The sequence below is a fragment of the Corvus hawaiiensis genome, chromosome 3 (assembly GCF_020740725.1).
Source record: "Corvus hawaiiensis isolate bCorHaw1 chromosome 3, bCorHaw1.pri.cur, whole genome shotgun sequence".
In the NCBI taxonomy this organism is placed as follows: domain Eukaryota; kingdom Metazoa; phylum Chordata; class Aves; order Passeriformes; family Corvidae; genus Corvus; species Corvus hawaiiensis.
The window spans coordinates 107,021,348-107,161,251 of record NC_063215.1 but is presented as its reverse complement, the minus strand read 5'-3'; the positions used below and the strand labels follow the sequence as shown (position 1 = coordinate 107,161,251).

The 139,904-nt window shown below is 49.7% G+C and overlaps 3 protein-coding genes and 7 long non-coding RNA genes across 12 annotated transcripts; 7 read left to right on the top strand and 3 right to left on the bottom strand.

The window, feature by feature from the left end:
• The first annotated feature begins 29,596 nt into the window (after positions 1–29,596).
• On the top strand, positions 29,597–32,342 carry LOC125323895. Its single transcript, XR_007202681.1, has 3 exons — positions 29,597–29,740; positions 31,436–31,541; positions 32,302–32,342. It is a non-coding gene; the product is annotated as an uncharacterized LOC125323895 (long non-coding RNA).
• Positions 32,343–32,495: 153 nt separating this feature from the next.
• On the top strand, positions 32,496–35,407 carry LOC125323901. The gene is made up of 3 exons (XR_007202687.1): positions 32,496–32,537; positions 34,035–34,187; positions 35,367–35,407. It is a non-coding gene; the product is annotated as an uncharacterized LOC125323901 (long non-coding RNA).
• Positions 35,408–35,446: 39 nt separating this feature from the next.
• Positions 35,447–42,470, top strand: LOC125323889 (TOG array regulator of axonemal microtubules protein 2-like). The gene is made up of 5 exons (XM_048299269.1): positions 35,447–35,484; positions 36,439–36,542; positions 37,892–38,089; positions 39,273–39,489; positions 42,087–42,470. Exons 3-5 carry the CDS (start codon positions 38,018–38,020, stop codon positions 42,320–42,322), a joined length of 525 nt encoding a protein of 174 aa, XP_048155226.1. The 5' UTR covers positions 35,447–35,484; positions 36,439–36,542; positions 37,892–38,017; the 3' UTR covers positions 42,323–42,470.
• Positions 42,471–55,724: 13,254 nt separating this feature from the next.
• Positions 55,725–58,641, top strand: LOC125323900. Its single transcript, XR_007202686.1, has 3 exons — positions 55,725–55,766; positions 57,268–57,420; positions 58,601–58,641. It is a non-coding gene; the product is annotated as an uncharacterized LOC125323900 (long non-coding RNA).
• An 11,124-nt stretch (positions 58,642–69,765) lies between these two features.
• Positions 69,766–78,160, bottom strand: LOC125323450 (TOG array regulator of axonemal microtubules protein 2-like). Of its 2 annotated transcripts, XM_048298412.1 has the most exons (5): positions 78,129–78,160; positions 77,069–77,172; positions 74,144–74,348; positions 72,744–72,960; positions 69,766–70,146 (listed from the first exon to the last, which is right to left on the bottom strand). In XM_048298412.1, the coding sequence occupies exons 1-5, from the start codon at positions 78,138–78,140 to the stop codon at positions 69,911–69,913; spliced, it is 774 nt and encodes a 257-aa protein (XP_048154369.1). In that variant the 5' UTR covers positions 78,141–78,160; the 3' UTR covers positions 69,766–69,910. The 2 variants fall into 2 exon arrangements, with proteins under 2 accessions (XP_048154369.1, XP_048154368.1); XM_048298411.1 differs by lacking the exon at positions 69,766–70,146 and having other exon boundaries at positions 72,439–72,960.
• Positions 78,161–78,205: 45 nt separating this feature from the next.
• Positions 78,206–81,138, bottom strand: LOC125322530. The gene is made up of 3 exons (XR_007202058.1): positions 81,097–81,138; positions 79,443–79,595; positions 78,206–78,246 (listed from the first exon to the last, which is right to left on the bottom strand). It is a non-coding gene; the product is annotated as an uncharacterized LOC125322530 (long non-coding RNA).
• Positions 81,139–81,291: 153 nt separating this feature from the next.
• On the bottom strand, positions 81,292–86,185 carry LOC125322442. The gene is made up of 4 exons (XR_007202003.1): positions 86,026–86,185; positions 83,887–84,019; positions 82,093–82,198; positions 81,292–81,332 (listed from the first exon to the last, which is right to left on the bottom strand). It is a non-coding gene; the product is annotated as an uncharacterized LOC125322442 (long non-coding RNA).
• A 33,086-nt stretch (positions 86,186–119,271) lies between these two features.
• Positions 119,272–122,010, top strand: LOC125322521. The gene is made up of 3 exons (XR_007202049.1): positions 119,272–119,415; positions 121,104–121,209; positions 121,970–122,010. It is a non-coding gene; the product is annotated as an uncharacterized LOC125322521 (long non-coding RNA).
• Positions 122,011–122,163: 153 nt separating this feature from the next.
• Positions 122,164–125,096, top strand: LOC125322527. The gene is made up of 3 exons (XR_007202055.1): positions 122,164–122,205; positions 123,707–123,859; positions 125,056–125,096. It is a non-coding gene; the product is annotated as an uncharacterized LOC125322527 (long non-coding RNA).
• A 45-nt stretch (positions 125,097–125,141) lies between these two features.
• Positions 125,142–133,421, top strand: LOC125323401 (TOG array regulator of axonemal microtubules protein 2-like). Of its 2 annotated transcripts, XM_048298332.1 has the most exons (5): positions 125,142–125,173; positions 126,130–126,233; positions 128,954–129,158; positions 130,342–130,558; positions 133,157–133,421. In XM_048298332.1, the coding sequence occupies exons 1-5, from the start codon at positions 125,162–125,164 to the stop codon at positions 133,390–133,392; spliced, it is 774 nt and encodes a 257-aa protein (XP_048154289.1). In that variant the 5' UTR covers positions 125,142–125,161; the 3' UTR covers positions 133,393–133,421. The 2 variants fall into 2 exon arrangements, with proteins under 2 accessions (XP_048154289.1, XP_048154287.1); XM_048298330.1 differs by lacking the exon at positions 133,157–133,421 and having other exon boundaries at positions 130,342–130,941.
• Positions 133,422–139,904: the final 6,483 nt, after the last annotated feature.

The window sequence follows — 139,904 nt, the reverse complement described above, 5'->3', positions numbered from 1 at the left end:
TGCCTCGAGCAAGGACTGCTGTGGCTCCAAAGAGGCTCCGTCCTTCTGCCCCTTCCCACGGAGCGGCTCCTCTCGGCGCTCGGCACCAGTGGCCGTCTGCGGGGTCACTGTAAGGAGAGGGTCAGCCATGAGCGCTGCAGCCCCGGGCAAGGCACCCCGCCATGGAGCGGCCTGCAGCCCCATCTCCCAGCCAGGCTTCCATGAGGTACAAACTGGCACTGGCTCAGAGAATTCCCTGCTCTCTGGCTCCTTGCTTTCTCCCAGCCCCCCCAGCTGGGCACAGCTCCTTGGCTCAACCTGACAATTGCCCACACAGCGCCAGCTCCCAAGTGCCACAGGTACCACAGCCAGCGGCACATTCCTGAGGCCGCAGAGCTCCCACTCCCTGTGAGACAGTGCCCACCAGCAGGACTTGCTCCCCACGAGGGACCCCTCAGCTGCCTCTCCTGTCTCAGCGCCCTGATTTCCCCGAGCCCTGAGGACAGAGGCACTCTGCAACTCCCTGAGGAAAGACCTGCAGCTGCCTCGTGACAGCACCAAGCCGAGCCTGAACAAGCGAGTCCTGCTGGGCCCGGCTGAATCCCCTCAGAGCAGCTACCAGGGAACAGCGATACCTGACCCTTCACACCTCACAGCGCCTCTGTTCCCATTGGCTTCAAATATTCTAGACAGAGGGCAGCTGAGTGCACTTACATTTCAGCCTGCTCTTGGGAAGGGAGTAGTTCATGGATTTTGTTCTTTCTAAGCATCATGAATCTTTACTATTTCAATAAAGTACACACTGGCTGTATTTGAAAGATGCTGAGGTGAAATTTGTTTGTCCTCAAATGGACTTGTGTGCACACTGTGCAAGCCTAAGCTTTCTCTTGTGGAAAAATGGAATCTCTAGCCCAGATGGTTGATAAAAAAGCCTTCCAAATGCAAATTGATGATAAGAATACGTAAATACAGATGCAAATTGTTGGCAGACACAATCTCTTGATAGTCAGTTTACAAGGTATGAGAAAATTCAGATGATAAATGCATTTCTTAAGAAACCCACTTGTCATCCAAAGGACTCTTGATCATCAATTTCATGTCATGCACTCAACAGGTCGTTTTCTAATGTGTACAAGGAAACATCTGAGCTGTCTCAAATGATGGAGTTTAAATATTGCACAGAATCTAGAATATTCAGATGGGAGCTATCTGGCTGTCACTGATGTACCCCTGTCACTGCCATCAGTGGTGTCACTGCAGAAGGATGTGGATGTACACATATATATTCAATAGGAATGGGGAGCCACGTCAGGCTAGTTCTGGTCAATTGTGAGCATGGAAGTAGCATCACTAGAAAAGAGCACTCAAAGTATCATTCCTAGCTCCCTTCTTCTTCTCTCACCCTACTCAGGATCATAGCACAGGCAGGCTGCCCTCACAGGAGAGGCAAGAGCCACAAGGGACTATGTGCTGTGTATTCACTGCGGGCAGCAAACAGCCTGGGAGCACCAGGCAGCCCCTCCTGGCTGTCACCTGCTACACAGGCCGCTGTATTTGGGTGGGGTGACACAGGAGGCGCTGCTTGTTCCCTCTTGGCATTGCAGGCCGTGGGATGGCAGCGGCGAGAAGCCATTGGGCACTTCTGGGAGCAGCAGCACGGCTGCACCAAGTGGCTGACTGCCATGCAGAGACAACCCTTGCTGGGAGAGCAGGAAAGCTGGCTGCAGAGGCGGACAGCAGCACAGGCAGAGGGCCAAGATGGAGAGTGGACAATTGATCGTGGTGGTACTCGTAGGTGCACAGTGAGCACACCCTGCCAGACTGCCCCGAGCTCATCCCTGCAGTTACAGCTGCCTCCTGGCACCAGTGCTGTAGTTTGCTCTATCAGGATGGGCAAAAGCCAGAGCTTAGGTCTTTACCACTACTTTATGCAGCTCAGCTTTCCAATGGATCAATAAGAACCAACTGCTCCAGTTCTGCCGAGCTGGAGTAACTCAAGAGTAGATTTGCTGTTCATTCTCAGCACAGGCTATGAACCCAAGATCCCAGCTGTGGTGGCTGAATCAGGAGGCAGTTTGTGCTCCTTGTGCAAGGAAAACCGGTGCAGGAAAAAGCTGCTGTGGAGCAGGCTTACCTGAGGAGCTGCGTGGGAAGCTGCCGTCTCCATGGATGATGGGCTTCTTGGACAGTAAGGGCACGTTGTCCTGCTTCCTCAAGACCTTCTTCTTCAAGGCACTACCAGGGTGTTTCCTCTGCACACTGGAAGCTGTGCCATTGACAGGCGGTAGGCTAAAGCCTGCAGGGACCAAAGAGGAGCTTAGAAGTGGAGGGTGACAATGGAAAGGCCCAGAAAACTTGCTGGAGCTGGGTAACATCTCTTTGTTATCCCAAAGAACTTCAAGTATAACAGTGGCACAGAACCATGGGAAAGTGATCACAGAATCCTAGAAGAGTTTATGTGGGAAGGCACCTTTAACCACCATCTAGTCCAGCCCCCATGAGCAGGGACATCTTCAGCACGAGCAGCTTCCTCAGGGCCCCATCTAACATGGCCTTGAACACCTTCAAGGATCGATCAACAACAGCTTCTCAGGGCAAACTCTTCCAGTGTTTCATCCCCTTCATTATAAAGAAATTCTTCCTAATATCTAATCAAAATCTACCCTCTTCTGGTTTAAAACCAAATTGCAGTGATGCTTCCCCGAAGAAACAAGGAAACCCCAGTATTGCTTTGCTTTTGTTTTCCTGTTTCAGAGGCTGGCTGGGGAAGTTACCAAAAGAAAGCGCAGATAACTTGCGTGATGCCCTCGGGCTGAGTGCTGCCTCCTGAGGTCCCTGCTGCTGCCCTGGGGCAGCGCACACAGCACTGCAGTCAGAGCCCCTCAGCCCGGATTCAGTCGGCAACGCTGCTTGCTCCTGGGGCTACAACAGAAGCACTGGCTCGGGGCTTCAGCACAGCTCTACAGCACCAGCTCCTCAGCAGGGAGTGGTGGGAGAAGGGTCTCTGGGGTTTTCATTAGAAGGAGTTGAATTTTGTTTCTTCCAGGTTGCACCTTGGTTGAAAAGCATTCTTTTGGACCCACTTTTCCTGGAGGCTGCTATCCAGGAGAGAGTCTGAAGCCCCAGTGTACTTTGCAAGACAGAATTTTACACTCTGAAGGACTTCAGAGGGGAAGGTGGGAAGCTGATATTCTGTTACGGACTCAGTGAGGCCATGGGCAAGACACTTCATGCCTCTCCATTTTTCTTTGGGGACCGGAAATACATCCTATGCAAACTCCCACTCAGATGCAAATGTAACAGCCCCCCAGTCTGAGGGCAACACTGTGCAGAGGGCAAGCAAGTGATCAGAAAGGACCACAGGTGTAGCAACCACTTACTTGCCACAGCTGCATCCCCGGGGTCAACTCTCTGTGGAGGCAGCTGCAAGGACGTTTCCTTTTCTCTCTCTGTCTTGATCTCTTTCTCCAAAAGCTCCATTGGCATCCGCTCTAAGTTCCTTTGAGCCAACTTGCCCAATGCAGCACGGACCTACATGCAATGGGAATGCATCACAGACTGTAAGCAGAGACACACAAACCAGACACAACATCTCATCAGGAGCACAGAGTCCATAGAGTTCCACAGTCCTTGATGCAGCTCCATGTACATTCCAATGGTTTCTGAAGAATGTCTCCTGTCCTCACCTTGGCAATTACACATAGTGAGGTGGAACACTTTATTGCCATAACCTCCCACTGCTCCAAGGTACTGTTTCTCAGCCTGTGTCAGGAGGCCCTGCTTGAAGCAAGAAAATCACAGGAGTGCTCCAAGACAGATGAAGAGCCTACGTGATCAGTGAGCAGGCAGTTCCCTTCCTACAGGCCATGGCAGGAGAATAAAAACCATGTGCAATACGCAGCAAGGAGGGGTAAGTAGCTGTTGCTTAACACTCATGGCCAGGAATTGCAGCTGTTTCTCACTTCTGGCTTCTGAAGGACTCAGCTGCTCTCGGAGACCGTGAGGCCAAAAAGAGGAGTCACATGAAAACAAGTTGCAGAAACATTGATGGTAATGCATGGAAAAATTGAGAATGAGAGGGCTGTGAGATACAGCAAGAAAGGTAACCAGGAAAAATCAAACTCTCCCATTTTATTTTGCACCCTTGCTTACACACAGCATTAGAATCATTGCTTCTGTGCTTCCCAGGATGCACTTTGCCCACATTCACTGATGTGTAGCTTGCTCTGCCATTCAGAACTTCTCTACAAGGGCCTTTGCACATAAAGAATGCTTCCGGCATGACCTTAGCACCATCTCCAAACCAGTGACCTTGCCACCACTGGAAATAGCCAAGCAATTGCTCTGTAGCTGTCAAATATACTCCCAAGAGAATCCCCACCCCCCAAGAGTGGAAGATTATGATTTTCAGGGACAGTTTGGGCCTAGCACTAAACAGTCACTGGAAAGGAAGTCTGCTCATCCCTGTCCTTATCCCTCACCTTTCCAAAGCCATCCTTCAGGGCTTCGGCACTCGTAAGGCCAGCACTGGTGGGGTGATCCGTCTCCTTGGCCTGGCTCACTGGGAGGCCTGTTAATGGAAGCAAAGGTTCCTGTAAATCTCTGGCACACTTCAAGCCCCCAACAGCGCCTTGCTGGGCAACAGGCAAGACAGCTTCCAGATTGCAGAGCTCTGATAAGACCCAGAGATTGTGTCTGAGAGCAGCAAGCTACATATGCCTAGAACCTCTCCCAATGGATGGGCTACTGCCACAGTACACTGGCAGCAGACATGGCATTGCTCTGTGGCCAGCAGAATGAAACCTCCTGCAGGATGGAGGCCTCAGCCCTGGATGCTGGAGAGCTGCTGTGTTTGATAGAGAAGGGCAGAGACGGAGCTTGCTCTTGACAGAGATTCTTATCTGCCCTAATTCATGCTGATTTTAGTAAACATCTTCTCCCTGGTTCCTAAAAGAACTCCCGGGTTCTAATACCCGTAAGCATTTAGATCAGTATTTTCTTCTCTTTGTGGCAATATTTTAGAGGACATGAAAAGAAAAGCTTAGGATTGCAGGAGTGTTAGCAAAACGTGAATTGTGTTCTTGAAATTGGATAATTTGCTTTCCCCGAGGATTTTCATTCTAAACTGTGTGAGATTGGGCCACTTTCAGGCCAGTCTGACCAAAGGCTGATTTTCCTAATGGAAGTGGAACAATGTAGCTCATTCTGAAACACTCTCCAACAGAGCCGTTAAAACTCAGAGGATGAATCACTCTTTACATGGCTTCACAGAGGATTAAATCACGTGGCAGCAAAGTAGCAAAAAACCAATGTCTTAAATCTGGATTTTTTGCCCTGCAAAATGGTCAGCTTAATAATAAAAAAGAGTTAGATATGGGCTTTGAGGAAGGAGGGCTATTCTGGATTGGGGGCAAGGCCTTGGAAGGTAAGAGCATCTGAGAAGTTGACAGGGAAACTACTGACTCCAGGGTAACCTCCTTGGGACCAGTGCAGTCAGTCCCAAGTGCAAAGTGGAGACACAAAATATAATAGAGGCCACAATGACAACAGAAAGCATCAGAAGCTACAGTATTTCATGTGAGAGATTCCCTGGAAACTTCTAAAGAGCTGCACAGGGAAACACGCTCCTGCCAGCAGCCATTTGAGGCAGGCCAGGGAGACACCCTGACCCACTTGCACAGAGCCAGCACAGGAACAGCCTGGCCTCTGGGCTGCCCTGGGACAGCAGGGAGCCCAGAGGCCTGTGCTTTCCAGGAATGGCTCAGCTGCACACGCACCCTCCTGCTCCTCTCCCGGCCCCACAGCTGAGCAGCCCTACAGCTCCACGGGGCACTGGGAGCAGCACAGCTCAGTGCAGGGGGCACATGCAGGGCAGAACTGTTCCCTGGCAATGTGCCCAGGCTCTCTAGGCTGGCACAAGAGCCTTCCTCCCGCCAGAGAGCGGCCCAGCTCCCGCCTTACCTCTTTGTGAGGCTGAGCCATGCTCAGCTTTCACCTTGTGCTCCCTGGCAGTGACCCCGGGGGCAGCGCTGCTCAGCTGCCCCTGCCGGGGCTCCTGGGCCAAGGCCCCCTGAGCAGGCTGCGAGCGGAGACCTGCACTGCCAAGGCCGGGCTTCCGCACGTCAGTCTTCAAGCCAAAAAGTTCAGCCAGTTCCCTTGGGAACAGAGGCATCCCAGGTCCTATCACACACCATGAACTCTTCTTCCTCTGGGTGTTTGTTGTAGACTCAGAAGAAGCTGTAGATCAGGTACAAGGGAAGAAGTGAGTTAGTTGAACTCCCACCTTTACAATCACCACAACTAATGGGTGAGGCACTCGAGGGGTTATTTATTATTGAGAAGATCACTTTGTTTTTATTTTTCATGAAACTAGCATCACTATAATTGCTCTGAACTGTATGGAGCTGGCAGGAAGGGAGAGAGAGATTCCACTACTTTGCTTCTGTGCTGCTCATGGCTCATCCACTACTTGGGGATCCCTTTCCTTCCAAACAGTTGGCAACCCACAGGGGTCTCTAGAATTTGACAATTCCACCTAGGAATTAATTGCTTTCCCAAGCCAGTTTTCAAGGCCTTTGTTTCTGTAACTCCCCCCCAGTTCTTGGTTGGGTTTTCTTGGTGGTTTTTATTTCTCTTTACAACAAAGGCAGTGCTGGGACACAAACAATGGCACCACGTGTTAGAAGCAAAAGAAGATTTGCAATCCCCATTACATGTCCCCACTATTCAAGCAGCCCATATCTGTAGGGAACACATTGGTCATGCAAACGTCCCAGCTTTCTCTGCTTTGTTGCTCCAGGAGTTTATTCCCTGCTTTCCTTCCTGCAGAGACACCCAAACCCAACATAAACATGACCTGCCTCAAAACATTTCTGATCTTCGCTAATCCTGACAATGCAAAATTTTCTTAATGGAAACGGCATGGTGCAGGTTAATCTGAAATGCTCTCCAATGGAGCTTTTGAAACTCAGAGAACTAATCATTCTGTACAGGCCTCCACCAATGATAAATCGTTTTTCTGCATCAGCAAAATTGTTTCTTCAAATCTCATCTCTCCTATCATTCCATACCCAGAGATGGCAAAGGAACAACAACCCTGGCATTGAGGCTTTGAACTTGAAAGCAGGGACTGACACACATGCATCAGACACCTCATTTGACCTGGCACAACTCTTCTTGTCAGGGATCAGGCAAGGCAGGGACGGGGGACAAGGCAGAAGGCATCTCCTCCCCCAGCCTCAGCCTGCAATACTGACATGGGCAGAGAGAGTCGGGGAAGGGATTTGACATCGTGAACCTGCCATAGGTGGCTTTAGGCTTGTGCTGTCAGAGGATGACAAACTCTGATCCTGCATAGGCTGCATCCATTTGGAAGTCTCCTTCCCCTTAACTGGAACATTCACAAGGCCTTTCTGTCTAAGGAGGTTTCCCTATTTCTCCCCATGCAAAACCAGGCAATGTCCATGAATCTCCTTCAGATCTCAAAGGGTTCAGCGCAGAAACTGCCCCAAGGGAAGGTGTTCTCCTTCTTCCTTCAAAGGCAGGAGGAAGGAGTGGGAACATTTCTCCTTTCATGCTAAATGTCTTTTTTTCTCTACTAATTATGACCTTAGAAAGGGTGCAGGGAGATGAAAGGCATGTGCAGGATGGAGAGGAATGTTTTCTTTTCCTGTGGCGCATTTCCCGAGCCCCAAGGTACCAGTGCAGCTCCTGGAGTAATTTTCACTGCACCACCGGAGCACACTCCCAGTGACCAGGCTCTGGGAGAATCCACTGAGCCCATCAGGGAATTGAAAGGAATTTGAAGACATTTAAACCAGGATGGTTTTCAACCAAACTGCCACAATGCCACCCCTGGGTCAGCATTCCAATGGTCATTTTAGGACAGACATGCCCTGTACCTACCTGCATGTTCAGAGTTCATCTCTTTGCTTCTTCCGCTGGATCTTGGCCTTGAGAAAAGGGAGGACAAAAGAACATATGAGGAGGTAGAAAGAGAAGGGCATGGAATGTGTGTAGCATCAAAGGAGGCAAACCTTCTTAGCATGGTCCCCCTGATGAAGGAGGAAATGCAACACATAAACCCAACACGATGCAAAGCTGAGGAATTGTCCTTAAGCTTTCAGGTGCTGGAGTCCCACAGAGCTTGCCAAGCTCCGGCTGAAACACAGCAGTCATTCTTCAACTTGCATCAGACCTGCCCAGTTCTCTCCTTTTGGAGCCAAGTGGCTCCTACAGCCTCTGTGAAGCAGCAAGAGCTGCTGAGCTGAGACACAAGTCTGTATGGAGGGCAGCTACTTTTGTTCTCCTGCCCAAGCTTGACTTTGCCTGCTCATGCCTTACACTGGTGACAGTCTCGGGCTACATGGGGCCATAGCACTGCTCTCTCCTGAGAATGACAGTACACCTCCTTGCTCTTTCAAGGACAAAAAGGCCTTTTCCAACTCAGCTGCTAGGTAAGGATATTCCGATTGCACTTTAAAAGCCCTACGGACGCTTTTCAATTGGAATGATACTTCTGGGACTCCTGCTTTATCCTTGTCACTAGGATAAGCTTGACAGCTACATTTTCTCACACATTTATCCAAGCCAATGTCTTTGCATCAGGTACAGTCCTATAACTCTTCTCTAGCACCTTGCCCTCTTTGATCTTAAGCCCAGATCGAAATACTAAACATCGATCAGATGATACATCTGTACCCCAAGTTTTATCTGGGCTCTGGTTTCACGGTGGAGGCCCAGGCACAGAGAAGTCACACCTGACATTTACAGGAGCAGCACCTGAATTTGCAGACACCTCCTCAGTAGCCAATATTTGCCCTGACATATCCTCATGGCTGCAGAAGTTGACAGGCAAGGATCACAGTATTCAAAGAACCACAGTATCCAGATCCATGCAATACAGTTCCCAAATGACAGCACAAACACCACAGAGGGAATCAGTAGCCAAGTCCAGCAGAGGACCTGTTCTGAGGTGCTCTTAAGCCCTGCCTCCTCTTCCCCACAACCACCTCTGCTCTTAGGGCATATGGTGTTGGCTTTGCCATTGTGCTGGATCACCACAGATGGGCAAAATGGGGAATACACTGAGGTTTGCCTAAATACAAGGGAGAGATGACTGTGGAAAATAACCTCACGAGATGGGAAGCGTGAGGGGAACAGCACACTGGAGCAGCAGACACCTTGGCTTACCTCATCTCCTGGGACTCCTGGAAATCCAGCTGCGGAGAGCTTGGGACAGACGCTGCTGCACTGCTCACAGGGGGACTCACTGCCTTGCGTATTGGGGGGATCAAAGGTGGTCCCAATGATCCCTTCTTCATATCCCCACCACTGGAACACAGCAAGGAAGCCTGCAAAGAGTAGAACACAGTACTCCTCAGATCAAGCATCCAGCCTTGCCCCCATTCATGCCTGAAGACATTTAGCCATGCTCTTAGCTGAGACCTGGCAGAGATGTCAAACTGATGGAGCAACTTGGTCTAGGACAGGGAATGGAAAGGGAAGTGGTGAGGGAGAGGCCATGTCCCACATTTGCCATCGCTACCCCTGTGCTCACTTCTCTGGAAATGTGGCTACATTCCCAGATGGCATCCACATGTTTGGCACCAAGATGTTCTGCGGTGCCACTGCCTCCACTGGCCTTTTGGATCGTATGGGAATGGCCTTGGATCCCTAGTCTCTCCCTGTCCCTAAAGCACCTAACAGCCAGTGTGGATCTCCAGCCAAGTCCCCACAAAGCCATCCTGCAGGATGTCCAAACCTGCTTTTCTCAAGCCCCTCATTTCTGCTGCTGCTTCCCTTCCCTCGTACAGTTCCCCAGCAGCCTTTGAGCCCCAATGCTGCTGAGCTCTGGGCATGCTCGGTGCTCTCCAGCTCCCACACATCCATCATCTCAGGCTCACTGGCATTTAGGAAGTTCTGCTGAGCTCCCTGCCCTGCTGCTCTCTGGAAGGCCTCTGCCTGCCCAAGTTGCTCCAGGGCCCCCATGCCATGTCCAGCAAGCGGGGTGGAGGCAGCGGGGGCAGATGCACACCCTTCCTTAGTATCCCATTGTCCCTGGCACAGCTAAAGAGCCAAATCAGGCCCTGTTCAAACTTCAGTGGAAGGATCGGTTCCTCTCAGGGATACGCTGGGCCCTTTCTCAGCAAGGCTGGAATCAAGTACACAAGCCTTGGGTTGGACATTCTGTTTACCAAAGCTGTTGTTCATCTGCCTCCTCCTGCACCCCACGGCAAACCCAAAACAACTGCAGGTCCTGGCCCTGCTGCAAAGGCAATCGTGGGGGTGGGCTCTGGGCTGCTCTCCCCATGGCCACCTGCCATCCCTTCCCTCTGGACAAAGCCATGCCAGAATGCACAAAGCTGCCCAGAAGCTGATGAAGTCTAGAAATAGCATCAGAGACAACTGGGCACAAGGGCATGGCTGTACAACTCAAAAGCTGACACAACCTGGAACTGACTTTGCAGGACTGCCTGTTCCAGCAAACACCTTTCTCCGTCCAAACCGGACACAGCTGACAGAAAACACCACCAAGACACAGAGATGGTTCACACATACCCGTAGTTTACTAAATGTAGAAGGATTGGTTCACAAGATTGGCCAACTTCAGCTGCTCTGACTGCCTGTTGGTGTTTTCTCAGCCATAAGACAGAGCAGGAGCCACAAGAGAGCCAGAAACCATTCAAAGACCTCCCCTGCTATTGATACCCGCTGAGGACATGAAGCCTTCACTACACACCCACTGCAAAGACAGCCTGAAGTGCAGTGTCCTGCTGAGCTCTCCCTTTGCTCAGCTGCTTCCCTGGCCTCACACCACAGCAAAAGGTCTCCGAGCTCTGCCTACAGCACATAAACTGAAAACCTTCCACACAGGACTCTAGCTTCATTTCCTTACCTTCCATCCTTTTCCCTCTGTACTCAACTCCTGGTTTGCTCTACTGTCTTCATCGTAGCTAGTGCCATTTTCCCCATTCTCCTGCTCTCTGCTACATATTTTCTTTGTATTTGAAGAAGGAGAGCTCTTCTGGATGGGAGGCAATGGCTTGGAGGGAAGGAGCATAGAGGGAGATTCCATGGTAAATTTCTTGGCAAGAGTAGCCAAGTCAGTCAGTCCTGTAAAATGGAAACACAAAATATAACAGAGGTCACAATGCCAACATAAAGCATTAGAAGCTACAGTATTTCATGTGAGAGATTCCCTGGAAACTTCTAAAGAGCTGCACAGGGAAACATGCTCCTGCCAGCAGCCACTTGAGGCAGACCAGGGAGACACCCTGACCCACTTGCACAGAGCCAGCACAGGAACAGCCTGGCCTCTGGGCTGCCCTGGGACAGCAGGGAGCCCAGAGGCCTGTGCTTTCCAGGAATGGCTCAGCTGCACACGCACCCTCCTGCTCCTCTCCCGGCCCCACAGCTGAGCAGCCCTACAGCTCCACGGGGCACTGGGAGCAGCACAGCTCAGTGCAGGGGGCACATGCAGGGCAGAACTGTTCCCTGGCAATGTGCCCAGGCTCTCTAGGCTGGCACAAGAGCCTTCCTCCCGCCAGAGAGCGGCCCAGCTCCCGCCTTACCTCTTTGTGAGGCTGAGCCATGCTCAGCCTTCACCTTGTGCTCCCTGGCAGTGACCCCGGGGGCAGCGCTGCTCAGCTGCCCCTGCCGGGGCTCCTGGGCCAAGGCCCCCTGAGCAGGCTGCGAGCGGAGACCTGCACTGCCAAGCCTGGGGGTCTGCACAGCATCCTTGCAGCCAGCCAGGGGCGGGAGGGCACCAGGGTGGGGAGGCCGCACAGGGCCCTCCTTAGGCATGGTCTCCATCCACTTCTTCCTTGAGGTTTTGTCTACAGAAGAAGCTGTAGATCAGGTACAAGGGAAGAAGTGAGTTAGTTGAACTCCCACCTTTACAATCACCACAACTAATGGGTGAGGCACTCGAGGGGTTATTTATTATTGAGAAGATCACTTTGTTTTTATTTTTCATGAAACTAGCATCACTATAATTGCTCTGAACTGTATGGAGCTGGCAGGAAGGGAGAGAGAGATTCCACTACTTTGCTTCTGTGCTGCTCATGGCTCATCCACTACTTGGGGATCCCTTTCCTTCCAAACAGTTGGCAACCCACAGGGGTCTCTAGAATTTGACAATTCCACCTAGGAATTAATTGCTTTCCAAAGCCAGTTTTCAAGGCCTTTGTTTCTGTAACTCCCCCTCAGTTCTGGGTTGGGTTTTGTTGGTGGTTTTTATTTCTCTTTACAACAAAGGCAGTGCTGGGACACAAACAGTGGCACCCCATGTTAGAAGCTGCAGAAGCTTTGCACTCCCCATGAGATGTCCCCAATACTCAAGTAGCCTGTATCTGTAGGGAACAAATGGGTCATCCAAATATCCCACTTTTGCTCTAATTCATGGTTCCAGGGATTTATTGCCTGCTTTCTTCTCTGCAAAGAAACTGAAACCCAACACAAACATGACCTGCCTCAAAACATTTCTGATCATGGCAGTTCCTGACAATTCAAAATTTTCTCAATGGAAGTTGCATAGGGTAATCATAAAAAGAAGACCTGTCTTAAATCTGGAATTTTTTCCCCCTGTAGAAAGGCCAGGTCAATATTAAAAGAGATAGCTCATTTCTACTCCAAAATTAATCCAGAAATGCCACCTTACATACTCAGCAATACTTCTCCCCAGATGCATTCAGCATTCCAGCTGCATATCAGCAATTAAGGAATCATTCCAAAGGGGCCGTGCCCAGGATTTGGCAGAACTAACCCTGAGGCAAGGGACCAGTGGGTCTGATCCCTTTTTCTGCATCAGCAAAATTGTTTCTTCAAATCTCATCTCTCTTATCATTCCACGCCCAGAGATGGCAAAGGAACAACAACCCTGGCATTGAGGCTTTGAACTTGAAAGCAGGGACTGACACACATGCACCAGACACCTCATTTGGTCTGGCACAACTCTTCTTGTCAGGGATCAGGCAAGGCAGGGAGGGGGGACAAGGCAGAAGGCATCTCCTCCCCCAGCCTCAGCCTGCAATACTGACACGGGCAGAGAGAGTCGGGGAAGAGATTTGCCATCGTGAACCTGCCATAGGTGGCTTTAGGCTTGTGCTGTCAGAGGATGACAAACTCTGATCCTGCATAGGCTGCATCCATTTGGAAGTCTCCTTCCCCTTAACTGGAACATTCACAAGGCCTTTCTGTCTAAGGAGGTTTCCCTATTTCTTCCAGTGCAAAACCCGGCAATGTCCATGAATCTCCTTCAGATCTCAAAGGGTTCAGCGCAGAAACTGCCCCAAGGGAAGGTGTTCTCCTTCTTCCTTCAAAGGCAGGAGGAAGGAGTGGGAACATTTCTCCTTTCATGCTAAATGTCTTTTTTTCTCTACTAATTATGACCTTAGAAAGGGTGCAGGGAGATGAAAGGCATGTGCAGGATGGAGAGGAATGTTTTCTGTTCCTGCGGTGCATTTCCCAAGCCCCAAGGTACCAGTGCAGCTCCTGGAGTAATTTTCACTGCACCACTGGAGCACACTCCCAGTGACCAGGCTCTGGGAGAGCCCATCAAGGAATTGAAAGGAATTTGAAGACACTTAAACCAGGATGGTTTTCAACCAAACTGCCACAATGCCACCCCTGGGTCAGCATTCCAATGGTCATTTTAGGACAGACATGCCCTGTACCTACTTGCATGTTCAGAGTTCATCTCTTTGCTTCTTCCGCTGGATCTTGGCCTTGAGAAAAGGGAGGACAAAAGAACATATGAGCAGGTAGAAAGGGAAGGGCATGGAATGTGTGTAGCATCAAAGGAGGCAAACCTTCTTAGCATGGTCCCCCTGATGAAGGAGGAAATGCAACACATAAACCCAACACGATGCAAAGCTGAGGAATTGTCCTTAAGCTTTCAGGTGCTGGAGTCCCACAGAGCTTGCCAAGCTCCAGCTGAAACACAGCAGTCATTCTTCAACTTGCATCAGACCTGCCCAGTTCTCTCCTTTTGGAGCCAAGTGGCTCCTACAGCCTCTGTGAAGCAGCAAGAGCTGCTGAGCTGAGACACAAGTCTGTATGGAGGGCAGCTACTTTTGTTCTCCTGCCCAAGCTTGACTTTGCCTGCTCATGCCTTACACTGGTGACAGTCTCGGGCTACATGGCGTCATAGCACTGCTCTCTCCTGAGAATGACAGTACACCTCCTTGCTCTTTCAAGGACAAAAAGGCCTTTTCCAACTCAGCTGCTAGGTAAGGATATTCCGATTGCACTTTAAAAGCCCTACGGACGCTTTTCAATTGGAATGATACTTCTGGGACTCCTGCTTTATCCTTGTCACTAGGATAAGCTTGACAGCTACATTTTCTCACACATATATCCAAGCCAATGTCTTTGCATCAGGTACAGTCCTATAACTCTTCTCTAGCACCTTGCCCTCTTTGATCTTAAGCCCAGATCGAAATACTAAACTTCGATCAGATGATACATCTGTACCCCAAGTTTTATCTGGGCTCTGGTTTCACGGTGGAGGCCCAGGCACAGAGAAGTCACACCTGACATTTACAGGAGCAGCACCTGAATTTGCAGACACCTCCTCAGTAGCCAATATTTGCCCTGACATATCCTCATGGCTGCAGAAGTTGACAGGCAAGGATCACAGTATTCAAAGAACCGCAGTATCCACATCCATGCAATACAGTTCCCAAATGACAGCACAAACACCACAGAGGGAATCAGTAGCCAAGTCCAGCAGAGGACCTGTTCTGAGGTGCTCTTAAGCCCTGCCTCCTCTTCCCCACAACCACCTTTGCTCTTAGGGCATATGGTGTTGGCTTTGCCATTGTGCTGGATCACCACAGATGGGCAAAATGGGGAATACACTGAGGTTTGCCTAAATACAAGGGAGAGATGACTGTGGAAAATAACCTCACGAGATGGGAAGCGTGAGGGGAACAGCACACTGGAGCAGCAGACACCTTGGCTTACCTCATCTCCTGGGACTCCTGGAAATCCAGCTGCGGAGAGCTTGGGACAGACGCTGCCGCACTGCTCACAGGGGGACTCACTGCCTTGCGTATTGGGGGGATCAAAGGTGGTCCCAATGATCCCTTCTTCATATCCCCACCACTGGAACACAGCAAGGAAGCCTGCAAAGAGTAGAACACAGTACTCCTCAGATCAAGCATCCAGCCTTGCCCTCATTCATGCCTGAAGACATTTAGCCATGCTCTTAGCTGAGACCTGGCAGAGATGTCAAACTGATGGAGCAACTTGGTCTAGGACAGGGAATGGAAAGGGAAGTGGTCAGGGAGAGATCATGTCCCACATTTGCCACCGCTATCCCTGTGCTCACTTCTCTGGAAATGTGGCTACATTCCCAGATGGCATCCACATGTTTGGCACCAAGATGTTCTGCGGTGCCACTGCCTCCACTGGCCTTTTGGATCGTATGGGAATGGCCTTGGATCCCTAGTCTCTCCCTGTCCCTAAAGTACCTAACAGCCAGTGTGGATCTCCAGCCAAGTCCCCACAAAGCCATCCTGCAGGATGTCCAAACCTGCTTTTCTCAAGCCCCTCATTTCTGCTGCTGCTTCCCTTCCCTCGTACAGTTCCCCAGCAGCCTTTGAGCCCCGATGCTGCTGAGCTCTGGGCATGCTCGGTGCTCTCCAGCTCCCACACATCCATCATCTCAGGCTCACTGGCATTTAGGAAGTTCTGCTGAGCTCCCTGCCCTGCTGCTCTCTGGAAGGCCTCTGCCTGCCCAAGTTGCTCCAGGGCCCCCATGCCATGTCCAGCAAGCAGGGTGGAGGCAGCGGGGGCAGATGCACACCCTTCCTTAGTATCCCATTGTCCCTGGCACAGCTAAAGAGCCAAATCAGGCCCTGTTCAAACTTCAGTGGAAGGATCGGTTCCTCTCAGGGATACGCTGGGCCATTTCTCAGCAAGGCTGGAATCAAGTACACAAGCCTTGGGTTGGACATTCTGTTTACCAAAGCTGTTGTTCATCTGCCTCCTCCTGCACCCCACGGCAAACCCAAAACAACTGCAGGTCCTGGCCCTGCTGCAAAGGCAATCGTGGGGGTGGGCTCTGGGCTGCTCTCCCCATGGCCACCTGCCATCTCTTCCCTCTGGACAAAGCCGTGCCAGAATGCACAAAGCTGCCCAGAAGCTGATGAAGTCTAGAAATAGCATCAGAGACAACTGGGCACAAGGGCATGGCTGTACAACTCAAAAGCTGACACAACCTGGAACTGACTTTGCAGGACTGCCTGTTCCAGCAAACACCTTTCTCCATCCAAACAGGACACAGCTGACAGAAAACACCACCAAGACACAGAGATGGTTCACACATACCCGTAGTTTACTAAATGTAGAAGGATTGGTTCACAAGATTGGCCAACTTCAGCTGCTCTGACTGCCTGTTGGTGTTTTCTCAGCCATAAGACAGAGCAGGAGCCACAAGAGAGCCAGAAACCATTCAAAGACCTCCCCTGCTATTGATACCCGCTGAGGACATGAAGCCTGCACTACACACCCACTGCAAAGACAGCCTGAAGTGCAGTGTCCTGCTGAGCTCTCCCTTTGCTCAGCTGCTTCCCTGGCCTCACACCACAGCAAAAGGTCTCCGAGCTCTGCCTACAGCACATAAACTGAAAACCTTCCACACAGGACTCTAGCTTCATTTCCTTACCTTCCATCCTTTTCCCTCTGTACTCAACTCCTGGTTTGCTCTACTGTCTTCGTCGTAGCTAGTGCCATTTTCCCCATTCTCCTGCTCTCTGCTACTTATTTTCTTTGCGTTTGAAGAAGGAGAGCTCTTCTGGATGGGAGGCAATGGCTTGGAGGGAAGGAGCATAGAGGGAGTTGCCACGGTAAACTTCTTGGCAAGAGTGTAGCCAGTCAGTCCTGTAAAATGGAAACACAAAATATAACAGAGGCCACAATGCCAACATAAAGCCTCTGAAGCTACAGTATTTCATGTGAGAGATTCCCTGGAAACTTCTAAAGAGCTGCACAGGGAAACATGCTCCTGCCAGCAGCCACTTGAGGCAGACCAGGGAGACACCCTGACCCACTTGCACAGAGCCAGCACAGGAACAGCCTGGCCTCTGGGCTGCCCTGGGACAGCAGGGAGCCCAGAGGCCTGTGCTTTCCAGGAATGGCTCAGCTGCACACGCACCCTCCTGCTCCTCTCCCGGCCCCACAGCTGAGCAGCCCTACAGCTCCACGGGGCACTGGGAGCAGCACAGCTCAGTGCAGGGGGCACATGCAGGGCAGAACTGTTCCCTGGCAATGTGCCCAGGCTCTCTAGGCTGGCACAAGAGCCTTCCTCCCGCCAGAGAGCGGCCCAGCTCCCGCCTTACCTCTTTGTGAGGCTGAGCCATGCTCAGCCTTCACCTTGTGCTCCCTGGCAGTGACCCCGGGGGCAGCGCTGCTCAGCTGCCCCTGCCGGGGCTCCTGGGCCAAGGCCCCCTGAGCAGGCTGCGAGCGGAGACCTGCACTGCCAAGCCTGGGGGTCTGCACAGCATCCTTGCAGCCAGCCAGGGGCGGGAGGGCACCAGGGTGGGGAGGCCGCACAGGGCCCTCCTTAGGCATGGTCTCCATCCACTTCTTCCTTGAGGTTTTGTCTACTGAAGAAGCTGTGGATCAGGTACAAGGGAAGAAGTGAGTTAGTCGAACTCCAGCCTTTGATATCTACTCATCGAATGGGTGAGGCACTCAAGGGGTTTTTTAAATATTGAGAAGTTTGCTTTGTTTTGATCTTTCATGAAACTTGCATCGCTGTAATTCTTCTTAACAGTATGGACCTGCCAAGCCTGAAGGGCAAGGTGGAAGGCTGCAATGATAAGTGGGGAAAAAACCCATTCCTTCTTGAGACTGGGCTTCTGTGCCTACCAAGTACAGACCCACACAGTCCTGACTACTTTTCCTGCAAAGCAGCAAGACCTCTCAGCAAGCAGGCAGGCCTTGCTGGTGTTTTAATAGCACCGTTATAACATCCTCAGGGTTCGAGCTGATCAGCAAGCAGAGGAAGAACGGGAAATTTATTTTTAGTGAGACCTGACATTGATGGCAAAGGTAGAAACAGGCCTTGCATCTTATGACCATGTCCACTTGTGGTCTGCTGTGGCCACAGTCCCTGTCCTGGCTGGCAGTATGAGTGACTTGGCTACCCAGAAAAAGGAGAAAGCAGAGTAAACTAAGGACAGAATGTTGTGATGCCTTGGGCATCCCAACAGGATCATCTGTACCTGTCAGCCACCTACTCTGACACAGAGCCAGCACTGACCACCATCGACCAGTTTTCCCTGAAATCTGCTGGGATTTTTTTCCATTTGGCTGAGGCCTTTCATCTCCATTCTATCCTCACCTTTTTCTTCAGCGGTCTTTCCTTTTCCACTGAAGTCCATGTTGGAACCCGTGCTTCTGCCTCGCAGAAGTATCTGGGTTTGAATTTGGGAACGCTCTCGGCGTAGACAGCGACGGGAGCTTGGTACCCAGCCTTAGAACAAGGTCGGGGGACTCCAATCGCCAGCAGTCGGCACAGAGAGGCAGAGCCAGACGCGTCTCCTGCCGCCGTGTCTGTGACACCCGCCACCTTCACAACCTCAGCGCGGGGCTGCCCCTTTGTGACGCGCTCGCCCGTGGTTCTCTCGTTTCCATGGCCGCAAAACCCCCATCCCAACACCATCCCCTTCCCTTCCCAAGGGCAGCCAGCCCTAAGCCCCAGCAGGCCAGGCCTGTGGGTTTGACACTGTCTAGGAGGAAAGGCACTTTCCAAAGCTACTTTTCAAGGCATTTATTTTTGTAACTCCCACTCACATCTGGGCTGGGTTTTGCACTTTTTGGATTTGATTTTTTCTGTTCACAACAAACGAAGGGCTGGCACATGAACAATGGCACCTCATGTTAGAAGTTGAAGAAGCTTTGCACTTTCCATTAGATATCCCCAGTATTCAAGCAGCCCATATCTGTAGGGAACAAACTGGCCTATCCAAACAATCCACTTTTGCTCTACTTCATTTTTCCAGGGGTTTATTCCCTGCTTTCCTTCCTGCAGAGACACCCAAATGCAACATAAACATGACCTGCCTCAAAATATTTCTGATCTTGGCTAATCCTAACAATTGAAAATCTTCCTAATGGAAATACCACTGGGCAGGTCATTCTGAAATGCTCTCCAAGAGAGCTCCTAAAACTCAGAGAACTAATCATTCTGTACAGGCCTCCACCAATGATAAAATCATGTGGCAGCCAAGCGGTAAAAAAAAAGGAATAACTTTCTGAAATCAGGATTTTTTGCCCCCTGTAGAACATTACAGTCAATAATAAAAGAGAGAAAGATAAGCTTTAATGAGATAGCTCACTCCTAGTCCAGAATTAATCCAGCAAAAATGCCACCTTACATACTCAGCAATTCTTCTCCCCAGATGCATTCAGCATTCCAGCTGCATATCAACAATTAAGGAATCATTCCAAAGGGGCCGTGCCAGGATTTGGCAGAACTAACCCTGAGGCAAGGGACCAGTGGATCTGATCCCTTTGTCTGCATCAGCAAAATTATTTGTTCAAATCTCATCTTTCCCATCTATTAAAGGAAGCTTTGCCCCCTGCATTAGATGCTCCCAGTATTCAGTGGGCTGATATGATCAGTGTATCTGTAGGGTGTAAATTGGCCATGCAAATGTTCTCCTTCCTTGTGGCAGGGGTTTATTCCTGCTTTCTTTCCTGCAGACACACCCAAACCCAACATTAACATCACCTGCCTCAAAACAATTCTCATCTTGGCTGTCCCTGAAAATTCAAAACTATACACAGAGCGTTTCCCTGTCCCCAGGGACAGGCTCTAAGGCTGGGCTCTCACTTGCACGGAATGAAGAAGAGCTGCTGCACTTGCCAGCGGCTCCGGGGTCTCGCGATCAGCGCTTTGAGCGCAGCCTTTGTACACACTCCGCCTCCCTGAGCCGAGCAGCATTCCTGGGCATGGGCACCGACGCTGTAGGCCAACATCCTCCGGGCACAGCTGCAAGAAGGAGATTGCAACGAGTCCTGGCTGAAGGAGTCTCCAGTCTGCTGCAGCCCTTCACCTGGGGCGGAATTGTCTTGTGCCGCCATGGGGGGAGCAAAGGGGTGATGGGCTCTGTGCAGATGAGGGTCTCCTCGATGTGCTGCTGGTCACTGGGCCCGATACAGCTGCTGGTGCGTTGCCCCGCAGCATCAGGAGCCTGCATGGAAAAATAACGCTGCCAGTGCGAGTGACAGCCACCCATCCCTGCCATGGCCCTGCCCACAGGGCGTCCTGCCTACCAAACTGCTCGAGTCAGGTCATGTTAGAGCAACATAAAAAATGTTCAAATGATGCATTTTCCACATGCTGTCAAAATCATGGCCATACAGTCCACATGTTGGAGGCAGACCGCTGTCAGCAGAATGGGGGAAGCCCCAGCAGCTGCTCTCCCCATGGCAGGATGCCCATGGCAGCAGAGGCAAGTCTCTGACCTTGCCCACTGCAGTGGGACCCAGGACAGTGCTTTGGAGTTGTTCCCACTGAACTCAGGCTGCTGCTACAGCAGCAACATCACTTCGCACATTTGATAACAAAGAGTTGGAATGGCACGCAGGACTTGCCCCAAGAGCTACAAATAAAAGGCGGGGTGGTTAGAAGAGTTTGCTCCTTTTTAATACAAGCAGGCCTGGATTTAAGCAGGGACACTGGGCTAATCATACTGGGGACTGCTTTATAAGCCTTGTCTCTAGCAATTCCCACCAGTCTGCAAGATTTTGTCAGTAGAAAGGGGTAGATAAGATTTTACAGCACATCCATGAGCAAGTCTGGGCCAGAACTCAAAGCACAAGACAAATACTCCCAAATCTGCCCCCCATGGGGAAAGGAAGCAGAAAAGCAGATGAAACAAGTGCCATTGCAGCTAAATTGCCTGCATTTATCTTCTGGTCCAACCTTTCTGTACAAAATCTCCTCAATTCAAACACACAGCTTAAGATCAAGGAATAAAAGTGTTTCGAGAGCATTTCAAGCCTGATTCCTCTTACTTGCACGGAAAAGTAGATGCTAAATTCCTTAAAAACACAAATGCAGGTCTGTTTGGGACTGCATCCTTCAAAACAAGGAATGGAGGTTTAGAAGCACAGAACTGTTTCCATTGGGAAAGACCTTTAAGCTCACAGAGTTCCCCCAATAACCTGAGCCCGCTAACACTGCCAAGGCCACCACTAAAGCATATCCCAGGACGGGATGCCATTGGCCTTCTTGGCCACCTGGGCACACGCTGGCTCATGTTCCGCCACTGCCAAGCAGCACCCTCAGGTCCTTCTCTGCTGGGCAGCTTTCCAGCCACTCTGCCCCCGGCCTGTAGCCTTCCGTGGGGTTGTTGTGGCCCAAGTGCAGGACGGGACACTTCACCTTGTTGAACCTCATACAACTGACCTCAGCCCATGATCCAGCCTGGCCAGATCTCTCTGTAGAGACTGCCTACCCTCCAGCAGATCAACACTCCCACCCAGCTTGGCGTCGTCTGCAAACTGGCTGAGATGCCCTTGATCCTCTCCTCCAGATCATTGATAAAGATATGAAACACGACTGGCCCCAGTGCTGAGCCCTGGGGAACACCACTTGTGACCAGCCACCAACTGCATTTAATTCCATTTAATTCCACCACTCCCTGACAGTCTTCACCCAGGGAAGGAAGAGTGCATGAAGTACTTCAGGCTTTTCCTCAGGCTTTGTTCTCTGTTTCCCCCCACATAAAAGGCAGAGATTCTCCTCAGCCCTCCTTTTGTTGCTGTTGTATTTACAGCAATAGTTCTACTCTCTTTTGCAAGTTTCTAGGAAGAAATTCTTTACTGTGAGGCTGCTGAGGCACTGGGAACAAGTTACCCAGAGAAGCTGTGGATGCCCCAAGCCTGGAAGCGTTCAAGGCCAGGTCAGATGGGGCCCTGAGCAACCCGGTATAGTGGAAGGTATCCCTGCCCACAGCCAGAGCTTTGGAAGTAGAGAATCTTTCAGGTCCTTTCCAATCTAAGTCATTCTGTGATTCTACGATTTCCCTGCAGGAGTCAGATTAAACTTGGGCTTTGTCCCTTGCAATTTTGTCCCTGCATAACCTCACGACATCCGTAGAGTCCTCCTGAGTTGCCTGCCCCTTTCTCCAAAGATGATAAACTCTCCTGTTCCCCTGAGTTCCAGCCAAAGCTCTCTGTGGGACCCATTGAGAGTGGGGCTAGTACATAAGGCAGGGAGTCAGGTATATCTTCCAAGGTTTCATTTCATAGGAGTAATAGCAAGGAAATAGGTCCATGATGTTCTCCCATTGTTGTGCAGCAAACATACAGTAATGTTATATGAAACATGCTCATGGCAAGCACGCTACAGAGCCCATCAGGACTGGAGCTGCTGTGGAGGTCAAACACAGTTTATCATCAGTCAGAGACTTGATGGGAGGATAAAATTAAATTTGAGTGATGTCAGTTCTTTGAGGCTTTTCTGAGCCCTGAAATTTCAGCTTAGAGATCATGTACCTGAAGCATGAGTTTTATCTAGTGCAACAAGCCCATTGGAACGGGGCAGTTTCCTCAGGCCTGCGGGAAAATCCCACTGCAGATCCTTGTGCCACTGATTCCATCTCTCCCCACCTTTCTCAGTTCTTGGTGGCAAGGTCACTTAGGTTAGACACACAGCTCCCAAGAAGTGCTCCTGTATTTTTCTGCACAATGAATTAAAGTGAGATTACACATCCCAAATCTGTGCTTTCTTTCTGGAAAACTGATAGATTTGGGGAATTTCTGGAGCAGGAAGCTTGCTTCCTCAAATATTTCCTGTGCATGGTAATGAGCACAGAGGAAAGATTTAATATTAAAAGCTTTGCCCAGGCAATGCTCTTTTGACAAGTTCCCTCCTTAGCTCTCCTTGGGAAGATCTGAAAGGTTCAATGTCCCCAGCAAAAGCTCCTGCAATGGCTGCCCGCCAGCAGAGCAGGGCTGTCAGCTGTGAACCAAGTGTTGCCACAGGCAGCAGCTTACCCAGGGCAGCAAATCAGGAGCTAGGAAGGAGCTGATCTGAAGGCCAAACCTCCTTAGCTCCTTCCAAGAGCACTGCAACAATTCCTCATTCCAAGGAGGTGCAGTGCTGGACACCAGAGCTCTGTGTGAGGACTGGACACAAGTTTGCTCCCACCGAGTGCTGTGATGGTTTCTGCAGGAGCTCTGGGCTCCTGTGCCTGCCGGACACCATGAGGAGAGAAGGAGCCGAGTACACTGACACACCTTTGCCTTGAGCATAGCCTGGCCTTGACCAAACACACTGAAAGGTTTCCCCTTTGGCCCATGTCTCGAAACATCAGGCCAGCTGCGTGAGGGATAAAATGATGTTTTCGTTCAGGCATTGCAGGTAGCCATGAGAAGGAGTGCTCATGTCACACAAGCAAAGATGTAACGAGCAGGAGGCCAGGCCTGCTGAGTGTGGGCGGGAGGAAAAGGGGAGGGAACCCACGCTTGTTACCGGCAGAGAAAGGGGAGGGGAAAGGAGCTGTTGCTTGGAGCCTGGTGGGCAGTCGGAAAGAATGTAAGTTCCTGAGCAGCCGGCACGTGGGAAAGGGGACAGGCAGCCCCATGGGCCAGGAAAAGGCATAAAGGTTTGTGCATTTGAGGCAGAGCTGTGCCTCATCAGGGATGTTATAAATAAAATATGTAATTCGTGCTATTCTATCTAAAACTGAAATGTAATGAGACCCTACAGAGACCGAGTTTCTAAATCCCTGCACCAGCGTGGCTGAGAGAAAAATTTCACAACACTAAAAGTATTTCTTTCACAATAAGTGAGGATTCCACCTAGGTGGGGTTGGATCTTATCACCGGGACATTTGCACCATGACGACTTGATCACCACACTCTGATATCTACAGCGCATCTGAGAAGGAATCGGACATTCCGGGAACTAAAAATAACTGTTCCGGGAACCAGAGATGGCCCATCCATCAGCAGAAATGGCCCACTCATCACCCAGGATGGACAATTCATCAGACCCAGGAAAGGCTTTGTGCGGCCCAACTACTCTGGGACAAGAAAACTTCATGAATACGAGAAGAATAGAATTAATTCGGACTCTGCCCAAAAACTGTATAAGAAGGGACCAGCCAAAGCAGCACTCGTGAACTTGGAAGGTCTGATGCGATAGAGATCAGATCTATGCGTGTTCACCCAGCTCCGACCCCGGGCTCGGTGCTGTTTTTCTCGATCGTGGTGTTTGAAAACGATATTTCGGTCGCATAATAAATGTCATTTCTTTATTAATTTTGATTGGGCAACTCTGTTTATGTTAAAGGAGATGCACTCAACTCAGCTGACTTGTTTATACTCATAAAGAGTTTTGCTTAGATGACTTTCTCCTCTTTCAGCCTTATGGCTGAGTGAATATTTCTCACAGCTGTTTGACAACTCAGGTTGGTTTGTTGTCAGAGAATTTCCCTCAGAAATAGGAGGGTTATCTTCCTCTGTGCCTTCCTCTCAGCAGCCTTGGGGCTCTTGCTGTGTGAAGCCATCCCCCACAGGGGACTACTAAAATATGATCGCTGGCCAGCATTTTTCTCCTAGGAGAGCCCTGCTGCTGTTCCACAAATCTTTCCTAAAGGCCCAAACCAACTCCAGACACTCTGCCTACAGCAGGTTTCCACAAAGGGCTGCAGAAATCCAGGACAGCTACAAGCGAGTGTGGGAAGGGTTTTGTCCTGGTCCTGACAGGAGAATTCTTAATGATCTGAGGCAATTTCATTCAGATGTAGCATAGGATCTGAGTTTTTTCTATTGATATGTTTCAGGATGTCTTACAAGCCTTGGGAGAATGAGGTACAAGGCTGACATCGACAGCGTGATCGTATCCAAGTATAATTGTCCATTTTATTATTCTTCTATTTTTTTCCACTCTAATAAGCCAAGGCAAGCTTTTCCTGGAGACAGAACGTGTGTGGGATGAAGTTTGGTCCCTCACAGGGTCACAGGGCTGGCAATGACAAAGCAGGCAATCTGCTTCATTGGGAACCACTACAGAGCTACACCCCAGTGTGGGTTTCAGTAGCAGGGTATTATTAAGAGCTCCTTTCCTGCATGAGATACAAAAAGGAGGTCCCAAATGATCTTCATGCAAGCATGCAGTAAAGAACTGATCCTGCTGTCCTAATGAAGCTAATGCCTATGATGTGGAGCCTTCCAGGAGGCTGCTCTGCAGAGGTTCTGATGTGCCAGTGTCTCTTCATTCACACAGCCTGCCTCAAGTGGCTGCTGGCAGGAGCATGTTTCCCTGTGCAGCTCTTTAGAAGTTTCCAGGGAATCTCTCACATGAAATACTGTAGCTTCCGATGCTTTATGTTGGCATTGTGGCCTCTGTTATATTTTGTGTCTCCACTTTGCACTTGGGACTGACTGCACTGGTCCCAAGGAGGTTACCCTGGAGTCAGTAGTTTCCCAGTCAACTTCTCAGATGCTCTTACCTTCCAAGGCCTTGCCTCCCAATCCAGAATAGCCCTCCTTCCTCAAAGCCCATATCTAACTCTTTTTTATTATTAAGCTGACCATTTTGCAGGGCAAAAAATCCAGATTTAAGACATTGGTTTTTTGCTACTTTGCTGCCACGTGTTTTAATCCTCTGTGAAGCCATGTAAAGAGTGATTCATCCTCTGAGTTTTAAGGGCTCTGTTGGAGAGTGTTTCAGAATGAGCTACATTGTTCCACTTCCATTAGGAAAATCAGCCTTTGGTCAGACTGGCCTGAAAGTGGCCCAATCTCACACAGTTTAGAATGAAAATCCTCGGGGAAAGCAAATTATCCAGTTTCAAGAACACAATTCACGTTTTGCTAACACTCCTGCAATCCTAAGCTTTTCTTTTCATGTCCTCTAAAATATTGCCACAAAGACAAGAAAATATTGATCCAAATGCTTACGGGCATTGAAACCCAGGAGTTCTTTTAGGAACCAGGAAGAAGATGTTTACTAAAATCAGCATGAATTAGGACAGATAAGAATCTCTGTCAAGAGCAAGCTCCGTCTCTGCCCTTCTCTATCAAACGCAGCGGCTCTCCAGCATCCAGGGCTGAGGCCTCCATCCTGCAGGAGGTTTCATTCTGCTGGCCACAGAGCAATGCCATGTCTGCTGCCAGTGCACTGTGGCAGTAGCCCATCCATTGGGAGAGGTTCTAGGCATATGTAGCTTGCTGCTCTCAGACACAATCTCTGGGTCTTATCAGAGCTCTGCAATCTGGAAGCTGTCTTGCCTGTTGCCCAGCAAGGCGCTGTTGGGGGCTTGAAGTGTGCCAGAGATTTACAGGAACCTTTGCTTCCATTAACAGGCCTCCCAGTGAGCCAGGCCAAGGAGACGGATCACCCCACCAGTGCTGGCCTTACGAGTGCCGAAGCCCTGAAGGATGGCTTTGGAAAGGTGAGGGATAAGGACAGGGATGAGCAGACTTCCTTTCCAGTGACTGTTTAGTGCTAGGCCCAAACTGTCCCTGAAAATCATAATCTTCCACTCTTGGGGGGTGGGGATTCTCTTGGGAATATATTTGACAGCTACAGAGCAATTGCTTGGCTATTTCCAGTGGTGGCAAGGTCACTGGTTTGGAGATGGTGCTAAGGTCATGCCGGAAGCATTCTTTATGTGCAAAGGCCCTTTTAGAGAAGTTCTGAATGGCAGAGCAAGCTACACATCAGTGAATGTGGGCAAAGTGCATCCTGGGAAGCACAGAAGCAAGGATTCTAATGCTGAGTGTAAGCAAGGGTGCAAAATAAAATGGGAGAGTTTGATTTTTCCTGGTTACCTTTCTTGCTGTATCTCACAGCCCTCTCATTCTCAATTTTTCCATGCATTAACATCAATGTTTCTGCAACTTGTTTTCATGTGACTCCTCTTTTTGGCCTCACGGTCTCTGAGAGCAGCTGAGTCCTTCAGAAGCCAGAAGTGAGAAACAGCTGCAATTCCTGGCCATGAGTGTTAAGCAACAGCTACTGACCCCTCCTTGCTGCGTATTGCACATGGTTTTTATTCTCCTGCCATGGCCTGTAGGAAGGGAACTGCCTGCTCACTGATCACGTAGGCTCTTCATCTGTCTTGGAGCACTCCTGTGATTTTCTTGCTTCAAGCAGGGCCTCCTGACACAGGCTGAGAAACAGTACCTTGGAGCAGTGGGAGGTTATGGCAATAAAGCATTCCACCTCACTGTGTGTAATTGCCAAGGTGAGGACAGGAGACATTCTTCAGAAACCATTGGTTTCTGTGCCACTGTTATACTTGAAGTTCTTTGGGATAACAAAGAGATGTTACCCAGCTCCAGCAAGTTTTCTGGGCCTTTCCATTGTCACCCTCCACTTCCAAGCTCCTCTTTGGTCCCTGCAGGCTTTAGCCTACCGCCTGTCAATGGCACAGCTTCCAGTGTGCAGAGGAAACACCCTGGTAGTGCCTTGAAGAAGAAGGTCTTGAGGAAGCAGGACAACGTGCCCTTACTGCCCAAGAAGCCCATCATCCATGGAGACGGCAGCTTCCCACGCAACTCCTCAGGTAAGCCTGCTCCACAGCAGCTTTTTCCTGCACCGGTTTTCCTTGCACAAGGAGCACAAACTGCCTCCTGATTCAGCCACCACAGCTGGGATCTTGGGTTCATAGCCTGTGCTGAGAATGAACAGCAAATCTACTCTTGAGTTACTCCAGCTCGGCAGTACTGGAGCAGTTGGTTCTTATTGATCCATTGGAAAGCTGAGCTGCATAAAGTAGTGGTAAAGACCTAAGCTCTGGCTTTTGCCCATCCTGATAGAGCAAACTACAGCACTGGTGCCAGGAGGCAGCTGTAACTGCAGGGATGAGCTCGGGGCAGTCTGGCAGGGTGTGCTCACTGTGCACCTACGAGTACCACCACGATCAGTTGTCCACTCTCCATCTTGGCCCTCTGCCTGTGCTGCTGTCCGCCTCTGCAGCCAGCTTTCCTGCTCTCCCAGCAAGGGTTGTCTCTGCATGGCAGTCAGCCACTTGGTGCAGCCGTGCTGCTGCTCCCAGAAGTGCCCAATGGCTTCTCGCCGCTGCCATCCCACGGCCTGCAATGCCAAGAGGGAACAAGCAGCGCTTCCTGTGTCACCCCACCCAAATACAGCGGCCTGTGTAGCAGGTGACAGCCAGGAGGGGCTGCCTGGTGCTCCCAGGCTGTTTGCTGCCCGCAGTGAATACACAGCACATAGTCCCTTGTGGCTCTTGCCTCTCCTGTGAGGGCAGCCTGCCTGTGCTATGATCCTGAGTAGGGTAAGAGAAGAAGAAGGGAGCTAGGAATGATACTTTGAGTGCTCTTTTCTAGTGATGCTACTTCCATGGTCACAATTGACCAGAACTAGCCTGACGTGGCTCCCCATTCCTATTGAATATAGATGTGTACATCCACATCCTTCTGCAGTGACACCACTGATGGCAGTGACAGGGGTACACCAGTGACAGCCAGATTAGCTCCCATCTGAATATTTTTGATGTTACACTTCCTCCATACTGTGTGAGAACATGCAGGGTAGCACAAAACTTCTACAGATTCTAGAGCAGTTCATCTAGATTCTGTGCAATATTTAAACTCCATCATTTGAGACAGCTCAGATGTTTCCTTGTACACATTAGAAAACGACCTGTTGAGTGCATGACATGAAATTGATGATCAACAGTCCTTTGGATGACAAGTGGGTTTCTTAAGAAATGCATTTATCATCTGAATTTTCTCATACCTTGTAAACTGACTATCAAGAGATTGTGTCTGCCAACAATTTGCATCTGTATTTACGTATTCTTATCATCAATTTGCATTTGGAAGGCTTTTTTATCAACCATCTGGGCTAGAGATTCCATTTTTCCACAAGAGAAAGCTTAGGCTTGCACAGTGTGCACACAAGTCCATTTGAGGACAAACACATTTCACCTCAGCATCTTTCAAATACAGCCAGTGTGTACTTTATTGAAATAGTAAAGATTCATGATGCTTAGAAAGAACAAAATCCATGAACTACTCCCTTCCCAAGAGCAGGCTGAAATGTAAGTGCACTCAGCTGCCCTCTGTCTAGAATATTTGAAGTCAATGGGAATAGAGGCGCTGTGAGGTGTGAAGGGTCAGGTATCGCTGTTCCCTGGTAGCTGCTCTGAGGGGATTCAGCCGGGCCCAGCAGGACTCGCTTGTTCAGGCTCGGCTTGGTGCTGTCACGAGGCAGCTGCAGGTCTTTCCTCAGGGAGTTGCAGAGTGCCTCTGTCCTCAGGGCTCGGGGAAATCAGGGCGCTGAGACAGGAGAGGCAGCTGAGGGGTCCCTCGTGGGGAGCAAGTCCTGCTGGTGGGCACTGTCTCACAGGGAGTGGGAGCTCTGCGGCCTCAGGAACGTGCCACTGGCTGTGGTACCTGTGGCACTTGGGAGCTGGCGCTGTGTGGGCAATTGTCAGGTTGAGCCAAGGAGCTGTGCCCAGCTGGGGGGGCTGGGAGAAAGCAAGGAGCCAGAGAGCAGGGAATTCTCTGAGCCAGTGCCAGTTTGTACCTCATGGAAGCCTGGCTGGGAGATGGGGCTGCAGGCCGCTCCATGGCGGGGTGCCTTGCCCGGGGCTGCAGCGCTCATGGCTGACCCTCTCCTTACAGTGACCCCGCAGACGGCCACTGGTGCCGAGCGCCGAGAGGAGCCGCTCCGTGGGAAGGGGCAGAAGGACGGAGCCTCTTTGGAGCCACAGCAGTCCTTGCTCGAGGCACTCTCCTTGCTCAGCAGCGATGACTGGTAAGAAAGGCCCCGTTCACTCTGTCTCCCTCTTAGCGTTAAGGTAGGTTAGGAGAGCATCTTGCTAGTGCCTCTGAGCCCCAACAGCACAGAGGGCCGAGGGGCACCAGTGAAACCACTCCAGAGCAGAGAGAGGATAAAGATTTGAGAGCAGCCTTTTCTTGGCCTTGGTCTGCAGCAGTGCTCCAGCTGCAGCAGGTCCGTGCTGTTTCCTCGCTTTGCCTGCTGCTCTGTGGAGCTGCAAAGGAAATCTTGAGGGAAGAGAGAAAGCTGTGGGACAAGATGATTTGCTGGCTGAAGCCAGAAGCAGGATGGCAGCAGTTTGGAGTGTAGAGATTTGGGTGCCTCGGGGCCCAGTGGGACTGAGTAAGATTTGTCTCTGGCCCCACTGCTGGCAGCAGATGCAGGAGTCAGGGTCTGCCTGTGACCTTCCGCATGTGAGTCCCAGGAGCAGCTACAGGGAGTTCTTCTTTCTGAGAAATGCACTGAGTTGTGCTATAGAGTCACTCAGCCTGTCATTAGTCCTGAGGGGCTCGTGGCAGAAGAGAAGGAAAAAGAAATAAAATCCTCTAGGAATCTTGCACTTTTGCAAGTCAACTGTTTCCTTCTCACTGCTTCATATGGGCCTGAGATGTTTTGTCAATACTCACAATGTGTCCCAAACTTAGACACAGACAGAAGGAGGCCTGTAGAGGCCCAGAGGTGATAACCCCACAAATGTTAGGTGATATTGGTTGTCTTTTTGATGTCTGGGTTATCATCTACTCACTGCTGGATGCTTCATTCACCCTGGGATAAGGACTCCATTCACCCTGGGATAAGCATGAAAAATCTGCTGCAATGCATCTCCTTGTGCAGTCGCCTTTGCTCTGCCCTGTCTCTTCTGCTTTCTCTTCCCCATTTCTGTTTGGTGCCCTGTGAGGTGCAGAGAGCTTCTGCAGCTGTGGGGGGGTCCGGGTGACACTCAGGGATGCCCGTGGCATCGGCCGCCAGCCCTGCGCTGCAGCCCCGATGCATCACGCGCCTTCCTGTAGCTCAGGTCCTGCCCAAAGCAAGTGCTGAGAGAGGGAGTTGTTTGCACCTTGTAAATAACATGTTGCTGCTGTTTTAGGTAGGGGCTTTTGGGAAAAGCTAGACTTTCAGCTGTTCTTGCCCGGGTGTGGAATCTTCTGGGGCATCCTGCTGCTTTCCTGGAGACTGTGTGAGGTGGAGTGGAGTGGGTGACAGACAGGCCTAGATTGCAGAGTGGAAACTCAGCTACAGAGTGCCAGTGCAGACTCTCACTGCTGAACTGCCTGCTGGAGCTGGCAAAGAAGGAAAATGCCCCAGACACAGCCCAATGGGACTGTGTCTCAGGGACAGGTACAGGGAGGTGACAAGAAACAGCAGCATGGCACGGTCTCACAGCCTCCAGGAAGCACTGACATAGGGACTTCATGTGCCAGAGACTTCAGAAAGGCTGTCTTGTTAAACGGCCACAAATGAAGACTCTGAAAGCCCTCTATTTGCCTCTTGGATTTGTGTATGCTTTTGACAGCCACAGCAACCTGTGGCAGCGAGTTCCACGATTTCATCAAGTACTGCTTGAAAAGCACCTCCCTTTGTTTGACTGAGCCGCCAGCCTGGTAAATTCAGAGGGTGCTGCCTAGTTCTTGGGTGGAGAGAAAGTCAATCTTTTTGGTACTTGCCTTTCAGGGAGCTGAAGGAGAAGGGACTCTTCAGCATCAAACACCTGGCTGAGTCCCACTCAGAAGTCCTTCTTTGTAGACTTCGTGAGGTTTGCTTGGCACTTACCAACGAGGTAAGAACATTGTTCTGAATCGTCCTCCGTGCTTCTTACACGGTGTGTAGAGTAGATATGTGCTTGTTCACCTCCCTGTGTGCTCAGGGACTGCCTTCATTTCTGTTTCTAGACCTTATCTTTCTCATGTCTGTCAGCTCTCTATAGGATCTGTGTGCACATGTAGCTCTATTTACTGGTAGGTCGGGCATCTGACACTCTCCTCTTGGAGCGAGCTGCCATTACAATGCAACGTGCAAATGCAGAAGCAGAGACACTAATTATGTTATTTGCTGCAGTCCAAATCTCTGCCCAAGCTGTAATTCAACACTGCCAATTAGTCTGTAGACTTGAGCCTGTGTTTTCTGTTTCCTGGCTGAGGGCTTCAACTGCTGCTGTTGCTTTTTCAAACAGGAGCAAATGACTCTTTTGTCTTTATGACTTGTGCCTTTATGGCTTGAGAGCAGCCCTTGCTTTAATTTGTTTCTTTGTTTTTTGAATAAAAGGGCCTAAAACCAAAGCAGTGGACATTCCAGAAGAATTAAGTAGAACACTTTAAGTGAAATAATATGTTTTAGGCCTGCAGGAAGCAGGCCTGAGGCCTAGCACAAGTAGGTGCCAGAGTTAAGTGCCTTTCTGTGCTTGTGCTCTTCTGCTCTGCCTGTGCTTTTGTGTTCCCCTGGACACAGCGGGAAGTGTTGTCATTTCCTGGGACTTTTGTCTAAGGCAACTGGTTTTCTTTTCAAGGTGATTCTTATGTTTCCCCGCATGACTTCCCCAGGTGACCAACCTTCGCTCAAAGGTGTCTTACTCTGCAATCGTCACTCTTGGAGAGCTCTTTGTGACCTTGCAGAAGGACATGGACTCGGAGGTGGATGAGGTTGCTCGGGTCCTTCTCCAGATGGTGTGGAACTCCCCAGAGTTTGTTCAGAAAGCAGCCAGTCACACCCTGGGAGTCATGGTGGAGCATGTGACTCCTGCACGAGCAATGACTGCTCTCATGGACAGTGGAGTCCAGTAGGTTCTTCTTCTCTTAGTGATATTCTTCACCTTCTATTGTGTGGGGGGGAGAAGGGCTGAGAGAGAGAATGGGAACGGTGGGAGGGAAGGGTCCTGTATCCTGCATCTTCTGTGAACTCAGTGACTTGATTCTCCAATCAACCTCACTTCTTTCCTCTTGTCACCTATTTCTGCCCTCGTGCAGCCCTTTAGTTGACAGAATCACAGAGCTGTAGAATATGCTGAGTTGGAAGGGGCCCATCAGGCTCATCGAGTCCAGCTCCTGCCCTTGCACAGAACAAACACACCAAGGGTCACACCATGTGCCTGAGAGCGTTGTCCAAAGGCTTCCTGAACTCTCTCAGGCTTGGTGCTGTGACCAGTACCCTGGGGAGCCTGTTCCAGTGCCCAGCCACCCTCTGGGTGAAAAACTTTTTCCTGATATCCAAGCTCAACCTCCCCTGACTCAGCTTGCTGCTGCTTCCTGGAGTTCTCCCAGTCTGTCCGAGTTGCCTAGATGTGGTGAATGGTGGGCAAGTGAAAGTGCCTGCAAAGGCTAAGGATAGAGCCCTGTGGTTTTGTGGGAAGAGGGACAATTGCAACTGCAGCTGTGAGCGCTCTTTGATATTTCACAGCCCTAACCACAGAGGCCTTGGGAAAAACCATGCATCCTCATTATGCCATTCACTTGAGAAGTAAGGAGGGTTCTTGCTGGGGCATGGAGCACATGGGGGAGAACGTGCTGGGTGTGGCACAGCCTGCACAGCAGGTGCAGCTCCTGCCAAGAGGAGTCTTGTAGGACTGTCCTGGCCTTAGAGGCCCACTTGCTATTCAAACTGATGTCTCATGTTAGCCTTGAGATGATGAATCACTGTACAGGCACCTTCACAGGCCGACTGCCATGGGACAGCTGAAGCAGGTGCTGCCTTAAGTGTTGGTGCTGGGCCTGATAGTCCCCAAGAGACACTGTCTAGAACAGGACAAGCTGGCTAAACTGACTGCCACCCTTTCCTCAGCTTTGGAAAAGGGGGAAACGTTCAGATGTATCTCTCGCCAAGCCTCACAGAAGAAACTGGCTGCATTGCAGAATATTCTGCAACTTCATGTCCCACAGCGTGTTTTCCCTGCATTTGTTTCTTTCCCAAGGTCTGCAGATTTGGGGTAAATGGGTGGAAATATCCTCAATCCTGCTGCAGCTGTCTGTGTAGTGGCTGGCCCCTGATGGGTCAGCCTGGGTTGTCTTTAATTTCCCTCTTTCTCAGAGTGAATTTGGGGAAAGACGTTGAGTATCAGATAGTGCAGGGAGACTGAATTCCTCACTCTTGCTTGCAGGCAGTCCTTCTGTAGAGTGCTAACTTTGTGTTTCTCTGCGGACAGAACCTTCTACAGGTGTCCCAAGTGTCAGGGAGAACCCAGGCCTCCTTCCCCCAGCAATGACAGGGAGCATGCTCTGGCCAAGGCCTGCGCTGTGTCCCTCTGCTCCCTGTGCCCCAGTGTCCGCTCTCTTCTTCCCAGGAGCCGCCACGTCCAGGTGCGGAAGTGCGCGGCCCAACTCCTCCTGTCCTTGATGGAGAAAACTGGAGTCACGAAGCTCGCAGGAACGCCCAGGGCTGAGAGGCTGGCGCACGCGGCAGGGACGCTTGCTCAGGACTGTCACGAGGACACAAGGTAATGATCTTCATTTCACCTCCTAAAACAGGAAAACTGTTGGGTGTCTGGCTGTAAAGGGCAAAACCACAAAAGAGTGGAAGCTAAAGGAAATATTAAGTTCCCTCACTGTGTGGATGAGGTTCACAGAGTCACGGAATACGCTGAATTGGAAGGGACCCATCAGTGTCATCGAGTCCAGCTCCTGCCTGTGTGCAGGGCCCCCCAAGAGTCACTCCATGTGCCCGAGAGCATTGTCCAAAGGCTTCTTGAGCTCTGTCAGGCTTGGTGCTGTGACCACTGCCCTGGCTTGTCTGGGGAAATGACTGTGCTGGGGAACCTGAGGTTGTCCCGCAAGGGGAGCATTGCCAACTTCCTGGGACTTGAATGATTCTTTCCTGAGATCAAAAGAGCCATCAGATGAGCCAGTCAAACAGTTTTGCTTGGCCTTAGGTGCACAAGACAAAGCCAAAATGTTGGCTAATGTTCATCACTGAAGGATCGCATACATCTATTTCTCATTAACTTAAGACTTTCCTAGAAATATTCCAGGGGTCTTTAGCCAATGTATTCAGTCTTTCTAAACCTCTTCTGCAGATTTCTATAATGCTCTTATCTGTGGCTGAATGACCTCCAAATTGCTTCCTGAAGAAAACTGTGGTTTCCTAGTGGCAAAATCAACCCAAACCACCCAAATCCCCTCACTTTGAGGATTCAATTCCCATTAATAGCTGCCAAGAACGCATGAGCAACTAGCTGTCCCTGTGCATACATATGGTATAGAATAATCAAAAGCAAGCATGAGGCATTTGGTCCTGGCTTCCCTGCCAGTTAAAGAAAGGCAAATTACTGTGCAATGGCAGCAAGACACTGCTAATAAGCTCTGACTCAAAGCAGAGGTGTTTTGCTTGTTCCCTGGGATCCTTCGATGCCACAGAAGCGCACCCACAGTTTCAGAGTGAGATTGTATTTTTCTGTTGCCCCACGTTCTCCTCTTGCCTCTTGTGTTCAGCTGACAGCACTGTGCAGTGACAAGTGGAGGTAAATCTCTCTCTTTGCTGAGTAGGTAATGCCTTCTCATGCAGGTATGGCAGCTGCTGAGTTTAAGGTATCAGCTTATTCTGTTAATGCTCCTCATTTGTTTGTTCACCTTCTATTCTTTCTTTCCTTCTTTCTTTCTTTCTTTCTTTCTTGTTTTAGGCATTATGGACAGGAGATGGTGAAAATGATGCTGAATCACCAAAAATTTAAAAGGCTTTTGGAACAATCTCTTTCCACCCGTGACCTGGAAGATATTCTGACAAGAATGAAGAAGAAAGTAAGTGCTTGGTAGGAGAAATGTCTCCTTTGTGCAAGTATTGCCACTGCTGATATGACATCAAACATACCTAATCTTATCCCATTCCTCTTCTGCCAAATCATTTTGCTCCTGGGAATGAACTGTTGATCTGTAGCCTGTTCATCTGCAGAGCACAAAGGAATTGATAATATTAGGGGAAAAGTGGGGTATTGGATATTTTGAATATTGGCCACAAACAGGGAAGGGAAAGAGGAGAAAATGGGTTTACATTTAAGCATAACCCCCCACCCCACTATCCCTACTCTGCCCCCAGTGACGCAATTAAGTGAGAACAGTGCTTCTGGAGATAACAGAGTCTTTGCAAAAGACACAGGAAGCAGTAGTGCCAAGAAAATTTCCAAATATACAAAAGATGTCCCAGTCAATCCCAATTCCTACAATTACTGTCTGTCTTCTGGGAATACTGCCTTGCTGTCATGCCCTGTGCAGCTGGAAGAAGCTTGGTGAATTCAGCAGCATCCAGTGGAAAATCATTTGTTTGCCTGGGGTATTTTTATTCTTTTTACCTACGTTATAGAAGGGAGTGTGCCTTTGTGCAGCAACAGGGAGAGTGAGTGTGGAACCAAATCAACTTCCAACACAATGGGCCAACCTCCAAAGAGTCCAAATTTTTCTGCAGCTTCCTTTAAGAGCATTAGTTCCCTACCAGTTTGCATTATTCCCATTTATGCTCAAGAGGAATGAATTGGGGATTTTAGACTGCTGCTCAGTATGGTAGCAGCCATAACCTGCCATGGGCTATTGAAAACAAGGAGTTGGCATCACTGAACCTCTGGCCTGTTTCCTTCTGTAAGTTCGGAAAGGTTTGCCCAAGCCTTGGTTGCAGTGATCCTGGTTATAAGTTGTGTTTTAAACAGGTAATTTCCTATTTTACATTCTAAAGATCCATGGGGTTTCTTTATGCCTTTGTAGGGGATGGAAACGCAGAAGGATGAACACCCATCTGTCGAGAAGCCTGTGAAGAAGAGGAGCGATGGCTCGAAGAAGCCCCAGGCCACATTGCCTTCTAGTAAACGGTACTGAGCACTTTAGTTAGATGTGACAAAGCACGTGGCAAGCTTTACATGTCTCTTCCTCAGGAAAATCTTTCTGGTGGAGATGACCTGTGCCAGAGATTGTTTCCTTTCCCTACAAATGCTCTATCATAAAAAATGTCTCCTTCTGCATTACGCTGAACACAACTTCTCTGGAAGGGTTTCCACAAAAAATGGGCGACAAAAAGACACCCATTGGTTGCAGCTCAGAAGATCCAGTGCACTGGCAAGGACAGTGCTGTGGAGGCTGTGAGAGGGCCATGTCTCTGCTGCCTCACTTGGGACAAGTAAATTCAAGCAGGGTTTTTTTCCTCTGAGAGCAGTCTTTTTCAGATGGGTGTTTTGATGAGAAGTCCCAGTCTAGAAGCAAGATGCTGTTCCCCAAAATAGCACTTCCCATGCATGTGGTTTGGCCTTCCTGAGTCATGGTTTTCTTACCCTCAGACAGTACCAAGATGAGTAGTAAGTAGCAAGCCAGTTCCTGAGCAACTTTGGTCAACAGGTGTCTCAATGTGGACGTTTTGTCTTGACATTCCTGTCCTTCATACTGTTTGCTTGATGGACAGCATGTTTGGTTTATTTCCCCCTGTGCTGCAATCAGCATTTGAGACAGGAATTTGGTCCTTGCTGTCTCTTCCTGCCAGTGGGAGAGCTACTTGTACCTGTTGTCCTCTGATAACAGAGGGGATTTATTTAGCTCTGTCATGCTCAGCGCTGGCAGGAGAGTGACCACATGCCTCAGTAGCGTAGTCAGGATCTTCCCATGCTCAAGAGAGTTGTTCCCAGTGGGTTTGTTAAGCTGTGGATCTAGTCTCTAGGGAAGCAATCATGTGAGCGTAGTGCTGGGATGTCTGGCTTCTGTTTTTATCCCTGTTACGGATTTTCTGGATCCTTCAGATATGCCCCTATCCATCTGTTCAGATGCATCTGAGCTACTTTTCCAGATTGTCATGCCTGCTGTAGAGACACTTCTCCAGAGGGATGAGTTTCCTTATTATAAGACGCACACCTCCCTCATGATGAGGCATTTAAACATGGAAGTAGCATCTCTCTTTCCTCACAAAGCAGTGCGACATGTGTACCTGGGAAGCCGTCTGGAGAGAAGTGAGATGCATCTCATCCTTGGTTTTCCTGAGTAAGCACTGGTGAGAATGTTGCTTGCAGATTGTCTCCTGTAATGATTGTCATGAGGTCTCCCGTTGTTTTTCAGATCAGGATTTTCTAGCTTGAAATCACATCATTAGGAAACCTCTCCAAGATGTTCTGCTCACAATTAACTGAAGGTATGATCACCAACAGGTCCGCATTTGGTTTTATTCAACAGGGTGAAGTCTACCTCTGATGGATGCCTCCTACGCCGCCCAAAAGCCCAGGTCACGTTACCTCCGGCTGTGGAAGAAACGGAGCCGCTCCAGAAGCTGTACAATCTCCTGGAAGCCAAGGAGTTTAAGACACGGATGGAAGGAGTGGCACTCCTCCTAGACCTGTGCAAAAGCAGCCCCCAGCTCGTCTCCACTAACACTGTCCAAGTATGTAGGGTGTCTTCATTGTTCCTTTCCTTTAGCTCCTTTCCCAAGCCTGTAGCAGGAAAGTTAATTCAGTGTGTCTTGGCACTACATCCTGGCTGTGTGGGACAGGCTGCTGCCTCTTACCCTGAAATATTTAATTCAGGTCCACGCTTCAGGACAAGTTCTTTCGGTCCAGATGTATTTGTCTGGCAGGTGCCTATTGATGCTGTTCATCAGATGAGGACAGAGTTTTCTGCTGGTGTAACTTCTGCTGTCTCCTACTCCCACTTGGGTTAAGTGAAGGGAATCCAGCCACTGAAAGCGTGGCAATTATTCTCTAGACAAAAAAATGGGTTTGGATGGGGAAGAGAAGTATCAGGCTGGGCAGGTTTAAACCAATTTTTTTTAAAAGGATACTTCTGTAAACTCCGACTTGTCTTGCACAGGCACAACTCTGGTTACTCGTTTCCATCGGCATCCCTAGTCCTCTTGGTAAAGACGGTGCTCACCCTTCTTGGGGGGGTCTTTTTTCTCTTTGGAAAAGGAGGGAAATGGCTAGGGACAGATCTCTTCCTTCTCCTCCCAGTAGCTGCTTTTTCCCTTTGTCCAGAAAATGGTGCCTGATAATGTGGCTGTCAAGGGACTGAACCTGCTCTAATGAGAGTGGTCCAGCACATTAAATTTCAGAAGTCTACCTGCTAGGTAGACAATTGGTCTGGATCCTGGAAGAGTTGATCAGAGCCCTGCACTTCTCCAGACACAGGTTCTGAGACAGATGGAACAAAACCTGGATCTCCTCCAGCCATAGTTTTGGCAAAATCGTAACTGTCCTCAGAACTTGAGACAACTGCGTAGAAAAAGGGGCATTGTAAATATCTGGTTCCATACTTCGAAAGCAAAGATACCATTTTGCATCAATAAATGGGATGAATTTAATGACTGAAATGTGGAGAGAAACACCATAGGAACTATCCTGTCCCCACCCAAAGCTCTTCAAAATATATGAAAATCTTTCAACCAGCATGAGGTTGTGCAACCATTCCAGTGAGCGGCCCACAGGAAAACAGGGAAATTGTGCAAGCAAGTGCTGACCTGACAGGAAGGATCACTTTCATCTTTTACATTGCTGAGTGCTCACTTCTGCGTCCCTTCCTCAAACAAGGACATTTTAATCCAGCTTTCATGTTGTTTGTTCTCTTCACAGATTTTTGATTATTTTGTCCCGAGACTTGGTGATACGCACAAGAAAGTGAAGCAGAAGGCGCTGGACGTGCTGGCTGAAATCGTAGGCATCCTGAAAGATGGCTTAAACCCGGTGATCATCTGTCTGGTTGAAGGAATAACAAACAACCTAAACTCAAAGGACCCCGGGGTTTATGCCGCAGCTGTGAAAGCGCTGGAAGAATCCATGGCTCACTTAGGTAAGGCTGAGCCCTGGCATGGACTCTCCTCAAGTGTGTCTCTGCCTCTGCGAGTCAAGAGAACGCTGAGTGCCTTGACAGCTGTTGTTGTCTGTGGAAACCTCCAGCTGACATCCACCAGAAGCTGTGCAGGTGCAGTCCTTACGCACCAGTCCCCCACCAGGCTTGAATGTGCATCAGCATTTCCCAAAAGTCCCAGGAGCCCTTGGCTCTGTGCTGCTTGTCTGAAGAGGAAGTGCTGGACTACAGCTTTGCTGGAATTCAGGGCCAAAGGGATTTTTGGAGTTTGCCTGGGCCCCAGTTGACTTCCCAAATGAATAGCTTTGCTGTTGGCATGAAGGGACACCGGCGCATCAGAACCTCTGCAGAGCAGCCTCCTGGAAGGCTCCACATCATAGGCATTAGCTTCATTAGGACAGCAGGATCAGTTCTTTACTGCATGCTTGCATGAAGATCATTTGGGACCTCCTTTTTGTATCTCATGCAGGAAAGGAGCTCTTAATAATACCCTGCTACTGAAACCCACACTGGGGTGTAGCTCTGTAGTGGTTCCCAATGAAGCAGATTGCCTGCTTTGTCACTGCCAGCCCTGTGACCCTGTGAGGGACCAAACTTCATCCCACACACGTTCTGTCTCCAGGAAAAGCTTGCCTTGGCTTATTAGAGTGGTAGGACTCGAGGCTTGCAGGCCAATGCAGGCAACAGTAAATTCAAACATGACCCCCAAAACCGCGACAGATAGGCACAAGGAAAACCAAAATACATACGCCGGTCAAGTATTGGGAAATCAGTTCATTTTCCAGTCTCTCTGCCAAGATCTGATTTCACAGATGTTACAGAAACCCACAGGCTACTGAGGCACTGAGCACTAATAGCTCTTGTATGAGTAACTTGGAGTCTTGTCCCTAGATCCACACAGGTAACCTGACAATTTAAAAACAGCTTATCCTTCAGGTGGGAACGGAGGTGTGCATTTTGGAGCCTTCTCACCCTTTTCCATAGGGGAGAGAGAAGATCACCTCTGCAAAGCTCTGGGATGCAAAACCTTTTCACTGCTTACGTGTGATTGAAGTCTTGAGGTCCCTGATGTGAAATGTTTAACATAGCTCCTGGTACAGCAGACAACTTTGGATTTAAAAAGTGACAGGAGAGCTTTTCTTTTGGAATTTAAAATCCTCCCAGGTAGGCTGGAAGGAAAGAAGAAAAGGATTCAAAAATCGGCAGGAATTTCCTTTCTTTTACAAAATGTAGTTGCCCCTGCCCTTTCCCTCCCCACTGTCCTTTCTCTTATGACCTCAGAAGAGAGAGCAGAAATGTGTGTTTCCCTTGTAGATAAAGTATCCCTGATGAAAGAGTTCAGCCACCGCAGGAGTGAACTGAAGGGCCAAGCTCTGCTGGATGTCACGGAGCATCTCTCAGGTATGGCCTCCCCTTCTAAGGCAAGAGGTCTTCCGAGGCAGAATTTACAGGGAATGCCAGTGAATAGACACTAGAGTGGCTCCTCCAAATCAGGAGGTGCTGAGCTTGTCCCTCCTGCCCAATACCCATGGAAGGTGTATTGGGCAGGTTTTCCCTGGCTGCTGCAGAGGTGTGCAGCATCTGAGATGGGGGCGGCGCTCGGCCTCGGGGCTGAGCTCTCACTGGGGCATCTCAGAAGCTGCCTCCAGGAAAGGGAGGGGCTAAAAATTCCCAAGCTGGCTCCTCTCTTGGAAGCTCAGGGACAGCTCTGATCCTTTAGGGAAAATGGTGGCAAATGCTGTTTCAGGGGATCGGTTTGTTTTGTCCTCACAGAATTCTTGCTTTGCTCTTGGAAAGTTTTGAGGCGGAAGCCTGCAGTGCCTGGGGGTCACAGCTTAGGTCCAAACTCAGCACACATGTTAGAGGCACGGATTTTGTGCAAGGCAGCCTTTGGGGGCAGAGGGGCAGAAGCAGAGTGCTGAGGCTCCCTGCCTGTGCTGTGGAAGTGCCATTGGACTGAGCATTTCAGGGTGTGCAGTCAGGGTCTTCCTATGTCAGCGCTGCCCAAAATGCTCCAAATGCAGCTGATAATTGATTGCTCAGAGGAGCTTGCTATGTCAGCAATAGCCAAGGGATGGAAAAATGATAACCTCAATATATACTAGAGAAGACAGTGTATAGCCTTGCTTTATTTATAGCCTTGCTTTAGCGGGGTCTAAATCCACTGCTAATTAAGCCAGGTCACAAAAACGGAGTCATCCTTTTTATTAGAAATCTCTCAATTTCCTCTCTAAAGTGCCTTTCAAACCTTCAGCAGTGGGTTTAGACAACTTCTAAATGGAAATAAACAGCAATTTGACATTTTGGTCATTCATCATGCCAGAAACAGATTGTGGAATGATTTAGTAAAGCTATGAAGTCTGCCACAGGTACAAGGCTCGGATCTGGAGAAATTAGTCCTGAGGGCTTGGTGGTTCTGTTTTGGGGATGTTCAGCTGCTTTGCCCATTTCTGGATCATGGGGCTCTCACTGTTATTTCACTGATCTTAGCCAGAGAGACTCCCAAAATCACAACTAGAGGTAGATCCTTGTTTGCATTAAGGCTGGTGGTTAAGAAGTTTGCATCTCTCTTCCGGCAGCGCTTGTGGCATGGGTTTATCCCAGGAGCCCCGAAGTCGTCCAGCGCTACGCCCTGCCCGTGCTCTGGTCCTTCCTGGGGAACAAGGCGCTGCCTGTCCGAAGCGCCAATGTCCGCACTGTGGTCACCAAGCTTGCCTGCGCCCTCTACAAGGTGATGGGCGCCAAGCTGAGGAAGCATGCTGCCAGCCAGCCTCCGCATGTGCGGGAAAACCTCTCCGACATTTTGGGCTGGTGAAGGCTCGATGACCTGCAGGAAGATGACAAAGTGCTGAGTTGGACACCTCCGGACGTGACTTCTTAGCTGTGCCAAAAAGGACAGAATGCAAAGGAAGGGTGTGCACCTGCCCCCGCTCTCTCCACCCCCCTTCCTAGTCGTGGCATGGGGTGCCTGAAGCAACTTCCAATTGAGGACAAGGTGAAGGCTGAGCATGGCTCAGCCTCACAAAGAGGTAAGGCGGGAGCTGGGCCGCTCTCTGGCGGGAGGAAGGCTCTTGTGCCAGCCTAGAGAGCCTGGGCACATTGCCAGGGAACAGTTCTGCCCTGCATGTGCCCCCTGCACTGAGCTGTGCTGCTCCCAGTGCCCCGTGGAGCTGTAGGGCTGCTCAGCTGTGGGGCCGGGAGAGGAGCAGGAGGGTGCGTGTGCAGCTGAGCCATTCCTGGAAAGCACAGGCCTCTGGGCTCCCTGCTGTCCCAGGGCAGCCCAGAGGCCAGGCTGTTCCTGTGCTGGCTCTGTGCAAGTGGGTCAGGGTGTCTCCCTGGTCTGCCTCAAGTGGCTGCTGGCAGGAGCATGTTTCCCTGTGCAGCTCTTTAGAAGTTTCCAGGGAATCTCTCACATGAAATACTGTAGCTTCTGATGCTTTATGTTGGCATTGTGGCCTCTGTTATATTTTGTGTTTCCATTTTACAGGACTGACTGACTTGGCTACTCTTGCCAAGAAATTTACCATGGAATCTCCCTCTATGCTCCTTCCCTCCAAGCCATTGCCTCCCATCCAGAAGAGCTCTCCTTCTTCAAATACAAAGAAAATATGTAGCAGAGAGCAGGAGAATGGGGAAAATGGCACTAGCTACGACGAAGACAGTAGAGCAAACCAGGAGTTGAGTACAGAGGGAAAAGGATGGAAGGTAAGGAAATGAAGCTAGAGTCCTGTGTGGAAGGTTTTCAGTTTATGTGCTGTAGGCAGAGCTCGGAGACCTTTTGCTGTGGTGTGAGGCCAGGGAAGCAGCTGAGCAAAGGGAGAGCTCAGCAGGACACTGCACTTCAGGCTGTCTTTGCAGTGGGTGTGTAGTGCAGGCTTCATGTCCTCAGCGGGTATCAATAGCAGGGGAGGTCTTTGAATGGTTTCTGGCTCTCTTGTGGCTCCTGCTCTGTCTTATGGCTGAGAAAACACCAACAGGCAGTCAGAGCAGCTGAAGTTGGCCAATCTTGTGAACCAATCCTTCTACATTTAGTAAACTACGGGTATGTGTGAACCATCTCTGTGTCTTGGTGGTGTTTTCTGTCAGCTGTGTCCTGTTTGGATGGAGAAAGGTGTTTGCTGGAACAGGCAGTCCTGCAAAGTCAGTTCCAGGTTGTGTCAGCTTTTGAGTTGTACAGCCATGCCCTTGTGCCCAGTTGTCTCTGATGCTATTTCTAGACTTCATCAGCTTCTGGGCAGCTTTGTGCATTCTGGCATGGCTTTGTCCAGAGGGAAGGGATGGCAGGTGGCCATGGGGAGAGCAGCCCAGAGCCCACCCCCACGATTGCCTTTGCAGCAGGGCCAGGACCTGCAGTTGTTTTGGGTTTGCCGTGGGGTGCAGGAGGAGGCAGATGAACAACAGCTTTGGTAAACAGAATGTCCAACCCAAAGCTTGTGTACTTGATTCCAGCCTTGCTGAGAAAGGGCCCAGCGTATCCCTGAGAGGAACCGATCCTTCCACTGAAGTTTGAACAGGGCCTGATTTGGCTCTTTAGCTGTGCCAGGGACAATGGGATACTAAGGAAGGGTGTGCATCTGCCCCCGCTGCCTCCACCCCGCTTGCTGGACATGGCATGGGGGCCCTGGAGCAACTTGGGCAGGCAGAGGCCTTCCAGAGAGCAGCAGGACAGGGAGCTCAGCAGAACTTCCTAAATGCCAGTGAGCCTGAGATGATGGATGTGTGGGAGCTGGAGAGCACCGAGCACGCCCAGAGCTCAGCAGCATCGGGGCTCAAAGGCTGCTGGGGAACTGTACGAGGGAAGGGAAGCAGCAGCAGAAATGAGGGGCTTGAGAAAAGCAGGTTTAGACATCCTGCAGAATGGCTTTGTGGGGACTTGGCTGGAGATCCACACTGGCTGTTAGGTGCTTTAGGGACAGGGAGAGAATAGGGATCCAAGGCCATTCCCATACGATCCAAAAGGCCAGTGGAGGCAGTGGCACCGCAGAACATCTTGGTGCCAAACATGTGGATGCCATCTGGGAATGTAGCCACATTTCCAGAGAAGTGAGCACAGGGATAGCGATGGCAAATGTGGGACATGGCCTCTCCCTCACCACTTCCCTTTCCATTCCCTGTCCTAGACCAAGTTGCTCCATCAGTTTGACATCTCTGCCAGGTCTCAGCTAAGAGCATGGCTAAATGTCTTCAGGCATGAATGGGGGCAAGGCTGGATGCTTGATCTGAGGAGTACTGTGTTCTACTCTTTGCAGGCTTCCTTGCTGTGTTCCAGTGGTGGGGATATGAAGAAGGGATCATTGGGACCACCTTTGATCCCCCCAATACGCAAGGCAGTGAGTCCCCCTGTGAGCAGTGCGGCAGCGTCTGTCCCAAGCTCTCCGCAGCTGGATTTCCAGGAGTCCCAGGAGATGAGGTAAGCCAAGGTTTCTGCTGCTCCAGTGTGCTGTTCCCCTCACGCTTCCCATCTCATGAGGTTATTTTCCACAGTCATCTCTCCCTTGTATTTAGGCAAACCTCAGTGTATTCCCCATTTTGCCCATCTGTGGTGATCCAGCACAATGGCAAAGCCAACACCATATGCCCTAAGAGCAAAGGTGGTTGTGGGGAAGAGGAGGCAGGGCTTAAGAGCACCTCAGAACAGGTCCTCTGCTGGACTTGGCTACTGATTCCCTCTGTGGTGTTTGTGCTGTCATTTGGGAACTGTATTGCATGGATCTGGATACTGTGGTTCTTTGAATACTGTGATCCTTGCCTGTCAACTTCTGCAGCCATGAGGATATGTCAGGGCAAATATTGGCTACTGAGGAGGTGTCTGCAAATTCAGGTGCTGCTCCTGTAAATGTCAGGTGTGACTTCTCTGTGCCTGGGCCTCCACCGTGAAACCAGAGCCCAGATAAAACTTGGGGTACAGATGTATCATCTGATCGATGTTTAGTATTTCGATCTGGGCTTAAGATCAAAGAGGGCAAGGTGCTAGAGAAGAGTTATAGGACTGTACCTGATGCAAAGACATTGGCTTGGATATATGTGTGAGAAAATGTAGCTGTCAAGCTTATCCTAGTGACAAGGATAAAGCAGGAGTCCCAGAAGTATCATTCCAATTGAAAAGCGTCCGTAGGGCTTTTAAAGTGCAATCGGAATATCCTTACCTAGCAGCTGAGTTGGAAAAGGCCTTTTTGTCCTTGAAAGAGCAAGGAGGTGTACTGCCATTCTCAGGAGAGAGCAGTGCTATGGCCCCATGTAGCCCGAGACTGTCACCAGTGTAAGGCATGAGCAGGCAAAGTCAAGCTTGGGCAGGAGAACAAAAGTAGCTGCCCTCCATACAGACTTGTGTCTCAGCTCAGCAGCTCTTGCTGCTTCACAGAGGCTGTAGGAGCCACTTGGCTGCAAAAGGAGAGAACTGGGCAGGTCTGATGCAAGTTGAAGAATGACTGCTGTGTTTCAGCCGGAGCTTGGCAAGCTCTGTGGGACTCCAGCACCTGAAAGCTTAAGGACAATTCCTCAGCTTTGCATCGTGTTGGGTTTATGTGTTGCATTTCCTCCTTCATCAGGGGGACCATGCTAAGAAGGTTTGCCTCCTTTGATGCTACACACATTCCATGCCCTTCTCTTTCTACCTCCTCATATGTTCGTTTGTCCTCCCTTTTCTCAAGGCCAAGATCCAGCGGAAGAAGCAAAGAGATGAACTCTGAACATGCAGGTAGGTACAGGGCATGTCTGTCCTAAAATGCCCATTGGAATGCTGACCCAGGGGTGGCATTGTGACAGTTTGGTTGAAAACCATCCTGGTTTAAATGTCTTCAAATTCCTTTCAATTCCCTGATGGGCTCAGTGGATTCTCCCAGAGCCTGGTCACTGGGAGTGTGCTCCGGTGGTGCAGTGAAAATTACTCCAGGAGCTGCACTGGTACCTTGGGGCTCGGGAAATGCACCGCAGGAAAAGAAAACATTCCTCTCCATCCTGCACATGCCTTTCATCTCCCTGCACCCTTTCTAAGGTCATAATTAGTAGAGAAAAAAAGACATTTAGCATGAAAGGAGAAATGTTCCCACTCCTTCCTCCTGCCTTTGAAGGAAGAAGGAGAACACCTTCCCTTGGGGCAGTTTCTGCGCTGAGCCCTTTGAGATCTGAAGGAGATTCATGGACATTGCCTGGTTTTGCATGGGGAGAAATAGGGAAACCTCCTTAGACAGAAAGTCCTTGTGAATGTTCCAGTTAAGGGGAAGGAGACTTCCAAATGGATGCAGCCTATGCAGGATCAGAGTTTGTCATCCTCTGACAGCACAAGCCTAAAGCCACCTATGGCAGGTTCACGATGCCAAATCTCTTCCCCAACTCTCCCTGCCCGTGTCAGTATTGCAGGCTGAGGCTGGGGGAGGAGATGCCTTCTGCCTTGTCCCCCGTCCCTGCCTTGCCTGATCCCTGACAAGAAGAGTTGTGCCAGACCAAATGAGGTGTCTGGTGCATGTGTGTCAGTCCCTGCTTTCAAGTTCAAAGCCTCAATGCCAGGGTTGTTGTTCCTTTGCCATCTCTGGGCGTGGAATGATAGGAGAGATGAGATTTGAAGAAACAATTTTGCTGATGCAGAAAAACGATTTATCATTGATGGAGGCCTGTACAGAATGATTAGTTCTCTGAGTTTCAAAAGCTCCGTTGGAGAGCATTTCAGATTAACCTGCACCATGCCGTTTCCATTAAGAAAATTTTGAATTGTCAGGATTAGCGAAGATCAGAAATGTTTTGAGGCAGGTCATGTTTATGTTGGGTTTGGGTGTCTCTGCAGGAAGGAAAGCAGGGAATAAACTCCTGGAGCAACAAAGCAGAGAAAGCTGGGGCGTTTGCATGAACAATGTGTTCCCTACAGATATGGGCTGCTTGAATAGTGGGGACATGTAATGGGGATTGCAAATCTTCTTTTGCTTCTAACACGTGGTGCCATTGTTTGTGTCCCAGCACTGCCTTTGTTGTAAAGAGAAATAAAAACCACCAAGAAAACCCAACCAAGAACTGAGGGGGAGTTACAGAAACAAAGGCCTTGAAAACTGGCTTGGGAAAGCAATTAATTCCTAGGTGGAATTGTCAAATTCTAGAGACCCCTGTGGGTTGCCAACTGTTTGGAAGGAAAGGGATCCCCAAGTAGTGGATGAGCCATGAGCAGCACAGAAGCAAAGTAGTGGAATCTCTCTCTCCCTTCCTGCCAGCTCCATACAGTTCAGAGCAATTATAGTGATGCTAGTTTCATGAAAAATAAAAACAAAGTGATCTTCTCAATAATAAATAACCCCTCGAGTGCCTCACCCATTAGTTGTGGTGATTGTAAAGGTGGGAGTTCAACTAACTCACTTCTTCCCTTGTACCTGATCTACAGCTTCTTCTGAGTCTACAACAAAAACCCAGAGGAAGAAGGGAAAGAGTTCATGGTGTGTGATAGGACCTGGGATGCCTCTGTTCCCAAGGGAACTGGCTGAACTTTTTGGCTTGAAGACTGATGTGCGGAAGCCCGGCCTTGGCAGTGCAGGTCTCCGCTCGCAGCCTGCTCAGGGGGCCTTGGCCCAGGAGCCCCGGCAGGGGCAGCTGAGCAGCGCTGCCCCCGGGGTCACTGCCAGGGAGCACAAGGTGAAGGCTGAGCATGGCTCAGTCTCACAAAGAGGTAAGGCGGGAGCTGGGCCGCTCTCTGGCGGGAGGAAGGCTCTTGTGCCAGCCTAGAGAGCCTGGGCACATTGCCAGGGAACAGTTCTGCCCTGCATGTGCCCCCTGCACTGAACTGTGCTGCTCCCAGTGCCCCGTGGAGCTGTAGGGCTGCTCAGCTGTGGGGCCAGGAGAGGAGCAGGAGGGTGCGTGTGCAGCTGAGCCATTCCTGGAAAGCACAGGCCTCTGGGCTCCCTGCTGTCCCAGGGCAGCCCAGAGGCCAGGCTGTTCCTGTGCTGGCTCTGTGCAAGTGGGTCAGGGTGTCTCCCTGGCCTGCCTCAAGTGGCTGCTGGCAGGAGCGTGTTTCCCTGTGCAGCTCTTTAGAAGTTTCCAGGGAATCTCTCACATGAAATACTGTAGCTTCTGATGCTTTATGTTGGCATTGTGGCCTCTGTTATATTTTGTGTCTCCACTTTGCACTTGGGACTGACTGCACTGGTCCCAAGGAGGTTACCCTGGAGTCAGTAGTTTCCCTGTCAACTTCTCAGATGCTCTTACCTTCCAAGGCCTTGCCCCCAATCCAGAATAGCCCTCCTTCCTCAAAGCCCATATCTAACTCTTTTTTATTATTAAGCTGACCATTTTGCAGGGCAAAAAATCCGGATTTAAGACATTGGTTTTCTGCTACTTTGTTGCCACGTGTTTTAATCCTCTGTGAAGCCATGTAAAGAGTGATTCATCCTCTGAGTTTTAAGGGCTCTGTTGGAGAGTGTTTCAGAATGAGCTACATTGTTCCACTTCCATTAGGAAAATCAGCCTTTGGTCAGACTGGCCTGAAAGTGGCCCAATCTCACACAGTTTAGAATGAAAATCCTTGGGGAAAGCAAATTATCCAATTTCAAGAACACAATTCACGTTTTGCTAACACTCCTGCAATCCTAAGCTTTTCTTTTCATGTCCTCTAAAATATTGCCACAAAGAGAAGAAAATATTGATCTAAATGCTTACGGGTATTAGAACCCGGGAGTTCTTTTAGGAACCAGGGAGAAGATGTTTACTAAAATCAGCATGAATTAGGGCAGATAAGAATCTCTGTCAAGAGCAAGCTCCATCTCTGCCCTTCTCTATCAAACGCAGCGGCTCTCCAGCATCCAGGGCTGAGGCCTCCATCCTGCAGGAGGTTTCATTCTGCTGGCCACAGAGCAATGCCATGTCTGCTGCCAGTGCACTGTGGCAGTAGCCCATCCATTGGGAGAGGTTCTAGGCATATGTAGCTTGCTGCTCTCAGACACAATCTCTGGGTCTTATCAGAGCTCTGCAATCTGGAAGCTGTCTTGCCTGTTGCCCAGCAAGGCGCTGTTGGGGGCTTGAAGTGTGCCAGAGATTTACAGGAACCTTTGCTTCCATTAACAGGCCTCCCAGTGAGCCAGGCCAAGGAGACGGATCACCCCACCAGTGCTGGCCTTACGAGTGCCGAAGCTCTGAAGGATGGCTTTGGAAAGGTGAGGGATAAGGACAGGGATGAGCAGACTTCCTTTCCAGTGACTGTTTAGTGCTAGGCCCAAACTGTCCCTGAAAATCATAATCTTCCACTCTTGGGGGGTGGGGATTCTCTTGGGAATATATTTGACAGCTACAGAGCAATTGCTTGGCTATTTCCAGTGGTGGCAAGGTCACTGGTTTGGAGATGGTGCTAAGGTCATGCCAGAAGCATTCTTTATGTGCAAAGGCCCTTGTAGAGAAGTTCTGAATGGCAGAGCAAGCTACACATCAGTGAATGTGGGCAAAGTGCATCCTGGGAAGCACAGAAGCAAGGATTCTAATGCTGAGTGTAAGCAAGGGTGCAAAATAAAATGGGAGAGTTTGATTTTTCCTGGTTACCTTTCTTGCTGTATCTCACAGCCCTCTCATTCTCAATTTTTCCATGCATTAGCATCAATGTTTTTGCAACTTGTTTCCACGTGACTCCTCTTTTTGGCCTCATGGTCTCCGAGAGCAGCTGAGTCCTTCAGTAGCCAGAAGTGAGAAACAGCTGCAATTCCTGGCCATGAGTGTTAAGCAACAGCTACTGACCCCTCCTTGCTGCGTATTGCACATGGTTTTTATTCTCCTGCCATGGCCTGTAGGAAGGGAACTGCCTGCTCACTGATCACGTAGGCTCTTCATCTGTCTTGGAGCACTCCTGTGATTTTCTTGCTTCAAGCAGGGCCTCCTGACACAGGCTGAGAAACAGTACCTTGGAGCAGTGGGAGGTTATGGCAATAAAGCATTCCACCTCACTGTGTGTAATTGCCAAGGTGAGGACAGGAGACATTCTTCAGAAACCATTGGTTTCTGTGCCACTGTTATACTTGAAGTTCTTTGGGATAACAAAGAGATGTTACCCAGCTCCAGCAAGTTTTCTGGGCCTTTCCATTGTCACCCTCCACTTCCAAGCTCCTCTTTGGTCCCTGCAGGCTTTAGCCTACCGCCTGTCAATGGCACAGCTTCCAGTGTGCAGAGGAAACACCCTGGTAGTGCCTTGAAGAAGAAGGTCTTGAGGAAGCAGGACAACGTGCCCTTACTGCCCAAGAAGCCCATCATCCATGGAGACGGCAGCTTCCCACGCAACTCCTCAGGTAAGCCTGCTCCACAGCAGCTTTTTCCTGCACCGGTTTTCCTTGCACAAGGAGCACAAACTGCCTCCTGCCTCAGCCACCACAGCTGGGATCTTGGGTTCATAGCCTGTGCTGAGAATGAACAGCAAATCTACTCTTGAGTTACTCCAGCTCGGCAGAACTGGAGCAGTTGGTTCTTATTGATCCATTGGAAAGCTGAGCTGCATAAAGTAGTGGTAAAGACCTAAGCTCTGGCTTTTGCCCATCCTGATAGAGCAAACTACAGCACTGGTGCCAGGAGGCAGCTGTAACTGCAGGGATGAGCTCGGGGCAGTCTGGCAGGGTGTGCTCACTGTGCACCTACGAGTACCACCACGATCAATTGTCCACTCTCCATCTTGGCCCTCTGCCTGTGCTGCTGTCCGCCTCTGCAGCCAGCTTTCCTGCTCTCCCAGCAAGGGTTGTCTCTGCATGGCAGTCAGCCACTTGGTGCAGCCGTGCTGCTGCTCCCAGAAGCGCCCAATGGCTTCTCGCCGCTGCCATCCCACGGCCTGCAATGCCAAGAGGGAACAAGCAGCGCCTCCTGTGTCACCCCACCCAAATACAGCGGCCTGTGTAGCAGGTGACAGCCAGGAGGGGCTGCCTGGTGCTCCCAGGCTGTTTGCTGCCCGCAGTGAATACACAGCACATAGTCCCTAGTGGCTCTTGCCTCTCCTGTGAGGGCAGCCTGCCTGTGCTATGATCCTGAGTAGGGTGAGAGAAGAAGAAGGGAGCTAGGAATGATACTTTGAGTGCTCTTTTCTAGTGATGCTACTTCCATGCTCACAATTGACCAGAACTAGCCTGACGTGGCTCCCCATTCCTATTGAATATAGATGTGTACATCCACATCCTTCTGCAGTGACACCACTGATGGCAGTGACAGGGGTACACCAGTGACAGCCAGATTAGCTCCCATCTGAATATTTTTGATGTTACACTTCCTCCATACTGTGTGAGAACATGCAGGGTAGCACAAAACTTCTACAGATTCTAGAGCAGTTCATCTAGATTCTGTGCAATATTTAAACTCCATCATTTGAGACAGCTCAGATGTTTCCTTGTACACATTAGAAAACGACCTGTTGAGTGCATGACATGAAATTGATGATCAAGAGTCCTTTGGATGACAAGTGGGTTTCTTAAGAAATGCATTTATCATCTGAATTTTCTCATACCTTGTAAACTGACTATCAAGAGATTGTGTCTGCCAACAATTTGCATCTGTATTTACGTATTCTTATCATCAATTTGCATTTGGAAGGCTTTTTTATCAACCATCTGGGCTAGAGATTCCATTTTTCCACAAGAGAAAGCTTAGGCTTGCACAGTGTGCACACAAGTCCATTTGAGGACAAACAAATTTCACCTCAGCATCTTTCAAATACAGCCAGTGTGTACTTTATTGAAATAGTAAAGATTCATGATGCTTGGAAAGAACAAAATCCATGAACTACTCCCTTCCCAAGAGCAGGCTGAAATGTAAGTGCACTCAGCTGCCCTCTGTCTAGAATATTTGAAGCCAATGGGAACAGAGGCGCTGTGAGGTGTGAAGGGTCAGGTATCGCTGTTCCCTGGTAGCTGCTCTGAGGGGATTCAGCCGGGCCCAGCAGGACTCGCTTGTTCAGGCTCGGCTTGGTGCTGTCACGAGGCAGCTGCAGGTCTTTCCTCAGGGAGTTGCAGAGTGCCTCTGTCCTCAGGGCTCGGGGAAATCAGGGCGCTGAGACAGGAGAGGCAGCTGAGGGGTCCCTCGTGGGGAGCAAGTCCTGCTGGTGGGCACTGTCTCACAGGGAGTGGGAGCTCTGCGGCCTCAGGAACGTGCCGCTGGCTGTGGTACCTGTGGCACTTGGGAGCTGGCGCTGTGTGGGCAATTGTCAGGTTGAGCCAAGGAGCTGTGCCCAGCTGGGGGGGCTGGGAGAAAGCAAGGAGCCAGAGAGCAGGGAATTCTCTGAGCCAGTGCCAGTTTGTACCTCATGGAAGCCTGGCTGGGAGATGGGGCTGCAGGCCGCTCCATGGCGGGGTGCCTTGCCCGGGGCTGCAGCGCTCATGGCTGACCCTCTCCTTACAGTGACCCCGCAGACGGCCACTGGTGCCGAGCGCCGAGAGGAGCCGCTCCGTGGGAAGGGGCAGAAGGACGGAGCCTCTTTGGAGCCACAGCAGTCCTTGCTCGAGGCACTCTCCTTGCTCAGCAGCGATGACTGGTAAGAAAGGCCCCGTTCACTCTGTCTCCCTCTTAGCGTTAAGGTAGGTTAGGAGAGCATCTTGCTAGTGCCTCTGAGCCCCAACAGCACAGAGAGCCGAGGGGCACCAGTGAAACCACTCCAGAGCAGAGAGAGGATAAAGATTTGAGAGCAGCCTTTTCTTGGCCTTGGTCTGCAGCAGTGCTCCAGCTGCAGCAGGTCCGTGCTGTTTCCTCGCTTTGCCTGCTGCTCTGTGGAGCTGCAAAGGAAATCTTGAGGGAAGAGAGAAAGCTGTGGGACAAGATGATTTGCTGGCTGAAGCCAGAAGCAGGATGGCAGCAGTTTGGAGTGTAGAGATTTGGGTGCCTCGGGGCCCAGTGGGACTGAGTAAGATTTGTCTCTGGCCCCACTGCTGGCAGCAGTGGCAGGAGTCAGGGTCTGCCTGTGACCTTCTGCATGTGAGTCCCAGGAGCAGCTACAGGGAGTTCTTCTTTCTGAGAAATGCACTGAGTTGTGCTATAGAGTCACTCAGCCTGTCATTAGTCCTGAGGGGCTCATGGCAGAAGAGAAGGAAAAAGAAATAAAATCCTCTAGGAATCTTGCACTTTTGCAAGTCAACTGTTTCCTTCTCACTGCTTCATATGGGCCTGAGATGTTTTGTCAATACTCACAATGTGTCCCAAACTTAGACACAGACAGAAGGAGGCCTGTAGAGGCCCAGAGGTGATAACCCCACAAATGTTAGGTGATATTGGTTGTCTTTTTGATGTCTGGGTTATCATCTACTCACTGCTGGATGCTTCATTCACCCTGGGATAAGGACTCCATTCACCCTGGGATAAGCATGAAAAATCTGCTGCAATGCATCTCCTTGTGCAGTCGCCTTTGCTCTGCCCTGTCTCTTCTGCTTTCTCTTCCCCATTTCTGTTTGGTGCCCTGTGAGGTGCAGAGAGCTTCTGCAGCTGTGGGGGGGTCCGGGTGACACTCAGGGATGCCCGTGGCATCGGCCGCCAGCCCTGCGCTGCAGCCCCGATGCATCACGCGCCTTCCTGTAGCTCAGGTCCTGCCCAAAGCAAGTGCTGAGAGAGGGAGTTGTTTGCACCTTGTAAATAACATGTTGCTGTTGTTTTAGGTAGGGGCTTTTGGGAAAAGCTAGACTTTCAGCTGTTCTTGCCCGGGTGTGGAATCTTCTGGGGCATCCTGCTGCTTTCCTGGAGAATGTGTGAGGTGGAGTGGAGTGGGTGACAGACAGGCCTAGATTGCAGAGTGGAAACTCAGCTACAGAGTGCCAGTGCAGACTCTCACTGCTGAACTGCCTGCTGGAGCTGGCAAAGAAGGAAAATGCCCCAGACACAGCCCAATGGGACTGTGTCTCAGGGACAGGTACAGGGAGGTGACAAGAAACAGCAGCATGGCACGGTCTCACAGCCTCCAGGAAGCACTGACATAGGGACTTCATGTGCCAGAGACTTCAGAAAGGCTGTCTTGTTAAACGGCCACAAGTGAAGACTCTGAAAGCCCTCTATTTGCCTCTTGGATTTGTGTATGCTTTTGACAGCCACAGCAACCTGTGGCAGCGAGTTCCACGATTTCATCAAGTACTGCTTGAAAAGCACCTCCCTTTGTTTGACTGAGCCGCCAGCCTGGTAAATTCAGAGGGTGCTGCCTAGTTCTTGGGTGGAGAGAAAGTCAATCTTTTTGGTACTTGCCTTTCAGGGAGCTGAAGGAGAAGGGACTCTTCAGCATCAAACACCTGGCTGAGTCCCACTCAGAAGTCCTTCTTTGTAGACTTCGTGAGGTTTGCTTGGCACTTACCAATGAGGTAAGAACATTGTTCTGAATCGTCCTCCGTGCTTCTTACACGGTGTGTAGAGTAGATATGTGCTTGTTCATCTCCCTGTGTGCTCAGGGACTGCCTTCATTTCTGTTTCTAGACCTTATCTTTCTCATGTCTGTCAGCTCTCTATAGGATCTGTGTGCACATGTAGCTCTATTTACTGGTAGGTCGGGCATCTGACACTCTCCTCTTGGAGCGAGCTGCCATTACAATGCAACGTGCAAATGCAGAAGCGGAGACACTAATTATGTTATTTGCTGCAGTCCAAATCTCTGCCCAAGCTGTAATTCAACACTGCCAATTAGTCTGTAGACTTGAGCCTGTGTTTTCTGTTTCCTGGCTGAGGGCTTCAACTGCTGCTGTTGCTTTTTCAAACAGGAACAAATGACTCTTTTGTCTTTATGACTTGTGCCTTTATGGCTTGAGAGCAGCCCTTGCTTTAATTTGTTTCTTTGTTTTTTGAATAAAAGGGCCTAAAACCAAAGCAGTGGACATTCCAGAAGAATTACGTAGAACACTTTAAGTGAAATAATATGTTTTAGGCCTGCAGGAAGCAGGCCTGAGGCCTAGCACAAGTAGGTGCCAGAGTTAAGTGCCTTTCTGTGCTTGTGCTCTTCTGCTCTGCCTGTGCTTTTGTGTTCCCCTGGACACAGCGGGAAGTGTTGTCATTTCCTGGGACTTTTGTCTAAGGCAACTGGTTTTCTTTTCAAGGTGATTCTTATGTTTCCCCGCATGACTTCCCCAGGTGACCAACCTTCGCTCAAAGGTGTCTTACTCTGCAATCGTCACTCTTGGAGAGCTCTTTGTGACCTTGCAGAAGGACATGGACTCGGAGGTGGATGAGGTTGCTCGGGTCCTTCTCCAGATGGTGTGGAACTCCCCAGAGTTTGTTCAGAAAGCAGCCAGTCACACCCTGGGAGTCATGGTGGAGCATGTGACTCCTGCACGAGCAATGACTGCTCTCATGGACAGTGGAGTCCAGTAGGTTCTTCTTCTCTTAGTGATATTCTTCACCTTCTATTGTGTGTGGGGGGGGAGAAGGGCTGAGAGAGAGAATGGGAACGGTGGGAGGGAAGGGTCCTGTATCCTGCATCTTCTGTGATCTCAGTGACTTGATTCTCCAATCAACCTCACTTCTTTCCTCTTGTCACCTATTTCTGCCCTCGTGCAGCCCTTTAGTTGACAGAATCACAGAGCTGTAGAATATGCTGAGTTGGAAGGGGCCCATCAGGCTCATCGAGTCCAGCTCCTGGCCTTGCACAGAACAAACACGCCAAGGGTCACACCATGTGCCTGAGAGCGTTGTCCAAAGGCTTCCTGAACTTTCTCAGGCTTGGTGCTGTGACCAGTACCCTGGGGAGCCTGTTCCAGTGCCCAGCCACCCTCTGGGTGAAAAACTTTTTCCTGATATCCAAGCTCAACCTCCCCTGACTCAGCTTGCTGCTGCTTCCTGGAGTTCTCCCAGTCTGTCCGAGTTGCCTAGATGTGGTGAATGGTGGGCAAGTGAAAGTGCCTGCAAAGGCTAAGGATAGAGCCCTGTGGTTTTGTGGGAAGAGGGACAATTGCAACTGCAGCTGTGAGCGCTCTTTGATATTTCACAGCCCTAACCACAGAGGCCTTGGGAAAAACCATGCATCCTCATTATGCCATTCACTTGAGAAGTAAGGAGGGTTCTTGCTGGGGCATGGAGCACATGGGGGAGAACGTGCTGGGTGTGGCACAGCCTGCACAGCAGGTGCAGCTCCTGCCAAGAGGAGTCTTGTAGGACTGTCCTGGCCTTAGAGGCCCACTTGCTATTCAAACTGATGTCTCATGTTAGCCTTGAGATGATGAATCACTGTACAGGCACCTTCACAGGCCGACTGCCATGGGACAGCTGAAGCAGGTGCTGCCTTAAGTGTTGGTGCTGGGCCTGATAGTCCCCAAGAGACACTGTCTAGAACAGGACAAGCTGGCTAAACTGACTGCCACCCTTTCCTCAGCTTTGGAAAAGGGGGAAACGTTCAGATGTATCTCTCGCCAAGCCTCACAGAAGAAACTGGCTGCATTGCAGAATATTCTGCAACTTCATGTCCCACAGCGTGTTTTCCCTGCATTTGTTTCTTTCCCAAGGTCTGCAGATTTGGGGGTAAATGGGTGCAAATATCCTCAATCCTGCTGCGGCTGTCTGTGTAGTGGCTGGCCCCTGATGGGTCAGCCTGGGTTGTCTTTAATTTCCCTCTTTCTCAGAGTGAATTTGGGGAAAGACGTTGAGTATCAGATAGTGCAGGGAGACTGAATTCCTCACTCTTGCTTGCAGGCAGTCCTTCTGTAGAGTGCTAACTTTGTGTTTCTCTGCGGACAGAACCTTCTACAGGTGTCCCAAGTGTCAGGGAGAACCCAGGCCTCCTTCCCCCAGCAATGACAGGGAGCATGCTCTGGCCAAGGCCTGCGCTGTGTCCCTCTGCTCCCTGTGCCCCAGTGTCCGCTCTCTTCTTCCCAGGAGCCGCCACGTCCAGGTGCGGAAGTGCGCGGCCCAACTCCTCCTGTCCTTGATGGAGAAAACTGGAGTCACGAAGCTCGCAGGAACGCCCAGGGCTGAGAGGCTGGCGCACGCGGCAGGGACGCTTGCTCAGGACTGTCACGAGGACACAAGGTAATGATCTTCATTTCACCTCCTAAAACAGGAAAACTGTTGGGTGTCTGGCTGTAAAGGGCAAAACCACAAAAGAGTGGAAGCTAAAGGAAATATTAAGTTCCCTCACTGTGTGGATGAGGTTCACAGAGTCACGGAATACGCTGAGTTGGAAGGGACCCATCAGGGTCATCGAGTCCAGCTCCTGCCCGTGTGCAGGGCCCCCCAAGAGTCACTCCATGTGCCCGAGAGCATTGTCCAAAGGCTTCTTGAGCTCTGTCAGGCTTGGTGCTGTGACCACTGCCCTGGCTTGTCTGGGGAAATGACTGTGCTGGGGAACGTGAGGTTGTCCCGCAAGAGGGAGCATTGCCAACTTCCTGGGACTTGAATGATTCTTTCCTGAGATCAAAAGAGCCATCAGATGAGCCAGTCAAACAGTTTTGCTTGGCCTTAGGTGCACAAGACAAAGCCAAAATGTTGTCTAATGTTCATCACTGAAGGATCGCATACATCTATTTCTCATTAACTTAAGACTTTCCTAGAAATATTCCCGGGGTCTTTAGCCAATGTATTCAGTCTTTCTAAACCTCTTCTGCAGATTTCTGTAATGCTCTTATCTGTGGCTGAATGACCTCCAAATTGCTTCCTGAAGAAAACTGTGGTTTCCTAGTGGCAAAATCAACCCAAACCACCCAAATCCCCTCACTTTGAGGATTCAATTCCCATTAATAGCTGCCAAGAACGCATGAGCAACTAGCTGTCCCTGTGCATACATATGGTATAGAATAATCAAAAGCAAGCATGAGGCATTTGGTCCTGGCTTCCCTGCCAGTTAAAGAAAGGCAAATTACTGTGCAATGGCAGCAAGACACTGCTAATAAGCTCTGACTCAAAGCAGAGGTGTTTTGCTTGTTCCCTGGGATCCTTCGATGCCACAGAAGCGCACCCACAGTTTCAGAGTGAGATTGTATTTTTCTGTTGCCCCACGTTCTCCTCTTGCCTCTTGTGTTCAGCTGACAGCACTGTGCAGTGACAAGTGGAGGTAAATCTCTCTCTTTGCTGAGTAGGTAATGCCTTCTCATGCAGGTATGGCAGCTGCTGAGTTTAAGGTATCAGCTTATTCTGTTAATGCTCCTCATTTGTTTGTTCACCTTCTATTCTTTCTTTCCTTCTTTCTTTCTTTCTTTCTTTCTTGTTTTAGGCATTATGGACAGGAGATGGTGAAAATGATGCTGAATCACCAAAAATTTAAAAGGCTTTTGGAACAATCTCTTTCCACCCGTGACCTGGAAGATATTCTGACAAGAATGAAGAAGAAAGTAAGTGCTTGGTAGGAGAAATGTCTCCTTTGTGCAAGTATTGCCACTGCTGATATGAGATCAAACAGACCTAATCTTATCTCATTCCTCTTCTGCCAAATCATTTTGCTCCTGGGAATGAACTGTTGATCCGTAGCCTGTTCATCTGCAGAGCACAAAGGAACTGATAATATTAGGGGAAAAGTGGGGTATTGGATATTTTGAATATTGGCCACAAACAGGGAAGGGAAAGAGGAGAAAATGTGTTTACATTTAAGCATAACCCCCCACCCCACTATCCCTACTCTGCCCCCAGTGACGCAATTAAGTGAGAACAGTGCTTCTGGAGATAACAGAGTCTTTGCAAAAGACACAGGAAGCAGTAGTGCCAAGAAAATTTCCAAATATACAAAAGATGTCCCAGTCAATCCCAATTCCTACAATTACTGTCTGTCTTCTGGGAATACTGCCTTGCTGTCATGCCCTGTGCAGCTGGAAGAAGCTTGGTGAATTCAGCAGCATCCAGTGGAAAATCATTTGTTTGCCTGGGGTATTTTTATTCTTTTTACCTACGTTATAGAAGGGAGTGTGCCTTTGTGCAGCAACAGGGAGAGTGAGTGTGGAACCAAATCAACTTCCAACACAATGGGCCAACCTCCAAAGAGTCCAAATTTTTCTGCAGCTTCCTTTAAGAGCATTAGTTCCCTACCAGTTTGCATTATTCCCATTTATGCTCAAGAGGAATGAATTGGGGATTTTAGACTGCTGCTCAGTATGGTAGCAGCCATAACCTGCCTTGGGCTATTGAAAACAAAGAGTTGGCATCACTGAACCTCTGGCCTGTTTCCTTCTGTAAGTTCGGAAAGGTTTGCCCAAGCCTTGGTTGCAGTGATCCTGGTTATAAGTTGTGTTTTAAACAGGTAATTTCCTATTTTACATTCTAAAGATCCATGGGGTTTCTTTATGCCTTTGTAGGGGATGGAAACGCAGAAGGATGAACACCCATCTGTCGAGAAGCCTGTGAAGAAGAGGAGCGATGGCTCGAAGAAGCCCCAGGCCACATTGCCTTCTAGTAAACGGTACTGAGCACTTTAGTTAGATGTGACAAAGCACGTGGCAAGCTTTACATGTCTCTTCCTCAGGAAAATCTTTCTGGTGGAGATGACCTGTGCCAGAGATTGTTTCCTTTCCCTACAAATGCTCTATCATAAAAAATGTCTCCTTCTGCATTACGCTGAACACAACTTCTCTGGAAGGGTTTCCACAAAAAATGGGCGACAAAAAGACACCCATTGGTTGCAGCTCAGAAGATCCAGTGCAGTGGCAAGGACAGTGCTGTGGAGGCTGTGAGAGGGCCATGTCTCCGCTGCCTCACTTGGGACAAGTAAATTCAAGCAGGGTTTTTTTCCTCTGAGAGCAGTCTTTTTCAGATGGGTGTTTTGATGAGAAGTCCCAGTCTAGAAGCAAGATGCCGTTCCCCAAAATAGCACTTCCCATGCATGTGGTTTGGCCTTCCTGAGTCATGGTTTTCTTACCCTCAGACAGTACCAAGATGAGTAGTAAGTAGCAAGCCAGTTCCTGAGCAACTTTGGTCAACAGGTGTCTCAATGTGGACGTTTTGTCTTGACATTCCTGTCCTTCATACTGTTTGCTTGATGGACAGCATGTTTGGTTTATTTCCCCCTGTGCTGCAATCAGCATTTGAGACAGGAATTTGGTCCTTGCTGTCTCTTCCTGCCAGTGGGAGAGCTACTTGTACCTGTTGTCCTCTGATAACAGAGGGGATTTATTTAGCTCTGTCATGCTCAGCGCTGGCAGGAGAGTGACCACATGCCTCAGTAGCATAGTCAGGATCTTCCCATGCTCAAGAGAGTTGTTCCCAGTGGGTTTGTTAAGCTGTGGATCTAGTCTCTAGGGAAGCAATCATGTGAGCGTAGTGCTGGGATGTCTGGCTTCTGTTTTTATCCCTGTTACGGATTTTCTGGATCCTTCAGATATGCCCCTATCCATCTGTTCAGATGCATCTGAGCTACTTTTCCAGATTGTCATGCCTGCTGTAGAGACACTTCTCCAGAGGGATGAGTTTCCTTATTATAAGACGCACACCTCCCTCATGATGAGGCATTTAAACATGGAAGTAGCATCTCTCTTTCCTCACAAAGCAGTGCGACATGTGTACCTGGGAAGCCGTCTGGAGAGAAGTGAGATGCATCTCATCCTTGGTTTTCCTGAGTAAGCACTGGTGAGAATGTTGCTTGCAGATTGTCTCCTGTAATGATTGTCATGAGGCCTCCCGTTGTTTTTCAGATCAGGATTTTCTAGCTTGAAATCACATCATTAGGAAACCTCTCCAAGATGTTCTGCTCACAATTAACTGAAGGTATGATCACCAACAGGTCCGCATTTGGTTTTATTCAACAGGGTGAAGTCTACCTCTGATGGACGCCTCCTACGCCGCCCAAAAGCCCAGGTCACGTTACCTCCGGCTGTGGAAGAAACGGAGCCGCTCCAGAAGCTGTACAATCTCCTGGAAGCCAAGGAGTTTAAGACACGGATGGAAGGAGTGGCACTCCTCCTAGACCTGTGCAAAAGCAGCCCCCAGCTCGTCTCCACTAACACTGTCCAAGTATGTAGGGTGTCTTCATTGTTCCTTTCCTTTAGCTCCTTTCCCAAGCCTGCAGCAGGAAAGTTAATTCAGTGTGTCTTGGCACTACATCCTGGCTGTGTGGGACAGGCTGGTGCCTCTTACCCTGAAATATTTAATTCAGGTCCACGCTTCAGGACAAGTTCTTTCAGTCCAGATGTATTTGTCTGGCAGGTGCCTATTGATGCTGTTCATCAGATGAGGACAGAGTTTTCTGCTGGTGTAACTTCTGCTGTCTCCTACTCCCACTTGGGTTAAGTGAAGGGAATCCAGCCACTGAAAGCGTGGCAATTATTCTCTAGACAAAAAAATGGGTTTGGATGGGGAAGAGAAATATCAGGCTGGGCAGGTTTAAACCAATTTTTTTTGAAAGGATACTTCTGTAAACTCCGACTTGTCTTGCACAGGCACAACTCTGGTTACTCGTTTCCATCGGCATCCCTAGTCCTCTTGGTAAAGACGGTGCTCACCCTTCTTGGGGGGTCTTTTTTCTCTTTGGAAAAGGAGGGAAATGGCTAGGGACAGATCTCTTCCTTCTCCTCCCAGTAGCTGCTTTTTCCCTTTGTCCAGAAAATGGTGCCTGATAATGTGGCTGTCAAGGGACTGAACCTGCTCTAATGAGAGTGGTCCAGCACATTAAATTTCAGAAGTCTACCTGCTAGGTAGACAATTGGTCTGGATCCTGGAAGAGTTGATCAGAGCCCTGCACTTCTCCAGACACAGGTTCTGAGACAGATGGAACAAAACCTGGATCTCCTCCAGCCATAGTTTTGGCAAAATCGTAACTGTCCTCAGAACTTGAGACAACTGCGTAGAAAAAGGGGCATTGTAAATATCTGGTTCCATACTTCGAAAGCAAAGATACCATTTTGCATCAATAAATGGGATGAATTTAATGACTGAAATGTGGAGAGAAACACCATAGGAACTATCCTGTCCCCACCCAAAGCTCTTCAAAATATATGAAAATCTTTCAACCAGCATGAGGTTGCGCAACCATTCCAGTGAGCGGCCCACAGGAAAACAGGGAAATTGTGCAAACACACGCAGCCACGTGACACAGAGTTTTTCCTCCAGAAAACCTAAGTAACACATTCACATGCATTTTCTTCTCTAACATCCGAGCCTGGAAACCATGAAGACTTTGGTGTCAAAAGGTTACAGTTTGCACAGGGCTCAGAAGTGTTTTTCCCTAAGGCAGAGCAAATTGCCATGTGAGGTTTAAAAGCTTCAAATGACTATGAAAGGCAACTGAGAAATAAATTCTGGAAAGGCAGCATTGTCAGTGATCATGCAGCCCACCAAGAGCTGGAGCTGAACCCAGAATTGCTTCTTCCAGCTAGGCAAGAATTCAATATGCTGGCAAGCACTGGTCCATGGTACCAAATGATCCCATACCCGTGGGCTGAATGGCACCCAGGCTAGGGTACAGATTTGAGGAACCCTTGTCACCTGTTCAATAACCTCACAGTCCGCTCATCCTTCTGCAAACAAGTTGCAAACAACGCCGTTGGACTGCTGTCCTGGGTAAATATACATACAGATGCCTTTTCCAAAGCAGTGCCTCTTTTCCCAGTGAAATACACGTCCTCTTCTTACCTATGGAATTGTGATTGAAGACACCTCTGAGCCAGATCCGTCTGACATTGCAAAGGAGCAAAGCTTTGGGATTTGGGCACATTCTCTTTGTTGCTTTGCTCAGGCCTTTTGTGAGCACAGAATAGATCGAGGCAGAAAACTGGAGACTACACAGGATCTTCTGGGTCCATTGTCCCCCAAACATGGTAATAGGTGGCCCCATTGTAATGCTAAATAACAAACAGCAGCACAAATGACATGAAGAAAACATGGCAAAAGAGGAAGAGGAGAGGCGCTGTGAGGAAAGAATACCGTGAGACAGTGGCACGTTGAGTCAGCTGCACTCTGACAACCTCTAGGCTAGCAGGTCTCACATTCTCGGCTTGTTTTTTTTAAAAATTATTTTATTTAAAACAAACAAAACCAATCAAAATAAAATATATACTGTTGAAAATCTAGTTTCAAAATTTAAAAGATAAAATGACAACACATTTATTCAAACTACATCTACATGTCAGAACATATGTACATCTGTAACTACAAAGCCTAACGTATAAATCCAAATCTTCAAACATTCTTCGGACAGGCAGCACCTTCTTCCTGAGCTCGAGGAAAGAGAGCTCTTCTGGACAGGAGGCAAGGGCTTTGTCGGTTAGGGAACATAGGAAATGTCCAAGGAAAACTTCTTGATAAGACTGTAGCCAGTCACGCCTGCAAAGTGGAGACACAAAATATAACAGAGGCCACAATGCAAACCTAAAGCATCAGAAGCTACGTATTTAATGGGACAGACCACCTGGAAACTTCTAAAGAGCTGCACAGGGAAACACTCTCCTGCCAGCAGCCACTTGAGGCAGGCCAGGGAGACACCCTGACCCACTTGCACAGAGCCAGCACAGGAACAGCCTGGCCTCTGGGCTGCCCTGGGACAGCAGGGAGCCCAGAGGCCTGTGCTTTCCAGGAATGGCTCAGCTGCACACGCACCCTCCTGCTCCTCTCCCGGCCCCACAGCTGAGCAGCCCTACAGCTCCACGGGGCACTGGGAGCAGCACAGCTCAGTGCAGGGGGCACATGCAGGGCAGAACTGTTCCCTGGCAATGTGCCCAGGCTCTCTAGGCTGGCACAAGAGCCTTCCTCCCGCCAGAGAGCGGCCCAGCTCCCGCCTTACCTCTTTGTGAGGCTGAGCCATGCTCAGCCTTCACCTTGTGCTCCCTGGCAGTGACCCCGGGGGCAGCGCTGCTCAGCTGCCCCTGCCGGGGCTCCTGGGCCAAGGCCCCCTGAGCAGGCTGCGAGCGGAGACCTGCACTGCCAAGGCCGGGCTTCCGCACGTCAGTCTTCAAGCCAAAAAGTTCAGCCAGTTCCCTTGGGAACAGAGGCATCCCAGGTCCTATCACACACCATGAACTCTTTCCCTTCTTCCTCTGGGTTTTTGTTGTAGACTCAGAAGAAGCTGTAGATCAGGTACAAGGGAAGAAGTGAGTTAGTTGAACTCCCACCTTTACAATCACCACAACTAATGGGTGAGGCACTCGAGGGGTTATTTATTATTGAGAAGATCACTTTGTTTTTATTTTTCATGAAACTAGCATCACTATAATTGCTCTGAACTGTATGGAGCTGGCAGGAAGGGAGAGAGAGATTCCACTACTTTGCTTCTGTGCTGCTCATGGCTCATCCACTACTTGGGGATCCCTTTCCTTCCAAACAGTTGGCAACCCACAGGGGTCTCTAGAATTTGACAATTCCACCTAGGAAGTAATTGCTTTCCAAAGCCAGTTTTCAAGGCCTTTGTTTCTGTAACTCCCCCTCAGTTCTTGGTTGGGTTTTCTTGGTGGTTTTTATTTCTCTTTACAACAAAGGCAGTGCTGGGACACAAACAATGGCACCACGTGTTAGAAGCAAAAGAAGATTTGCAATCAAATTTAGATGTCCCCACTATTCAAGCAGCCCATATCTGTAGGGAACACATTGGTCATGCAAACGTCCCAGCTTTCTCTGCTTTGTTGCTCCAGGAGTTTATTCCCTGCTTTCCTTCCTGCAGAGACACCCAAACCCAACATAAACATGACCTGCCTCAAAACATTTCTGATCTTTGCTAATCCTGACAATTCAAAATTTTCTTAATGGAAACGGCATGGTGCAGGTTAATCTGAAATGCTCTCCAACGGAGCTTTTGAAACTCAGAGAACTAATCATTCTGTACAGGCCTCCATCAATGATAAATCGTTTTTCTGCATCAGCAAAATTGTTTCTTCAAATCTCATCTCTCCTATCATTCCATACCCAGAGATGGCAAAGGAACAACAACCCTGGCATTGAGGCTTTGAACTTGAAAGCAGGCGCTGACACACATGCATCAGACACCTCATTTGACCTGGCACAACTCTTCTTGTCAGGGATCAGGCAAGGCAGGGACGGGGGACAAGGCAGAAGGCATCTCCTCCCCCAGCCTCAGCCTGCAATACTGACACGGGCAGAGAGAGTCGGGGAAGAGATTTGACATCGTGAACCTGCCATAGGTGGCTTTAGGCTTGTGCTGTCAGAGGATGACAAACTCTGATCCTGCATAGGCTGCATCCATTTGGAAGTCTCCTTCCCCTTAACTGGAACATTCACAAGGACTTTCTGTCTAAGGAGGTTTCCCTATTTCTCCCCATGCAAAACCAGGCAATGTCCATGAATCTCCTTCAGATCTCAAAGGGTTCAGCGCAGAAACTGCCCCAAGGGAAGGTGTTCTCCTTCTTCCTTCAAAGGCAGGAGGAAGGAGTGGGAACATTTCTCCTTTCATGCTAAATGTCTTTTTTTCTCTACTAATTATGACCTTAGAAAGGGTGCAGGGAGATGAAAGGCATGTGCAGGATGGAGAGGAATGTTTTCTTTTCCTGTGGCGCATTTCCCGAGCCCCAAGGTACCAGTGCAGCTCCTGGAGTAATTTTCACTGCACCACCGGAGCACACTCCCAGTGACCAGGCTCTGGGAGAATCCACTGAGCCCATCAAGGAATTGAAAGGAATTTGAAGACATTTAAACCAGGATGGTTTTCAACCAAACTGCCACAATGCCACCCCTGGGTCAGCATTCCAATGGGCATTTTAGGACAGACATGCCCTGTACCTACTTGCATGTTCAGAGTTCTTCTCTTTGCTTCTTCTGCTGGATCTTGGCCTTGAGAAAAGGGAGGACAAAAGAACATATGAGCAGGTAGAAAGAGAAGGGCATGGAATGTGTGTAGCATCAAAGGAGGCAAACCTTCTTAGCATGGTCCTCCTGATGAAGGAGGAAATGCAACACATAAACCCAACACGATGCAAAGCTGAGGAATTGTCCTTAAGCTTTCAGGTGCTGGAGTCCCACAGAGCTTGCCAAGCTCCGGCTGAAACACAGCAGTCATTCTTCAACTTGCATCAGACCTGCCCAGTTCTCTCCTTTTGCAGCCAAGTGGCTCCTACAGCCTCTGTGAAGCAGCAAGAGCTGCTGAGCTGAGACACAAGTCTGTATGGAGGGCAGCTACTTTTGTTCTCCTGCCCAAGCTTGACTTTGCCTGCTCATGCCTTACACTGGTGACAGTCTCGGGCTACATGGGGCCATAGCACTGCTCTCTCCTGAGAATGACAGTACACCTCCTTGCTCTTTCAAGGACAAAAAGGCCTTTTCCAACTCAGCTGCTAGGTAAGGATATTCCGATTGCACTTTAAAAGCCCTACGGACGCTTTTCAATTGGAATGATACTTCTGGGACTCCTGCTTTATCCTTGTCACTAGGATAAGCTTGACAGCTACATTTTCTCACACATATATCCAAGCCAATGTCTTTGCATCAGGTACAGTCCTATAACTCTTCTCTAGCACCTTGCCCTCTTTGATCTTAAGCCCAGATCGAAATACTAAACATCGATCAGATTATACATCTGTACCCCAAGTTTTATCTGGGCTCTGGTTTCACGGTGGAGGCCCAGGCACAGAGAAGTCACACCTGACATTTACAGGAGCAGCACCTGAATTTGCAGACACCTCCTCAGTAGCCAATATTTGCCCTGACATATCCTCATGGCTGCAGAAGTTGACAGGCAAGGATCACAGTATTCAAAGAACCGCAGTATCCACATCCATGCAATCCAGTTCCCAAATGACAGCACAAACACCACAGAGGGAATCAGTAGCCAAGTCCAGCAGAGGACCTGTTCTGAGGTGCTCTTAAGCCCTGCCTCCTCTTCCCCACAACCACCTCTGCTCTTAGGGCATATGGTGTTGGCTTTGCCATTGTGCTGGATCACCACAGATGGGCAAAATGGGGAATACACTGAGGTTTGCCTAAATACATGGGAGAGATGACTGTGGAAAATAACCTCACGAGATGGGAAACGCGAGGGGAACAGCACACTGGAGCAGCAGAAACCTTGGCTTACCTCATCTCCTGGGACTCCTGGAAATCCAGCTGCGGAGAGCTTGGGACAGACGCTGCCGCACTGCTCACAGGGGGACTCACTGCCTTGCGTATTGGGGGGATCAAAGGTGGTCCCAATGATCCCTTCTTCATATCCCCAACACTGGAACACAGCAAGGAAGCCTGCAAAGAGTAGAACACAGTACTCCTCAGATCAAGCATCCAGCCTTGCCCCCATTCATGCCTGAAGACATTTAGCCATGCTCTTAGCTGAGACCTGGCAGAGATGTCAATGGAGCAGCTTGGTCTAGGACAGGGAATGGAAAGGGAAGTGGTGAGGGAGAGGCCATGTCCCACATTTGCCATCGCTATCCCTGTGCTCACTTCTCTGGAAATGTGGCTACATTCCCAGATGGCATCCACATGTTTGGCACCAAGATGTTCTGCGGTGCCACTGCCTCCACTGGCCTTTTGGATCGTATGGGAATGGCCTTGGATCCCTAGTCTCTCCCTGTCCCTAAAGCACCTAACAGCCAGTGCGGATCTCCAGCCAAGTCCCCACAAAGCCATCCTGCAGGATGTCCAAACCTGCTTTTCTCAAGCCCCTCATTTCTGCTGCTGCTTCCCTTCCCTCGTACAGTTCCCCAGCAGCCTTTGAGCCCCGATGCTGCTGAGCTCTGGGCATGCTCGGTGCTCTCCAGCTCCCACACATCCATCATCTCAGGCTCACTGGCATTTAGGAAGTTCTGCTGAGCTCCCTGCCCTGCTGCTCTCTGGAAGGCCTCTGCCTGCCCAAGTTGCTCCAGGGCCCCCATGCCATGTCCAGCAAGCGGGGTGGAGGCAGCGGGGGCAGATGCACACCCTTCCTTAGGATCCCATTGTCCCTGGCACAGCTAAAGAGCCAAATCAGGCCCTGTTCAAACTTCAGTGGACGGATCAGTTCCTCTCAGGGATACGCTGGGCCCTTTCTCAGCAAGGCTGGAATCAAGTACACAAGCTTTGGGTTGGACATTCTGTTTACCAAAGCTGTTGTTCATCTGCCTCCTCCTGCACCCCACGGCAAACCCAAAACAACTGCAGGTCCTGGCCCTGCTGCAAAGGCAATCGTGGGGGTGGGCTCTGGGCTGCTCTCCCCATGGCCACCTGCCACCCCTTCCCTCTGGACAAAGCCATGCCAGAATGCACAAAGCTGCCCAGAAGCTGATGAAGTCTAGAAATAGCATCAGAGACAACTGGGCACAAGGGCATGGCTGTACAACTCAAAAGCTGACACAACCTGGAACTGACTTTGCAGGACTGCCTGTTCCAGCAAACACCTTTCTCCGTCCAAACCGGGCACAGCTGACAGAAAACACCACCAAGACACAGAGATGGTTCACACATACCCGTAGTTTACTAAATGTAGAAGGATTGGTTCACAAGATTGGCCAACTTCAGCTGCTCTGACTGCCTGTTGGTGTTTTCTCAGCCATAAGACAGAGCAGGAGCCACAAGAGAGCCAGAAACCATTCAAAGACCTCCCCTGCTATTGATACCCGCTGAGGACATGAAGCCTGCACTACACACCCACTGCAAAGACAGCCTGAAGTGCAGTGTCCTGCTGAGCTCTCCCTTTGCTCAGCTGCTTCCCTGGCCTCACACCACAGCAAAAGGTCTCCGAGCTTTGCCTACAGCACATAAACTGGAAATCCACCAGACAGGACTTAGGTTGGTGTCCTTACCATATGTCCTTTTCTCTCTAAACTCAGCTCCTGCTTTTTTCTCCTGTCATCATCATTGCCGGTGACATTTTTCCCATTCTCCTGCTCTCTGCTACTTATTTTGTTTGTGTTAGAAGAAGGAGAGCTCTTCTGGATGGGAGGCAATGGCTTGGAGGGAAGGAGCATAGAGGGAGATTCCACGGTAAACTACTTCGCAAGAGTGTAGCCAGTCAGTCCTGTAAAATGGAAACACAAAATATAACAGAGGCCACAATGCCAACATAAAGCCTCTGAAGCTACAGTATTTCATGTGAGAGATTCCCTGGAAACTTCTAAAGAGCTGCACAGGGAAACATGCTCCTGCCAGCAGCCACTTGAGGCAGACCAGGGAGACACCCTGACCCACTTGCACAGAGCCAGCACAGGAACAGCCTGGCCTCTGGGCTGCCCTGGGACAGCAGGGAGCCCAGAGGCCTGTGCTTTCCAGGAATGGCTCAGCTGCACACGCACCCTCCTGCTCCTCTCCCGGCCCCACAGCTGAGCAGCCCTACAGCTCCACGGGGCACTGGGAGCAGCACAGCTCAGTGCAGGGGGCACATGCAGGGCAGAACTGTTCCCTGGCAATGTGCCCAGGCTCTCTAGGCTGGCACAAGAGCCTTCCTCCCGCCAGAGAGCGGCCCAGCTCCCGCCTTACCTCTTTGTGAGGCTGAGCCATGCTCAGCCTTCACCTTGTCCTCAATTGGAAGTTGCTTCAGGCACCCCATGCCACGACTAGGAAGGGGGGTGGAGAGAGCGGGGGCAGGTGCACACCCTTCCTTTGCATTCTGTCCTTTTTGGCACAGCTAAGAAGTCACGTCCGGAGGTGTCCAACTCAGCACTTTGTCATCTTCCTGCAGGTCATTGAGCCTTCACCAGCCCAAAATGTCGGAGAGGTTTTCCCGCACATGCGGAGGCTGGCTGGCAGCATGCTTCCTCAGCTTGGCGCCCATCACCTTGTAGAGGGCGCAGGCAAGCTTGGTGACCACAGTGCGGACATTGGCGCTTCGGACAGGCAGCGCCTTGTTCCCCAGGAAGGACCAGAGCACGGGCAGGGCGTAGCGCTGGACGACTTCGGGGCTCCTGGGATAAACCCATGCCACAAGCGCTGCCGGAAGAGAGACGCAAACTTCTTAACCACCAGCCTTAATGCAAACAAGGATCTACCTCTAGTTGTGATTTTGGGAGTCTCTCTGGCTAAGATCAGTGAAATAACAGTGAGAGTCCCATGATCCAGAAATGGGCAAAGCAGCTGAACATCCCCAAAACAGAACCACCAAGCCCTCAGGACTAATTTCTCCAGATCCGAGCCTTGTACCTGTGGCAGACTTCACAGCTTTACTAAATCATTCCACAATCTGTTTCTGGCATGATGAATGACCAAAATGTCAAATTGCTGTTTATTTCCATTTAGAAGTTGTCTAAACCCACTGCTGAAGGTTTGAAAGGCACTTTAGAGAGGAAATTGAGAGATTTCTAATAAAAAGGATGACTCCGTTTTTGTGACCTGGCTTAATTAGCAGTGGATTTAGACCCCGCTAAAGCAAGGCTATAAATAAAGCAAGGCTATACACTGTCTTCTCTAGTATATATTGAGGTTATCATTTTTCCATCCCTTGGCTATTGCTGACATAGCAAGCTCCTCTGAGCAATCAATTATCAGCTGCATTTGGAGCATTTTGGGCAGCGCTGACATAGGAAGACCCTGACTGCACACCCTGAAATGCTCAGTCCAATGGCACTTCCACAGCACAGGCAGGGAGCCTCAGCACTCTGCTTCTGCCCCTCTGCCCCCAAAGGCTGCCTTGCACAAAATCCGTGCCTCTAACATGTGTGCTGAGTTTGGACCTAAGCTGTGACCCCCAGGCACTGCAGGCTTCCGCCTCAAAACTTTCCAAGAGCAAAGCAAGAATTCTGTGAGGACAAAACAAACCGATCCCCTGAAACAGCATTTGCCACCATTTTCCCTAAAGGATCAGAGCTGTCCCTGAGCTTCCAAGAGAGGAGCCAGCTTGGGAATTTTTAGCCCCTCCCTTTCCTGGAGGCAGCTTCTGAGATGCCCCAGTGAGAGCTCAGCCCCGAGGCCGAGTGCCGCCCCCATCTCAGATGCTGCACACCTCTGCAGCAGCCAGGGAAAACCTGCCCAATACACCTTCCATGGGTATTGGGCAGGAGAGACAAGCTCAGCACCTCCTGATTTGGAGGAGCCACTCTAGTGTCTATTCACTGGCATTCCCTGTAAATTCTGCCTCGGAAGACCTCTTGCCTTAGAAGGGGAGGCCATACCTGAGAGATGCTCCGTGACATCCAGCAGAGCTTGGCCCTTCAGTTCACTCCTGCGGTGGCTGAACTCTTTCATCAGGGATACTTTATCTACAAGGGAAACACACATTTCTGCTCTCTCTTCTGAGGTCATAAGAGAAAGGACAGTGGGGAGGGAAAGGGCAGGGGCAACTACATTTTGTAAAAGAAAGGAAATTCCTGCCGATTTTTGAATCCTTTTCTTCTTTCCTTCCAGCCTACTTGGGAAGATTTTAAATTCCAAAAGAAAAGCTCTCCTGTCACTTTTTAAATCCAAAGTTCTCTGCTGTACCAGGAGCTATGTTAAACATTTCACATCAGGGACCTCAAGACTTCAATCACACGTAAGCAGTGAAAAGGTTTTGCATCCCAGAGCTTTGCAGAGGTGATCTTCTCCCTCCCCTATGGAAAAGGGTGAGAAGGCTCCAAAATGCACACCTCCGTTCCCACCTGAAGGATAAGCTGTTTTTAAATTGTCAGGTTACCTGTGTGGATCTAGGGACAAGACTCCAAGTTACTCATACAAGAGCTATTAGTGCTCAGTGCCTCAGTAGCCTGTGGGTTTCTGTAACATCTGTGAAATCAGATCTTGGCAGAGAGACTGGAAAATGAACTGATTTCCCAATACTTGACCGGCGTATGTATTTTGGTTTTCCTTGCGCCTATCTGTCGCGGTTTTGGGGGTCATGTTTGAATTTACTGTTGCCTGCATTGGCCTGCAAGCCTCGAGTCCTACCACTCTAATAAGCCAAGGCAAGCTTTTCCTGGAGACAGAACGTGTGTGGGATGAAGTTTGGTCCCTCACAGAGTCACAGGGCTGGCAGTGACAAAGCAGGCAATCTGCTTCATTGGGAACCACTACAGAGCTACACCCCAGTGTGGGTTTCAGTAGCAGGGTATTATTAAGAGCTCCTTTCCTGCATGAGATACAAAAAGGAGGTCCCAAATGATCTTCATGCAAGCATGCAGTAAAGAACTGATCCTGCTGTCCTAATGAAGCTAATGCCTATGATGTGGAGCCTTCCAGGAGGCTGCTCTGCAGAGGTTCTGATGCACCGGTGTCCCTTCATGCCAACAGCAAAGCTATTCGTTTGGGAAGTCAACTGGGGCCCAGGCAAACTCCAAAAATCCCTTTGGCCCTGAATTCCAGCAAAGCTGTAGTCCAGCACTTCCTCTTCAGACAAGCAGCACAGAGCCAAGGGCTCCTGGGACTTTTGGGAAATGCTGATGCACATTCAAGCCTGGTGGGGGACTGGTGCGTAAGGACTGCACCTGCACAGCTTCTGGTGGATGTCAGCTGGAGGTTTCCACAGACAACAACAGCTGTCAAGGCACTCAGCGTTCTCTTGACTCGCAGAGGCAGAGACACACTTGAGGAGAGTCCATGCCAGGGCTCAGCCTTACCTAAGTGAGCCATGGATTCTTCCAGCGCTTTCACAGCTGCGGCATAAACCCCGGGGTCCTTTGAGTTTAGGTTGTTTGTTATTCCTTCAACCAGACAGATGATCACCGGGTTTAAGCCATCTTTCAGGATGCCTACGATTTCAGCCAGCACGTCCAGCGCCTTCTGCTTCACTTTCTTGTGCGTATCACCAAGTCTCGGGACAAAATAATCAAAAATCTGTGAAGAGAACAAACAACATGAAAGCTGGATTAAAATGTCCTTGTTTGAGGAAGGGACGCAGAAGTGAGCACTCAGCAATGTAAAAGATGAAAGTGATCCTTCCTGTCAGGTCAGCACTTGCTTGCACAATTTCCCTGTTTTCCTGTGGGCCGCTCACTGGAATGGTTGCGCAACCTCATGCTGGTTGAAAGATTTTCATATATTTTGAAGAGCTTTGGGTGGGGACAGAATAGTTCCTATGGTGTTTCTCTCCACATTTCAGTCATTAAATTCATCCCATTTATTGATGCAAAATGGTATCTTTGCTTTCGAAGTATGCAACCAGATATTTACAATGCCCCTTTTTCTATGCAGTTGTCTCAAGTTCTGAGGGCAGTTACGATTTTGCCAAAACTATGGCTGGAGGAGATCCAGGTTTTGTTCCATCTGTCTCAGAACCTGTGTCTGGAGAAGTGCAGGGCTCTGATCAACTCTTCCAGGATCCAGACCAATTGTCTACCCAGCAGGTAGACTTCTGAAATTTAATGTGCTGGACCGCTCTCATTAGAGCAGGTTCAGTCCCTTGACAGCCACATTATCAGGCACCATTTTCTGGACAAGGGGAAAAAGCAGCTACTGGGAGGAGAAGGAAGAGATCTGTCCCTAGCCATTTCCCTCCTTTTCCAAAGAGAAAAAAGACCCCCCCAAGAATGGTGAGCACCGTCTTTACCAAGAGGACTAGGGATGCCGATGGAAACGAGTAACCAGAGTTGTGCCTGTGCAAGACAAGTCGGAGTTTACAGAAGTATCCTTTTAAAAAAAATTGGTTTAAACCTGCCCAGCCTGATACTTCTCTTCCCCATCCAAACCCATTTTTTTGTCTGGAGAATAATTGCCACGCTTTCAGTGGCTGGATTCCCTTCACTTAACCCAAGTGGGAGTAGGAGACAGCAGAAGTTACACCAGCAGAAAACTCTGTCCTCATCTGATGAACAGCATCAATAGGCACCTGCCAGACAAATACATCTGGACCGAAAGAACTTGTCCTGAAGCGTGGACCTGAATTAAATATTTCAGGGTAAGAGGCACCAGCCTGTCCCACACAGCCAGGATGTAGTGCCAAGACACACTGAATTAACTTTCCTGCTACAGGCTTGGGAAAGGAGCTAAAGGAAAGGAACAATGAAGACACCCTACATACTTGGACAGTGTTAGTGGAGACGAGCTGGGGGCTGCTTTTGCACAGGTCTAGGAGGAGTGCCACTCCTTCCATCCGTGTCTTAAACTCCTTGGCTTCCAGGAGATTGTACAGCTTCTGGAGCGACTCCGTTTCTTCCACAGCCGGAGGTAACGTGACCTGGGCTTTTGGGCGGCGTAGGAGGCGTCCATCAGAGGTAGACTTCACCCTGGAAAATAAAAACAAATGCGGACCTGTTGGTGATCATACCTTCAGTTAATTGTGAGCAGAACATCTTGGGGAGGTTTCCTAATGATGTGATTTCAAGCTAGAAAATCCTGATCTGAAAAACAACGGGAGACCTCATGACAATCTGTCATGGGTTAGCAAGCATAGTCCCGGAAGTGATGTTCTTGCAAAGGAGTGCTTACAGCTCCTTCTGTGACCTGACAGAACCTATCAGCTGGCCACTTTGAATATGGACAATTCTTTAAGCCACTTAAAGTTGTGACCGCCTCTGTGATCCACACTTAAGAACAGGAAACCCCGAGGCAGACTCTCTCTGTCTTGTTTCCGGTGCTGGGACAGGTGGCTGCGGGCCCCGTGTGGGGGCCAGCGGGCCCGGCCCAGGCCCTGCTCAGGCCAGGCCGGGTCGGGCCACGGCCATCCTGGAGCCGACGGGCCCTGTTCCACCCGCGGAACCCCCCCCACAGCAGGGCTGTGGGCAGCCGGAGCGGCTCGGCTCCCCCTCTCCAGAGCTGCCAAGATTCAGCTAAAGCTGCACGGCTGTCTGGCAGAGGTCATGTGACCAACAGCGATAAGCCACATTCCAGCTGCAAGGCCTAGGTGAGATTAACCCTTTTAGTGCTATGAAGAGCTGAAAACCGGAGGGAAGTGAAAGAGGAGATGCTTAAAGCTGAAATTCTGTTGTGAAGCTATGATAGATCAGAGTACCTGCTGTAATTTCATGAAGGCATGGGGGGTGGAGCATTCAACTTGTACTTGTGAGCAAAAGCACCTGCGCTGAGATAAGCAGATGCTGACGCAGCTGTAATTTCATGAGAAGTTTGAACAGGGAGAGATGGAAGTGATGAGGACTTTTGCTCCAAATGGAAAAGGAGAAAACCTCAGGTCCTAGAGATGCTCCCAGAGATAGTTCTAAAGAGGAAGATGAGGAAGACCCTTTGCTTCCAGGGAAGGAGAAGGGCCTCTATTCTTAGAAATGAAATACTCCCAGAGATGGGTGAAGAGAACTTTTGTTTCTGAACGGCTCAACCTTAAAATTTTACCCCAGCAATTCAAGAGTGGACCCTCGAAAGCAGTTGTGGGAAAAGCTGCAAGACGGGGGAAGGGACTCACATGCAAGCAGAGAACCAACCCGGGTGGCTGGCTCCTTGCGATAATGTTTTCATAGCATGGGCAAGAGACTCCTCTTCCTAAATGGACTGAACAAGGTTATTATGGAAGTGGTAAACAGACTGAACATCTCAAGGGCTGTCTTTTTACATTATCACTGCAAGAAGGGAGAAAGGCAGGGGGGAGGAGAAGTGTTCTGAAGGCGTGGTATGACTTTGTTTTTCTTCTTTTAGGTCTGTTAATAAACTTCTTTCTATTCTTTCAAGTTTGGTGACTGCTTTGCATTTCTCCTAATTCTTATCTCACAGAAGGTAAATAGTAATGAGTATTTTGGACCAAACCACTACACTAAATTGGTGTTTCTGCCTGGTTACAAACCAAACCCGCTACACAATCATTACAGGAGACAATCTGCAAGCAACATTCTCACCAGTGCTTACTCAGGAAAACCAAGGATGAGATGCATCTCACTTATCTCCAGACGGCTTCCCAGGTACACATGTCGCACTGCTTTGTGAAGAAAGAGAGACGCTACTTCCATGTTTAAATGCCTCATCGTAAGGGAGGTGTGCGTCTTATAATAAGGAAACTCATCCCTCTGGAGAAGTGTCTCTACAGCAGGCATGACAATCTGGAAAAGTAGCTCAGATGCATCTGAACAGATGGATAGGGGCATATCTGAAGGATCCAGAAAATCCGTAACAGGGATAAAAACAGAAGCCAGACATCCCAGCACTACGCTCACATGATTGCTTCCCTAGAGACTAGATCCACAGCTTAACAAACCCACTGGGAACAACTCTCTTGAGCATGGGAAGATCCTGACTACGCTACTGAGGCATGTGGTCACTCTCCTGCCAGCGCTGAGCATGACAGAGCTAAATAAATCCCCTCTGTTATCAGAGGACAACAGGTACAAGTAGCTCTCCCACTGGCAGGAAGAGACAGCAAGGACCAAATTCCTGTCTCAAATGCTGATTGCAGCACAGGGGGAAATAAACCAAACATGCTGTCCATCAAGCAAACAGTATGAAGGACAGGAATGTCAAGACAAAACGTCCACATTGAGACACCTGTTGACCAAAGTTGCTCAGGAACTGGCTTGCTACTTACTACTCATCTTGGTACTGTCTGAGGGTAAGAAAACCATGACTCAGGAAGGCCAAACCACATGCATGGGAAGTGCTATTTTGGGGAACAGCATCTTGCTTCTAGACTGGGACTTCTCATCAAAACACCCATCTGAAAAAGACTGCTCTCAGAGGAAAAAAACCCTGCTTGAATTTACTTGTCCCAAGTGAGGCAGCGGAGACATGGCCCTCTCACAGCCTCCACAGCACTGTCCTTGCCACTGCACTGGATCTTCTGAGCTGCAACCAATGGGTGTCTTTTTGTCGCCCATTTTTTGTGGAAACCCTTCCAGAGAAGTTGTGTTCAGCGTAATGCAGAAGGAGACATTTTTTATGATAGAGCATTTGTAGGGAAAGGAAACAATCTCTGGTACAGGTCATCTCCACCAGAAAGATTTTCCTGAGGAAGAGACATGTAAAGCTTGCCACGTGCTTTGTCACATCTAACTAAAGTGCTCAGTACCGTTTACTAGAAGGCAATGTGGCCTGGGGCTTCTTCGAGCCATCGCTCCTCTTCTTCACAGGCTTCTCGACAGATGGGTGTTCATCCTTCTGCGTTTCCATCCCCTACAAAGGCATAAAGAAACCCCATGGATCTTTAGAATGTAAAATAGGAAATTACCTGTTTAAAACACAACTTATAACCAGGATCACTGCAACCAAGGCTTGGGCAAACCTTTCCGAACTTACAGAAGGAAACAGGCCAGAGGTTCAGTGATGCCAACTCTTTGTTTTCAATAGCCCAAGGCAGGTTATGGCTGCTACCATACTGAGCAGCAGTCTAAAATCCCCAATTCATTCCTCTTGAGCATAAATGGGAATAATGCAAACTGGTAGGGAACTAATGCTCTTAAAGGAAGCTGCAGAAAAATTTGGACTCTTTGGAGGTTGGCCCATTGTGTTGGAAGTTGATTTGGTTCCACACTCACTCTCCCTGTTGCTGCACAAAGGCACACTCCCTTCTATAACGTAGGTAAAAAGAATAAAAAAATAACCCAGGCAAACAAATGATTTTCCTCTGGATGCTGCTGAATTCACCAAGCTTCTTCCAGCTGCACAGGGCATGACAGCAGGGCAGTATTCCCAGAAGACAGATAGTAATTGTAGGAATTGGGATTGACTGGGACATCTTTTGAATATTTGGAAATTTTCTTGGCACTACTGCTTCCTGTGTCTTTTGCAAAGACTCTGTTATCTCCAGAAGCACTGTTCTCACTTAATTGCGTCACTGGGGGCAGAGTAGGGATAGTGGGGTGGGGGGTTATGCTTAAATGTAAACACATTTCCTCCTCTTTCCCTTCCCTGTTTGTGGCCAATATACAAAATATCCAATACCCCACTTTTCCCCTAATATTATCAGTTCCTTTGTGCTCTGCAGATGAACAGGCTACGGATCAACAGTTCATTCCCAGGAGCAAAATGATTTGGCAGAAAAGGAATGAGATAAGATTAGGTCTGTTTGATCTCATATCAGCAGTGGCAATACTTGCACAAAGGAGACATTTCTCCTACCAAGCACTTACTTTCTTCTTCATTCTTGTCAGAATATCTTCCAGGTCACGGGTGGAAAGAGATTGTTCCAAAAGCCTTTTAAATTTTTGGTGATTCAGCATCATTTTCACCATCTCCTGTCCATAATGCCTAAAACAAGAAAGAAAGAAAGAAAGAAAGAAAGAAAGAAAGAAAGAAGGAAAGAAAGAATAGAAGGTGAACAAACAAATGAGGAGCATTAACAGAATAAGCTGATACCTTAAACTCAGCAGCTGCCATACCTGCATGAGAAGGCATTACCTACTCAGCAAAGAGAGAGATTTACCTCCACTTGTCACTGCACAGTGCTGTCAGCTGAACACAAGAGGCAAGAGGAGAACGTGGGGCAACAGAAAAATACAATCTCACTCTGAAACTGTGGGTGCGCTTCTGTGGCATCGAAGGATCCCAGGGAACAAGCAAAACACCTCTGCTTTGAGTCAGAGCTTATTAGCAGTGTCTTGCTGCCATTGCACAGTAATTTGCCTTTCTTTAACTGGCAGGGAAGCCAGGACCAAATGCCTCATGCTTGCTTTTGATTATTCTATACCATATGTATGCACAGGGACAGCTAGTTGCTCATGCGTTCTTGGCAGCTATTAATGGGAATTGAATCCTCAAAGTGAGGGGATTTGGGTGGTTTGGGTTGATTTTGCCACTAGGAAACCACAGTTTTCTTCAGGAAGCAATTTGGAGGTCATTCAGCCACAGATAAGAGCATTATAGAAATCTGCAGAAGAGGTTTAGAAAGACTGAATACATTGGCTAAAGACCCCTGGAATATTTCTAGGAAAGTCTTAAGTTAATGAGAAATAGATGTATGCGATCCTTCAGTGATGAACATTAGCCAACATTTTGGCTTTGTCTTGTGCACCTAAGGCCAAGCAAAACTGTTTGACTGGCTCATCTGATGGCTCTTTTGATCTCAGGAAAGAATCATTCAAGTCCCAGGAAGTTGGCAATGCTCCCTCTTGCGGGACAACCTCACGTTCCCCAGCACAGTCATTTCCCCAGACAAGCCAGGGCAGTGGTCACAGCACCAAGCCTGACAGAGCTCAAGAAGCCTTTGGACAATGCTCTCGGGCACATGGAGTGACTCTTGGGGGGCCCTGCACACAGGCAGGAGCTGGACTCGATGACACTGATGGGTCCCTTCCAATTCAGCGTATTCCGTGACTCTGTGAACCTCATCCACACAGTGAGGGAACTTAATATTTCCTTTAGCTTCCACTCTTTTGTGGTTTTGCCCTTTACAGCCAGACACCCAACAGTTTTCCTGTTTTAGGAGGTGAAATGAAGATCATTACCTTGTGTCCTCGTGACAGTCCTGAGCAAGCGTCCCTGCCGCGTGCGCCAGCCTCTCAGCCCTGGGCGTTCCTGCGAGCTTCGTGACTCCAGTTTTCTCCATCAAGGACAGGAGGAGTTGGGCCGCGCACTTCCGCACCTGGACGTGGCGGCTCCTGGGAAGAAGAGAGCGGACACTGGGGCACAGGGAGCAGAGGGACACAGCGCAGGCCTTGGCCAGAGCATGCTCCCTGTCATTGCTGGGGGAAGGAGGCCTGGGTTCTCCCTGACACTTGGGACACCTGTAGAAGGTTCTGTCCGCAGAGAAACACAAAGTTAGCACTCTACAGAAGGACTGCCTGCAAGCAAGAGTGAGGAATTCAGTCTCCCTGCACTATCTGATACTCAACGTCTTTCCCCAAATTCACTCTGAGAAAGAGGGAAATTAAAGACAACCCAGGCTGACCCATCAGGAGCCAGCCACTACACAGACAGCCGCAGCAGGATTGAGGATATTTGCACCCATTTACCCCCAAATCTGCAGACCTTGGGAAAGAAACAAATGCAGGGAAAACACGCTGTGGGACACGAAGTTGCAGAATATTCTGCAATGCAGCCAGTTTCTTCTGTGAGGCTTGGCAAGAGATACATCTGAACGTTTCCCCCTTTTCCAAAGCTGAGGAAAGGGTGGCAGTCAGTTTAGCCAGCTTGTCCTGTTCTAGACAGTGTCTCTTGGGGACTATCAGGCCCAGCACCAACACTTAAGGCAGCACCTGCTTCAGCTGTCCCATGGCAGTCGGCCTGTGAAGGTGCCTGTACAGTGATTCATCATCTCAAGGCTAACATGAGACATCAGTTTGAATAGCAAGTGGGCCTCTAAGGCCAGGACAGTCCTACAAGACTCCTCTTGGCAGGAGCTGCACCTGCTGTGCAGGCTGTGCCACACCCAGCACGTTCTCCCCCATGTGCTCCATGCCCCAGCAAGAACCCTCCTTACTTCTCAAGTGAATGGCATAATGAGGATGCATGGTTTTTCCCAAGGCCTCTGTGGTTAGGGCTGTGAAATATCAAAGAGCGCTCACAGCTGCAGTTGCAATTGTCCCTCTTCCCACAAAACCACAGGGCTCTATCCTTAGCCTTTGCAGGCACTTTCACTTGCCCACCATTCACCACATCTAGGCAACTCGGACAGACTGGGAGAACTCCAGGAAGCAGCAGCAAGCTGAGTCAGGGGAGGTTGAGCTTGGATATCAGGAAAAAGTTTTTCACCCAGAGGGTGGCTGGGCACTGGAACAGGCTCCCCAGGGTACTGGTCACAGCACCAAGCCTGAGAGAGTTCAGGAAGCCTTTGGACAACGCTCTCAGGCACATGGTGTGACCCTTGGCGTGTTTGTTCTGTGCAAGGCCAGAAGCTGGACTCGATGAGCCTGATGGGCCCCTTCCAACTCAGCATATTCTACAGCTCTGTGATTCTGTCAACTAAAGGGCTGCATGAGGGCAGAAATAGGTGACAAGAGGAAAGAAGTGAGGTTGATTGGAGAATCAAGTCACTGAGATCACAGAAGATGCAGGATACAGGACCCTTCCCTCCCACCGTTCCCATTCTCTCTCTCAGCCCTTCTCCCCCCCCACACACAATAGAAGGTGAAGAATATCACTAAGAGAAGAAGAACCTACTGGACTCCACTGTCCATGAGAGCAGTCATTGCTCGTGCAGGAGTCACATGCTCCACCATGACTCCCAGGGTGTGACTGGCTGCTTTCTGAACAAACTCTGGGGAGTTCCACACCATCTGGAGAAGGACCCGAGCAACCTCATCCACCTCCGAGTCCATGTCCTTCTGCAAGGTCACAAAGAGCTCTCCAAGAGTGACGATTGCAGAGTAAGACACCTTTGAGCGAAGGTTGGTCACCTGGGGAAGTCATGCGGGGAAACATAAGAATCACCTTGAAAAGAAAACCAGTTGCCTTAGACAAAAGTCCCAGGAAATGACAACACTTCCCGCTGTGTCCAGGGGAACACAAAAGCACAGGCAGAGCAGAAGAGCACAAGCACAGAAAGGCACTTAACTCTGGCACCTACTTGTGCTAGGCCTCAGGCCTGCTTCCTGCAGGCCTAAAACATATTATTTCACTTAAAGTGTTCTACTTAATTCTTCTGGAATGTCTACTGCTTTGGTTTTAGGCCCTTTTATTCAAAAAACAAAGAAACAAATTAAAGCAAGGGCTGCTCTCAAGCCATAAAGGCACAAATCATAAAGACAAAAGAGTCATTTGCTCCTGTTTGAAAAAGTAACAGCAGCAGTTGAAGCCCTCAGCCAGGAAACAGAAAACACAGGCTCAAGTCTACAGACTAATTGGCAGTGTTGAATTACAGCTTGGGCAGAGATTTGGACTGCAGCAAATAACATAATTAGTGTCTCCGCTTCTGCATTTGCACGTTGCATTGTAATGGCAGCTCGCTCCAAGAGGAGAGTGTCAGATGCCCGACCTACCAGTAAATAGAGCTACATGTGCACACAGATCCTATAGAGAGCTGACAGACATGAGAAAGATAAGGTCTAGAAACAGAAATGAAGGCAGTTCCTGAGCACACAGGGAGATGAACAAGCACATATCTACTCTACACACCGTGTAAGAAGCACGGAGGACGATTCAGAACAATGTTCTTACCTCGTTGGTAAGTGCCAAGCAAACCTCACGAAGTCTACAAAGAAGGACTTCTGAGTGGGACTCAGCCAGGTGTTTGATGCTGAAGAGTCCCTTCTCCTTCAGCTCCCTGAAAGGCAAGTACCAAAAAGATTGACTTTCTCTCCACCCAAGAACTAGGCAGCACCCTCTGAATTTACCAGGCTGGCGGCTCAGTCAAACAAAGGGAGGTGCTTTTCAAGCAGTACGTGATGAAATCGTGGAACTCGCTGCCACAGGTTGCTGTGGCTGTCAAAAGCATACACAAATCCAAGAGGCAAATAGAGGGCTTTCAGAGTCTTCATTTGTGGCCGTTTAACAAGACAGCCTTTCTGAAGTCTCTGGCACATGAAGTCCCTATGTCAGTGCTTCCTGGAGGCTGTGAGACCGTGCCATGCTGCTGTTTCTTGTCACCTCCCTGTACCTGTCCCTGAGACACAGTCCCACTGGGCTGTGTCTGGGGCATTTTCCTTCTTTGCTAGCCCCAGCAGGCAGTTCAGCAGTGAGAGTCTGCACTGGCACTCTGTAGCTGAGTTTCCACTCTGCAATCTAGGCCTGTCTGTCACCCACTCCACTCCACCTCACACATTCCCCAAGAAAGCAGCAGGATGCCCCAGAAGGTTCCACACCCGGGCAAGAACAGCTGAAAGTCTAGCTTTTCCCAAAAGCCCCTACCTAAAACAGCAGCAACATGTTATTTACAAGGTGCAAACAACTCCCTCTCTCAGCACTTGCTTTGGGCAGGACCTGAGCTACAGGAAGGCGCGTGATGCATCGGGGCTGCAGCGCAGGGCTGGCGGCCGATGCCACGGGCATCCCTGAGTGTCACCCGGACCCCCCCACAGCTGCAGAAGCTCTCTGCACCGCACAGGGCACCAAACAGAAATGGGGAAGAGAAAGCAGAAGAGACAGGGCAGAGCAAAGGCGACTGCACAAGGAGATGCATTGTGGCAGATTTTTCATGCTTATCCCAGGGTGAATGGAGTCCTTATCCCAGGGTGAATGAAGCAGTGAGTAGATGATAACCCAGACATCAAAAAGACAACCAGTATCACCTAACATTTGTGGGGTTATCACCTCTGGGCCTCTACAGGCCTCCTTCTGTCTGTGTCTAAGTTTGGGACACATTGTGAGTATTGACAAAACATCTCAGGCCCATATGAAGCAGTGAGAAGGAAACAGTTGACTTGCAAAAGTGCAAGATTCCTAGAGGATTTTATTTCTTTTTCCTTCTCTTCTGCCATGAGCCCCTCAGGACTAATGACAGGCTGAGTGACTCTATAGCACAACTCAGTGCATTTCTCAGAAAGAAGAACTCCCTGTAGCTGCTCCTGGGACTCACATGCGGAAGGTCACGGGCAGACCCTGACTCCTGCCACTGCTGCCAGCAGTGGGGCCAGAGACAAATCTTACTCAGTCCCACTGGGCCCCGAGGCACCCAAATCTCTACACTCCAAACTGCTGCCATCCTGCTTCTGGCTTCAGCCAGCAAATCATCTTGTCCCACAGCTTTCTCTCTTCCCTCAAGATTTCCTTTGCAGCCCCACAGAGCAGCAGGCAAAGCGAGGAAACAGCACGGACCTGCTGCAGCTGGAGCACTGCTGCAGACCAAGGCCAAGAAAAGGCTGCTCTCAAATCTTTATCCTCTCTCTGCTCTGGAGTGGTTTCACTGGTGCCCCTCGGCCCTCTGGGCTGCTGGGGCTCAGAGGCACTAGCAAGATGCTCTCCTAACCTACCTTAACGCTAAGAGGGAGACAGAGTGAACGGGGCCTTTCTTACCAGTCATCGCTGCTGAGCAAGGAGAGTGCCTCGAGCAAGGACTGCTGTGGCTCCAAAGAGGCTCCGTCCTTCTGCCCCTTCCCACGGAGCGGCTCCTCTCGGCGCTCGGCACCAGTGGCCGTCTGCGGGGTCACTGTAAGGAGAGGGTCAGCCATGAGCGCTGCAGCCCCGGGCAAGGCACCCCGCCATGGAGCGGCCTGCAGCCCCATCTCCCAGCCAGGCTTCCATGAGGTACAAACTGGCACTGGCTCAGAGAATTCCCTGCTCTCTGGCTCCTTGCTTTCTCCCAGCCCCCCCAGCTGGGCACAGCTCCTTGGCTCAACCTGACAATTGCCCACACAGCGCCAGCTCCCAAGTGCCACAGGTACCACAGCCAGCGGCACGTTCCTGAGGCCGCAGAGCTCCCACTCCCTGTGAGACAGTGCCCACCAGCAGGACTTGCTCCCCACGAGGGACCCCTCAGCTGCCTCTCCTGTCTCAGCGCCCTGATTTCCCCGAGCCCTGAGGACAGAGGCACTCTGCAACTCCCTGAGGAAAGACCTGCAGCTGCCTCGTGACAGCACCAAGCCGAGCCTGAACAAGCGAGTCCTGCTGGGCCCGGCTGAATCCCCTCAGAGCAGCTACCAGGGAACAGCGATACCTGACCCTTCACACCTCACAGCGCCTCTGTTCCCATTGGCTTCAAATATTCTAGACAGAGGGCAGCTGAGTGCACTTACATTTCAGCCTGCTCTTGGGAAGGGAGTAGTTCATGGATTTTGTTCTTTCTAAGCATCATGAATCTTTACTATTTCAATAAAGTACACACTGGCTGTATTTGAAAGATGCTGAGGTGAAATTTGTTTGTCCTCAAATGGACTTGTGTGCACACTGTGCAAGCCTAAGCTTTCTCTTGTGGAAAAATGGAATCTCTAGCCCAGATGGTTGATAAAAAAGCCTTCCAAATGCAAATTGATGATAAGAATACGTAAATACAGATGCAAATTGTTGGCAGACACAATCTCTTGATAGTCAGTTTACAAGGTATGAGAAAATTCAGATGATAAATGCATTTCTTAAGAAACCCACTTGTCATCCAAAGGACTCTTGATCATCAATTTCATGTCATGCACTCAACAGGTCGTTTTCTAATGTGTACAAGGAAACATCTGAGCTGTCTCAAATGATGGAGTTTAAATATTGCACAGAATCTAGAATATTCAGATGGGAGCTATCTGGCTGTCACTGATGTACCCCTGTCACTGCCATCAGTGGTGTCACTGCAGAAGGATGTCGATGTACACATCTATATTCAATAGGAATGGGGAGCCACGTCAGGCTAGTTCTGGTCAATTGTGACCATGGAAGTAGCATCACTAGAAAAGAGCACTCAAAGTATCATTCCTAGCTCCCTTCTTCTTCTCTCACCCTACTCAGGATCATAGCACAGGCAGGCTGCCCTCACAGGAGAGGCAAGAGCCACAAGGGACTATGTGCTGTGTATTCACTGCGGGCAGCAAACAGCCTGGGAGCACCAGGCAGCCCCTCCTGGCTGTCACCTGCTACACAGGCCGCTGTATTTGGGTGGGGTGACACAGGAGGCGCTGCTTGTTCCCTCTTGGCATTGCAGGCCGTGGGATGGCAGCGGCAAGAAGCCATTGGGCACTTCTGGGAGCAGCAGCACGGCTGCACCAAGTGGCTGACTGCCATGCAGAGACAACCCTTGCTGGGAGAGCAGGAAAGCTGGCTGCAGAGGCAGACAGCAGCACAGGCAGAGGGCCAAGATGGAGAGTGGACAATTGATCGTGGTGGTACTCGTAGGTGCACAGTGAGCACACCCTGCCAGACTGCCCCGAGCTCATCCCTGCAGTTACAGCTGCCTCCTGGCACCAGTGCTGTAGTTTGCTCTATCAGGATGGGCAAAAGCCAGAGCTTAGGTCTTTACCACTACTTTATGCAGCTCAGCTTTCCAATGGATCAATAAGAACCAACTGCTCCAGTTCTGCCGAGCTGGAGTAACTCAAGAGTAGATTTGCTGTTCATTCTCAGCACAGGCTATGAACCCAAGATCCCAGCTGTGGTGGCTGAATCAGGAGGCAGTTTGTGCTCCTTGTGCAAGGAAAACCGGTGCAGGAAAAAGCTGCTGTGGAGCAGGCTTACCTGAGGAGCTGCGTGGGAAGCTGCCGTCTCCATGGATGATGGGCTTCTTGGGCAGTAAGGGCACGTTGTCCTGCTTCCTCAAGACCTTCTTCTTCAAGGCACTACCAGGGTGTTTCCTCTGCACACTGGAAGCTGTGCCATTGACAGGCAGTAGGCTAAAGCCTGCAGGGACCAAAGAGGAGCTTAGAAGTGGAGGGTGACAATGGAAAGGCCCAGAAAACTTGCTGGAGCTGGGTAACATCTCTTTGTTATCCCAAAGAACTTCAAGTATAACAGTGGCACAGCACCATGGGAAAGTGATCACAGAATCCTAGAAGAGTTTATGTGGGAAGGCACCTTTAACCACCATCTAGTCCAGCCCCCATGAGCAGGGACATCTTCAGCACGAGCAGCTTCCTCAGGGCCCCATCTAACATGGCCTTGAACACCTTCAAGGATCGATCAACAACAGCTTCTCAGGGCAAACTCTTCCAGTGTTTCATCCCCTTCATTATAAAGAAATTCTTCCTAATATCTAATCAAAATCTACCCTCTTCTGGTTTAAAACCAAATTGCAGTGATGCTTCCCCGAAGAAACAAGGAAACCCCAGTATTGCTTTGCTTTTGTTTTCCTGTTTCAGAGGCTGGCTGGGGAAGTTACCAAAAGAAAGCGCAGATAACCTTGCGTGATGCCCTCGGGCTGAGTGCTGCCTCCTGAGGTCCCTGCTGCTGCCCTGGGGCAGCGCACACAGCACTGCAGTCAGAGCCCCTCAGCCCGGATTCAGTCGGCAACGCTGCTTGCTCCTGGGGCTACAACAGAAGCACTGGCTCGGGGCTTCAGCACAGCTCTACAGCACCAGCTCCTCAGCAGGGAGTGGTGGGAGAAGGGTCTCTGGGGTTTTCATTAGAAGGAGTTGAATTTTGTTTCTTCCAGGTTGCACCTTGGTTGAAAAGCATTCTTTTGGACCCACTTTTCCTGGAGGCTGCTATCCAGGAGAGAGTCTGAAGCCCCAGTGTACTTTGCAAGACAGAATTTTACAATCTGAAGGACTTCAGAGGGGAAGGTGGGAAGCTGATATTCTGTTACGGACTCAGTGAGGCCATGGGCAAGACACTTCATGCCTCTCCATTTTTCTTTGGGGACCGGAAATACATCCTATGCAAACTCCCACTCAGATGCAAATGTAACAGCCCCCCAGTCTGAGGGCAACACTGTGCAGAGGGCAAGCAAGTGATCAGAAAGGACCACAGGTGTAGCAACCACTTACTTGCCGCAGCTGCATCCCCGGGGTCAACTGTCTGTGGAGGCAGCTGCAAGGACGTTTCCTTTTCTCTCTCTGTCTTGATCTCTTTCTCCAAAAGCTCCATTGGCATCCGCTCTAAGTTCCTTTGAGCCAACTTGCCCAATGCAGCACGGACCTACATGCAATGGGAATGCATCACAGACTGTAAGCAGAGACACACAAACCAGACACAACATCTCATCAGGAGCACAGAGTCCATAGATTTCCACAGTCCTTGATGCAGCTCCATGTACATTCCAATGGTTTCTGAAGAATGTCTCCTGTCCTCACCTTGGCAATTACACACAGTGAGGTGGAATGCTTTATTGCCATAACCTCCCACTGCTCCAAGGTACTGTTTCTCAGCCTGTGTCAGGAGGCCCTGCTTGAAGCAAGAAAATCACAGGAGTGCTCCAAGACAGATGAAGAGCCTACGTGATCAGTGAGCAGGCAGTTCCCTTCCTACAGGCCATGGCAGGAGAATAAAAACCATGTGCAATACGCAGCAAGGAGGGGTCAGTAGCTGTTGCTTAACACTCATGGCCAGGAATTGCAGCTGTTTCTCACTTCTGGCTACTGAAGGACTCAGCTGCTCTCGGAGACCGTGAGGCCAAAAAGAGGAGTCACGTGAAAACAAGTTGCAGAAACATTGATGGTAATGCATGGAAAAATTGAGAATGAGAGGGCTGTGAGATACAGAAAGAAAGGTAACCAGGAAAAATCAAACTCTCCCATTTTATTTTGCACCCTTGCTTACATTGAGCATTAGAATCCTTGCTTCTGTGCTTCCCAGGATGCACTTTGCCCACATTCACTGATGTGTAGCTTGCTCTGCCATTCAGAACTTCTCTACAAGGGCCTTTGCACATAAAGAATGCTTCTGGCATGACCTTAGCACCATCTCCAAACCAGTGACCTTGCCACCACTGGAAATAGCCAAGCAATTGCTCTGTAGCTGTCAAATATATTCCCAAGAGAATCCCCACCCCCCAAGAGTGGAAGATTATGATTTTCAGGGACAGTTTGGGCCTAGCACTAAACAGTCACTGGAAAGGAAGTCTGCTCATCCCTGTCCTTATCCCTCACCTTTCCAAAGCCATCCTTCAGGGCTTCGGCACTCGTAAGGCCAGCACTGGTGGGGTGATCTGTCTCCTTGGCCTGGCTCACTGGGAGGCCTGTTAATGGAAGCAAAGGTTCCTGTAAATCTCTGGCACACTTCAAGCCCCCAACAGCGCCTTGCTGGGCAACAGGCAAGACAGCTTCCAGATTGCAGAGCTCTGATAAGACCCAGAGATTGTGTCTGAGAGCAGCAAGCTACATATGCCTAGAACCTCTCCCAATGGATGGGCTACTGCCACAGTGCACTGGCAGCAGACATGGCATTGCTCTGTGGCCAGCAGAGTGAAACCTCCTGCATGATGGAGGCCTCAGCCCTGGATGCTGGAGAGCTGCTGCGTTTGATAGAGAAGGGCAGAGACGGAGCTTGCTCTTGACAGAGATTCTTATCTGCCCTAATTCATGCTGATTTTAGTAAACATCTTCTCCCTGGTTCCTAAAAGAACTCCCGGGTTCTAATACCCGTAAGCATTTAGATCAATATTTTCTTCTCTTTGTGGCAATATTTTAGAGGACATGAAAAGAAAAGCTTAGGATTGCAGGAGTGTTAGCAAAACGTGAATTGTGTTCTTGAAATTGGATAATTTGCTTTCCCCGAGGATTTTCATTCTAAACTGTGTGAGATTGGGCCACTTTCAGGCCAGTCTGACCAAAGGCTGATTTTCCTAATGGAAGTGGAACAATGTAGCTCGTTTTGAAATACTCTTCAACAGAGCCCTTAAAACTCAGAGGATGAATCACTCTTTACATGGCTTCACAGAGGATAAAAACACGTGGCAGCAAAGTAGCAGAAAACCAATGTCTTAAATCCGGATTTTTTGCCCTGCAAAATGGTCAGCTTAATAATAAAAAAGAGTTAGATATGGGCTTTGAGGAAGGAGGGCTATTCTGGATTGGGGGCAAGGCCTTGGAAGGTAAGAGCATCTGAGAAGTTGACAGGGAAACTACTGACTCCAGGGTAACCTCCTTGGGACCAGTGCAGTCAGTCCCAAGTGCAAAGTGGAGACACAAAATATAACAGAGGCCACAATGCCAACATAAAGCAACGGAAGCTACAGTATTTCATGTGAGAGATTCCCTGGAAACTTCTAAAGAGCTGCACAGGGAAACATGCTCCTGCCAGCAGCCACTTGAGGCAGGCCAGGGAGACACCCTGACCCACTTGCACAGAGCCAGCACAGGAACAGCCTGGCCTCTGGGCTGCCCTGGGACAGCAGGGAGCCCAGAGGCCTGTGCTTTCCAGGAATGGCTCAGCTGCACACGCACCCTCCTGCTCCTCTCCCGGCCCCACAGCTGAGCAGCCCTACAGCTCCACGGGGCACTGGGAGCAGCACAGCTCAGTGCAGGGGGCACATGCAGGGCAGAACTGTTCCCTGGCAATGTGCCCAGGCTCTCTAGGCTGGCACAAGAGCCTTCCTCCCGCCAGAGAGCGGCCCAGCTCCCGCCTTACCTCTTTGTGAGGCTGAGCCATGCTCAGCCTTCACCTTGTGCTCCCTGGCAGTGACCCCGGGGGCAGCGCTGCTCAGCTGCCCCTGCCGGGGCTCCTGGGCCAAGGCCCCCTGAGCAGGCTGCGAGCGGAGACCTGCACTGCCAAGCCTGGGGGTCTGCACATCAGTCTTCAAGCCAAAAAGTTCAGCCAGTTCCCTTGGGAACAGAGGCATCCCAGGTCCTATCACACACCATGAACTCTTTCCCTTCTTCCTCTGGGTTTTTGTTGTAGACTCAGAAGAAGCTGTAGATCAGGTACAAGGGAAGAAGTGAGTTAGTTGAACTCCCACCTTTACAATCACCACAACTAATGGGTGAGGCACTCGAGGGGTTATTTATTATTGAGAAGATCACTTTGTTTTTATTTTTCATGAAACTAGCATCACTATAATTGCTCTGAACTGTATGGAGCTGGCAGGAAGGGAGAGAGAGATTCCACTACTTTGCTTCTGTGCTGCTCATGGCTCATCCACTACTTGGGGATCCCTTTCCTTCCAAACAGTTGGCAACCCACAGGGGTCTCTAGAATTTGACAATTCCACCTAGGAATTAATTGCTTTCCAAAGCCAGTTTTCAAGGCCTTTGTTTCTGTAACTCCCCCTCAGTTCTTGGTTGGGTTTTCTTGGTGGTTTTTATTTCTTTTTACAACAAAGGCAGTGCTGGGACACAAACAATGGCACCACGTGTTAGAAGCAAAAGAAGATTTGCAATCCCCATGAGATGTCCCCAGTATTCAAGCAGCCCATATCTGTAGGGAACACATTGTTCATGCAAACGCCCCAGCTTTCTCTGCTTTGTTGCTCCAGGAGTTTATTCCCTGCTTTCCTTCCTGCAGAGACACCCAAACCCAACATAAACATGACCTGCCTCAAAACATTTCTGATCTTCGCTAATCCTGACAATTCAAAATTTTCTTAATGGAAACGGCATGGTGCAGGTTAATCTGAAATGCTCTCCAATGGAGCTTTTGAAACTCAGAGAACTAATCATTCTGTACAGGCCTCCATCAATGATAAATCGTTTTTCTGCATCAGCAAAATTGTTTCCTCAAATCTCATCTCTCCTATCATTCCATGCCCAGAGATGGCAAAGGAACAACAACCCTGGCATTGAGGCTTTGAACTTGAAAGCAGGGACTGACACACATGCACCAGACACCTCATTTGGTCTGGCACAACTCTTCTTGTCAGGGATCAGGCAAGGCAGGGACGGGGGACAAGGCAGAAGGCATCTCCTCCCCCAGCCTCAGCCTGCAATACTGACACGGGCAGAGAGAGTCGGGGAAGAGATTTGCCATCGTGAACCTGCCATAGGTGGCTTTAGGCTTGTGCTGTCAGAGGATGACAAACTCTGATCCTGCATAGGCTGCATCCATTTGGAAGTCTCCTTCCCCTTAACTGGAACATTCACAAGGACTTTCTGTCTAAGGAGGTTTCCCTATTTCTCCCCATGCAAAACCAGGCAATGTCCATGAATCTCCTTCAGATCTCAAAGGGCTCAGCGCAGAAACTGCCCCAAGGGAAGGTGTTCTCCTTCTTCCTTCAAAGGCAGGAGGAAGGAGTGGGAACATTTCTCCTTTCATGCTAAATGTCTTTTTTTCTCTACTAATTATGACCTTAGAAAGGGTGCAGGGAGATGAAAGGCATGTGCAGGATGGAGAGGAATGTTTTCTTTTCCTGTGGCGCATTTCCCGAGCCCCAAGGTACCAGTGCAGCTCCTGGAGTAATTTTCACTGCACCACCGGAGCACACTCCCAGTGACCAGGCTCTGGGAGAATCCACTGAGCCCATCAGGGAATTGAAAGGAATTTGAAGACATTTAAACCAGGATGGTTTTCAACCAAACTGCCACAATGCCACCCCTGGGTCAGCATTCCAATGGTCATTTTAGGACAGACATGCCCTGTACCTACTTGCATGTTCAGAGTTCTTCTCTTTGCTTCTTCTGCTGGATCTTGGCCTTGAGAAAAGGGAGGACAAAAGAATATATGAGCAGGTAGAAAGAGAAGGGCATGGAATGTGTGTAGCATCAAAGGAGGCAAACCTTCTTAGCATGGTCCTCCTGATGAAGGAGGAAATGCAACACATAAACCCAACACGATGCAAAGCTGAGGAATTGTCCTTAAGCTTTCAGGTGCTGGAGTCCCACAGAGCTTGCCAAGCTCCGGCTGAAACACAGCAGTCATTCTTCAACTTGCATCAGACCTGCCCAGTTCTCTCCTTTTGCAGCCAAGTGGCTCCTACAGCCTCTGTGAAGCAGCAAGAGCTGCTGAGCTGAGACACAAGTCTGTATGGAGGGCAGCTACTTTTGTTCTCCTGCCCAAGCTTGACTTTGCCTGCTCATGCCTTACACTGGTGACAGTCTCGGGCTACATGGGGCCATAGCACTGCTCTCTCCTGAGAATGACAGTACACCTCCTTGCTCTTTCAAGGACAAAAAGGCCTTTTCCAACTCAGCTGCTAGGTAAGGGTATTCCGATTGCACTTTAAAAGCCCTACGGACGCTTTTCAATTGGAATGATACTTCTGGGACTCCTGCTTTATCCTTGTCACTAGGATAAGCTTGACAGCTACATTTTCTCACACATATATCCAAGCCAATGTCTTTGCATCAGGTACAGTCCTATAACTCTTCTCTAGCACCTTGCCCTCTTTGATCTTAAGCCCAGATCGAAATACTAAACATCGATCAGATGATACATCTGTACCCCAAGTTTTATCTGGGCTCTGGTTTCACGGTGGAGGCCCAGGCACAGAGAAGTCACACCTGACATTTACAGGAGCAGCACCTGAATTTGCAGACACCTCCTCAGTAGCCAATATTTGCCCTGACATATCCTCATGGCTGCAGAAGTTGACAGGCAAGGATCACAGTATTCAAAGAACCGCAGTATCCACATCCATGCAATACAGTTCCCAAATGACAGCACAAACACCACAGAGGGAATCAGTAGCCAAGTCCAGCAGAGGACCTGTTCTGAGGTGCTCTTAAGCCCTGCCTCCTCTTCCCCACAACCACCTCTGCTCTTAGGGCATATGGTGTTGGCTTTGCCATTGTGCTGGATCACCACAGATGGGCAAAATGGGGAATACACTGAGGTTTGCCTAAATACATGGGAGAGATGACTGTGGAAAATAACCTCACGAGATGGGAAACGCGAGGGGAACAGCACACTGGAGCAGCAGAAACCTTGGCTTACCTCATCTCCTGGGACTCCTGGAAATCCAGCTGCGGAGAGCTTGGGACAGACGCTGCCGCACTGCTCACAGGGGGACTCACTGCCTTGCGTATTGGGGGGATCAAAGGTGGTCCCAATGATCCCTTCTTCATATCCCCAACACTGGAACACAGCAAGGAAGCCTGCAAAGAGTAGAACACAGTACTCCTCAGATCAAGCATCCAGCCTTGCCCCCATTCATGCCTGAAGACATTTAGCCATGCTCTTAGCTGAGACCTGGCAGAGATGTCAATGGAGCAGCTTGGTCTAGGACAGGGAATGGAAAGGGAAGTGGTGAGGGAGAGGCCATGTCCCACATTTGCCATCGCTATCCCTGTGCTCACTTCTCTGGAAATGTGGCTACATTCCCAGATGGCATCCACATGTTTGGCACCAAGATGTTCTGCGGTGCCACTGCCTCCACTGGCCTTTTGGATCGTATGGGAATGGCCTTGGATCCCTAGTCTCTCCCTGTCCCTAAAGCACCTAACAGCCAGTGCGGATCTCCAGCCAAGTCCCCACAAAGCCATCCTGCAGGATGTCCAAACCTGCTTTTCTCAAGCCCCTCATTTCTGCTGCTGCTTCCCTTCCCTCGTACAGTTCCCCAGCAGCCTTTGAGCCCCGATGCTGCTGAGCTCTGGGCATGCTCGGTGCTCTCCAGCTCCCACACATCCATCATCTCAGGCTCACTGGCATTTAGGAAGTTCTGCTGAGCTCCCTGCCCTGCTGCTCTCTGGAAGGCCTCTGCCTGCCCAAGTTGCTCCAGGGCCCCCATGCCATGTCCAGCAAGCGGGGTGGAGGCAGCGGGGGCAGATGCACACCCTTCCTTAGGATCCCATTGTCCCTGGCACAGCTAAAGAGCCAAATCAGGCCCTGTTCAAACTTCAGTGGAAGGATCAGTTCCTCTCAGGGATACGCTGGGCCCTTTCTCAGCAAGGCTGGAATCAAGTACACAAGCTTTGGGTTGGACATTCTGTTTACCAAAGCTGTTGTTCATCTGCCTCCTCCTGCACCCCACGGCAAACCCAAAACAACTGCAGGTCCTGGCCCTGCTGCAAAGGCAATCGTGGGGGTGGGCTCTGGGCTGCTCTCCCCATGGCCACCTGCCACCCCTTCCCTCTGGACAAAGCCATGCCAGAATGCACAAAGCTGCCCAGAAGCTGATGAAGTCTAGAAATAGCATCAGAGACAACTGGGCACAAGGGCATGGCTGTACAACTCAAAAGCTGACACAACCTGGAACTGACTTTGCAGGACTGCCTGTTCCAGCAAACACCTTTCTCCGTCCAAACCGGGCACAGCTGACAGAAAACACCACCAAGACACAGAGATGGTTCACACATACCCGTAGTTTACTAAATGTAGAAGGATTGGTTCACAAGATTGGCCAACTTCAGCTGCTCTGACTGCCTGTTGGTGTTTTCTCAGCCATAAGACAGAGCAGGAGCCACAAGAGAGCCAGAAACCATTCAAAGACCTCCCCTGCTATTGATACCCGCTGAGGACATGAAGCCTTCACTACACACCCACTGCAAAGACAGCCTGAAGTGCAGTGTCCTGCTGAGCTCTCCCTTTGCTCAGCTGCTTCCCTGGCCTCACACCACAGCAAAAGGTCTCCGAGCTCTGCCTACAGCACATAAACTGAAAACCTTTCACACAGGACTCTAGCTTCATTTCCTTACCTTCCATCCTTTTCCCTCTGTACTCAACTCCTGGTTTGCTCTACTGTCTTCATCGTAGCTAGTGCCATTTTCCCCATTCCCCTGCTCTCTGCTACTTATTTTGTTTGTGTTAGAAGAAGGAGAGCTCTTCTGGATGGGAGGCAATGGCTTGGAGGGAAGGAGCATAGAGGGAGATTCCACGGTAAATTTCTTGGCAAGAGTAGCCAAGTCAGTCAGTCCTGTAAAATGGAAACACAAAATATAACAGAGGCCACAATGCCAACATAAAGCCTCTGAAGCTACAGTATTTCATGTGAGAGATTCCCTGGAAACTTCTAAAGAGCTGCACAGGGAAACATGCTCCTGCCAGCAGCCACTTGAGGCAGACCAGGGAGACACCCTGACCCACTTGCACAGAGCCAGCACAGGAACAGCCTGGCCTCTGGGCTGCCCTGGGACAGCAGGGAGCCCAGAGGCCTGTGCTTTCCAGGAATGGCTCAGCTGCACACGCACCCTCCTGCTCCTCTCCCGGCCCCACAGCTGAGCAGCCCTACAGCTCCACGGGGCACTGGGAGCAGCACAGCTCAGTGCAGGGGGCACATGCAGGGCAGAACTGTTCCCTGGCAATGTGCCCAGGCTCTCTAGGCTGGCACAAGAGCCTTCCTCCCGCCAGAGAGCGGCCCAGCTCCCGCCTTACCTCTTTGTGAGGCTGAGCCATGCTCAGCCTTCACCTTGTGCTCCCTGGCAGTGACCCCGGGGGCAGCGCTGCTCAGCTGCCCCTGCCGGGGCTCCTGGGCCAAGGCCCCCTGAGCAGGCTGCGAGCGGAGACCTGCACTGCCAAGCCTGGGGGTCTGCACAGCATCCTTGCAGCCAGCCAGGGGCGGGAGGGCACCAGGGTGGGGAGGCCGCACAGGGCCCTCCTTAGGCATGGTCTCCATCCACTTCTTCCTTGAGGTTTTGTCTACAGAAGAAGCTGTAGATCAGGTACAAGGGAAGAAGTGAGTTAGTTGAACTCCCACCTTTACAATCACCACAACTAATGGGTGAGGCACTCGAGGGGTTATTTATTATTGAGAAGATCACTTTGTTTTTATTTTTCATGAAACTAGCATCACTATAATTGCTCTGAACTGTATGGAGCTGGCAGGAAGGGAGAGAGAGATTCCACTACTTTGCTTCTGTGCTGCTCATGGCTCATCCACTACTTGGGGATCCCTTTCCTTCCAAACAGTTGGCAACCCACAGGGGTCTCTAGAATTTGACAATTCCACCTAGGAATTAATTGCTTTCCAAAGCCAGTTTTCAAGGCCTTTGTTTCTGTAACTCCCCCTCAGTTCTGGGTTGGGTTTTGTTGGTGGTTTTTATTTCTCTTTACAACAAAGGCAGTGCTGGGACACAAACAGTGGCACCCCATGTTAGAAGCTGCAGAAGCTTTGCACTCCCCATGAGATGTCCCCAATACTCAAGTAGCCTGTATCTGTAGGGAACAAATGGGTCATCCAAATATCCCACTTTTGCTCTAATTCATGGTTCCAGGGATTTATTGCCTGCTTTCTTCTCTGCAAAGAAACTGAAACCCAACACAAACATGACCTGCCTCAAAACATTTCTGATCATGGCAGTTCCTGACAATTCAAAATTTTCTCAATGGAAGTTGCATAGGGTAATCATAAAAAGAAGACCTGTCTTAAATCTGGAATTTTTTCCCCCTGTAGAAAGGCCAGGTCAATATTAAAAGAGATAGCTCATTTCTACTCCAAAATTAATCCAGAAATGCCACCTTACATACTCAGCAATACTTCTCCCCAGATGCATTCAGCATTCCAGCTGCATATCAGCAATTAAGGAATCATTCCAAAGGGGCCGTGCCCAGGCATTGGCAGAACTAACCCTGAGGCACGGGACCAGTGGATCTGATCCCTTTTTCTGCATCAGCAAAATTGTTTCTTCAAATCTCATCTCTCCTATCATTCCACGCCCAGAGATGGCAAAGGAACAACAACCCTGGCATTGAGGCTTTGAACTTGAAAGCAGGGACTGACACACATGCACCAGACACCTCATTTGGTCTGGCACAACTCTTCTTGTCAGGGATCAGGCAAGGCAGGGAGGGGGGACAAGGCAGAAGGCATCTCCTCCCCCAGCCTCAGCCTGCAATACTGACACGGGCAGAGAGAGTCGGGGAAGAGATTTGCCATCGTGAACCTGCCATAGGTGGCTTTAGGCTTGTGCTGTCAGAGGATGACAAACTCTGATCCTGCATAGGCTGCATCCATTTGGAAGTCTCCTTCCCCTTAACTGGAACATTCACAAGGCCTTTCTGTCTAAGGAGGTTTCCCTATTTCTCCCCATGCAAAACCAGGCAATGTCCATGAATCTCCTTCAGATCTCAAAGGGTTCAGCGCAGAAACTGCCCCAAGGGAAGGTGTTCTCCTTCTTCCTTCAAAGGCAGGAGGAAGGAGTGGGAACATTTCTCCTTTCATGCTAAATGTCTTTTTTTCTCTACTAATTATGACCTTAGAAAGGGTGCAGGGAGATGAAAGGCATGTGCAGGATGGAGAGGAATGTTTTCTGTTCCTGCGGTGCATTTCCCGAGCCCCAAGGTACCAGTGCAGCTCCTGGAGTAATTTTCACTGCACCACCGGAGCACACTCCCAGTGACCAGGCTCTGGGAGAGCCCATCAGGGAATTGAAAGGAATTTGAAGACATTTAAACCAGGATGGTTTTCAACCAAACTGTCACAATGCCACCCCTGGGTCAGCATTCCAATGGGCATTTTAGGACAGACATGCCCTGTACCTACCTGCATGTTCAGAGTTCTTCTCTTTGCTTCTTCCGCTGGATCTTGGCCTTGAGAAAAGGGAGGACAAAAGAACATATGAGGAGGTAGAAAGAGAAGGGCATGGAATGTGTGTAGCATCAAAGGAGGCAAACCTTCTTAGCATGGTCCCCCTGATGAAGGAGGAAATGCAACACATAAACCCAACACGATGCAAAGCTGAGGAATTGTCCTTAAGCTTTCAGGTGCTGGAGTCCCACAGAGCTTGCCAAGCTCCGGCTGAAACACAGCAGTCATTCTTCAACTTGCATCAGACCTGCCCAGTTCTCTCCTTTTGCAGCCAAGTGGCTCCTACAGCCTCTGTGAAGCAGCAAGAGCTGCTGAGCTGAGACACAAGTCTGTATGGAGGGCAGCTACTTTTGTTCTCCTGCCCAAGCTTGACTTTGCCTGCTCATGCCTTACACTGGTGACAGTCTCGGGCTACATGGCGTCATAGCACTGCTCTCTCCTGAGAATGACAGTACACCTCCTTGCTCTTTCAAGGACAAAAAGGCCTTTTCCAACTCAGCTGCTAGGTAAGGATATTCCGATTGCACTTTAAAAGCCCTACGGACGCTTTTCAATTGGAATGATACTTCTGGGACGCCTGCTTTATCCTTGTCACTAGGATAAGCTTGACAGCTACATTTTCTCACACATTTATCCAAGCCAATGTCTTTGCATCAGGTACAGTCCTATAACTCTTCTCTAGCACCTTGCCCTCTTTGATCTTAAGCCCAGATCGAAATACTAAACTTCGATCAGATGATACATCTGTACCCCAAGTTTTATCTGGGCTCTGGTTTCACGGTGGAGGCCCAGGCACAGAGAAGTCACACCTGACATTTACAGGAGCAGCACCTGAATTTGCAGACACCTCCTCAGTAGCCAATATTTGCCCTGACATATCCTCATGGCTGCAGAAGTTGACAGGCAAGGATCACAGTATTCAAAGAACCGCAGTATCCACATCCATGCAATACAGTTCCCAAATGACAGCACAAACACCACAGAGGGAATCAGTAGCCAAGTCCAGCAGAGGACCTGTTCTGAGGTGCTCTTAAGCCCTGCCTCCTCTTCCCCACAACCACCTTTGCTCTTAGGGCATATGGTGTTGGTTTTGCCATTGTGCTGGATCACCACAGATGGGCAAAATGGGGAATACACTGAGGTTTGCCTAAATACAAGGGAGAGATGACTGTGGAAAATAACCTCACGAGATGGGAAGCGTGAGGGGAACAGCACACTGGAGCAGCAGACACCTTGGCTTACCTCATCTCCTGGGACTCCTGGAAATCCAGCTGCGGAGAGCTTGGGACAGACGCTGCCGCACTGCTCACAGGGGGACTCACTGCCTTGCGTATTGGGGGGATCAAAGGTGGTCCCAATGACCCCTTCTTCATATCCCCAACACTGGAACACAGCAAGGAAGCCTGCAAAGAGTAGAACACAGTACTCCTCAGATCTAGCATCCAGCCTTGCCCCCATTCATGCCTGAAGACATTTAGCCATGCTCTTAGCTGAGACCTGGCAGAGATGTCAAACTGATGGAGCAACTTGGTCTAGGACAGGGAATGGAAAGGGAAGTGGTCAGGGAGAGATCATGTCCCACATTTGCCACCGCTATCCCTGTGCTCACTTCTCTGGAAATGTGGCTACATTCCCAGATGGCATCCACATGTTTGGCACCAAGATGTTCTGCGGTGCCACTGCTTCCACTGGCCTTTTGGATCGTATGGGAATGGCCTTGGATCCCTATTCTCTCCCTTTCCCTAAAGCACCTAACAGCCAGTGCGGATCTCCAGCCAAGTCCCCACAAAGCCATTCTGCAGGATGTCCAAACCTGCTTTTCTCAAGCCCCTCATTTCTGCTGCTGCTTCCCTTCCCTCGTACAGTTCCCCAGCAGCCTTTGAGCCCCGATGCTGCTGAGCTCTGGGCATGCTCGGTGCTCTCCAGCTCCCACACATCCATCATCTCAGGCTCACTGGCATTTAGGAAGTTCTGCTGAGCTCCCTGCCCTGCTGCTCTCTGGAAGGCCTCTGCCTGCCCAAGTTGCTCCAGGGCCCCCATGCCATGTCCAGCAAGCGGGGTGGAGGCAGCGGGGGCAGATGCACACCCTTCCTTAGTATCCCATTGTCCCTGGCACAGCTAAAGAGCCAAATCAGGCCCTGTTCAAACTTCAGTGGAAGGATCGGTTCCTCTCAGGGATACGCTGGGCCCTTTCTCAGCAAGGCTGGAATCAAGTACACAAGCCTTGGGTTGGACATTCTGTTTACCAAAGCTGTTGTTCATCTGCCTCCTCCTGCACCCCACGGCAAACCCAAAACAACTGCAGGTCCTGGCCCTGCTGCAAAGGCAATCGTGGGGGTGGGCTCTGGGCTGCTCTCCCCATGGCCACCTGCCATCCCTTCCCTCTGGACAAAGCCATGCCAGAATGCACAAAGCTGCCCAGAAGCTGATGAAGTCTAGAAATAGCATCAGAGACAACTGGGCACAAGGGCATGGCTGTACAACTCAAAAGCTGACACAACCTGGAACTGACTTTGCAGGACTGCCTGTTCCAGCAAACACCTTTCTCCGTCCAAACCGGACACAGCTGACAGAAAACACCACCAAGACACAGAGATGGTTCACACATACCCGTAGTTTACTAAATGTAGAAGGATTGGTTCACAAGATTGGCCAACTTCAGCTGCTCTGACTGCCTGTTGGTGTTTTCTCAGCCATAAGACAGAGCAGGAGCCACAAGAGAGCCAGAAACCATTCAAAGACCTCCCCTGCTATTGATACCCGCTGAGGACATGAAGCCTTCACTACACACCCACTGCAAAGACAGCCTGAAGTGCAGTGTCCTGCTGAGCTCTCCCTTTGCTCAGCTGCTTCCCTGGCCTCACACCACAGCAAAAGGTCTCCGAGCTCTGCCTACAGCACATAAACTGAAAACCTTTCACACAGGACTCTAGCTTCATTTCCTTACCTTCCATCCTTTTCCCTCTGTACTCAACTCCTGGTTTGCTCTACTGTCTTCGTCGTAGCTAGTGCCATTTTTCCCATTCTCCTGCTCTCTGCTACTTATTTTCTTTGCGTTTGAAGAAGGAGAGCTCTTCTGGATGGGAGGCAATGGCTTGGAGGGAAGGGGCATATAGGGAGATGGCCGGAAAGACTTGGCAAAAATGAACCTAGTCACACCTGCAAAGTGGAGACACAAAATATAACAGAGGCCACAATGCCAACATAAAGCCTCTGAAGCTACAATATTTCATGTGAGAGATTCCCTGGAAACTTCTAAAGAGCTGCACAGGGAAACATGCTCCTGCCAGCAGCCACTTGAGGCAGGCCAGGGAGACACCCTGACCCACTTGCACAGAGCCAGCACAGGAACAGCCTGGCCTCTGGGCTGCCCTGGGACAGCAGGGAGCCCAGAGGCCTGTGCTTTCCAGGAATGGCTCAGCTGCACACGCACCCTCCTGCTCCTCTCCCGGCCCCACAGCTGAGCAGCCCTACAGCTCCACGGGGCACTGGGAGCAGCACAGCTCAGTGCAGGGGGCACGTGCAGGGCAGAACTGTTCCCTGGCAATGTGCCCAGGCTCTCTAGGCTGGCACAAGAGCCTTCCTCCCGCCAGAGAGCGGCCCAGCTCCCGCCTTACCTCTTTGTGAGGCTGAGCCATGCTCAGCCTTCACCTTGTGCTCCCTGGCAGTGACCCCGGGGGCAGCGCTGCTCAGCTGCCCCTGCCGGGGCTCCTGGGCCAAGGCCCCCTGAGCAGGCTGCGAGCGGAGACCTGCACTGCCAAGCCTGGGGGTCTGCACAGCATCCTTGCAGCCAGCCAGGGGTGGGAGGGCACCAGGGTGGGGAGGCCGCACAGGGCCCTCCTTAGGCATGGTCTCCATCCACTTCTTCCTTGAGGTTTTGTCTACTGAAGAAGCTGTAGATCAGGTACAAGGGAAGAAGTGAGTTAGTCGAACTCCCACCTTTACAATCATGGGTGAAGCACTCAAGGGGATTTTTAAGTATTGAGAAGATCGCTTTGTTTTTATTTTTCATGAAACTAGCATCACTATAATTGCTCTGAACTGTATGGAGCTGGCAGGAAGGGAGAGAGAGATTCCACTACTTTGCTTCTGTGCTGCTCATGGCTCATCCACTACTTGGGGATCCCTTTCCTTCCAAACAGTTGGCAACCCACAGGGGTCTCTAGAATTTGACAATTCCACCTAGGAAGTAATTGCTTTCCCAAGCAAGTTTTCAAGGCCTTTGTTTCTGTAACTCCCCCTCAGTTCTGGGTTGGGTTTTCTTGGTGGTTTTTATTTCTCTTTACAACAAAGGCAGTGCTGGGACACAAATAATGGCACCCCATGTTAGAAGCTGCAGAAGCTTTGCACTCCCCATGAGATGTCCCCAATACTCAAGTAGCCTGTATCTGTAGGGAACAAATGGGTCATCCAAATATCCCACTTTTGCTCTAATTCATGGTTCCAGGGATTTATTGCCTGCTTTCTTCTCTGCAAAGAAACTGAAACCCAACACAAACATGACCTGCCTCAAAACATTTCTGATCATGGCAGTTCCTGACAATTCAAAATTTTCCCAATGGAAGTGGCATGGGGCAGATCATAAAACGAAGACCTGTCTTAAATCTGGATTTTTTTCCCCCTGTAGAAAGGCCAGGTCAATATTAAAAGAGATAGCTCATTTCTACTCCAAAATTAATCCAGAAATGCCACCTTACATACTCAGCAATACTTCTCCCCAGATGCATTCAGCATTCCAGCTGCATATCAGCAATTAAGGAATCATTCCAAAGGGGCCGTGCCCAGGATTTGGCAGAACTAACCCTGAGGCAAAGGACCAGTGGATCTGATCCCTTTTTCTGCATCAGCAAAATTGTTTCTTCAAATCTCATCTCTCCTATCATTCCACGCCCAGAGATGGCAAGGGAACAACAACCCTGGCATTGAGGCTTTGAACTTGAAAGCAGGGACTGACACACATGCACCAGACACCTCATTTGGTCTGGCACAACTCTTCTTGTCAGGGATCAGGCAAGGCAGGGACGGGGGACAAGGCAGAAGGCATCTCCTCCCCCAGCCTCAGCCTGCAATACTGACACGGGCAGAGAGAGTCGGGGAAGAGATTTGCCATCGTGAACCTGCCATAGGTGGCTTTAGGCTTGTGCTGTCAGAGGATGACAAACTCTGATCCTGCATAGGCTGCATCCATTTGGAAGTCTCCTTCCCCTTAACTGGAACATTCACAAGGCCTTTCTGTCTAAGGAGGTTTCCCTATTTCTCCCCATGCAAAACCAGGCAATGTCCATGAATCTCCTTCAGATCTCAAAGGGTTCAGCACAGAAACTGCCCCAAGGGAAGGTGTTCTCTTTCTTCCTTCAAAGGCAGGAGGAAGGAGTGGGAACATTTCTCCTTTCATGCTAAATGTCTTTTTTTCTCTACTAATTATGACCTTAGAAAGGGTGCAGGGAGATGAAAGGCATGTGCAGGATGGAGAGGAATGTTTTCTGTTCCTGCGGTGCATTTCCCGAGCCCCAAGGTACCAGTGCAGCTCCTGGAGTAATTTTCACTGCACCACTGGAGCACACTCCCAGTGACCAGGCTCTGGGAGAGCCCATCAAGGAATTGAAAGGAATTTGAAGACATTTAAACCAGGATGGTTTTCAACCAAACTGCCACAATGCCACCCCTGGGTCAGCATTCCAATGGTCATTTTAGGACAGACATGCCCTGTACCTACCTGCATGTTCAGAGTTCTTCTCTTTGCTTCTTCCGCTGGATCTTGGCCTTGAGAAAAGGGAGGACAAAAGAATATATGAGGAGGTAGAAAGAGAAGGGCATGGAATGTGTGTAGCATCAAAGGAGGCAAACCTTCTTAGCATGGTCCCCCTGATGAAGGAGGAAATGCAACACATAAACCCAACACGATGCAAAGCTGAGGAATTGTCCTTAAGCTTTCAGGTGCTGGAGTCCCACAGAGCTTGCCAAGCTCTGGCTGAAACACAGCAGTCATTCTTCAACTTGCATCAGACCTGCCCAGTTCTCTCCTTTTGCAGCCAAGTGGCTCCTACAGCCTCTGTGAAGCAGCAAGAGCTGCTGAGCTGAGACACAAGTCTGTATGGAGGGCAGCTACTTTTGTTCTCCTGCCCAAGCTTGACTTTGCCTGCTCATGCCTTACACTGGTGACAGTCTCGGGCTACATGGGGCCATAGCACTGCTCTCTCCTGAGAATGACAGTACACCTCCTTGCTCTTTCAAGGACAAAAAGGCCTTTTCCAACTCAGCTGCTAGGTAAGGGTATTCCGATTGCACTTTAAAAGCCCTACGGACGCTTTTCAATTGGAATGATACTTCTGGGACTCCTGCTTTATCCTTGTCACTAGGATAAGCTTGACAGCTACATTTTCTCACACATATATCCAAGCCAATATCTTTGCATCAGGTACAGTCCTATAACTCTTCTCTAGCACCTTGCCCTCTTTGATCTTAAGCCCAGATCGAAATACTAAACTTCGATCAGATGATACATCTGTACCCCAAGTTTTATCTGGGCTCTGGTTTCACGGTGGAGGCCCAGGCACAGAGAAGTCACACCTGACATTTACAGGAGCAGCACCTGAATTTGCAGACACCTCCTCAGTAGCCAATATTTGCCCTGACATATCCTCATGGCTGCAGAAGTTGACAGGCAAGGATCACAGTATTCAAAGAACCGCAGTATCCAGATCCATGCAATACAGTTCCCAAATGACAGCACAAACACCATAGAGGGAATCAGTAGCCAAGTCCAGCAGAGGACCTGTTCTGAGGTGCTCTTAAGCCCTGCCTCCTCTTCCCCACAACCACCTCTGCTCTTAGGGCATATGGTGTTGGCTTTGCCATTGTGCTGGATCACCACAGATGGGCAAAATGGGGAATACACTGAGGTTTGCCTAAATACATGGGAGAGATGACTGTGGAAAATAACCTCACGAGATGGGAAGCGTGAGGGGAACAGCACACTGGAGCAGCAGACACCTTGGCTTACCTCATCTCCTGGGACTCCTGGAAATCCAGCTGCGGAGAGCTTGGGACAGACGCTGCCGCACTGCTCACAGGGGGACTCACTGCCTTGCGTATTGGGGGGATCAAAGGTGGTCCCAATGATCCCTTCTTCATATCCCCAACACTGGAACACAGCAAGGAAGCCTGCAAAGAGTAGAACACAGTACTCCTCAGATCAAGCATCCAGCCTTGCCCCCCTTCATGCCTGAAGACATTTAGCCATGCTCTTAGCTGAGACCTGGCAGAAATGTCAAACTGATGGAGCAACTTGGTCTAGGACAGGGAATGGAAAGGGAAGTGGTGAGGGAGAGATCATGTCCCACATTTGCCACCGCTATCCCTGTGCTCACTTCTCTGGAAATGTGGCTACATTCCCAGATGGCATCCACATGTTTGGCACCAAGATGTTCTGCGGTGCCACTGCCTCCACTGGCCTTTTGGATTGTATGGGAATGGCCTTGGATCCCTATTCTCTCCCTGTCCCTATAGCACCTAACAGCCAGTGCTGATCTCCAGCCAAGTCCCCACAAAGCCATTCTGCAGGATGTCCAAACCTGCTTTTCTCAAGCCCCTCATTTCTGCTGCTGCTTCCCTTCCCTCGTACAGTTCCCCAGCAGCCTTTGAGCCCCGATGCTGCTGAGCTCTGGGCATGCTCGGTGCTCTCCAGCTCCCACACATCCATCATCTCAGGCTCACTGGCATTTAGGAAGTTCTGCTGAGCTCCCTGCCCTGCTGCTCTCTGGAAGGCCTCTGCCTGCCCAAGTTGCTCCAGGGCCCCCATGCCATGTCCAGCAAGCGGGGTGGAGGCAGCAGGGGCAGATGCACACCCTTCCTTAGTATCCCATTGTCCCTGGCACAGCTAAAGAGCCAAATCAGGCCCTGTTCAAACTTCAGTGGAAGGATCGGTTCCTCTCAGGGATACGCTGGGCCCTTTCTCAGCAAGGCTGGAATCAAGTACACAAGCCTTGGGTTGGACATTCTGTTTACCAAAGCTGTTGTTCATCTGCCTCCTCCTGCACCCCACGGCAAACCCAAAACAACTGCAGGTCCTGGCCCTGCTGCAAAGGCAATCGTGGGGGTGGGCTCTGGGCTGCTCTCCCCATGGCCACCTGCCATCCCTTCCCTCTGGACAAAGCCATGCCAGAATGCACAAAGCTGCCCAGAAGCTGATGAAGTCTAGAAATAGCATCAGAGACAACTGGGCACAAGGGCATGGCTGTACAACTCAAAAGCTGACACAACCTGGAACTGACTTTGCAGGACTGCCGGTTCCAGCAAACACCTTTCTCCGTCCAAACCGGACACAGCTGACAGAAAACACCACCAAGACACAGAGATGGTTCACACATACCCGTAGTTTACTAAATGTAGAAGGATTGGTTCACAAGATTGGCCAACTTCAGCTGCTCTGACTGCCTGTTGGTGTTTTCTCAGCCATAAGACAGAGCAGGAGCCACAAGAGAGCCAGAAACCATTCAAAGACCTCCCCTGCTATTGATACCCGCTGAGGACATGAAGCCTGCACTACACACCCACTGCAAAGACAGCCTGAAGTGCAGTGTCCTGCTGAGCTCTCCCTTTGCTCAGCTGCTTCCCTGGCCTCACACCACAGCAAAAGGTCTCCGAGCTCTGCCTACAGCACATAAACTGAAAACCTTTCACACAGGACTCTAGCTTCATTTCCTTACCTTCCATCCTTTTCCCTCTGTACTCAACTCCTGGTTTGCTCTACCGTCTTCGTCGTAGCTAGTGCCATTTTTCCCATTCTCCTGCTCTCTGCTACTTATTTTCTTTGCGTTTGAAGAAGGAGAGCTCTTCTGGATGGGAGGCAATGGCTTGGAGGGAAGGAGCATAGAGGGAGTTGCCACGGTAAACTTCTTGGCAAGAGTGTAGCCAGTCAGTCCTGTAAAATGGAAACACAAAATATAACAGAGGCCACAATGCCAACATAAAGCATCAGAAGCTACAGTATTTCATGTGAGAGATTCCCTGGAAACTTCTAAAGAGCTGCACAGGGAAACATGCTCCTGCCAGCAGCCACTTGAGGCAGACCAGGGAGACACCCTGACCCACTTGCACAGAGCCAGCACAGGAACAGCCTGGCCTCTGGGCTGCCCTGGGACAGCAGGGAGCCCAGAGGCCTGTGCTTTCCAGGAATGGCTCAGCTGCACACGCACCCTCCTGCTCCTCTCCCGGCCCCACAGCTGAGCAGCCCTACAGCTCCACGGGGCACTGGGAGCAGCACAGCTCAGTGCAGGGGGCACGTGCAGGGCAGAACTGTTCCCTGGCAATGTGCCCAGGCTCTCTAGGCTGGCACAAGAGCCTTCCTCCCGCCAGAGAGCGGCCCAGCTCCCGCCTTACCTCTTTGTGAGGCTGAGCCATGCTCAGCCTTCACCTTGTGCTCCCTGGCAGTGACCCCGGGGGCAGCGCTGCTCAGCTGCCCCTGCCGGGGCTCCTGGGCCAAGGCCCCCTGAGCAGGCTGCGAGCGGAGACCTGCACTGCCAAGCCTGGGGGTCTGCACAGCATCCTTGCAGCCAGCCAGGGGCGGGAGGGCACCAGGGTGGGGAGGCCGCACAGGGCCCTCCTTAGGCATGGTCTCCATCCACTTCTTCCTTGAGGTTTTGTCTACTGAAGAAGCTGTGGATCAGGTACAAGGGAAGAAGTGAGTTAGTCGAACTCCAGCCTTTGATATCTACTCATCGAATGGGTGAGGCACTCAAGGGGTTTTTTAAATATTGAGAAGTTTGCTTTGTTTTGATCTTTCATGAAACTTGCATCGCTGTAATTCTTCTTAACAGTATGGACCTGCCAAGCCTGAAGGGCAAGGTGGAAGGCTGCAATGATAAGTGGGGAAAAAACCCATTCCTTCTTGAGACTGGGCTTCTGTGCCTACCAAGTACAGACCCACACAGTCCTGACTACTTTTCCTGCAAAGCAGCAAGACCTCTCAGCAAGCAGGCAGGCCTTGCTGGTGTTTTAATAGCACCGTTATAACATCCTCAGGGTTCGAGCTGATCAGCAAGCAGAGGAAGAACGGGAAATTTATTTTTAGTGAGACCTGACATTGATGGCAAAGGTAGAAACAGGCCTTGCATCTTATGACCATGTCCACTTGTGGTCTGCTGTGGCCACAGTCCCTGTCCTGGCTGGCAGTATGAGTGACTTGGCTACCCAGAAAAAGGAGAAAGCAGAGTAAACTAAGGACAGAATGTTGTGATGCCTTGGGCATCCCAACAGGATCATCTGTACCTGTCAGCCACCTACTCTGACACAGAGCCAGCACTGACCACCATCGACCAGTTTTCCCTGAAATCTGCTGGGATTTTTTTCCATTTGGCTGAGGCCTTTCATCTCCATTCTATCCTCACCTTTTTCTTCAGCGGTCTTTCCTTTTCCACTGAAGTCCATATTGGAACCCGTGCTTCTGCCTCGCAGAAGTATCTGGGTTTGAATTTGGGAACGCTCTCGGCGTAGACAGCGACGGGAGCTTGGTACCCAGCCTTAGAACAAGGTCGGGGGACTCCAATCGCCAGCAGTCGGCACAGAGAGGCAGAGCCAGACGCGTCTCCTGCCGCCGTGTCTGTGACACCCGCCACCTTCACAACCTCAGCGCGGGGCTGCCCCTTTGTGACGCGCTCGCCCGTGGTTCTCTCGTTTCCATGGCCGCAAAACCCCCATCCCAACACCATCCCCTTCCCTTCCCAAGGGCAGCCAGCCCTAAGCCCCAGCAGGCCGGGCCTGTGGGTTTGACACTGTCTAGGAGGAAAGGCACTTTCCAAAGCTACTTTTCAAGGCATTTATTTTTGTAACTCCCACTCACATCTGGGCTGGGTTTTGCACTTTTTGGATTTGATTTTTTCTGTTCACAACAAACGAAGGGCTGGCACATGAACAATGGCACCTCATGTTAGAAGTTGAAGAAGCTTTGCACTTTCCATTAGATATCCCCAGTATTCAAGCAGCCCATATCTGTAGGGAACAAACTGGCCTATCCAAACAATCCACTTTTGCTCTACTTCATTTTTCCAGGGGTTTATTCCCTGCTTTCCTTCCTGCAGAGACACCCAAACGCAACATAAACATGACCTGCCTCAAAATATTTCTGATCTTGGCTAATCCTAACAATTGAAAATCTTCCTAATGGAAATACCACTGGGCAGGTCATTCTGAAATGCTCTCCAAGAGAGCTCCTAAAACTCAGAGAACTAATCATTCTGTACAGGCCTCCACCAATGATAAAATCATGTGGCAGCCAAGCGGTAAAAAAAAAGGAATAACTTTCTGAAATCAGGATTTTTTGCCCCCTGTAGAACATTACAGTCAATAATAAAAGAGAGAAAGATAAGCTTTAATGAGATAGCTCACTCCTAGTCCAGAATTAATCCAGCAAAAATGCCACCTTACATACTCAGCAATTCTTCTCCCCAGATGCATTCAGCATTCCAGCTGCATATCAGCAATTAAGGAATCATTCCAAAGGGGCCGTGCCAGGATTTGGCAGAACTAACCCTGAGGCAAGGGACCAGTGGATCTGATCCCTTTGTCTGCATCAGCAAAATTATTTGTTCAAATCTCATCTTTCCCATCTATTAAAGGAAGCTTTGCCCCCTGCATTAGATGCTCCCAGTATTCAGTGGGCTGATATGATCAGTGTATCTGTAGGGTGTAAATTGGCCATGCAAATGTTCTCCTTCCTTGTGGCAGGGGTTTATTCCTGCTTTCTTTCCTGCAGACACACCCAAACCCAACATTAACATCACCTGCCTCAAAACAATTCTCATCTTGGCTGTCCCTGAAAATTCAAAACTATACACAGAGCGTTTCCCTGTCCCCAGGGACAGGCTCTAAGGCTGGGCTCTCACTTGCACGGAATGAAGAAGAGCTGCTGCACTTGCCAGCGGCTCCGGGGTCTCGCGATCAGCGCTTTGAGCGCAGCCTTTGTACACACTCCGCCTCCCTGAGCCGAGCAGCATTCCTGGGCATGGGCACCGACGCTGTAGGCCAACATCCTCCGGGCACAGCTGCAGGAAGGAGATTGCAACGAGTCCTGGCTGAAGGAGTCTCCAGTCTGCTGCAGCCCTTCACCTGGGGCGGAATTGTCTTGTGCCGCCATGGGGGGAGCAAAGGGGTGATGGGCTCTGTGCAGATGAGGGTCTCCTCGATGTGCTGCTGGTCACTGGGCCCGATACAGCTGCTGGTGCGTTGCCCCGCAGCATCAGGAGCCTGCATGGAAAAATAACACTGCCAGTGCGAGTGACAGCCACCCATCCCTGCCATGGCCCTGCCCACAGGGCGTCCTGCCTACCAAACTGCTCGAGTCAGGTCATGTTAGAGCAACATAAAAAATGTTCAAATGATGCATTTTCCACATGCTGTCAAAATCATGGCCATACAGTCCACATGTTGGAGGCAGACTGCTGTCAGCAGAATGGGGGAAGCCCCAGCAGCTGCTCTCCCCATGGCAGGATGCCCATGGCAGCAGAGGCAAGTCTCTGACCTTGCCCACTGCAGTGGGACCCAGGACAGTGCTTTGGAGTTGTTCCCACTGAACTCAGGCTGCTGCTACAGCAGCAACATCACTTCGCACATTTGATAACAAAGAGTTGGAATGGCACGCAGGACTTGCCCCAAGAGCTGCAAATAAAAGGCGGGGTGGTTAGAAGAGTTTGCTCCTTTTTAATACAAGCAGGCCTGGATTTAAGCAGGGACACTGGGCTAATCATACTGGGGACTGCTTTATAAGCCTTGTCTCTAGCAATTCCCACCAGTCTGCAAGATTTTGTCAGTAGAAAGGGGTAGATAAGATTTTACAGCACATCCATGAGCAAGTCTGGGCCAGAACTCAAAGCACAAGACAAATACTCCCAAATCTGCCCCCCATGGGGAAAGGAAGCAGAAAAGCAGATGAAACAAGTGCCATTGCAGCTAAATTGCCTGCATTTATCTTCTGGTCCAACCTTTCTGTACAAAATCTCCTCAATTCAAACACACAGCTTAAGATCAAGGAATAAAAGTGTTTCGAGAGCATTTCAAGCCTGATTCCTCTTACTTGCACGGAAAAGTAGATGCTAAATTCCTTAAAAACACAAATGCAGGTCTGTTTGGGACTGCATCCTTCAAAACAAGGAATGGAGGTTTAGAAGCACAGAACTGTTTCCATTGGGAAAGACCTTTAAGCTCACAGAGTTCCCCCAATAACCTGAGCCCGCTAACACTGCCAAGGCCACCACTAAAGCATATCCCAGGACGGGATGCCATTGGCCTTCTTGGCCACCTGGGCACACGCTGGCTCATTTTCCGCCACTGCCAAGCAGCACCCTCAGGTCCTTCTCTGCTGGGCAGCTTTCCAGCCACTCTGCCCCCGGCCTGTAGCCTTCCGTGGGGTTGTTGTGGCCCAAGTGCAGGACGGGACACTTCACCTTGTTGAACCTCATACAACTGACCTCAGCCCATGATCCAGCCTGGCCAGATCTCTCTGTAGAGACTGCCTACCCTCCAGCAGATCAACACTCCCACCCAGCTTGGCGTCGTCTGCAAACTGGCTGAGATGCCCTTGATCCTCTCCTCCAGATCATTGATAAAGATATGAAACACGACTGGCCCCAGTGCTGAGCCCTGGGGAACACCACTTGTGACCAGCCACCAACTGCATTTAATTCCATTTCATTCCACCACTCCCTGACAGTCTTCACCCAGGGAAGGAAGAGTGCATGAAGTACTTCAGGCTTTTCCTCAGGCTTTGTTCTCTGTTTCCCCCCACATAAAAGGCAGAGATTCTCCTCAGCCCTCCTTTTGTTGCTGTTGTATTTACAGCAATAGTTCTACTCTCTTTTGCAAGTTTCTAGGAAGAAATTCTTTACTGTGAGGCTGCTGAGGCACTGGGAACAAGTTACCCAGAGAAGCTGTGGATGCCCCAAGCCTGGAAGCGTTCAAGGCCAGGTCAGATGGGGCCCTGAGCAACCCGGTATAGTGGAAGGTATCCCTGCCCACAGCCAGAGCTTTGGAAGTAGAGAATCTTTCAGGTCCTTTCCAATCTAAGTCATTCTGTGATTCTACGATTTCCCTGCAGGAGTCAGATTAAACTTGGGCTTTGTCCCTTCCAATTTTGTCCCTGCATAACCTCACGACATCCGTAGAGTCCTCCTGAGTTGCCTGCCCCTTTCTCCAAAGATGATAAACTCTCCTGTTCCCCTGAGTTCCAGCCAAAGCTCTCTGTGGGACCCATTGAGAGTGGGGCTAGTACATAAGGCAGGGAGTCAGGTATATCTTCCAAGGTTTCATTTCATAGGAGTAATAGCAAGGAAATAGGTCCATGATATTCTCCCATTGTTGTGCAGCAAACATACAGTAATGTTATATGAAACATGCTCATGGCAAGCACGCTACAGAGCCCATCAGGACTGGAGCTGCTGTGGAGGTCAAACACAGTTTATCATCAGTCAGAGACTTGATGGGAGGATAAAATTAAATTTGAGTGATGTCAGTTCTTTGAGGCTTTTCTGAGCCCTGAAATTTCAGCTTAGAGATCATGTACCTGAAGCATGAGTTTTATCTAGTGCAACAAGCCCATTGGAACGGGGCAGTTTCCTCAGGCCTGCGGGAAAATCCCACTGCAGATCCTTGTGCCACTGATTCCATCTCTCCCCACCTTTCTCAGTTCTTGGTGGCAAGGTCACTTAGGTTAGACACACAGCTCCCAAGAAGTGCTCCTGTATTTCTCTATACAATGAATTAAAGTGAGATTACACATCCCAAATCTGTGTTTTCTTTCTGGCAATCTGACTGATTGCAGGAATTTCTGGAACAACAAACTTGCTTCCTCAAATATTTCCTGTGCATGGTAATGAGCACAGAGGAAAGATTTAATATTAAAAGCTTTGCCCAGGCAATGCTCTTTTGACAAGTTCCCTCCTTAGCTCTCCTTGGGAAGATCTGAAAGGTTCAATGTCCCCAGCAAAAGCTCCTGCAATGGCTGCCCGCCAGCAGAGCAGGGCTGTCAGCTGTGAACCAAGTGTTGCCACAGGCAGCAGCTTACCCAGGGCAGCAAATCAAGAGCTAGGAAGGAGCTGATCTGAAGGCCAAACCTCCTTAGCTCCTTCCAAGAGCACTGCAACAATTCCTCATTCCAAGGAGGTGCAGTGCTGGACACCAGAGCTCTGTGTGAGGACTGGACACAAGTTTGCTCCCACCGAGTGCTGTGATGGTTTCTGCAGGAGCTCTGGGCTCCTGTGCCTGCCGGACACCATGAGGAGAGAAGGAGCCGAGTACACTGACACACCTTTGCCTTGAGCATAGCCCGGCCTTGACCAAACACACTGAAAGGTTTCCCCTTTGGCTCATGTCTCGAAACATCAGGCCAGCTGCGTGAGGGATAAAATGATGTTTTCGTTCAGGCATTGCAGGTAGCCATGAGAAGGAGTGCTCATGTCACACAAGCAAAGATGTAACGAGCAGGAGGCCAGGCCTGCTAAGTGTGGGCGGGAGGAAAAGGGGAGGGAACCCACGCTTGTCACCGGCAGAGAAAGGGGAGGGGAAAGGAGCTGTTGCTTGGAGCCTGGTGGGCAGTCGGAAAGAATGTCAGTTCCTGAGCAGCCGGCACGTGGGAAAGGGGACAGGCAGCCCCATGGGCCAGGAAAAGGCATAAAGGTTTGTGCATTTGAGGCAGAGCTGTGCCTCATCAGGGATGTTATAAATAAAATATGTAATTCGTGCTATTCTATCTAAAACTGAAATGTAATGAGACCCTACAGAGACCGAGTTTCTAAATCCCTGCACCAGCGTGGCTGAGAGAAAAATTTCACAACACTAAAAGTATTTCTTTCACAATAAGTGAGGATTCCACCTAGGTGGGGTTGGATCTTATCACCGGGACATTTGCACCATGACGACTTGATCACCACACTCTGATATCTACAGCGCATCTGAGAAGGAATCGGACATTCCGGGAACTAAAAATAACTGTTCCGGGAACCAGAGATGGCCCATCCATCAGCAGAAATGGCCCACTCATCACCCAGGATGGACAATTCATCAGACCCAGGAAAGGCTTTGTGCGGCCCAACTACTCTGGGACAAGAAAACTTCATGAATACGAGAAGAATAGAATTAATTCGGACTCTGCCCAAAAACTGTATAAGAAGGGACCAGCCAAAGCAGCACTCGTGAACTTGGAAGGTCTGATGCGATAGAGATCAGATCTATGCGTGTTCACCCAGCTCCGACCCCGGGCTCGGTGCTGTTTTTCTCGATCGTGGTGTTTGAAAACGATATTTCGGTCGCATAATAAATGTCATTTCTTTATTAATTTTGATTGGGCAACTCTGTTTATGTTAAGGGAGATGCACTCAACTCAGCTGACTTGTTTATACTCATAAAGAGTTTTGCTTAGATGACTTTCTCCTCTTTCAGCCTTATGGCTGAGTGAATATTTCTCACAGCTGTTTGACAACTCAGGTTGGTTTGTTGTCAGAGAATTTCCCTCAGAAATAGGAGGGTTATCTTCCTCTGTGCCTTCCTCTCAGCAGCCTTGGGGCTCTTGCTGTGTGAAGCCATCCCCCACAGGGGACTACTAAAATATGATCGCTGGCCAGCATTTTTCTCCTAGGAGAGCCCTGCTGCTGTTCCACAAATCTTTCCTAAAGGCCCAAACCAACTCCAGACACTCTGCCTACAGCAGGTTTCCACAAAGAGCTGCAGAAATCCAGGACAGCTACAAGCGAGTGTGGGAAGGGTTTTGTCCTGGTCCTGACAGGAGAATTCTTAATGATCTGAGGCAATTTCATTCAGATGTAGCATAGGATCTGAGTTTTTTCTATTGATATGTTTCAGGATGTCTTACAAGCCTTGGGAGAATGAGGTACAAGGCTGACATCGACAGCGTGATCGTATCCAAGTATAATTGTCCATTTTATTATTCTTCTATTTTTTTCCACTCTAATAAGCCAAGGCAAGCTTTTCCTGGAGACAGAACGTGTGTGGGATGAAGTTTGGTCCCTCACAGGGTCACAGGGCTGGCAATGACAAAGCAGGCAATCTGCTTCATTGGGAACCACTACAGAGCTACACCCCAGTGTGGGTTTCAGTAGCAGGGTATTATTAAGAGCTCCTTTCCTGCATGAGATACAAAAAGGAGGTCCCAAATGATCTTCATGCAAGCATGCAGTAAAGAACTGATCCTGCTGTCCTAATGAAGCTAATGCCTATGATGTGGAGCCTTCCAGGAGGCTGCTCTGCAGAGGTTCTGATGTGCCAGTGTCTCTTCATTCACACAGCCTGCCTCAAGTGGCTGCTGGCAGGAGCGTGTTTCCCTGTGCAGCTCTTTAGAAGTTTCCAGGGAATCTCTCACATGAAATACTGTAGCTTCAGATGCTTTATGTTGGCATTGTGGCCTCTGTTATATTTTGTGTCTCCACTTTGCACTTGGGACTGACTGCACTGGTCCCAAGGAGGTTACCCTGGAGTCAGTAGTTTCCCTGTCAACTTCTCAGATGCTCTTACCTTCCAAGGCCTTGCCTCCCAATCCAGAATAGCCCTCCTTCCTCAAAGCCCATATCTAACTCTTTTTTATTATTAAGCTGACCATTTTGCAGGGCAAAAAATCCAGATTTAAGACATTGGTTTTCTGCTACTTTGCTGCCACGTGTTTTTATCCTCTGTGAAGCCATGTAAAGAGTGATTCATCCTCTGAGTTTTAAGGGCTCTGTTGGAGAGTGTTTCAGAATGAGCTACATTGTTCCACTTCCATTAGGAAAATCAGCCTTTAGTCAGACTGGCCTGAAAGTGGCCCAATCTCACACAGTTTAGAATGAAAATCCTTGGGGAAAGCAAATTATCCAGTTTCAAGAACACAATTCACGTTTTGCTAACACTCCTGCAATCCTAAGCTTTTCTTTTCATGTCCTCTAACATATTGCCACAAAGACAAGAAAATATTGATCCAAATGCTTACGGGCATTGAAACCCAGGAGTTCTTTTAGGAACCAGGAAGAAGATGTTTACTAAAATCAGCATGAATTAGGACAGATAAGAATCTCTGTCAAGAGCAAGCTCCGTCTCTGCCCTTCTCTATCAAACGCAGCGGCTCTCCAGCATCCAGGGCTGAGGCCTCCATCATGCAGGAGGTTTCATTCTGCTGGCCACAGAGCAATGCCGTGTCTGCTGCCAGTGCACTGTGGCAGTAGCCCATCCATTGGGAGAGGTTCTAGGCATATGTAGCTTGCTGCTCTCAGACACAATCTCTGGGTCTTATCAGAGCTCTGCAATCTGGAAGCTGTCTTGCCTGTTGCCCAGCAAGGCGCTGTTGGGGGCTTGAAGTGTGCCAGAGATTTACAGGAACCTTTGCTTCCATTAACAGGCCTCCCAGTGAGCCAGGCCAAGGAGACGGATCACCCCACCAGTGCTGGCCTTACGAGTGCCGAAGCCCTGAAGGATGGCTTTGGAAAGGTGAGGGATAAGGACAGGGATGAGCAGACTTCCTTTCCAGTGACTGTTTAGTGCTAGGCCCAAACTGTCCCTGAAAATCATAATCTTCCACTCTTGGGGGGTGGGGATTCTCTTGGGAATATATTTGACAGCTACAGAGCAATTGCTTGGCTATTTCCAGTGGTGGCAAGGTCACTGGTTTGGAGATGGTGCTAAGGTCATGCCAGAAGCATTCTTTATGTGCAAAGGCCCTTGTAGAGAAGTTCTGAATGGCAGAGCAAGCTACACATCAGTGAATGTGGGCAAAGTGCATCCTGGGAAGCACAGAAGCAAGGATTCTAATGCTCAATGTAAGCAAGGGTGCAAAATAAAATGGGAGAGTTTGATTTTTCCTGGTTACCTTTCTTTCTGTATCTCACAGCCCTCTCATTCTCAATTTTTCCATGCATTAACATCAATGTTTCTGCAACTTGTTTTCACGTGACTCCTCTTTTTGGCCTCACGGTCTCCGAGAGCAGCTGAGTCCTTCAGTAGCCAGAAGTGAGAAACAGCTGCAATTCCTGGCCATGAGTGTTAAGCAACAGCTACTTACCCCTCCTTGCTGCGTATTGCACATGGTTTTTATTCTCCTGCCATGGCCTGTAGGAAGGGAACTGCCTGCTCACTGATCACGTAGGCTCTTCATCTGTCTTGGAGCACTCCTGTGATTTTCTTGCTTCAAGCAGGGCCTCCTGACACAGGCTGAGAAACAGTACCTTGGAGCAGTGGGAGGTTATGGCAATAAAGCATTCCACCTCACTGTGTGTAATTGCCAAGGTGAGGACAGGAGACATTCTTCAGAAACCATTGGTTTCTGTGCCACTGTTATACTTGAAGTTCTTTGGGATAACAAAGAGATGTTACCCAGCTCCAGCAAGTTTTCTGGGCCTTTCCATTGTCACCCTCCACTTCCAAGCTCCTCTTTGGTCCCTGCAGGCTTTAGCCTACCGCCTGTCAATGGCACAGCTTCCAGTGTGCAGAGGAAACACCCTGGTAGTGCCTTGAAGAAGAAGGTCTTGAGGAAGCAGGACAACGTGCCCTTACTGCCCAAGAAGCCCATCATCCATGGAGACGGCAGCTTCCCACGCAACTCCTCAGGTAAGCCTGCTCCACAGCAGCTTTTTCCTGCACCGGTTTTCCTTGCACAAGGAGCACAAACTGCCTCCTGATTCAGCCACCACAGCTGGGATCTTGGGTTCATAGCCTGTGCTGAGAATGAACAGCAAATCTACTCTTGAGTTACTCCAGCTCGGCAGAACTGGAGCAGTTGGTTCTTATTGATCCATTGGAAAGCTGAGCTGCATAAAGTAGTGGTAAAGACCTAAGCTCTGGCTTTTGCCCATCCTGATAGAGCAAACTACAGCACTGGTGCCAGGAGGCAGCTGTAACTGCAGGGATGAGCTCGGGGCAGTCTGGCAGGGTGTGCTCACTGTGCACCTACGAGTACCACCACGATCAATTGTCCACTCTCCATCTTGGCCCTCTGCCTGTGCTGCTGTCCGCCTCTGCAGCCAGCTTTCCTGCTCTCCCAGCAAGGGTTGTCTCTGCATGGCAGTCAGCCACTTGGTGCAGCCGTGCTGCTGCTCCCAGAAGTGCCCAATGGCTTCTCGCCGCTGCCATCCCACGGCCTGCAATGCCAAGAGGGAACAAGCAGCGCCTCCTGTGTCACCCCACCCAAATACAGCGGCCTGTGTAGCAGGTGACAGCCAGGAGGGGCTGCCTGGTGCTCCCAGGCTGTTTGCTGCCCGCAGTGAATACACAGCACATAGTCCCTAGTGGCTCTTGCCTCTCCTGTGAGGGCAGCCTGCCTGTGCTATGATCCTGAGTAGGGTGAGAGAAGAAGAAGGGAGCTAGGAATGATACTTTGAGTGCTCTTTTCTAGTGATGCTACTTCCATGGTCACAATTGACCAGAACTAGCCTGACGTGGCTCCCCATTCCTATTGAATATAGATGTGTACATCCACATCCTTCTGCAGTGACACCACTGATGGCAGTGACAGGGGTACACCAGTGACAGCCAGATTAGCTCCCATCTGAATATTTTTGATGTTACACTTCCTCCATACTGTGTGAGAACATGCAGGGTAGCACAAAACTTCTACAGATTCTAGAGCAGTTCATCTAGATTCTGTGCAATATTTAAACTCCATCATTTGAGACAGCTCAGATGTTTCCTTGTACACATTAGAAAACGACCTGTTGAGTGCATGACATGAAATTGATGATCAAGAGTCCTTTGGATGACAAGTGGGTTTCTTAAGAAATGCATTTATCATCTGAATTTTCTCATACCTTGTAAACTGACTATCAAGAGATTGTGTCTGCCAACAATTTGCATCTGTATTTACGTATTCTTATCATCAATTTGCATTTGGAAGGCTTTTTTATCAACCATCTGGGCTAGAGATTCCATTTTTCCACAAGAGAAAGCTTAGGCTTGCACAGTGTGCACACAAGTCCATTTGAGGACAAACACATTTCACCTCAGCATCTTTCAAATACAGCCAGTGTGTACTTTATTGAAATAGTAAAGATTCATGATGCTTGGAAAGAACAAAATCCATGAACTACTCCCTTCCCAAGAGCAGGCTGAAATGTAAGTGCACTCAGCTGCCCTCTGTCTAGAATATTTGAAGCCAATGGGAACAGAGGCGCTGTGAGGTGTGAAGGGTCAGGTATCGCTGTTCCCTGGTAGCTGCTCTGAGGGGATTCAGCCGGGCCCAGCAGGACTCGCTTGTTCAGGCTCGGCTTGGTGCTGTCACGAGGCAGCTGCAGGTCTTTCCTCAGGGAGTTGCAGAGTGCCTCTGTCCTCAGGGCTCGGGGAAATCAGGGCGCTGAGACAGGAGAGGCAGCTGAGGGGTCCCTCGTGGGGAGCAAGTCCTGCTGGTGGGCACTGTCTCACAGGGAGTGGGAGCTCTGCGGCCTCAGGAACGTGCCGCTGGCTGTGGTACCTGTGGCACTTGGGAGCTGGCGCTGTGTGGGCAATTGTCAGGTTGAGCCAAGGAGCTGTGCCCAGCTGGGGGGGCTGGGAGAAAGCAAGGAGCCAGAGAGCAGGGAATTCTCTGAGCCAGTGCCAGTTTGTACCTCATGGAAGCCTGGCTGGGAGATGGGGCTGCAGGCCGCTCCATGGCGGGGTGCCTTGCCCGGGGCTGCAGCGCTCATGGCTGACCCTCTCCTTACAGTGACCCCGCAGACGGCCACTGGTGCCGAGCGCCGAGAGGAGCCGCTCCGTGGGAAGGGGCAGAAGGACGGAGCCTCTTTGGAGCCACAGCAGTCCTTGCTCGAGGCACTCTCCTTGCTCAGCAGCGATGACTGGTAAGAAAGGCCCCGTTCACTCTGTCTCCCTCTTAGCGTTAAGGTAGGTTAGGAGAGCATCTTGCTAGTGCCTCTGAGCCCCAACAGCCCAGAGGGCCGAGGGGCACCAGTGAAACCACTCCAGAGCAGAGAGAGGATAAAGATTTGAGAGCAGCCTTTTCTTGGCCTTGGTCTGCAGCAGTGCTCCAGCTGCAGCAGGTCCGTGCTGTTTCCTCGCTTTGCCTGCTGCTCTGTGGAGCTGCAAAGGAAATCTTGAGGGAAGAGAGAAAGCTGTGGGACAAGATGATTTGCTGGCTGAAGCCAGAAGCAGGATGGCAGCAGTTTGGAGTGTAGAGATTTGGGTGCCTCGGGGCCCAGTGGGACTGAGTAAGATTTGTCTCTGGCCCCACTGCTGGCAGCAGTGGCAGGAGTCAGGGTCTGCCCGTGACCTTCCGCATGTGAGTCCCAGGAGCAGCTACAGGGAGTTCTTCTTTCTGAGAAATGCACTGAGTTGTGCTATAGAGTCACTCAGCCTGTCATTAGTCCTGAGGGGCTCATGGCAGAAGAGAAGGAAAAAGAAATAAAATCCTCTAGGAATCTTGCACTTTTGCAAGTCAACTGTTTCCTTCTCACTGCTTCATATGGGCCTGAGATGTTTTGTCAATACTCACAATGTGTCCCAAACTTAGACACAGACAGAAGGAGGCCTGTAGAGGCCCAGAGGTGATAACCCCACAAATGTTAGGTGATACTGGTTGTCTTTTTGATGTCTGGGTTATCATCTACTCACTGCTTCATTCACCCTGGGATAAGGACTCCATTCACCCTGGGATAAGCATGAAAAATCTGCCACAATGCATCTCCTTGTGCAGTCGCCTTTGCTCTGCCCTGTCTCTTCTGCTTTCTCTTCCCCATTTCTGTTTGGTGCCCTGTGCGGTGCAGAGAGCTTCTGCAGCTGTGGGGGGGTCCGGGTGACACTCAGGGATGCCCGTGGCATCGGCCGCCAGCCCTGCGCTGCAGCCCCGATGCATCACGCGCCTTCCTGTAGCTCAGGTCCTGCCCAAAGCAAGTGCTGAGAGAGGGAGTTGTTTGCACCTTGTAAATAACATGTTGCTGCTGTTTTAGGTAGGGGCTTTTGGGAAAAGCTAGACTTTCAGCTGTTCTTGCCCGGGTGTGGAACCTTCTGGGGCATCCTGCTGCTTTCTTGGGGAATGTGTGAGGTGGAGTGGAGTGGGTGACAGACAGGCCTAGATTGCAGAGTGGAAACTCAGCTACAGAGTGCCAGTGCAGACTCTCACTGCTGAACTGCCTGCTGGGGCTAGCAAAGAAGGAAAATGCCCCAGACACAGCCCAGTGGGACTGTGTCTCAGGGACAGGTACAGGGAGGTGACAAGAAACAGCAGCATGGCACGGTCTCACAGCCTCCAGGAAGCACTGACATAGGGACTTCATGTGCCAGAGACTTCAGAAAGGCTGTCTTGTTAAACGGCCACAAATGAAGACTCTGAAAGCCCTCTATTTGCCTCTTGGATTTGTGTATGCTTTTGACAGCCACAGCAACCTGTGGCAGCGAGTTCCACGATTTCATCACGTACTGCTTGAAAAGCACCTCCCTTTGTTTGACTGAGCCGCCAGCCTGGTAAATTCAGAGGGTGCTGCCTAGTTCTTGGGTGGAGAGAAAGTCAATCTTTTTGGTACTTGCCTTTCAGGGAGCTGAAGGAGAAGGGACTCTTCAGCATCAAACACCTGGCTGAGTCCCACTCAGAAGTCCTTCTTTGTAGACTTCGTGAGGTTTGCTTGGCACTTACCAACGAGGTAAGAACATTGTTCTGAATCGTCCTCCGTGCTTCTTACACGGTGTGTAGAGTAGATATGTGCTTGTTCATCTCCCTGTGTGCTCAGGAACTGCCTTCATTTCTGTTTCTAGACCTTATCTTTCTCATGTCTGTCAGCTCTCTATAGGATCTGTGTGCACATGTAGCTCTATTTACTGGTAGGTCGGGCATCTGACACTCTCCTCTTGGAGCGAGCTGCCATTACAATGCAACGTGCAAATGCAGAAGCGGAGACACTAATTATGTTATTTGCTGCAGTCCAAATCTCTGCCCAAGCTGTAATTCAACACTGCCAATTAGTCTGTAGACTTGAGCCTGTGTTTTCTGTTTCCTGGCTGAGGGCTTCAACTGCTGCTGTTACTTTTTCAAACAGGAGCAAATGACTCTTTTGTCTTTATGACTTGTGCCTTTATGGCTTGAGAGCAGCCCTTGCTTTAATTTGTTTCTTTGTTTTTTGAATAAAAGGGCCTAAAACCAAAGCAGTGGACATTCCAGAAGAATTAAGTAGAACACTTTAAGTGAAATAATATGTTTTAGGCCTGCAGGAAGCAGGCCTGAGGCCTAGCACAAGTAGGTGCCAGAGTTAAGTGCCTTTCTGTGCTTGTGCTCTTCTGCTCTGCCTGTGCTTTTGTGTTCCCCTGGACACAGCGGGAAGTGTTGTCATTTCCTGGGACTTTTGTCTAAGGCAACTGGTTTTCTTTTCAAGGTGATTCTTATGTTTCCCCGCATGACTTCCCCAGGTGACCAACCTTCGCTCAAAGGTGTCTTACTCTGCAATCGTCACTCTTGGAGAGCTCTTTGTGACCTTGCAGAAGGACATGGACTCGGAGGTGGATGAGGTTGCTCGGGTCCTTCTCCAGATGGTGTGGAACTCCCCAGAGTTTGTTCAGAAAGCAGCCAGTCACACCCTGGGAGTCATGGTGGAGCATGTGACTCCTGCACGAGCAATGACTGCTCTCATGGACAGTGGAGTCCAGTAGGTTCTTCTTCTCTTAGTGATATTCTTCACCTTCTATTGTGTGTGGGGGGGGAGAAGGGCTGAGAGAGAGAATGGGAACGGTGGGAGGGAAGGGTCCTGTATCCTGCATCTTCTGTGATCTCAGTGACTTGATTCTCCAATCAACCTCACTTCTTTCCTCTTGTCACCTATTTCTGCCCTCATGCAGCCCTTTAGTTGACAGAATCACAGAGCTGTAGAATATGCTGAGTTGGAAGGGGCCCATCAGGCTCATCGAGTCCAGCTCCTGCCCTTGCACAGAACAAACACGCCAAGGGTCACACCATGTGCCTGAGAGCGTTGTCCAAAGGCTTCCTGAACTCTCTCAGGCTTGGTGCTGTGACCAGTGCCCTGGGGAGCCTGTTCCAGTGCCCAGCCACCCTCTGGGTGAAAAACTTTTTCCTGATATCCAAGCTCAACCTCCCCTGACTCAGCTTGCTGCTGCTTCCTGGAGTTCTCCCAGTCTGTCCGAGTTGCCTAGATGTGGTGAATGGTGGGCAAGTGAAAGTGCCTGCAAAGGCTAAGGATAGAGCCCTGTGGTTTTGTGGGAAGAGGGACAATTGCAACTGCAGCTGTGAGCGCTCTTTGATATTTCACAGCCCTAACCACAGAGGCCTTGGGAAAAACCATGCATCCTCATTATGCCATTCACTTGAGAAGTAAGGAGGGTTCTTGCTGGGGCATGGAGCACATGGGGGAGAACGTGCTGGGTGTGGCACAGCCTGCACAGCAGGTGCAGCTCCTGCCAAGAGGAGTCTTGTAGGACTGTCCTGGCCTTAGAGGCCCACTTGCTATTCAAACTGATGTCTCATGTTAGCCTTGAGATGATGAATCACTGTACAGGCACCTTCACAGGCCGACTGCCATGGGACAGCTGAAGCAGGTGCTGCCTTAAGTGTTGGTGCTGGGCCTGATAGTCCCCAAGAGACACTGTCTAGAACAGGACAAGCTGGCTAAACTGACTGCCACCCTTTCCTCAGCTTTGGAAAAGGGGGAAACGTTCAGATGTATCTCTTGCCAAGCCTCACAGAAGAAACTGGCTGCATTGCAGAATATTCTGCAACTTCGTGTCCCACAGCGTGTTTTCCCTGCATTTGTTTCTTTCCCAAGGTCTGCAGATTTGGGGGTAAATGGGTGCAAATATCCTCAATCCTGCTGCGGCTGTCTGTGTAGTGGCTGGCTCCTGATGGGTCAGCCTGGGTTGTCTTTAATTTCCCTCTTTCTCAGAGTGAATTTGGGGAAAGACGTTGAGTATCAGATAGTGCAGGGAGACTGAATTCCTCACTCTTGCTTGCAGGCAGTCCTTCTGTAGAGTGCTAACTTTGTGTTTCTCTGCGGACAGAACCTTCTACAGGTGTCCCAAGTGTCAGGGAGAGCCCAGGCCTCCTTCCCCCAGCAATGACAGGGAGCATGCTCTGGCCAAGGCCTGCGCTGTGTCCCTCTGCTCCCTGTGCCCCAGTGTCCGCTCTCTTCTTCCCAGGAGCCGCCACGTCCAGGTGCGGAAGTGCGCGGCCCAACTCCTCCTGTCCTTGATGGAGAAAACTGGAGTCACGAAGCTCGCAGGAACGCCCAGGGCTGAGAGGCTGGCGCACGCGGCAGGGACGCTTGCTCAGGACTGTCACGAGGACACAAGGTAATGATCTTCATTTCACCTCCTAAAACAGGAAAACTGTTGGGTGTCTGGCTGTAAAGGGCAAAACCACAAAAGAGTGGAAGCTAAAGGAAATATTAAGTTCCCTCACTGTGTGGATGAGGTTCACAGAGTCACGGAATACGCTGAATTGGAAGGGACCCATCAGTGTCATCGAGTCCAGCTCCTGCCTGTGTGCAGGGCCCCCCAAGAGTCACTCCATGTGCCCGAGAGCATTGTCCAAAGGCTTCTTGAGCTCTGTCAGGCTTGGTGCTGTGACCACTGCCCTGGCTTGTCTGGGGAAATGACTGTGCTGGGGAACCTGAGGTTGTCCCGCAAGAGGGAGCATTGCCAACTTCCTGGGACTTGAATGATTCTTTCCTGAGATCAAAAGAGCCATCAGATGAGCCAGTCAAACAGTTTTGCTTGGCCTTAGGTGCACAAGACAAAGCCAAAATGTTGGCTAATGTTCATCACTGAAGGATCGCATACATCTATTTCTCATTAACTTAAGACTTTCCTAGAAATATTCCCGGGGTCTTTAGCCAATGTATTCAGTCTTTCTAAACCTCTTCTGCAGATTTCTGTAATGCTCTTATCTGTGGCTGAATGACCTCCAAATTGCTTCCTGAAGAAAACTGTGGTTTCCTAGTGGCAAAATCAACCCAAACCACCCAAATCCCCTCACTTTGAGGATTCAATTCCCATTAATAGCTGCCAAGAACGCATGAGCAACTAGCTGTCCCTGTGCATACATATGGTATAGAATAATCAAAAGCAAGCATGAGGCATTTGGTCCTGGCTTCCCTGCCAGTTAAAGAAAGGCAAATTACTGTGCAATGGCAGCAAGACACTGCTAATAAGCTCTGACTCAAAGCAGAGGTGTTTTGCTTGTTCCCTGGGATCCTTCGATGCCACAGAAGCGCACCCACAGTTTCAGAGTGAGATTGTATTTTTCTGTTGCCCCACGTTCTCCTCTTGCCTCTTGTGTTCAGCTGACAGCACTGTGCAGTGACAAGTGGAGGTAAACCTCTCTCTTTGCTGAGTAGGTAATGCCTTCTCATGCAGGTATGGCAGCTGCTGAGTTTAAGGTATCAGCTTATTCTGTTAACGCTCCTCCTTTGTTTGTTCACCTTCTATTCTTTCTTTCCTTCTTTCTTTCTTTCTTTCTTTCTTTCTTTCTTTCTTTCTTGTTTTAGGCATTATGGACAGGAGATGGTGAAAATGATGCTGAATCACCAAAAATTTAAAAGGCTTTTGGAACAATCTCTTTCCACCCGTGACCTGGAAGATATTCTGACAAGAATGAAGAAGAAAGTAAGTGCTTGGTAGGAGAAATGTCTCCTTTGTGCAAGTATTGCCACTGCTGATATGAGATCAAACATACCTAATCTTATCTCATTCCTTTTCTGCCAAATCATTTTGCTCCTGGGAATGAACTGTTGATCCGTAGCCTGTTCATCTGCAGAGCACAAAGGAATTGATAATATTAGGGGAAAAGTGGGGTATTGGATATTTTGTATATTGGCCACAAACAGGGAAGGGAAAGAGGAGGAAATGTGTTTACATTTAAGCATAACCCCCCACCCCACTATCCCTACTCTGCCCCCAGTGACGCAATTAAGTGAGAACAGTGCTTCTGGAGATAACAGAGTCTTTGCAAAAGACACAGGAAGCAGTAGTGCCAAGAAAATTTCCAAATATTCAAAAGATGTCCCAGTCAATCCCAATTCCTACAATTACTGTCTGTCTTCTGGGAATACTGCCCTGCTGTCATGCCCTGTGCAGCTGGAAGAAGCTTGGTGAATTCAGCAGCATCCAGAGGAAAATCATTTGTTTGCCTGGGTTATTTTTTTATTCTTTTTACCTACGTTATAGAAGGGAGTGTGCCTTTGTGCAGCAACAGGGAGAGTGAGTGTGGAACCAAATCAACTTCCAACACAATGGGCCAACCTCCAAAGAGTCCAAATTTTTCTGCAGCTTCCTTTAAGAGCATTAGTTCCCTACCAGTTTGCATTATTCCCATTTATGCTCAAGAGGAATGCATTTGGGATTTTAGACTGCTGCTCAGTATGGTAGCAGCCATAACCTGCCTTGGGCTATTGAAAACAAAGAGTTGGCATCACTGAACCTCTGGCCTGTTTCCTTCTGTAAGTTCGGAAAGGTTTGCCCAAGCCTTGGTAGCAGTGATCCTGGTTATAAGTTGTGTTTTAAACAGGTAATTTCCTATTTTACATTCTAAAGATCCATGGGGTTTCTTTATGCCTTTGTAGGGGATGGAAACGCAGAAGGATGAACACCCATCTGTCGAGAAGCCTGTGAAGAAGAGGAGCGATGGCTCGAAGAAGCCCCAGGCCACATTGCCTTCTAGTAAACGGTACTGAGCACTTTAGTTAGATGTGACAAAGCACGTGGCAAGCTTTACATGTCTCTTCCTCAGGAAAATCTTTCTGGTGGAGATGACCTGTGCCAGAGATTGTTTCCTTTCCCTACAAATGCTCTATCATAAAAAATGTCTCCTTCTGCATTACGCTGAACACAACTTCTCTGGAAGGGTTTCCACAAAAAATGGGCGACAAAAAGACACCCATTGGTTGCAGCTCAGAAGATCCAGTGCACTGGCAAGGACAGTGCTGTGGAGGCTGTGAGAGGGCCATGTCTCCGCTGCCTCACTTGGGACAAGTAAATTCAAGCAGGGTTTTTTTCCTCTGAGAGCAGTCTTTTTCAGATGGGTGTTTTGATGAGAAGTCCCAGTCTAGAAGCAAGATGCCGTTCCCCAAAATAGCACTTCCCATGCATGTGGTTTGGCCTTCCTGAGTCATGGTTTTCTTACCCTCAGACAGTACCAAGATGAGTAGTAAGTAGCAAGCCAGTTCCTGAGCAACTTTGGTCAACAGGTGTCTCAATGTGGACGTTTTGTCTTGACATTCCTGTCCTTCATACTGTTTGCTTGATGGACAGCATGTTTGGTTTATTTCCCCCTGTGCTGCAATCAGCATTTGAGACAGGAATTTGGTCCTTGCTGTCTCTTCCTGCCAGTGGGAGAGCTACTTGTACCTGTTGTCCTCTGATAACAGAGGGGATTTATTTAGCTCTGTCATGCTCAGCGCTGGCAGGAGAGTGACCACATGCCTCAGTAGCATAGTCAGGATCTTCCCATGCTCAAGAGAGTTGTTCCCAGTGGGTTTGTTAAGCTGTGGATCTAGTCTCTAGGGAAGCAATCATGTGAGCGTAGTGCTGGGATGTCTGGCTTCTGTTTTTATCCCTGTTACGGATTTTCTGGATCCTTCAGATATGCCCCTATCCATCTGTTCAGATGCATCTGAGCTACTTTTCCAGATTGTCATGCCTGCTGTAGAGACACTTCTCCAGAGGGATGAGTTTCCTTATTATAAGACGCACACCTCCCTCATGATGAGGCATTTAAACATGGAAGTAGCGTCTCTCTTTCTTCACAAAGCAGTGCGACATGTGTACCTGGGAAGCCGTCTGGAGATAAGTGAGATGCATCTCATCCTTGGTTTTCCTGAGTAAGCACTGGTGAGAATGTTGCTTGCAGATTGTCTCCTGTAATGATTGTGTAGCGGGTTTGGTTTGTAACCAGGCAGAAACACCAATTTAGTGTAGTGGTTTGGTCCAAAATACTCATTACTATTTACCTTCTGTGAGATAAGAATTAGGAGAAACGCAAAGCAGTCACCAAACTTGAAAGAATAGAAAGAAGTTTATTAACAGACCTAAAAGAAGAAAAACAAAGTCATACCACGCCTTCAGAACACTTCTCCTCCCCCCTGCCTTTCTCCCTTCTTGCAGTGATAATGTAAAAAGACAGCCCTTGAGATGTTCAGTCTGTTTACCACTTCCATAATAACCTTGTTCAGTCCATTTAGGAAGAGGAGTCTCTTGCCCATGCTATGAAAACATTATCGCAAGGAGCCAGCCACCCGGGTTGGTTCTCTGCTTGCATGTGAGTCCCTTCCCCCGTCTTGCAGCTTTTCCCACAACTGCTTTCGAGGGTCCACTCTTGAATTGCTGGGGTAAAATTTTAAGGTTGAGCCGTTCAGAAACAAAAGTTCTCTTCACCCATCTCTGGGAGTATTTCATTTCTAAGAATAGAGGCCCTTCTCCTTCCCTGGAAGCAAAGGGTCTTCCTCATCTTCCTCTTTAGAACTATCTCTGGGAGCATCTCTAGGACCTGAGGTTTTCTCCTTTTCCATTTGGAGCAAAAGTCCTCATCACTTCCATCTCTCCCTGTTCAAACTTCTCATGAAATTACAGCTGCGTCAGCATCTGCTTATCTCAGCGCAGGTGCTTTTGCTCACAAGTACAAGTTGAATGCTCCACCCCCCATGCCTTCATGAAATTACAGCAGGTACTCTGATCGATCATAGCTTCACAACAGAATTTCAGCTTTAAGCATCTCCTCTTTCACTTCCCTCCGGTTTTCAGCTCTTCATAGCACTAAAAGGGTTAATCTCACCTAGGCCTTGCAGCTGGAATGTGGCTTATCGCTGTTGGTCACATGACCTCTGCCAGACAGCCGTGCAGCTTTAGCTGAATCTTGGCAGCTCTGGAGAGGGGGAGCCGAGCCGCTCCGGCTGCCCACAGCCCTGCTGTGGGGGGGGTTCCGCGGGTGGAACAGGGCCCGTCGGCTCCAGGATGGCCGTGGCCCGACCCGGCCTGGCCTGAGCAGGGCCTGGGCCGGGCCCGCTGGCCCCCACACGGGGCCCGCAGCCACCTGTCCCAGCACCGGAAACAAGACAGAGAGAGTCTGCCTCGGGGTTTCCTGTTCTTAAGTGTGGATCACAGAGGCGGTCACAACTTTAAGTGGCTTAAAGAATTGTCCATATTCAAAGTGGCCAGCTGATAGGTTCTGTCAGGTCACAGAAGGAGCTGTAAGCACTCCTTTGCAAGAACATCACTTCCGGGACTATGCTTGCTAACCCATGACAGATTGTCATGAGGTCTCCCGTTGTTTTTCAGATCAGGATTTTCTAGCTTGAAATCACATCATTAGGAAACCTCCCCAAGATGTTCTGCTCACAATTAACTGAAGGTATGATCACCAACAGGTCCGCATTTGGTTTTATTCAACAGGGTGAAGTCTACCTCTGATGGACGCCTCCTACGCCGCCCAAAAGCCCAGGTCACGTTACCTCCGGCTGTGGAAGAAACGGAGTCGCTCCAGAAGCTGTACAATCTCCTGGAAGCCAAGGAGTTTAAGACACGGATGGAAGGAGTGGCACTCCTCCTAGACCTGTGCAAAAGCAGCCCCCAGCTCGTCTCCACTAACACTGTCCAAGTATGTAGGGTGTCTTCATTGTTCCTTTCCTTTAGCTCCTTTCCCAAGCCTGTAGCAGGCAAGTTAATTCAGTGTGTCTTGGCACTACATCCTGGCTGTGTGGGACAGGCTGCTGCCTCTTACCCTGAAATATTTAATTCAGGTCCACGCTTCAGGACAAGTTCTTTCGGTCCAGATGTATTTGTCTGGCAGGTGCCTATTGATGCTGTTCATCAGAGGAGGACAGAGTTTTCTGCTGGTGTAACTTCTGCTGTCTCCTACTCCCACTTGGGTTAAGTGAAGGGAATCCAGCCACTGAAAGCGTGGCAATTATTCTCCAGACAAAAAAATGGGTTTGGATGGGGAAGAGAAGTATCAGGCTGGGCAGGTTTAAACCAATTTTTTTTAAAAGGATACTTCTGTAAACTCCGACTTGTCTTGCACAGGCACAACTCTGGTTACTCGTTTCCATCGGCATCCCTAGTCCTCTTGGTAAAGACGGTGCTCACCCTTCTTGGGGGGGTCTTTTTTCTCTTTGGAAAAGGAGGGAAATGGCTAGGGACAGATCTCTTCCTTCTCCTCCCAGTAGCTGCTTTTTCCCTTTGTCCAGAAAATGGTGCCTGATAATGTGGCTGTCAAGGGACTGAACCTGCTCTAATGAGAGCGGTCCAGCACATTAAATTTCAGAAGTCTACCTGCTGGGTAGACAATTGGTCTGGATCCTGGAAGAGTTGATCAGAGCCCTGCACTTCTCCAGACACAGGTTCTGAGACAGATGGAACAAAACCTGGATCTCCTCCAGCCATAGTTTTGGCAAAATCGTAACTGCCCTCAGAACTTGAGACAACTGCGTAGAAAAAGGGGCATTGTAAATATCTGGTTCCATACTTCGAAAGCAAAGATACCGTTTTGCATCAATAAATGGGATGAATTTAATGACTGAAATGTGGAGAGAAACACCATAGGAACTATTCTGTCCCCACCCAAAGCTCTTCAAAATATATGAAAATCTTTCAACCAGCATGAGGTTGCGCAACCATTCCAGTGAGCGGCCCACAGGAAAACAGGGAAATTGTGCAAGCAAGTGCTGACCTGACAGGAAGGATCACTTTCATCTTTTACATTGCTGAGTGCTCACTTCTGCGTCCCTTCCTCAAACAAGGACATTTTAATCCAGCTTTCATGTTGTTTGTTCTCTTCACAGATTTTTGATTATTTTGTCCCGAGACTTGGTGATACGCACAAGAAAGTGAAGCAGAAGGCGCTGGACGTGCTGGCTGAAATCGTAGGCATCCTGAAAGATGGCTTAAACCCGGTGATCATCTGTCTGGTTGAAGGAATAACAAACAACCTAAACTCAAAGGACCCCGGGGTTTATGCCGCAGCTGTGAAAGCGCTGGAAGAATCCATGGCTCACTTAGGTAAGGCTGAGCCCTGGCATGGACTCTCCTCAAGTGTGTCTCTGCCTCTGCGAGTCAAGAGAACGCTGAGTGCCTTGACAGCTGTTGTTGTCTGTGGAAACCTCCAGCTGACATCCACCAGAAGCTGTGCAGGTGCAGTCCTTACGCACCAGTCCCCCAGCAGGCTTGAATGTGCATCAGCATTTCCCAAAAGTCCCAGGAGCCCTTGGCTCTGTGCTGCTTGTCTGAAGAGGAAGTGCTGGACTACAGCTTTGCTGGAATTCAGGGCCAAAGGGATTTTTGGAGTTTGCCTGGGCCCCAGTTGACTTCCCAAATGAATAGCTTTGCTGTTGGCATGAAGGGACAGCGGCGCATCAGAACCTCTGCAGAGCAGCCTCCTGGAAGGCTCCACATCATAGGCATTAGCTTCATTAGGACAGCAGGATCAGTTCTTTACTGCATGCTTGCATGAAGATCATTTGGGACCTCCTTTTTGTATCTCATGCAGGAAAGGAGCTCTTAATAATACCCTGCTACTGAAACCCACACTGGGGTGTAGCTCTGTAGTGGTTCCCAATGAAGCAGATTGCCTGCTTTGTCACTGCCAGCCCTGGTGACCCTGTGAGGGACCAAACTTCATCCCACACACGTTCTGTCTCCAGGAAAAGCTTGCCTTGGCTTATTAGAGTGGCAGGACTCGAGGCTTGCAGGCCAATGCAGGCAACAGTAAATTCAAACATGACCCCCAAAACCGCGACAGATAGGCACAAGGAAAACCAAAATACATACGCCGGTCAAGTATTGGGAAATCAGTTCATTTTCCAGTCTCTCTGCCAAGATCTGATTTCACAGATGTTACAGAACCCCACAGGCTACTGAGGCACTGAGCACTAATAGCTCTTGTATGAGTAACTTGGAGTCTTGTCCCTAGATCCACACAGGTAACCTGACAATTTAAAAACAGCTTATCCTTCAGGTGGGAACGGAGGTGTGCATTTTGGAGCCTTCTCACCCTTTTCCATAGGGGAGAGAGAAGATCACCTCTGCAAAGCTCTGGGATGCAAAACCTTTTCACTGCTTACGTGTGATTGAAGTCTTGAGGTCCCTGATGTGAAATGTTTAACATAGCTCCTGGTACAGCAGACAACTTTGGATTTAAAAAGTGACAGGAGAGCTTTTCTTTTGGAATTTAAAATCTTCCCAAGTAGGCTGGAAGGAAAGAAGAAAAGGATTCAAAAATCGGCAGGAATTTCCTTTCTTTTGCAAAATGTAGTTGCCCCTGCCCTTTCCCTCCCCACTGTCCTTTCTCTTATGACCTCAGAAGAGAGAGCAGAAATGTGTGTTTCCCTTGTAGATAAAGTATCCCTGATGAAAGAGTTCAGCCACCGCAGGAGTGAACTGAAGGGCCAAGCTCTGCTGGATGTCACGGAGCATCTCTCAGGTATGGCCTCCCCTTCTAAGGCAAGAGGTCTTCCGAGGCAGAATTTACAGGGAATGCCAGTGAATAGACACTAGAGTGGCTCCTCCAAATCAGGAGGTGCTGAGCTTGTCCCTCCTGCCCAATACCCATGGAAGGTGTATTGGGCAGGTTTTCCCTGGCTGCTGCAGAGGTGTGCAGCATCTGAGATGGGGGCGGCACTCGGCCTCGGGGCTGAGCTCTCACTGGGGCATCTCAGAAGCTGCCTCCAGGAAAGGGAGGGGCTAAAAATTCCCAAGCTGGCTCCTCTCTTGGAAGCTCAGGGACAGCTCTGATCCTTTAGGGAAAATGGTGGCAAATGCTGTTTCAGGGGATCGGTTTGTTTTGTCCTCACAGAATTCTTGCTTTGCTCTTGGAAAGTTTTGAGGCGGAAGCCTGCAGTGCCTGGGGGTCACAGCTTAGGTCCAAACTCAGCACACATGTTAGAGGCACGGATTTTGTGCAAGGCAGCCTTTGGGGGCAGAGGGGCAGAAGCAGAGTGCTGAGGCTCCCTGCCTGTGCTGTGGAAGTGCCATTGGACTGAGCATTTCAGGGTGTGCAGTCAGGGTCTTCCTATGTCAGCGCTGCCCAAAATGCTCCAAATGCAGCTGATAATTGATTGCTCAGAGGAGCTTGCTATGTCAGCAATAGCCAAGGGATGGAAAAATGATAACCTCAATATATACTAGAGAAGACAGTGTATAGCCTTGCTTTATTTATAGCCTTGCTTTAGCGGGGTCTAAATCCACTGCTAATTAAGCCAGGTCACAAAAACGGAGTCATCCTTTTTATTAGAAATCTCTCAATTTCCTCTCTAAAGTGCCTTTCAAACCTTCAGCAGTGGGTTTAGACAACTTCTAAATGGAAATAAACAGCAATTTGACATTTTGGTCATTCATCATGCCGGAAACAGATTGTGGAATGATTTAGTAAAGGTGTGAAGTCTGCCACAGGTACAAGGCTCGGATCTGGAGAAATTAGTCCTGAGGGCTTGGTGGTTCTGTTTTGGGGATGTTCAGCTGCTTTGCCCATTTCTGGATCATGGGGCTCTCACTGTTATTTCACTGATCTTAGCCAGAGAGACTCCCAAAATCACAACTAGAGGTAGATCCTTGTTTGCATTAAGGCTGGTGGTTAAGAAGTTTGCATCTCTCTTCCGGCAGCGCTTGTGGCATGGGTTTATCCCAGGAGCCCCGAAGTCGTCCAGCGCTACGCCCTGCCCGTGCTCTGGTCCTTCCTGGGGAACAAGGCGCTGCCTGTCCGAAGCGCCAATGTCCGCACTGTGGTCACCAAGCTTGCCTGCGCCCTCTACAAGGTGATGGGCGCCAAGCTGAGGAAGCATGCTGCCAGCCAGCCTCCGCATGTGCGGGAAAACCTCTCCGACATTTTGGGCTGGTGAAGGCTCAATGACCTGCAGGAAGATGACAAAGTGCTGAGTTGGACACCTCTGGACGTGACTTCTTAGCTGTGCCAAAAAGGACAGAATGCAAAGGAAGGGTGTGCACCTGCCCCCGCTCTCTCCACCCCCCTTCCTAGTCGTGGCATGGGGTGCCTGAAGCAACTTCCAGTTGAGGACAAGGTGAAGGCTGAGCATGGCTCAGCCTCACAAAGAGGTAAGGCGGGAGCTGGGCCGCTCTCTGGCGGGAGGAAGGCTCTTGTGCCAGCCTAGAGAGCCTGGGCACATTGCCAGGGAACAGTTCTGCCCTGCATGTGCCCCCTGCACTGAGCTGTGCTGCTCCCAGTGCCCCGTGGAGCTGTAGGGCTGCTCAGCTGTGGGGCCGGGAGAGGAGCAGGAGGGTGCGTGTGCAGCTGAGCCATTCCTGGAAAGCACAGGCCTCTGGGCTCCCTGCTGTCCCAGGGCAGCCCAGAGGCCAGGCTGCTCCTGTGCTGGCTCTGTGCAAGTGGGTCAGGGTGTCTCCCTGGCCTGCCTCAAGTGGCTGCTGGCAGGAGAGTGTTTCCCTGTGCAGCTCTTTAGAAGTTTCCAGGTGGTCTGTCCCATTAAATACGTAGCTTCTGATGCTTTAGGTTTGCATTGTGGCCTCTGTTATATTTTGTGTCTCCACTTTGCAGGCGTGACTGGCTACAGTCTTATCAAGAAGTTTTCCTTGGACATTTCCTATGTTCCCTAACCGACAAAGCCCTTGCCTCCTGTCCAGAAGAGCTCTCTTTCCTCGAGCTCAGGAAGAAGGTGCTGCCTGTCCGAAGAATGTTTGAAGATTTGGATTTATACGTTAGGCTTTGTAGTTACAGATGTACATATGTTCTGACATGTAGATGTAGTTTGAATAAATGTGTTGTCATTTTATCTTTTAAATTTTGAAACTAGATTTTCAACAGTATATATTTTATTTTGATTGGTTTTGTTTGTTTTAAATAAAATAATTTTTAAAAAAAACAAGCCGAGAATGTGAGACCTGCTAGCCTAGAGGTTGTCAGAGTGCAGCTGACTCAACGTGCCACTGTCTCACGGTATTCTTTCCTCACAGCGCCTCTCCTCTTCCTCTTTTGCCATGTTTTCTTCATGTCATTTGTGCTGCTGTTTGTTATTTAGCATTACAATGGGGCCACCTATTACCATGTTTGGGGGACAATGGACCCAGAAGATCCTGTGTAGTCTCCAGTTTTCTGCCTCGATCTATTCTGTGCTCACAAAAGGCCTGAGCAAAGCAACAAAGAGAATGTGCCCAAATCCCAAAGCTTTGCTCCTTTGCAATGTCAGACGGATCTGGCTCAGAGGTGTCTTCAATCACAATTCCATAGGTAAGAAGAGGACGTGTATTTCACTGGGAAAAGAGGCACTGCTTTGGAAAAGGCATCTGTATGTATATTTACCCAGGACAGCAGTCCAACGGCGTTGTTTGCAACTTGTTTGCAGAAGGATGAGCGGACTGTGAGGTTATTGAACAGGTGACAAGGGTTCCTCAAATCTGTACCCTAGCCTGGGTGCCATTCAGCCCAGAGTTATGGGGTAATGGCGTAGTATTTATAAATCCCACACATATTCTGCCTCCAAGAAAAGCTTGGCTTGGCTTAATCGAGTGAAATAAATAGAAGAGCAACGAAATGGACATTTAAACTCGTCACTTTAGAGTGATTCTCCTGCTTTCCAATGTCAGCCCTGTACCTCATGCTCCCAAGGCTTGTTACGAACGAGTGTTTGAGATTGCTTAAAAATTCACTGTCAAGGTTATCAGTAAAACCAGATTGAATATGTCCTAGGTTACAGTGTAAGATGCAACCAAGAGTATGTATTCTATTGTCACCTTCACAAGCTGTTAAAACAGATGGGGCTGTGTTTGTTATCTCCTACCATGACTCATCCTTGATAAATCCCTCTGGGGGCTATCTCTGTTTAATGGGCAATCAATGACCCACCCCATGACTCACAGAATTACATCAGCCCATTGGGAGATGCTCCACCCAGGGGGAGGAGCCAAGCATTCCCACCTGGATATAATCAGGTAGGATTGAAGCACAAGCAGCTCTTCTCTACTGGATTCCCAGAGGATAAGAGCTACTACTGGACCCTCTTCTGAAAACCAGAGTCTTCTACAGGATCACTGCTTCAATAGGACCACTTCATCTGGGCTCCTACCACCACCCTGACTAACAGGGTGTCAGGTTGTATCCTGACTCTGTCAGTGTTCTTGTACTATTGCAATTATTTTAATTTTCCTATTAAATTGCAGTTCTGTCTTGTGATCTCTCACTGGTTTGTTTTCAAACTAGTACAGAATGTTAAGTAACAGCTCAACAAAATTTGTTGGCAACATTCACACTATTACTTACTAGTCCTTTAAGGCACAACAAGGAAAAAAAGCAACAAACAAAATGCAGTCAATCAAACTAGACATGAACTGAGAACTCTCTCTCTCTGTGTGTGTGTTTAGACGGGTTTGACAAAGGGAGAGAAAGGACAAGGATGAAAAGGAATGTGGCCTAAAAGCTTAACAGCACTCAAGCTTAACAGTAGTTAAACTGGAGCCGTGAGGAGTGGGGGTATTGGCCCAGGATCCATTGTTGATCGACGATCCTTGAGCTCGCTGGCTCTGAGAGGCCCCACTGGAGGTTGCCAGTGGCAGCCGCTGTGGTCCAGGAGAGCTTCGAGGGCTTCCTTTTGGACTGCTGTTTATGGGCCACAAGACAGTGGGCTTCAGTCATAAAATGCTTCATCATGGCCGCACTTTGGGTCAGCACCCTGTCTTTGGAAGTGCAAGAAGAAGGATGTTATGGCCTTCAGGCAAGAAAAGTAGTTTCCAAGACTGTTCATAGAAAACCCCAGGAGCTGGTTAGACAGCACAAGTTCCTGGGAGCACTCAGTGTTTTGGGCAAGCTCAAGAGGAGCTGAGTCCAGGGGCTGTTCATCAAGGCTGGGGCCTAACAAGCATTTCTGAGATCACAGTGTGGCCTGACAAGGCCAGGGAAGATTCACCACCACAGTGTGAAGCATGAAGTTTTGATGTGGAGTGAAAAGCCGCTGCATGAAGTTTTGATGTGGAGTAAAAAGCCATGGCCCAGTGGAAGCCCGGGGCAGTTTCCTCAGGCCTGCGGGAGAATCCCACTGCAGATCCTTGTGCCACTGATTCCATCTCTCCCCACCTTTCTCAGTTCTTGGTGGCAAGGTCACTTAGGTTAGACACACAGCTCCCAAGAAGTGCTCCTGTATTTCTCTATACAATGAATTAAAGTGAGATTACACATCCCAAATCTGTGTTTTCTTTCTGGCAATCTGACTGATTGCAGGAATTTCTGGAACAACAAACTTGCTTCCTCAAATATTTCCTGTGCATGGTAATGAGCACAGAGGAAAGATTTAATGTTAAAAGCTTTGCCCAGGCAATGCTCTTTTGACAAGTTCCCTCCTTAGCTCTCCTTGGGAAGATCTGAAAGGTTCAATTGATGCCATGAAGATTTTTGCCTTTTCTTCTATACCCCGTTATACTTTTTTACAGCTTCTGTATTCCTAGTGCTTTTTGCCTACATTCTTGGACTTGTTTGTCAAGCTAAGAGACTAAACATTTTAGAAGCTTCGTAGCTAGGGATCAGTGTGCCCCAGACCCCAAGGTCCTCTCCAGAACACATTCTGTAAACCAAGATAGAACCATCCAGGGGAAGGTTCCTTGGGGAGGGGGGCTCACTTGAGCCTCTCATTGGGGAATCTTTGATAGATATGCTAATTAGTAAAACCTATAATGTTATACCCAATGTTGAGATGGGAGACACAGAGAGATAGACTCAGCGGGGTGCATCTTGATGCCTATGACCTGGACGTGTACACCTAAGGATCCTTAAAATAAATACCAAGGTAAAATCCCTTTTCCCCTTCTAACCGTGTATGACTCTTGATTTTAAGACCAAGAAAAGGCATCACAATGACCCCAGCTAAAGCTCCTGCAATGGCCGCCTGCCAGCAGAGCAGGGCTGTCAGCTGTGAACCAAGTGTTGCCACAGGCAGCAGCTTACCCAGGGCAGCAAATCAGGAGCTAGGAAGGAGCTGATCTGAAGGCCAAACCTCCTTAGCTCCTTCCAAGAGCACTGCAACAATTCCTCATTCCAAGGAGGTGCAGTGCTGGACACCAGAGCTCTGTGTGAGGACTGGACACAAGTTTGCTCCCACCGAGTGCTGTGATGGTTTCTGCAGGAGCTCTGGGCTCCTGTGCCTGCCGGACACCATGAGGAGAGAAGGAGCCGAGTACTCTGACACACCTTTGCCTCGAGCATAGCCTGGCCTTGACCAAACACACTGAAAGGTTTCCCCTTTGGCCCATGTCTCGAAACGTCCGGTCAGCTGTTTGACGACTCCAGTTGGTTTGGTGTAAAAGAACTTCCCTCAGAAATACTAGTGTCTTGGGGTAACTTTATGATGTGTATCCCATATTGCTGCCCTATGCCCAGAAATTAATTTTTGTGCCTTTTTATGCCTTTAAACTGAGCCTGAGAGGGGGAAGGGAAAACTGAGCAAAACTTTTTCAAAGCAGTTTGCAGCTTGTTCAAGGTCACACACAGATAGTGACATTTTCTCCAGCTGCGGCAGGGGAGGGAGGAGGCACCTGGCTTGCGGCTGCCCGGTCAGCTTTTGGCCAGTTGTTCAGTTTCTTTTTCTCCAGAGAGAGACTGAGAGTTGAACTTTTTTTCCTTCCCTGGAATTTCAGATTTTCTCCCTTTTCTACTGCACTGCTTCAATTATCAGAGCATAGTGGGAGGACTTTCCATCAAGCACAGAGGGCCTGGCCCTGGGCCAAGTCTCAGCTCAGAGGAGACCAAAGGGAGGACTCTTAACACTTTGCCAGGTTTTTTCTCCACAGCGAGAGATTTTTATTAGTTAGCATTATTTTCCTTTTCCCGTGTGTTTGTTAAAGAAATCGTTTTTATCTCTTTCACTTTCCTTTGAGGAAAATTTATTTTTTCCCAAACCTGGTGGGGGAGGGGTGGTGATGTGCCTTCTCTCAGGGGATATATTTCTAAATTTGGCCAAACTGGTACAACTAGGTTTGCCTTCCTCCATGCCTTCCTCTCAGCAGCCTTGGGGATGTTCCTATGTGAAGCCATCTGTCTCAGTTTGAGAAAACTTAGGGCAGTCTGGAATTAGTTGTCTCCTCTAAACTGTTCCAACAATCCCTTTCCAGCAATAGGAAATGAATACTAATAGATGAAAGTGGAAAAAACCCAACATTTTATTAACAAACAGAATGCCCACAAGGCAAGGAAAAATAAGTAAGTAACTTGTAGATATCAAACTGTCAGACCTCACCGTCCTCCCACTGGAACAAAGACCCAAAATGCCAGAGGAAAACCCGCCCAGGACACGCGTTACAAGATGGCGCTGGCTTCTCTCTCGGGAAAAACAGGAGCTATCACGGAGTAGTTCTAGCAGCAGATGAAAGCTCGGTGGCTCGCCCAGCGTCGACTTCCACCCCACGGCAGAGCTCCGCAGAACGGTCATGGCAGGTGAGGCGGCTGGGCTGGTGCCCCTCGGGGTCTTTTCTCCCCGGCGTGGCTCAGCTCACAGACTCTTGGGCTGGGAGCGGGGCCACTCCACTTCTGCAGGCACGATGTCCCCGGTCTTGGACAAACAGTTTTCTCCTAGGAGAGCCCTGCATACTGTTCCACACATCTTTCCTAAAGGCCCAAACCAACTCCAGACACTGTACCTACAGCAGGTTTCCACAAAGGGCTGCAGAAATCCAGGACAGCTGCAAGTGAGTGTCGGAAGGATTTTATCCGGGTCCTGACAACAGAAATCTTAATAATCTGAAGGAATTTCATTCAGATGTAGCATAGGATCTGAGTTTTTTCTATTGATATGTTTCATGATGACGAACAAGCCGGTACAAGGCTGACATGTGAAAGCATGAGCATGTCCTCCAAAGTGACCAGATTAATTGTCCATTTTATTATTCTTCTGGTTTTTCCCCTCATATAAGCCAAGGCAAGCTTTTCCTGGAGACAGAACATGTGTGGGATGAACTGTGGTCCCTCACAGGGTCACAGGGCTGGCAGTGACAAAGCAGGCAATCTGCTTCATTGGGAACCACTACAGAGCTACACCCCAGTGTGGGTTTCAGTAGCAGGGTATTATTAAGAGCTCCTTTCCTGCATGAGGTACAAAAAGGAGGTCCCTGACGATCATCTTGCAGCCATGCAGTAAAGAACTGATCCTGCTCCCCTAATTAAGCTTTGGCTGTGGCAATGACACTCTTCCCACTCATCTTTTTACACAGACACTTCAGGTTTTCCCCACACTCTTGCAATACTGGCAGTCGCTGTTTCCTATTTACTGTTCTTCCCCAGAGAGTGATGGTATAGCTGCAGCTTGGAAACAAAATGCCCTGAGATCTGGGGATCTTGAAGGAGCATGAAATGCTAATTAAATGTTAATCTGGGTAGCTACCCAGATCTGCACTTACCAGT

Bases quoted from the DNA above. Each gene is read 5' to 3' on its own strand.
- LOC125323889 (XM_048299269.1), top strand. From the start codon at position 38,018: ATGGAAGGAGTGGCACTCCTCCTAGACCTGTGCAAAAGCAGCCCCCAG. The intron at 38,090-39,272 runs GTATGTAGGGTG...TTCTCTTCACAG, and splicing joins TCTCCACTAACACTGTCCAA to ATTTTTGATTATTTTGTCCC. The intron at 39,490-42,086 runs GTAAGGCTGAGC...CTCTTCCGGCAG, and splicing joins AGAATCCATGGCTCACTTAG to CGCTTGTGGCATGGGTTTAT.
- LOC125323450 (XM_048298411.1), bottom strand. The intron at 74,349-77,068 runs GTACTGAGCACT...TTTATTTTCCAG, and splicing joins ACATTGCCTTCTAGTAAACG to GGTGAAGTCTACCTCTGATG. The intron at 72,961-74,143 runs GTATGTAGGGTG...TTCTCTTCACAG, and splicing joins TCTCCACTAACACTGTCCAA to ATTTTTGATTATTTTGTCCC.
- LOC125323401 (XM_048298330.1), top strand. The intron at 126,234-128,953 runs GTACTGAGCACT...TTTATTCAACAG, and splicing joins ACATTGCCTTCTAGTAAACG to GGTGAAGTCTACCTCTGATG. The intron at 129,159-130,341 runs GTATGTAGGGTG...TTCTCTTCACAG, and splicing joins TCTCCACTAACACTGTCCAA to ATTTTTGATTATTTTGTCCC.